At 37.8% G+C, this 141395-nt stretch overlaps 14 protein-coding genes, 3 long non-coding RNA genes, 1 other non-coding gene and 5 pseudogenes across 24 annotated transcripts; 14 read left to right on the top strand and 9 right to left on the bottom strand.

Annotated features, from left to right (window-relative positions):
- The first annotated feature begins 3332 nt into the window (after nucleotides 1-3332).
- Nucleotides 3333-5156, top strand: LOC104728589 (uncharacterized). Its single transcript, XM_087472811.1, has one exon. The coding sequence runs from the start codon at nucleotides 3333-3335 to the stop codon at nucleotides 5154-5156; it is 1824 nt and encodes a 607-aa protein (XP_087328937.1).
- Nucleotides 5157-5297: 141 nt separating this feature from the next.
- On the bottom strand, nucleotides 5298-7888 carry LOC104728588 (uncharacterized; annotated as a pseudogene). Its single transcript, XR_015571241.1, has 2 exons — nucleotides 6965-7888; nucleotides 5298-6868 (listed from the first exon to the last, which is right to left on the bottom strand). The product of XR_015571241.1 is annotated as an uncharacterized LOC104728588 (transcript).
- Nucleotides 5440-6702, bottom strand: LOC147934818 (uncharacterized). Its single transcript, XM_087472810.1, has one exon. It carries the CDS (start codon nucleotides 6700-6702, stop codon nucleotides 5440-5442), a length of 1263 nt encoding a protein of 420 aa, XP_087328936.1.
- A 367-nt stretch (nucleotides 7889-8255) lies between the features above and the next one.
- LOC147934817 (uncharacterized) lies at nucleotides 8256-9012 on the top strand. The gene is made up of 2 exons (XM_087472809.1): nucleotides 8256-8713; nucleotides 8895-9012. Exons 1-2 carry the CDS (start codon nucleotides 8256-8258, stop codon nucleotides 9010-9012), a joined length of 576 nt encoding a protein of 191 aa, XP_087328935.1.
- Nucleotides 9013-13880: 4868 nt separating this feature from the next.
- LOC104728587 (disease resistance protein LAZ5-like) lies at nucleotides 13881-27050 on the top strand. Of its 4 annotated transcripts, none has more exons than XM_087471162.1 (5): nucleotides 13881-15845; nucleotides 15984-16173; nucleotides 16266-16296; nucleotides 16382-17265; nucleotides 26769-27050. In XM_087471162.1, the coding sequence occupies exons 4-5, from the start codon at nucleotides 16726-16728 to the stop codon at nucleotides 26862-26864; spliced, it is 636 nt and encodes a 211-aa protein (XP_087327288.1). In that variant the 5' UTR covers nucleotides 13881-15845; nucleotides 15984-16173; nucleotides 16266-16296; nucleotides 16382-16725; the 3' UTR covers nucleotides 26865-27050. The 4 variants fall into 4 exon arrangements, with proteins under 4 accessions (XP_087327288.1, XP_087327285.1, XP_087327287.1 ...); XM_087471159.1 differs by adding an exon at nucleotides 17363-17497 and having other exon boundaries at nucleotides 13882-15845; nucleotides 15984-16296; XM_087471160.1 differs by lacking the exon at nucleotides 26769-27050 and adding an exon at nucleotides 17363-17601 and having other exon boundaries at nucleotides 13927-15845.
- On the top strand, nucleotides 14532-16681 carry LOC147934816 (disease resistance protein LAZ5-like). The gene is made up of 5 exons (XM_087472808.1): nucleotides 14532-15049; nucleotides 15173-15845; nucleotides 15959-16002; nucleotides 16107-16296; nucleotides 16382-16681. The coding sequence occupies exons 1-5, from the start codon at nucleotides 14532-14534 to the stop codon at nucleotides 16679-16681; spliced, it is 1725 nt and encodes a 574-aa protein (XP_087328934.1).
- A 38-nt stretch (nucleotides 27051-27088) lies between the features above and the next one.
- Nucleotides 27089-28132, top strand: LOC104728585 (protein PHLOEM PROTEIN 2-LIKE A8). Its single transcript, XM_010447545.2, has 2 exons — nucleotides 27089-27686; nucleotides 27811-28132. The coding sequence occupies exons 1-2, from the start codon at nucleotides 27196-27198 to the stop codon at nucleotides 28076-28078; spliced, it is 759 nt and encodes a 252-aa protein (XP_010445847.2). The 5' UTR covers nucleotides 27089-27195; the 3' UTR covers nucleotides 28079-28132.
- A 3998-nt stretch (nucleotides 28133-32130) lies between these two features.
- LOC104724942 (TIR domain-containing protein-like) lies at nucleotides 32131-33530 on the top strand. The gene is made up of 3 exons (XM_087476161.1): nucleotides 32131-32302; nucleotides 32384-32865; nucleotides 32964-33530. Exons 1-3 carry the CDS (start codon nucleotides 32270-32272, stop codon nucleotides 33355-33357), a joined length of 909 nt encoding a protein of 302 aa, XP_087332287.1. The 5' UTR covers nucleotides 32131-32269; the 3' UTR covers nucleotides 33358-33530.
- Nucleotides 33531-34853: 1323 nt separating this feature from the next.
- LOC147934815 (TIR domain-containing protein pseudogene) lies at nucleotides 34854-35350 on the top strand (annotated as a pseudogene).
- A 6607-nt stretch (nucleotides 35351-41957) lies between these two features.
- Nucleotides 41958-42964, bottom strand: LOC147934814 (uncharacterized). Its single transcript, XM_087472807.1, has 3 exons — nucleotides 42582-42964; nucleotides 42357-42497; nucleotides 41958-42267 (listed from the first exon to the last, which is right to left on the bottom strand). Exons 1-3 carry the CDS (start codon nucleotides 42962-42964, stop codon nucleotides 41958-41960), a joined length of 834 nt encoding a protein of 277 aa, XP_087328933.1.
- A 611-nt stretch (nucleotides 42965-43575) lies between these two features.
- Nucleotides 43576-45041, top strand: LOC147934813 (uncharacterized; annotated as a pseudogene).
- Nucleotides 45042-65420: 20379 nt separating this feature from the next.
- On the top strand, nucleotides 65421-67093 carry LOC104724941 (TIR domain-containing protein-like). Of its 2 annotated transcripts, XM_010443511.2 has the most exons (3): nucleotides 65421-65466; nucleotides 65655-66169; nucleotides 66633-67093. In XM_010443511.2, exons 2-3 carry the CDS (start codon nucleotides 65688-65690, stop codon nucleotides 66880-66882), a joined length of 732 nt encoding a protein of 243 aa, XP_010441813.1. In that variant the 5' UTR covers nucleotides 65421-65466; nucleotides 65655-65687; the 3' UTR covers nucleotides 66883-67093. The 2 variants fall into 2 exon arrangements, with proteins under 2 accessions (XP_010441813.1, XP_087327070.1); XM_087470944.1 differs by lacking the exon at nucleotides 65421-65466 and having other exon boundaries at nucleotides 65553-66169.
- A 4291-nt stretch (nucleotides 67094-71384) lies between these two features.
- LOC104724939 (TIR domain-containing protein-like) lies at nucleotides 71385-76539 on the top strand. Of its 2 annotated transcripts, XM_010443506.3 has the most exons (3): nucleotides 71385-71529; nucleotides 75202-75717; nucleotides 75832-76539. In XM_010443506.3, exons 2-3 carry the CDS (start codon nucleotides 75206-75208, stop codon nucleotides 76337-76339), a joined length of 1020 nt encoding a protein of 339 aa, XP_010441808.1. In that variant the 5' UTR covers nucleotides 71385-71529; nucleotides 75202-75205; the 3' UTR covers nucleotides 76340-76539. The 2 variants fall into 2 exon arrangements, with proteins under 2 accessions (XP_010441808.1, XP_010441809.2); XM_010443507.3 differs by lacking the exon at nucleotides 71385-71529 and having other exon boundaries at nucleotides 75149-75717.
- Nucleotides 76540-76602: 63 nt separating this feature from the next.
- On the bottom strand, nucleotides 76603-80223 carry LOC104724938 (putative arabinosyltransferase ARAD2). The gene is made up of 3 exons (XM_010443505.3): nucleotides 77905-80223; nucleotides 77370-77735; nucleotides 76603-77280 (listed from the first exon to the last, which is right to left on the bottom strand). Exons 1-3 carry the CDS (start codon nucleotides 78835-78837, stop codon nucleotides 77092-77094), a joined length of 1488 nt encoding a protein of 495 aa, XP_010441807.1. The 5' UTR covers nucleotides 78838-80223; the 3' UTR covers nucleotides 76603-77091.
- Nucleotides 80224-84144: 3921 nt separating this feature from the next.
- Nucleotides 84145-86191, top strand: LOC104728582 (F-box/FBD/LRR-repeat protein At2g26030-like). Its single transcript, XM_087475937.1, has 4 exons — nucleotides 84145-84334; nucleotides 84450-85397; nucleotides 85477-85617; nucleotides 85705-86191. The coding sequence occupies exons 2-4, from the start codon at nucleotides 84459-84461 to the stop codon at nucleotides 85972-85974; spliced, it is 1350 nt and encodes a 449-aa protein (XP_087332063.1). The 5' UTR covers nucleotides 84145-84334; nucleotides 84450-84458; the 3' UTR covers nucleotides 85975-86191.
- Nucleotides 86192-96022: 9831 nt separating this feature from the next.
- On the bottom strand, nucleotides 96023-97220 carry LOC104728581 (F-box protein At3g47030-like). Its single transcript, XM_010447541.2, has one exon. It carries the CDS (start codon nucleotides 97218-97220, stop codon nucleotides 96045-96047), a length of 1176 nt encoding a protein of 391 aa, XP_010445843.1. The 3' UTR covers nucleotides 96023-96044.
- Nucleotides 97221-100788: 3568 nt separating this feature from the next.
- Nucleotides 100789-101751, top strand: LOC147934812 (uncharacterized). Its single transcript, XM_087472806.1, has one exon. It carries the CDS (start codon nucleotides 100789-100791, stop codon nucleotides 101749-101751), a length of 963 nt encoding a protein of 320 aa, XP_087328932.1.
- A 4836-nt stretch (nucleotides 101752-106587) lies between these two features.
- Nucleotides 106588-107592, top strand: LOC147934811 (putative FBD-associated F-box protein At5g44940 pseudogene; annotated as a pseudogene).
- An 8165-nt stretch (nucleotides 107593-115757) lies between these two features.
- Nucleotides 115758-116423, bottom strand: LOC147934810 (uncharacterized). Its single transcript, XR_015573036.1, has 3 exons — nucleotides 116285-116423; nucleotides 116070-116167; nucleotides 115758-115854 (listed from the first exon to the last, which is right to left on the bottom strand). It is a non-coding gene; the product is annotated as an uncharacterized LOC147934810 (long non-coding RNA).
- Nucleotides 116424-116839: 416 nt separating this feature from the next.
- On the bottom strand, nucleotides 116840-117783 carry LOC109127524 (uncharacterized). Its single transcript, XR_015573037.1, has 3 exons — nucleotides 117689-117783; nucleotides 117204-117303; nucleotides 116840-117097 (listed from the first exon to the last, which is right to left on the bottom strand). It is a non-coding gene; the product is annotated as an uncharacterized LOC109127524 (long non-coding RNA).
- Nucleotides 117784-117868: 85 nt separating this feature from the next.
- Nucleotides 117869-119033, bottom strand: LOC147934809 (uncharacterized). The gene is made up of 3 exons (XR_015573038.1): nucleotides 118435-119033; nucleotides 118105-118310; nucleotides 117869-117946 (listed from the first exon to the last, which is right to left on the bottom strand). It is a non-coding gene; the product is annotated as an uncharacterized LOC147934809 (long non-coding RNA).
- A 5995-nt stretch (nucleotides 119034-125028) lies between these two features.
- LOC147934808 (uncharacterized) lies at nucleotides 125029-129315 on the bottom strand (annotated as a pseudogene).
- A 9209-nt stretch (nucleotides 129316-138524) lies between these two features.
- On the top strand, nucleotides 138525-138631 carry LOC147934807 (small nucleolar RNA R71). Its single transcript, XR_015573289.1, has one exon. It is a non-coding gene; the product is annotated as a small nucleolar RNA R71 (small nucleolar RNA).
- The last annotated feature ends 2764 nt before the right edge of the window (nucleotides 138632-141395 follow it).

The raw sequence follows: 141395 nt of genomic DNA, 5'->3' as shown, positions 1-141395 counted from the left end.
ACACTAAGATGGTGAGGAGAAGACATCTGTACCCATCATTGCTGCAACCGCTGAAGACCTTTTATTTTTTATTTACCCATGTTTCCCCGCACTTTCATTTTCCTTTACCCATGTTTAATTAAAACCATTTAGTACCTCTTAACAGAGTTCAAGTCTACCTATTTACTTTATAAATTTCCATTTGGGAAAAACATTTATATTTTTAGTACTTTCACTTACCAACAACGACCACCCCTTATTAACATTGATGAACACTTGAAATTATTTACTATGAAATAATGTTCCATAATGGCAATTCAAACCAACAGTAGCCGAGGTTTGTAACAAGATTTCAAAAAATTTCCCATGTTTTAAATATCAAATAACCAAATGAATGTAATTACACAATGTATACCAGTACTATTACCGGCAGTCCATCGGAGGGAGAATCCAAAAAAAAAAACCTACAGCCCCATATTGTAACCGCTTAAAACTTAGAAATGCCTCGTGGAGAAAGTGTAGGGAATGGTTATTAATAAATCATTAAAAACCCACAACTCACTCCTTTACAAATTCAAACACCCATCTTTTGCTCCCTTGGCAAATTAATGTATATAATAAAGCGTTAGACTGGAAAATTAAAAACACGATTAGACTTTCCTTACTTTCACATTCTCTACGTCAAACCTTCTCAACCTAACCATTACTAACAAAACTATACCCAGTCATATTTTTCTTTTGTCTTTCGCTTATCTTTTTCTTACGAAATAACTAGAAATGAACTCCAACTTATTGACTGCCCAAAAAACAAACCTTGGAGGCATTCAGATTCCAAGCTCAACAGGTTTGTATTCTATATATAATCTCCCAAAAAAAAAAAAAAATACATCAATCACGAACGACAATTCCACAATCACGTTTATATTTTAATGCTTTACAAAATTTCATATATTGTCAAGACATCGAAAGAAATAGGGTGAAACGAAGACAAGTTTTGTCAAAGCAACCAAGGAAATTACAAAGGCTTCACCCTCCTTCCACCTCCCATGCTTTCACAACATGTTCAGGTTCTACATCAAGCATTCACTATATGTTCTGGATATGCAAAATTTGACTCGTCCTCAAACAAAGATTGCCTCATTCACTACACTACTTACATTTTACAAAATCTAGATGTGGAGACCACATCAACTACAGAAATCCACATCAACTACAGAAAATAGGAAAGAAAATAGAGATAAACGAATAGAAGTGCGGAGATTAAGCCGCCAACAAAACCAACCTCAATGTAAGAGCTAAATTTCCTTCAGTTCAATGTGCGTCCTTCCCTCCCGGCTAACTGTTAACATGTTCACATACTTTTAAAAACAGGTCTACAACAACAATCACCACCACTAGATGCACAAACACTTGGTAAACGTCCATCAGCAGACAGATGCACCATAACCGAGAAGAAAGGTTAGAGATTAAATTGTAAAACGTAAAATTGTCAAATATATTATATGCTATCTAAGTTATACTATATTTGATCATAGGGAAACGTCACCGCACAAACCCTGTTGGAAATACGTTGGTTAATTGTCGTTATTGTGATGCTTTGATGTGGCAAGCAGAGAGCCAAAGGAAAACCAGAGACATAACCAAATTGAGCTTCTCCATTTGTTGTCATGCGGGGCGTGTATCACTACCCAAGATGAAAGAAACCCCATCATATTTGGATAAACTTCTAAAAGATGCAAATTTCCTCCAACATATAAGGACGTTTAACTCTCTTTTCGCGTTTACGTCAATGGGGGCTAAAGTTGATGAATCGATCAATAGAAGACCTGGCCCATATTGCTACAGAGTTCATGGAAAAAATTACCACAGACTTGGGTCCCTTTTGCCGATTGATGGAGAGTCCCCCAAGTTTCTACAATTGTACATTTTTGATACGACGATTGAGGTGCAAAATAGAATTAAAGCCCTAACGAATGGGAAATCATTAACCCCACCTGATGAAAGCATAATCTGCGGATTGCTAGAGATGCTTGACGACACCAACGAGCTTGCAAAAATCTACAGAATGGCTAGAGATCAACATGAAGAGGCAGACCCAACAGAAATGTCCATTCGATTAGTGGGCCAACGACAACGCGGGAGACAGTATGACTTACCAACAGCTGATGAAATTGCAGGACTAATTATTGGTGACCTCTCTTTGACAATTGGTAAACGAGATGTCATTGTCCAATACAAGTCCAACAATCTGCAAAGGGTGAGCGAGTTACACCCGAAGTTCATGTCACTACAATACCCATTATTGTTTCCCTATGGTGAAGATGGTTATCTTGAGCAAATACCACTGCTACCAGGAGAGAAAGCTATAAAGAGGGAATTTTGGACCATGCTTGAGTTCTATTCTTATCAAATTCAAACAAGACTGTCACAAGGTACGACTTTGATAAGATCAGGCCGTCTCCTTCAACAATATGTGGTGGATGCATATATTGCAATTGAACAAGAACGCTTGGGTTGGCACGCGAGAAATCAGAAAACCTTGAGAGCAGAACTTTACCACAACATATGTGATGCAATTGACAAAGGTGATAGTGATGCAAACAATTTGGGTAAACGAATAATCTTACCATCTTCGTTCAAAGGAGGACCAAGATATATGGCTCAAAACTACCAAGACGCAATGGGAATATGCAGATTATTTGGCAACCCAGATCTTTTCATTACCATAACAGCAAATCCAAACTGGGTTGAGATAAAGGACCATTTGGAAATCTCAGGAAACAGCACAGCCAGCGATAGACCAGATATCGAATGTCGTGTATTCAAAATGAAGTTAGAAGAATTGGTCGCAGATATTTGGGACGGAGTCTTCTTCGGAAAAGCAAAATCTGGTAATTACTTTTTTCCCCTCTTTTGGGTGTCGACTGCAAAATCTGGTAAAATATACATTGTGTAATGCATAAAATACTAATGAAATACATTTACTAAAACAATTCTTTTGATGCAGTTATATACACCATCGAGTTTAAAAAGCGCGGCCTACCGCATGCAGATATCTTGGTTTGGTTAGAAAAAAGTATGAGGGATCCAACGGCAGAAGACATAGATAAAATCATCTCAGCTGAGATCCCAGATGAAAAAAAAGACAAAGAAGGTTTTATGATGGTGGAACAGTTTATGATGCATGGTCCATGTGCAAAAGATAATCCTAATTTAGCATGTACAAAGAATGGAGTGTGCACTAAAGAATTCCCAAGATCATACTCACAAGAAACATCGTTCGGAGACAATGGTTTTTTACGTATCGCCGCAGGCAAGACAATTCGAAGAAAATAACTAAAGGGAAATCAATAATGGATAATCGTTATGTTGTGCCGCACAACCTTCCCCTCCTTAAAAAGTACCAAGCGCATGTGAATGTGGAATGGTGTTGTAAGACAGAAGCGATTAAGTATTTATTTAAATACGTCACCAAAGGGGTGGACAGGGCAACCATTGTCGTAGAGACGGCTTCATGTGCTGCGGTTAAAATCAAGGTCGATGCAAATTATGTTGACGAGATTAAGAATTATCAAGAATGCCGATACATATCAGCATGTGAGGCGATGTGGCGTATCTTTTCCTTTGATATTCACTATAGCGTACCAGCTGTTCAACGTCTTCCATTGCATCTCCCTGACCAGCAATCTCTTATATACAACGCTATGCAGAGTCTCGACGGTGTTATTTCACGGGACGGTGTTGAAAGAACAATGCTCACAGAGTGGATGGAGATGAATAAAACTGACGAGGAGGCACGGAGTTTGACATATGTACAGTTCCCAACTCAATTTGTATGGCATACCACTACCAAAATTTGGACAAAAAGGAAGCAAGGTTTTACCATCGGCAGGTTAGTAAATATACATCCAACAGTCGGAGAACTATACTACTTGAGGATTTTACTGTTCAAAGTCAAAGGCGTAACCAGCTTTAGTGAGATCAAGACATTTGAAGGAGTTACCTATCAAACATACAAGGAAACTTGTTGTGCAAGAGGGTTGCTAGATGGAGATAAAGAATGGATAGAAGCATTAGAGGAAACAGCACAATGGGGTTCAGCTAGCCAATTGCGAGATCTCTTTGTTACACTAATAATTTTCTGCCACGTTAGTAGTCCTTCAAAATTATGGAGCCATTGCTGGAAGTCTCTAGCCGAAGACATAGAGTACAACCAACGGAAGGTTTTAAACATGCCCCATTTATATCTCACAGAAGATCAACTAAAGAGTTACACTTTGATAGAGATGGAGAAGATCATGCATCAACATGATAGATCACTGTTGGAATATGAAGACATGCCTTTGCCAAATAAGGAGCTGTTTACTGATATGAAAAACACTTTCATTAATGAAGAAATGAGCTACAACCCCGAAAGTGAGAGAAGAGAACATGAAAGACTATTCCAGAGTCTGAATGAGGAGCAAAGAATGGTATACAACGGAGTATTGGATTCTATAGAAGCTGGTAAAGGAAACCTATTCTTCTTATATGGACATGGTGGAACGGGTAAAACATATCTATACAAAACCATCATATCAAAGTTAAGATCACAACAAAAGATTGTAGTACCAGTTGCATCTTCAGGCATTGCAGCGTTGCTTCTTCCAGGAGGTAGAACAGCCCACTCAAGATTCAAAATCCCAATTACCTTAGAGGAGCATTCAGTGTGTGACATAAAAACAAGATCCATGATAGCAGAACTGCTAAAACGGGCTGACTTAATAATTTGGGACGAAGCACCCATGACTCATAGATTGGCATTTGAGGCGTTCGATCGAACAATGCGCGATATCTTATCTAAAGAAGATCCATCTGCAATCGATAAACCATTTGGTGGGAAGACGCTTTTGCTAGGTGGCGATTTCAGGCAAATACTACCTGTGATAAATGGAGGAAGTAGACAAGAGACAGTGTCAGCTGCAATCAATCGCTCCAATATTTGGGATGCATGCATTCTCTACACATTATCTCAGAACATGAGACTGAAAGATGAAGAAAAAAAGTTTGTAGAGTGGATACTTCAAGTTGGGGACGGAAATGCACCATCTATTGAAACGATGGAGGATTCTAACGCTGACACAGACAACATCAAAATACCTTCCAAGCTGTGTTTTAAATGGCGAGAGGCGAGGTGAGGCGACAGAGGGTAGGTTTGGCGCCCTGCGCCTAGGCGAGATTCACCCCACGCCTTTGGTGTATGAGGCGCAACTGCAAAAAACAGACATAAGGTTAGTCATAAATAATCGATTCCTTACCATGTAAGCACAACCTGAGTCTAAAACCAATAGCTTATCATTTGAAATTGAAACATAGAGAAAGATTTGAAAACAAATATAAAGCCAATCATGAGTTTGAAACAGAGAAATGAAAACAAAGTAAAAGCAAATCCAACGAAAGTTTAAAACTTAAACACAAAGCCTAAAAATCCATCTCATCATCATCAAACTCGTCATCTTCGACATAGACTTCAGTATCATCATCTCCTCCTATAAAATCTTCTTCAGCTTCATCCTCATCATCTTCATCAATCAAAGTCATCGGAGTTAGAGATGTCCTTTCAGCCCTTGGAGTTGGAGTGGAGGTTGATGTTGTATTCTTCCCTTTCTCAGCTCTTGAAGACTTTGCCGATCCTGATGCTTTTTTGCCTCTAGTATTGTAGTTAGGTTCATTAGCCCCAGATGTTGTGCTTACTGCCTCCCATGTTAAATCACCATCTTCATACACTAGATCATTAAACTCATCAGCTGACTGCTCATCCATTCTTCCTACCAACCATTCATTAGAGTCATCAATATCTTGTAGGATGATGGGATCAATGGTGTCTTTCCTGTTGTAGCGGCGTTGTAAAGCTCGATTGTATTTAACAAACACCATGTCATTCAAACGTTGTTGACCCAATCGATTTCTTTTCTTAGTATGGAGATGCTGAAACACGCTCCAGTTTCTCTCACAGCCTGTCGCACTACAAGTGAGACTAAGAATCCTTATGGAAAAGTCTCTAAGTGTTGGTGTAGAGCCTCCGTAAGAAGACCACCACTCAGATGGTGATTTTGTTGTCCTTTGTCTTATTGCCATTGGAATCCCAAACAGTCCAGAAGCATTTTGAAACTGCACCAGCTCGTCGGTTATCTTGTCTTGAGTTGAAAGTGAAGGAACTAACCTTTCAATGGTGCTGTAGAAACCTTTTTCCACCTCTTCACAATGCACTCCAGACTCTTTGTTGTAATGAAATTCTGGATTCAAATAGTAGCCAGCAGCATGCAAAGGATGATGGAGTTGACAATCCCATCGCTTATCAATTATTGCAAATGCATCTTTGTACTCTTCTTCTCTCCCATTGAAGGTCCTAGCAATGGCCTCTTTAGCTCTATCCATTGCTTCATAGATGTACCCCATAGCTGGTTTTCTCTCTCCGTCAACCAACCGAAGCACTTTAACTAGAGGTCCTGTCAACTTGAGTGCATACAACACATGGTGCCAGAAGCTGTTTTGCATAATGAACTTCTTCACGTTCCTTGCTCCTAAGTCCTTTGACCACTTGGAATCATTATATTCTTGGGAAGTTACAAAATTCCTCAAGTTTTTCCTCTGCTTGTGATACTGCGACAATGTGATGAATGATGTAGCAAACCTAGTAACTGCCGGTCTATGTAAATTTCCTTGAGTGAATTTCTTCATCATATTCACAAGAGAAGTGTGATTATAGATGTAGCCATTCAGTAGATGCAGTTCTTGATTGCAGTCTTCACCATAGGAATTTTTCCTATATCCTCCAACATGAGATCGATGCAGTGGGCTGCACAAGGAAGCCAATATAGATGTGGTCGATTCGCCATTAGTAATTGGCCTGCAAAGTAAGAAAATACAAATCAGTACTAGACTCATAAACAATCAAAAAAAACAAAACAAAACTTTATAAATCTTAAAGATATAACAAACTCACCAGCTTTTATATAGTTTGATGTGTTATCAGTTATCACTTGGACAACATTAGATTCTCCAACTTCTTCCACCATACGATCAGGATGATCAAACAGCAAATGAGCATCTTTCACAACTGTTGATACATCAACTGATTTGAGGAAGACTGATCCCTTTGGCGAATTAACCAGAAAGTTGGCAATGTCCTTTTGTACAACTGAATCACGCCATCCGTCAGACATGATTGAACAACCTTTACTTGACCATTCTGTTTTGTGCTCCACCAACTGCTTCTCTATTTCTTTTACTTCTTTCTTCAGAAAAGGAACACGCAGCTCGTACATGGTTGGTGGCTTAAAGCCAGAACCATATTGACCAACTAACTCAAGTGAAGATTTGAAACTGTCATAGTTAACCGCATTAAAAGGAAGGCCTGCATCATAAAACCACCTTGCAATCTCTGCACATGCTCTGTCCCTAAGTTCTTTACCAGATTTTCCAAAAACTTCTTTTCTGTCTTTTCTTCCTTTTAAGACATCAGGAGGAGTTGGACATACATACTTGTCCATTGGACCCTTACGTTTCTTTGAAGGCGGTGGCTTACTAGTCTGACCTTCATCTTCATCTTCCTCATACTCATCGTATAAATTGGGTGGTGGTGGCATCATTTGAGTAGTGGCTTTAGCTTCAGCCTTCTTAAGCATGAAACTTCTGACTTCTTCCTTTATATGATCAAAAACCATAGTGCAGGCAGTAACATTTTTATGACCACCAACAATGTGCTGTTTTGCACGTTGTACTCCACCGCTTGTGATTTTTTACAATAGTTACACGTCCAACTACCAGGTTTGGAAGAAACAGGAGTTGCATGTTTCCTAGCTGGATCTTGTTCCTTAGTAGGAACTGAATCGGACATGATGAGTTGATGAAGAAGAGTTGGAAGATTAGAGAGTAGAGACTTAGATCAGAGAGGAAAAACTATCGTGAAACTACGAAGCTAATAGTGAAGTTTGACTTTATATGCAAAAAAAGTTTAGGGCTTCTAGCAATAAATTCACGGCAATCAACAAAATCATTCTAGAAACATTTTAAGTAAGCAAATATTGAGAAAATATTGAGAAAATATTGAGGTTTAACCATATATTACCTCCTACTATTGCAGGCGCTAAGCGAGATGAGGCGGGCTCCATGGCAAGGCATCCCGAAGCGAGCGCCTTTGGTCTACCGCCTGGCCTCATCTACTAGAGGCGCTACACCCTTATAATCACCTCGCCTCTCGCCCAGACGCTTTTTTAAACACAGCTGCCAAGTTGATGGTTCCATCCGGAGAAAGCCCACTACAACAACTTGCTGCTGACGTTTACCCAGATTTTGCAATCAAATACAAGAAGCCAAAATACCTCACTAAAAGAGCCATATTAGCTCCAAAGAATGACATAGTCCATGATCTGAACATGATGATGCTAGAACAAGTTCCTAGGGATCCAAAGGAATACTTAAGTTCAGATACAATTGAAATGGAAGGAGACACGCCTGAGAAAGATCAACTGTTATATCCAATGGAATTTTTGAACACACTTAAATTTTCGGGCTTACCAGATCAAAACCTAACCATCAAAGTAGGGTCTCCAGTTATGCTGCTGAGAAATATGAATCAGAAAGAGGGTCTTTGCAATGGTACCAGACTAATTGTTACACACATGGGGGGAAAGAGTCATAGAGGCAGAGATCCTGACTGGGACATGTGCAGGAAACAAGGTGGTTATCCCGCGTATTATACTCTCTCCTGCAAATTCCAAATGGCCATTCAAATTAAAACGACGACAATTTCCCTTGCGGCTTAGCTACGCAATGACAATCAATAAAAGTCAAGGTCAAAGTCTGAAAAAGGTGGGCTTATATCTCCCAAAACCAGTTTTCATACACGGGCAATTGTATGTGGCACTATCTAGAGTCACATCAGAGGCAGGGCTAAAGATACTAAATGTGGAGACGGAAAACAATGATGAACAGACTGTTAAAAATATTGTTTTCAGAGAGGTCTTCAACAACCTCTACAACTCAACATAACCACAGGTATGACTAAACTATCAATCGTAAATCAGAATATCATCTTAAACAACTAAGATCAGACATGTTGTTTATAAATAATCACCTCTACAGGACATTGGGGATCAATAGAAGGCGACACCAAATATTAATGTATCCTTTTTCACATGGGCAACAACATAAGTATCCTTATACCCATATTACTTTCATATTCAAACTTCCCATTATATACTCTGCATATGCCATTGTTTCGTTTTCCTTTGGGGAAAAACACAGATAACAGGTACACCACTAAAAGGAGGAGGATGCAGCAGAACAGAAAGTAAATAGCCATTGAAGAAGAATGATATGAGATTACCAATAATCCTAAACGACAGAGAGATGAGAATACAAAGAGAGTTAATCTCAGGCTCTCCCGAGGTATAATAGATGGTTCCCGCAAATCTTTACTAAATCATTAATTTGTTTATCCGTAGTCTATAGGCAAGATATTACCGTGTAAACCACACCGAAGGTGTTTTCCGGTCTCTTTTAGTGGAGGTTGAGAGAGCAGACTCTCCCCAGACGTAGCGGTGGCAACCGTGAACTGGGTTAACAAAGCTGTTTGTTCAAAAGTAGAAGAACCACCAGGCACAGTTAGCACACACCACAAACAGAGACATAGCAAGACAATGAGAAAACACAAAGGGCGACGACGTATTTGAAAAAAGAGATGAGTACTTAAAACACACATCCAACAAATGAACCCATAAGAAAAACGCGCTGGAAACGAACAACATTAGAAGAATTAGCAAAAACCCACCCAAATTAAGAGTCATTAGTGGAATATCCGACTCAACAATGCCAAAATTACTGAAACGAATAGGCAAATTTGAAGAAAAAGAGTAGATGACAAAAAAGATCTTCAAGTTTTCCCCACCACACATAATTGCCCACAACAAAGCAGCTCACAAAGTCTTTATGGAAACTCGTAACTTAATTTCAATCCACCACACCATAACAACCCTCGATTATAGCTAAATGACCAACCTGTGTTTAAAAAAGCGTCGCCTAGACGTGCCTGGGCGAGAGGCGAGGTGATTATAAGGGTGTAGCACCTCTAGTAGATGAGGCCAGGCGGTAGACCAAAGGCGCTCGCTTCGGGATGCCTTTCCATGGAGCCCGCCTCATCTCGCTTAGCGCCTGCAATAGTAGGAGGTAATATATGGTTAAACCTCAATATTTTCTCAATATTTGCTTACTTAAAATGTTTCTAGAATGATTTTGTTGATTGCCGTGAATTTATTGCTAGAAGCCCTAAACTTTTTTTGCATATAAAGTCAAACTTCACTATTAGCTTCGTAGTTTCACGATAGTTTTTCCTCTCTGATCTAAGTTTCTACTTTCATAGGAGGAGATGATGATACTGAAGTCTATGTCGAAGATGACGAGTTTGATGATGATGAGATGGATTTTTAGGCTTTGTGTTTAAGTTTTAAACTTTCATTGGATTTGCTTCTACTTTGTTTTCATTTCTCTGTTTCAGACTCATGATTGGCTTTTTCTTTGTTTTCAAATCTTTCTCTATGTTTCAATTTCAAATGATAAACTATTGGTTTTAGACTCAGGTTGTGCTTACATGGTAAGGAATCGATTATTTATGACTAACCTTATGTCTGTTTTTTGCAGTTGCGCCTCATACACCAAAGGCGTGGGGCGAATCTCGCCTAGGCGCAGGGCGCCAAACCTACCCTCTGTCGCCTCACCTTGCCTCTCGCCATTTAAAACACAGTGACCAACACACAAACAGACTAAAGGCAAACAATAGGTGAAATCAAATAGAACTCTAATAACAAACAGAAACCCACAGATGCCCGGTGATGACACACCTATAACGCGCACCCCAAACAGGGGAACAAAATGCATTTAAAAAAAAAAATTAACCTCTCAATTAACAGTGATGGAGTTGCCCGAAACACACAACAACCGACCACCGTCTCAAAAACAAATAAAGAGGGACACGAGACGTGATAAATGACATAAAAACTGGGCCTGTACAACTATGGGCCGATCAAAAAACAGGGGCTCTACAACCGGTATGGTAATAGCAACGACAACACAGACACCCACCAAACCGAATACGCTTCACCGACCTGGCACTCTGGCAGTCTGGGACAGAACGACGAAAGACTACAAAAAACTGAGTACCCAACCAAAAAAAAAAAACTTATACTATGAGTCTATGAACCCAACAAAGTAGACCGCACATAACACACATACACCCCATCAGTATCTCTTAAAACCAATTAAAAAAAAACTCCCACACACCAATTTTAAAGCATCAAAAACGCACACACCACAGGAAAAATAAAAAAAAATCAAATACGGAAAACAAAACACAATTCATAATTGGGCCTTCTGATATTGGATTAATTGTCTTATGATATATGATGCAGACTATGCAAAACGGGAATAAAAAATGGAAAAACATATTATTATTATTGTATTAAATATAAAAGGAAGCAAATGTATTCTCATACAGCCATGAACTTCAATTAAAAACAACACAAAAACATTATTCAATGATTCCACGTGCCGAACAGGCTTCTTTGTATGTTTCATAAACAACATCTTCATATTTTCTCAAATCTTCAGTACATGTAGGCCCTCTCACAACACCTAAAATGATTCTCAAAAAATACAGCTCTCCTCTGTTACTAGGAACATGACCAATCCTTCCTCTTTGAAACCTTCTTTTCCTGGGCATGAACCGCTTCTCTTTCCTGTTCTAAGTAAAAAGACTTGGTATCTCACCGTATGTGAGTGTCCTCGCAAGTGAATTGTCTCTATTTAAATTCAACCAAGCCGTCAACATAGAGTCTCCACCAACCTCATCACCATCCTCATCACCATCAACGAAACAGTGTTTCACCCCTGGTGCATGAAAACTTAGTTTAAGCTCCGAAACGTTAGCCATATTTGTCGTCGAAAACCTTTATGACAAATTACAAAGGAACCGACATTGGAGCAATATAAAGAGGTTATACACAATCTATACTATTAAAACCAAGTTTCATACATTTACTACTCAATAAAATAATTAAGTGAATATCTTTTAGTCAACAATAATGGAAACGGACATCTCACATTTATTAAAAAAAAAATTCTCTCTTACAACTCAAATCCCATTCGAAAACCCAACAAAAAAAAACAAACAACACACACAATTTAGACGTTGGATGCATCAAAAATATCGTACAAATAACACAATAATCCCAAGAATCAGGTCAACTATTAAACCAACACAATAATGACATTAAAGTACTATTATGTTACAAACAAACCAATGTTGAAAAAAACACACAACGGATTGATGAGAACAAAATTCAATACGCAAATTAAAACAGGAATAAATAACAAATCAGGTTAACGAAATGATAGACATGCACAATGAACAAGTATAAAAAGTAGCAGCCCAAGCATGAGAAACACTTAAAACGGGAAAAGAAAACATTGACACACTATAGCAAACACAAATCCAATGGATTATATACTATATGCAATGTACTATGCTCTACTTCCAACGCAAACACATCCAGGAAACAACCTCCATCTCAAAATCACAAGACCACACCGAGGAGAAAACAACATCACCTACACCATCCTCTTCACCAATGAGCAAATACTACAACCGACTAATAATCAATTCAAAGAGATAACCAACTTCTACCTCACATTCCATGATATTGACGAAGCAACATCAAGTACTTTAACTAACAATTTGACAGATTTTATACACTCAGCTATTCTATACCTTGGAGCGGAAACAACACAACAAGTAGAAGTTTTCTTCGAAATCGAAGATAACAACCCAAATGCAGCAACAAGGCTAGATGTGGAAGTGGTAATAGGAGAGCTAGAAAATACCCAAACACAAGTGACAGAAGAAGAAGATGGGGAATGCTCAATATGTCTCCAAGATCTAAAGAGGGAAACAAATATAAACATTCTACCATGCAATCACAAATACCACCATGAATGTATAACAACTTGGTTACGTCGCAAAACAACATGCCCAATTTGTAGAAGACAATTACTTTAAGATTTACTACATTTTGTAATTCAATAACTAATCATGAATAATACCATTTTCCAATTAAATAAAACAACACCATAAAAGTAATTAATTTGTTATATATACATTATGGTAAATGTTCACTACTACCACAAAATCTACAACTCCATAGTAGACTATAAAATGAAAAAAAAAATGTATAAAATGGAAACTCAAGAAACACAAAACAAAACAAAACCAGACCAATACAAAAAAAAAACAGTGGTAGTTCAACTTAAAATCAAAAAACAATGCAGACTAAACTCGTGCGTAGCACGGGATAACTGCTAGTATTATAGAAATTTTGGTTCAATTCGGTTTAGATATCATTCGGTTTAGTTCAATTCGGATATCAAGTAGCAATAATAATTGAAATATATAAACCACCCCCTGCCACAAACGCTGGTGAAAAAAAAAAGCTTTTAAAATCGTTAACGTATAGAGAGAGCAATTTGCTTGGTTGTGGTAAAAAGCTAACTAAAAGTCTACAACCGTCTGCTTACTCTACGTTTGAGGGTTGTTACAGGAGAATTAATAAAACCTTAGTGTTAGTCCCGTTTAAACATGGTTTTGTATTTTTCATTCCGCATAAGTGTACTAGTTATGCATGATGCAATTTCCTGTTCAATCGACAGTAATTTGAACCATTCCAATCCATTTAAGTTGTATGTCTTAAACCGTCTTATACTCTTCTTGGCAGCTAGCATTTGGATCTTTTAATCTTCATTATAAATTAGCGGTCAAGATGGGGGTGAAATAATTTTATAAATCGCTAAGAATTGAGTGGTGGATAATCATTTGGATAAGAAGAGTAAATTCATCGAGGTTGACTTCAGTTCATTATCCTAACAATCGAACCATAATTTTGCAATGGCAGCTTCTTCCTCTTCGTCCAAAGTACTCCCGGAGTCGTGGCAAGTGTTTATCAATTTTCGTGGAGCAGATTTGCGCAACAGTTTCATTAGCCATCTGGAGGGAGCCTTGAACGTAGCTGAAATCAAATACTATATCGACACGAATGAAGTCCCAAGCGAAGATCTCACTGTCCTTTTCACGAGGATTGAACAATCGAAATCGCTCTGTCGATCTTCTCGAGCAACTACGCTGAATCAAAATGGTGTCTAGATGAGCTTGTGAAGATCATGGAACAAGTGAAGAAAGGAAAACTCAGAATGATCCCCGTATTCTTCAATGTGGCACCTGAGGAAGTGAAAGAGCAGAAGGGAGAGTTCGGCCTTAAGCTCTACAGAGAAGGTAAAAGAAAAAGACCCAATATACCGGATTTGGAGAACGCTTTGCAGTCTGTTCCAAGCAAGATAGGCTTGAATTTGGCGAATTATAGGTATAGTGATATTGTTTGAGTATATCATTTTCATTCTTTTGATAGTGTTTCACTGATTTTTTTTTTCATCATTCGTATTGCATGAACGAGAGGTAACTCGTTGACATGATCGTTGACTCGATCAAAAGAGTGCTTGCCCTAATTCCACTTTCAAGCAAAGTAGTAGAGTATCTCAACGGAATCTCAAAAGAGGCAGGGGTAGAGAATGTAGATACATTTTCGATAAGCTCCGATGAGTTTCTATTTTCTTCCATGGATTACTCAGTCACCGACGATGACCATGGAATCCCTCCCTTTCTGCAAGAAGCCGGAAGCAGACTAGAAGAACATCTTAACGAGATCTCTACCGTAAGTACAAATGGTAATATTCCCTCTGGACACACCGAACAGCCTCCAGTACCCGACTACTTAATGAAACAACGCCTTGAGGAGTTGGAAGAAAAGATACATTTTGATTGCGTCGAAAATAAATTTGTTGGAATTGTTGGAATGCCTGGGACTGGTAAAACTACTCTTGCGGAAACGTTGTATAAAAAGTGGCAACAAAAGTTTAAGAGGGGCATGTTTTTCCCAGGTGTCAGTAAGATGGCCAATGAGCAGGGATCGTATCGGCTGCAAGAGAGGTAATTGAAAGAGCTGTTGAAGGATACTAATCTCCTCCACATAGGATATACATCGAATAAACATGAGAGTTTAAAGGATTTTCTTCTCCAAGAGGAAGTTTTTCTTGTTATAGATGATGTTAGTGGCAAGATACAGATCAGATCTCTTTTTGGTAATTGCGATTGGTTTAAAAAAGGAAGCAAGATTGTTATTACATCAAGTGATGGGTCCCTGATCAAGGAATTGGTTGACGATACGTACCTAGTCCCGAGATTGGACAACAGAAGTAGTTTACTATGGTTTACCAGTAACGCCTTTGGTTTAGTGGATCATGCCGAGGGAAATTTAGTAAAGCTGTCAAGACACTTTCTGAATTATGCCAAACGCAACCCACTAGCCCTCAGAGATTTTGGTGTAGAACTTCATGGGAAAGACGAGGCTTATTGGGAACAGAGGATTGGAACACTGGCACAAAGTTCTAATAAGATGATCCAATATGTCTTGAGAAAAAGATACGATGAGCTCACATCGAGGCAGCAAGAGGCTTTTCTTGACGTTGCATGTTTCTTCAAATCAGAGAATGCAAGTTATGTAAGATGCCTGGTAAATTCATGTGATTCTACTACGGTTTGGGATGAAACAAGAGATCTCCAAGACAAGTTTCTCGTTAATATTTCTGGTGGTCGAGTTCAGATGCATGATATATTATGCACATTCGCCAAGGAACTTGCTTCACAAACATTGACTGAAAATACAGGGGTTCATCTCAGGCTTTGGAACTATCAAGATATCATTTATTTGCCGAAGAATAAATTGGTGAGATTGTTTGAACCTCTAACATGTGTTAGTTGTGCTAAATTTCCAGCTTCTGGAGTGATGGACAAGTACTCTAGAATTTCAATTGCTATCCATTTTTTTTTTCCTAACAGTACGTTTCTCATCAATTGGTTGTAGGAAATGGAAAATGTCAGAGGTATTTTCTTAGACATGTCTAAAGTTCCGGAGGAAATGATATTTTGCTAACATCTTTAGCAATATGTGCAATCTTTGATATCTTAAAATATACAATTCCGCCAGCCCTAAGGAAGGCGAAGATATTTTCAAATTTGACATGGTTAAGGAGTTTCATTTACCATTAGATAAGGTATGTTATCTCCACTGGATGAAATATCCATTTGAGCAACTTCCATCAGACTTCAACCCAGAGAATCTTGTTGATCTTGAACTGCCTTGTAGCTCCATTAAGAAAGTTTGGGAGGGTGTTAAGGTGTGTCTCACTGTACTCCACAATTCATCTGTTTCATATGAAGCAAACATCAAATTTAGGGTTATATTCTTCTTCTTCTTTACAGGATACCCAAAAACTAAAATGGGCCAATCTCAGCTATTCGAGTAAGTTGACTAATCTTTCAGGGTTGTCAAATGCTAAAAATCTTGAAAGATTGAATCTTGAAGGTTGCACAAGTTTGCATGAACTGCCCCAAGAGATGGAGAACATGAAAAGTCTTGTCTTCCTGAATATGAGAGGTTGCAAGAGTCTAACATTTCTTCAGAGGATGAAATTGAGCTCTCTAAAAATTCTCATACTCAGTGACTGCCCAAAACTTCACGAGTTTGAGGTGATTTCGGAAATCTGGAAGCATTATATTTAGATGGAACTGCAGTAAAGGGACTTCCTCCAGCCATCGGGGATCTGATGAGACTTACCATATTGAATATGAAAGGTTGTACAGAACTGGAGAATCTTCCCGAATGTCTTGGAAAACAGAAAGCTCTTGAAGAACTCATACTCTCTGGTTGTTCAAAGCTCGAGAGTGTTCCAAAGGATGTAGCAAACATGAAACATTTACGGATCTTATTGCTTGGTGGCACAAGAATCAAAGAGATCCCTAAGATATACTCGTTGCAGCGTTTATGCTTAAGTAGAAATATTGAAATGGTCCATCTGCAAGGTAACCTCAGTCAATTCTATCATCTGAAATGGCTTGTCTTGAAGAACTGCAAGAATCTTAGATATCTTCCAACGCTTCCACCATATCTTGATTACCTAAATGCATATGGCTGTGAAAAACTAGAAACAGTTGTGAATCCTCTCGTCCTTCGTATGATAACTGGGCAGATCCGTTCCACTTTCTTTTTCACTAATTGCAACAATATCTATCAAGATGCAAAAGAGTCAATCTTATCCTACGCGAAATGGAAATGCCAGCGACTTGCACTTGAATGCTACGAGAAGGTATCTTCATCTCTCGCTCTCTCACTCTCAAAATTTCTCTCTTTAGTTCGTGTTTTTTTCCTCATTCATCGCTGTTGTTGTGCAATTTCATATATAGAGCATAGCGTCAGGAGCTTTGTTCAACACTTGCTATCGTGGATTTGAAATCCCTTCGTGGTTCCACCACCAAGCAGTTCGATCAGTCTTAGAGCCAAAACTAGAACCACATTGGTGTAACAATAGGCTTGTTAAGGTATAGAGATCACCACACACACAAATAACACACTTGGAACGTGCCAAGCAAACGCTTTAATCAATCTTATAAAAACTCTTGTTTCTTACAAGACTTCAAACTAAGCTCACTCTCATATCTATCTAACACAACACCCTGTGTAGATCTAAGAGAGTTAGACACACTGACCTTCCAAGCTTTTTGTGCTAACTTGAAGGTTTACAAAACTCACAACTTTTATCCCACGAGTGCTAGCTCTTTTTGCGGCTAGCCCTAGTCTACTTATAACCCCACAAACGATCTCTAACCTAGATCTTTGTGTATCCTAACTAAAAGGAAATATTCCTTATCTCTAAGAAAATATCTTCCTTATCAAATATACTCTCAATATCTTCGAGTATATCTTGATCTCTTCTTCCTTCCTTCTCATGCATCTTGTCACCGCGTTCCACGATCTTTCTCCACATCAGCGCATCACGCCACGTCAGCATATCAGACCTCTGAGACACTTCACAGCTTCCTGTTACCTTCAGAGCTCTGTTGCACTTTAATTCTCCCCTTTTTTGACTAAACTTGTCAAACAAGCATCCATTGTATTTAACCTGTAGAAAAAAAACACAAACAACCAACAACAGCCAAAAGCAGACACAACTGTACCAACCGGGCATCAAACCTCTCAAAGGCAAACAAACAGTTAAACGATCAACATGGAAGCATTAAGACCAATCAAATTATCGGACAAATCCAGAACAAGACTTAAAATCAACCAACAAGTCTTAAACATAAAAACTAAAAACTAAAAACAGCTCAGCTCCCCCACAGCTCAAAACTCCCCCTCAGGCTTCAGAATCAGACTCATCTCCCCCTGCTTGTTTGACACAGATAAGTCAAAAATATCAATAAAACAAAGAAGTGCAGACAGAGAAGTGACTACTTACCAGCGTCCAAGGCGTCTTGCAGGATTTCGATGGCCAACCAGATGGCTTTGCGCTCTGCAGACGAACCACTCCGAAGAACAGACTCCGTAGGACCAGACGCGGTTTTCTTCCCCTTGGTCTTCTTCGTGTCCTGTGGCTGAAGACTCGGAACAGGTCGCTGAGCTTCCAAGAGCCAATGGATGAGACTGGGAAACGGCAACCGGAAACCTGATTGAGCTTGAAGACCCATCTGGAAAATATGATCATAGATCATCGTCCCAAAGTCAAACGGAATGCGATGCATGATCATGTAGATCACCATTGCTCTGTTTGTCAAAATATACCCGGTGTTCACCGTGGGAGACCAGTTGCTGCAGCATATCTTATGCAGATCCTTGATGACCGGGTCCCTGATCGTCGTTGACACCAGCTGCTTGCAGGACTTCACTTTACCACCAGATATAAAGAGAGTGAGGTCCTCCTCCAAAATAGCAGCTGTTTGCAGTCGTTGTTCGCGCACATCAACAGACTTGAGACCGAACAAAGCATTGATGCGGATTGGGGAAAAATCATAAACCCAATCTCTGACAAGCACATCAACAGACTCCCCTTCAACCTTAACCGTTGGGAGATTCGCCCATAACTCATAAACCACATCAGAATCATAAGACCCAAGTTAAGTGACGGTTTTCAACAGACCAGCTTGATCAATGAGCTCTCTAGCTTGATCATCAACTCCCAGAGAGTAGCAAACTTCACAGGCAAGGGTTAGAGAGGCAAAGAAACCATACCTACGAGCAGCGTCAAAGGATATGAACCGTTTTGAGTCAAACTCCTTTGAAAGAGCACCGCGAGACGTGGAAACACCCTTGTCCTTACCAAGAGACGGACGCTTGGAGTCGCGGCTGTCTACATCAGCAGTCGATTGTTGCTTGCGCAGACGGGACGAGATTCCCTGATTCGACAGAGCAGGTATAGGAACATCACCAGTGAGATCAACCACCGAAAAACGAGATGACACCTTCCTTGGCGAAGAGGACGGAGAGTTGCATGTCTCGTGATCCACCTCGATGAAAGCAGGCACGGGCAGCGAATTCTCCGGTGTCGGGGTTGCTGAAGTCGATTCGTCGCGGGGCTCGTAGACGATCATCGCCGTGGTCGGATCAATCGGAACATGAGGAGACGGCGGAGGTAGGGTTGACAGAGGGGTGTGAAGCTCCTCATCCGAACTAGAATCATAGTGGAATCCACTAAAGACAGATTTCATGATAATCAAGGGTTAGAGCACAAAATCAAGGGAGAAAAGAGAATAGGAGCTTAATCGACAAAGAATTGAAATCGCAAGAATGGTGAGGAAAACTCAAAACCCTAGCCGCTTCTTTTATACACCCTCGTGAAACCTATTGGGCTGTAATGACTCGGCCCAACAAACATCTCAATCCTAAAAACACTCAATGAATCTGGTAAAGTACATCGAATCTTTTTCCCTTTTTTTTATCTCAATTGCATTAATCACAGGATCCTAATAAATCACATCCTTCACCCCTTTAAGGGAAACTGAATCTGTTCATGAACCAAAACATCTGATACACACATCCACTAATGATGAACATAAAGGCACCAGATCGAGAAGAACACACGTGAACATAAACAAGTTTTTTTTTTTGTTTTTTTGTTTTATAACAGAACAAGACACTAAACATACCTTTGCCGTGTCAACTACTTGTACAGAACTTTTGCCAGGAGTTATCACAACCTCTTGAATTGTTGAAAATCAGAGACTTGTTGCATGTGGGTAGTCTTTCACACTGGCATGCATTTAGTCTGCAGTCTATCCCAACATGTTAAGGCAGCTGGAGATTCTCTCTTTGAAGAGCACATATATTATTATTATTTTTATTTATTTTATATATATATATATGTTTCACTCAGCCTTCTGATAGCTGTTTCATCATCTTGAACATCAGTGACATCACTTGATTTTTTCAATCACTGATTCCAGACTTGTTATCCAATTAGATCATTAATTCTGAAGATGTATGTGCATGTCTCTTCACAGCTCTTTGACCTCCTTAAACCATGACAACATTTGACAGAATGGACAGACCGGCATGACAGGCGGCTATTTACCACAGTTGCTTTCAAAGTGCTGATCTTCTATATATTCTAGGATTTCCATGATCTATCCTAGCTCAAGTTCCTGTCTCAGAACATCACAGCTTAGGCAAACAGACTAGAATTCACAGACACCAATGGAATTCCTTAGATTCACAAATTTGTTGAAGTCCAAAGCCTTGGTAAATAAATCAGCTAATTGCAAATCAGTGCTCACATGGTCAATCTCAATCAGGTTCGCCTCAACTAATTCACGAACAAAGTGGTGTTTAATATCTATACGTTTGGTTCGTGAATGCTGAATCGGATTCTTGGAAATATTTATTGCACTCAAATTATCACAATGAATTAAAAGAGTGTCAGAATCCATACCATAGTCAGAGGCCATTTGATGCATCCACAGGAGCTGTGTGCCACAGCTTCCTAACGCAATGTACTCAGCCTCAGCAGTTGATAGCGAAACACTGTTTTGCTTCTTGCTGTGCCAGGATATCAGATTGTTGCCTATGAAGAAGCATCCTCCACTTGTACTACGACGATCATCCACAGATCCTGCCTAATCAGCATCACAATACCCACTCAGAGCGGTGTTGGTATACTTGGTATAGAAAATACCAAAGTCCATAGTCCCTTTGATGTACTTGATGATCTTTTTTACAGCTAGTAAATGTGACATCTTGGGCTTGGCTTGATAGCGTGCAAAGATCCCTACTGACAGACATATGTCTGGACAACTAGCAGTCAAATACAGCAGGCTTCCAATCATCCCTCTGTATAATCTCTCGTCTAGATCTTCTCCTTCTTCATCCTTTGAGAGTTTTTCATTCGTGCCCATAGGAATCTTTGCTTCTTTACTCTTTCCTAATCCAAAACGCTCCACTAACTCCTTAGCATCGGGGCTCTGAGATGCAAAGTTCCCATCAGCCGATTGTTCAACTTGCAATCCCAGAAAATATCTTAGCTCTCCCACTATACTCATTTCGAACTCCTGAGACATGCTTTCCACAAACTGTTTTACCAAAGGTTGACATGTGGAACCAAAGACAATGTCATCTACATAGATCTGAACAAACATCAGGTCGTTGTTGCTGTTAAGAACAAACAACGTTTTATCCACACTTCCTCGACTGTATCCCTGGTCCATAAGAAAAGTAGTCAGCCTCTCATACCAAGCTCGTGGTGCCTGCTTTAGACCATACAGGGCTTTCTTCAGACGATAAACATGTTCAGGATACTGTGCATTCTCAAAGCCTTTTGGTTGCTCAAAATAAACCTGCTCTTGTAGTATTCCGTTTAGAAAGGCACTTTTAACTTTCATCTGATGCAAGGTGAACTTAAGAGCGCATGCCATACCAAACATAAATCTGATTGACTCCAATCTTGCTACCGAAGCAAAATTTTCATCAAAGTCAATTCCCTCGATTTGAGAGTAACCTTGGGCTACTAACCTTGCTTTTTTCCTCACAATTCAGGCACTAGCATCATTCTTATTCTTAAATATCCACTTCGTTCCTACTACATTGACATCAGCAGGACGCTGAGTGAGTTCCCATACATCACTTCATTGAAATTGTTCCAGCTCATCATGCATAGCAGCAACCCATAACTCATCACGAAGTGCTTCCTTGTGATTCTTGAGCTCAATGGTATAAACAAAACATGCGAATTGCACGACTGCAGAGTCCTGAGAAACAGACTCCGGAACACCAGTTTTTTGTTTCTTTCCAGCCAGCTAAGCAAAATTAATTTGCTTTCCTCTGATAACTCTAACCCCCTTGAATCGCACCTACAACATCAGTAGAGGAGTGATTACGATGAACCTGAGAAGATACAAGGACTGAATCCAGAGATAACACAGGCCTGTCGGAGACAACATGACTGGCAGATTCTGGCTCAGACTTCTTATCATCAGTTACCAGGTCCTTGTCGAAGACGATAGGCACCACTGCAACCCGTAAGAAGGAAGTGTCATCAAACACGACATTGACAGTCTCCTGAACAGATCGCATACGTTTGTTGTAAACACGAAAGGCAGTGCTATGTCCAGAATAGCCCAGAAAGATGCCTTCATCACTTTTGGAGTCAAATTTACCCAGCTGATCCATATCATTCAGAATATAGCAGACGCATCCAAACACAGGGAAGTAATGTACAGTTGGAGACTTCCCTTTCCATAGCTCATAGGGAGTCTTATCGGTCCCGGGGCGAACATGCACACGATTGATGATATAACAGGCTGTGTTCACCGCTTCATCCCAGAACCGATGAGGAACCTGATTTCCATGCAACATAGTGTGTGCCATCTCTTGCAACGTCTTGTTCTTACGTTCAACAACTCAATTCTGCTCCGGTGTTCTTGGTGCAGAGTATTGATGAGTAATGCCTTGATGCCCATAGAATTCGTCAAACTTGTCGTTTTGAAACTCACCACCATGATCGCTCTGAATGGTTTCGATTGAACACTTCTCACTTTTGATCTGCAAAGCAAGTATACGAAAGCACTCAAATGTATCAGATTTCTCACGAAGAAATCTTACCCAGGTGTAGCGAGTGAAGTCATCAACCATCACAAAGATGAATCGCCGGCCAGATATACTCTGAATTTGGATAGGACCCATCAGATCCATGTGAACCAACTGAAGAGCATGGCTTGTGCGAATGTCTGTTAACGAGCCATGAGACTACTTGATCTGCTTGCCTTTGTTTGCATGGACCGCATATGAAATGTGGGTGACTCTTCAGATTAGGTAGTCCGCATACAACTTCTTGGCTTGCCAATTTCAGCAATGTGCGTACATTCAAATGACCAAGTTTCTGATGCCACAACTCTGTGTTCAACGCAGAAGTTGCATTAAAGCATTGCACTTCAGATTTACACATATAGCAATTATTCCCAGATCGTCTTCCTCTGAGTTTTACAGACCCTTGTTGGTCGACTGCTTTACAGTCCTTCTTGGTAAAGGTTACATCCAAACCTTCATCACAGAGCTGACTGACACTGATCAGATTGGCCTTCAAACCATCAACCAAGAACACATCCTTCAAATTTGGTTGAGTGTCACCACTAGTTGCACCCTTTCCTTGGATTGTACCCTTTCCTCCATCTTCGAACGTGACTCTTCCACCAGCAACATCTTCTAAATGGGACAAGTTGTGAAAAGCACATGTCATATGTCTGGAGCATCCACTATCAAAGTACCATATAGCCTGCTCAACCTCAGTTCTATCGGCTGTGTATGCAACCTGACAGTAGAGATCATCTTTCCTGACATACCCTTGACTAACTCTTCTAGCAGCTGGATAAAAGCTGTCATGCCGCACCAGATTTTCCACACGATTCTGAAACTTGTAGCACTGAGCCTTATAATGATTTAGATGACCACAATACCAACATCCTCTCCTTCTGCTGAGGTTAACAGAGCGCTAAGCCGGGTGTTGATAACAATGTGAGCCATACGACTATCTTCCCGGAAACCCATGCTGCACACTCATCCGCCTATAATTCGGATTCACTTTAGAGAACTGATTACGTTGACCGGTTGATGTGACCTGAACCTGTTCTTTTAGTTTCGGCTCAGAGTTCTATCCTCTAACAAATTGAGTAGACTTGTCAAAGTTGGTTCCTTGATAACCTAGACCCCACTTTACAGTGCTTGGTTGTCCAGTACTGAGTAAGGTATCCAGATCTTCCGTACCCTTACTTAGCATCTTGATGTTCTTCAGTTGTTCATCCAATTGCTTTTCAAGACGCAGAGACTTGGCTTTTTCTTCACTCAGTTCTCTAGAAAGCATTGTAACATTCATCTGAAGAGTATCTCTCTGGGCAGTCAGCTCACTGTTGTCTTGAGTCTTTTGCAACATAGTCTTGATAAGGAGCCCTATCTGATCTTCCATTGAAAAGTCAGCCTCCTCTCCATCTGAGTCAGATTCAACCTTCTTGGCTAAGTCTTCTTTTAACAACAGAGCTTCGTCTTCTTCATCCTCCTCAATGACTCCCAGCAGAACCACGAAATTGTTCAGAATCTCACCTTTGTTGTCTTCTTCATCAGAATCACTTTCACTCCACGTGATGTAGGATATATGCTTGTTTCCTTGTGAAGGACAATTAGTCTTGCTTTGACCATAACCTTTACACCCATAGCATTGCAGAGAGTTCTTACGTTTGTTGTTTGGACATTCAGCCTTGTAGTGCCCATACCCTTCACACTCAGCACACTGACGCTCATGCTTATCACCTTTCCTGAATTCCTTATCAGAATCAGTGTTTGTGGGTAGCGTTGTACCCTTTTGTTGACCTCTCTCCATCTTACGAAAGTACTTTTTAACCAACATACCCACTTTTTCTTCGTCTTCAATCTCTTGAGATTCAGCAAGTTTCTGTTCTTCTTCAGCTTTGAGAGCAAATGACTTTGCGTTCATCTTCTCTTTTTTCTTCAGTTGCATCTCAAATGCCTGCATCATCCCAACGACTTGATTGTACTTGAGCTAATCAGAATTTAGAGACACATCTATAGCAGACCTGTGAGGTTGACACTTGTCAGGTAAACTTCTGAGGAACTTCTTCACCAACTTCTTGTCCTTGTATCGTTTTCCCAAAACGACTGATTCTTGTGAAATACCACTCAACCGACTGCTATAATCTGCCACAGACTCGGTTTCAGTCATTTGCAAGTTTTCGAAGTCAGATGCAAGTTTTCGAAGTCAGATGCAAGGTTGTCCAGCCTTGTGCGCCTGACTCTGCATGTGCCTTCAAATGTGACGACCAGAATGTCCCAAGCCTCCTTGGTTGACACACACCCTTGAACTTGATTGAAGATGTCTCTTGGCAAAGATTTGAAGATGACTGTCAGCACCTGCGAGTTATGCTTGGACTCTGCCTTTTCTTCATCTGTCCACTTCTTCCTGTGTTTTTCCACCAGTTCACCTTTTTCATTCTTCTCAGTAGGATGTGACCAGCTGTCTTCCACTGCAAACCAAGCTTCCATGTCTAGGCTCGAGATGGCCTGCTTGATCGAAACTTTCCAGTAACCAAAGCATTCCGGATCCAGTTTCAATGGTCCTTGTACCGCAACAAACTCCAGTGATTTCTCATACCCTAGTCACAAGATCTCACCTGTTAAAAAGATAACAGAACTTTTATCAGGTGTCTGCTCTGATACCAATTGTTAAGGTATAGAGATCACCACACACACAAATAACACACTTGGAACGCGCCAAGCAAACGCTTTAATCAATCTTATAAAAACTCTCGTTTCATACAAGACTTAAAACTAAGCTCACTCTCCTATCTATCTAAGACAACACCCTGTGTAGATCTAAGAGAGTTAGACACACGCACCTTCCAAGCTTTTTGTGCTAACTTGAAAGTTTACAAAACTCACAACTTTTATCCCACGAGTGCTAGCTCTTTTTGCGGCTAGCCCTAGTCTACTTATAACCCCACAAACGATCTCTAACCTAGATCTTTGTGCATCCTAACTAAAAGGAAATATTCCTTATCTCTAAGAAAATATTTTTCTTATCAAATATACTCTCAATATCTTCGAGTATATCTTGATCTCTTCTTCCTTCCTTCTCACGCATCTTGTCACCGCGTTCCACAATCTTTCTCCACATCAGCGCATCACGCCACATCAGCATATCAGACATGTGAGACACTTCACAGCTTCCTGTTACCTTTAGAGCTCTGTTGCACTTTCAAGGCTTTCCGGGATAGCTCTCTGCGCAGTTGTCTCATTCCATGAGAACCAAGATCCGATCATTGACAGTAGTTTCTCAGTAAAATGCACATTGCAGTTTGAAAACGAAGATGGGTCTCGTATCTGCTCTGATTGTGATGTCGGAAGTTTGATCGAACCAGAAAAGATTGAGGCAGACCATGTTTTTATCGGCTATGTCAGTTGCTCACACAGTACAAAACGTTTGGAAGATCACTACTCTGGTAACTCTATACCTACAAAGGCTTCTCTAGAGTTCTACTTGACTGATGCCTGTAAAAGTGAAGTGGTGGATTGTGGGTTCCGTTTGATGTACGCCGAACCAGATAACGTCTTTGTTGAAGCGAATGGCCATGAAACCACTTCCGTAAAAGGTCCTGGTTTAGATTATCGTTCTATCATAATTGTGTCAGTCTGCACAGTGATCATTTTTTATGCTTTAAAAAGATGAATATTCCAAACTGGTTTGTTGTCTTACTGATTAAATAAAAAACATTAATAAAACTCATCTTTGATTCATTTTATTCACGTAAGATATTTCAGGATATTGAGTCTTCTTCAGACCATGTTAATCGGCTAAGCAAGCGTGAAAAGCAATGTGGTTTGATCTTTCTCCAAGAGGTTCCCCAAGTCAAGTAGATGAAAATATATACAACGACAAAAAATTGTCTTTGGATGTATATTTTCTTGGTATCCATACTGTTCGCCTATTATTACGTTACCATGTGTCATTTTCTATGTTTTTTTTTTTGTTGTTGTTTCAACAACTACCCAGCTGTAATTAAGTTATATGGATTAATATAAGACTCACTCAAATCCGGTCAACTTGTTTAGTTGTCTTTGTAGATCAGTGATCAATAATTATGGAATCAGTTGTGATTAAGTCAAAACACATTGAAACCATTAAAATCAATTGCTCTATTTTTTTTCCCTCTGCAAATAATTTCCTCGGAGACCATCATCACCTTCCATGGGCTCCTCCTTATCCCTCTTTACCAACGTTGGACCGATCCCACCTCAGTACCAAGTGTTCATCAACTTCCGAGGCGAAAAGTTGCGTGACGGGTTCTTAGGTTTTCTAGTGGATGCTCTTTTAAAAGAGAATGTTAACGTCTTTATAGATGATCATGAGCTTAGAGGCAAAGATCTTGATCATCTCTTCAACAGGATCGAGGAATCGAGAGTCGCGCTGACAATCTTCTCAAAGAACTTCACCGAGTCGAGATGGTGCTTAGATGAGCTTGCTAAGATTAAAGAATGTGTGGAAGAAGGAAGCCTTACAGTGATTCCTATCTTCTTTAAGATGAAGACTGATGATGTGAAGAAACTGAAGGGAAAGTTCGGAGACAATTTCCGGGACCTGAAGTCAACGCATCGAGGCGAGCTAGAAACTTTTCGGAAATGGAAGGAAGCTTTATTTTGTGTGTCGAGAAAAGCTGGCTTGTCTTCGTCACGATACAGGTCTAGACTTGTCTCTTTTCTTCTGTTCTTGGTTGGAATACTCTGTTTCAAGACTCTGTTTCTTGGTTAGTTGAGGACAGAATTTGTTCACTCATAGATATTTTGATCTCTGTTATGGTGACAGTCGGCAGAATGATTTGGTGAGAACAATCGTCGAGGAGGTTAAGAAAGTTTTAAAAGACATCTCCGAGAGCGAACGCAAAATTTTTGAAGCGGAACGCAACCAATTGGCGGCAAGAACAGATGAAGTGATTAGAGTTGTTATACGTTTCCTAAGTCTGTTTTTTCTTTTCACAATAGTTTTTGGTCCTTATGTTTTAGGCCTTATGTCTGTTTTCTCTATTCTTCTTGGTCGTTTCATAATCAATCGAGCTGTGGAAAGTGAGTGGTGAATGGTTTCATTGTTGCATTCGACATTTATTAATGAAATAATTCGATTTTGATTAGTTTGACCTTGCATCAATTATTTGATAGAGCTTGTTGTACTATGAAGAGTTGTCATTTCTCATAAAGACGAATACAGAATATATATATATAACAAATTTCTTCAATAGGGTATTTTAGATCCCTCTACATGGAAAACGGTAGAATATAACTAATCAAAGATTGACTTGGTTTCTTGATAATACTCAATAGTACATATTACATGAAGGCTTCTGAGGAGTGTAGACACTGTAGACTCTGCCTGTCCGTGAATGAATCACATTACCACCATACTACCTTTTCCTGTTAATTAATCATCATTTTCAAACCAAAACAAACTTTTTTTTTACAAAATGCGTGTAAATTTAATTGTTTACAATATCAAAAACAAAATCAAAAAGTTTTAGTTAGAGACAACTTAACATCTCTATCAATATACAAAAATTGTTTTTTTCTCTGAAAATGGAACCTTAGATTCGATATAAAAAAAACACACTAAACCTTTTGGTAACCACTAGGTTGACTTTCACATATTATGTGTAACGAACAACTCAATATGCCACATCAATCTTCAACTTTGACCTTATAAGTTTATTAGTCCTGGGCTACCTTGAACCTGAAATCAGAACCCAAACCCGAATGCCCACCCGAATTAAAGAGATTTGAATCCAGAACTTGAGTATTTAAGGGTGTATCTTTAACCATTTTGCCATCTTAGTTTCTCTGTCCTAACGTAAAACGTTAAATCTTATATAATATGAGAATGTTTTTCTTTAACTTTGTCTGTCAATGCGACACTTGGCGCTCTATATTTGTGACACATGTCTTTCTCACTACTCTTAAATTAAATATATTTTTTTCATTTTATATAATATGAGAAGGTTTTTCTTTAACTTTGTCTGTCAATGCGACACTTGGCGCTCTATATTTGTGACACATGTCTTTCTCACTATTCTTAAATTAAATATATATTTTTTTCATTTTATTTATATATTATATGGTGTATAGTTTGCTTTTTAAAAAATAATTTCATAATGTTACAAAAATATATTTCTTCAAACTTTTAGTTTTGACATATAAATATATAATATATTTTCTAATGAAAGTATATACCATATAATTATATAACCTAAAAATAAAACTACTGATCAAACCAATTAGAACAAAAAAAGTTGTACTTTTAAAATAAAAATATAAAAGTTAATTTATGATAGACTAATTAAAAAATATAAATATGTTCTAATATATATATAAAATCACATTGTATTCAATAATCATATATTTTGCACTAAAGACAAAACTCAGATAAAATTAAATTATATTTAATATTCTATAAGCTACAATTTGACTGTTTTTAAACCGTATGTACTAAAAGAAAAGAAAAATAAAATAATTGCTTAATCACCCCATGAAAGAATAGAAAACAATAGTTTCAGAAAATAATTTAATGTTAATTATACTATTTATTTTAAAATAATTAGAAAATAGAGATAATATATCGAATCTAAAAAACATTAAATTTGACACAGTTTTCTTTTCATGAATTTTACTCAAATTTAATGCGAGATATAGTATTAAGATATTTCATAAATTTTTATGACATGAGCCATATTTAATATGCATTAATCCAAAAAAAATTATCTTAAAGGTGATTACAAGATTAGAGAGTAAACGCTGGAGCATATGATAAATCGTGAATAAACTTATTAATTATTCAAAAAAAAACATTGGTGATTTTCAGTTACCTTGCCAAACATACTCCCTTTGTATCATAAAGAGTGACACTTTGACACATTTCACACAAATTAAGAAAACATTAAAATATACATATATTCCCTTATTTAATAAGTCTTTAACGGGTAATTTGGTCATAAATTATGGGTAAAACTAGAAAATCTAATGTAAAAGATGCATTGAAAATATAAAATCATGTATTGCAAATGTAAAATGACACTCTTTGCAAAACAAAATAGAACTTTAAAATGTCACTCTTTGTGAAACAGCGGGAGTATTGTGTAGATTCATAACCTCATTAGTTTAGTATAAAATTCAGGTTTTAGAAGTTTAGTTTATTGATTGGATGAAATTGAGTCGGTCTGATTTTTTTTCTCAAATATCTTATTTTAAAATCATCAAAATCTGATGGAAAAGTCATCATATAGATATTATAAGTTCAAATATAGTTAATTAAAAAACATTTAGATGTAAGTTAAATAAATTAGAAATGTAGTTAACATTTAGATGTAAGTTAAATAAATTAGAAGTGTAGTTATGTCAGAAAAATAATTGGAATGTATCTATAGTTGATATCGATTTTTCTGATTTTGTCTTCCCTTCCATATAAACCAATTGACATGTTGGAGAGTTTATTTTGTTTGATAATTAAAAGAACATAATGAATAAGAATAGAGATAAGGACTGAGAAATAACCCATCATCATAGAAGTATAACACATTTTAAGCATCCATATTGAGTTTCTAATTCACAAGAAATTTGTGAGGCTAATTGAAGAAAATCAAACCTTGGCAACATATTGTGGAGTCAAAAAGAAAATCAAATATTATGATTGATTTAAAGAATATATAAAGTTGTAAAACCACTTGCAAAAGATAAATATTTATCAATTATATTTCGTTACGATTGAGACTAAAACATAATTTCTATTTATCTATTTTGATGGTTACTAAGTTTTGATAATAATTTTCTGGTTTTAGAGATCTAACAGAATCACCATATAAGTCTTCTTGATAGTATCCATATATTAAAGCTTTGGAAAAGATGTAGGGAAAGATGAGTTTATCAAATAGGTTTGTAAACTATTTTCAATACTCTATTTTCGTTTTGAATGTCTGATATATGATCTCTACACAAACCTCATGTGTGCTAAGACTATCTCTAATATATATTCTATTTTTTACTCTAAAATGGAGCATAGTTTTTTTCAATGTATCAAGATATTCTTTGCTCTAAAATAGAGTTAGTGTAAATTGCATATTGAGTAATCCTACCATCTACTCTATTTTAGAGTAAGATATAGAGCAGGGTTAGAACAAATGTTACTCTGTAACAGAGTATTGATAATGAAATAGAGTGGGGTTGTAGATGCTCTAAGAACCTAACAATTTATCACAAAACAATAAAATCCAAAACAACAAAACTTTGAGAGATTTAATTACTTCAATCAAAAAAATTTCCCATCTGTTTTGTTTATTTTATTTTGCGTCCAAACATTAAGAACCAAATATATAAAGGAACACATATTACACATTTTTCAAAAAATTCATATTAAAAAAAAAATCCATTTCAAAAATATATTTCTAAATTTAAGATATATCATAATTAATAAAAATAAAATTAAATATATCTCGCGCATCGCGCGAGCCTATTTCTAGTATTTATATATACAAGTGTTTTAAAATTTTTAAAAAAAATTAGTGTTTTTTTTTTGTTTATTGTTTGTTTGAGTTCAGGTATACCCGAATTATCCGTACCCGAACCCGATCCGCTAATATAAAAAACCTGAAAACCCGAAAACCCGAACTCCTCTTATGTGTTTTCCCGCCACTGTTGTGCTACTCAATTAAGTGATATGAGAAATGACAACTCTTCATAGTACAACAAACTCGCAATTAAGTGTTGGATCGACCTACTAGATTGGGCGTAATCTAAATACCGAAACCGTTTGTTGGATTAGCTGGACGGTGCTAAACTATTTTCCTACAATACACATTATGTTTTTGTTTTGACGACTTAGATACATTAATCATAGATTCATAATAACGTTTTGGGTTTTGTCTTTACTCTTCATTTATTAATTAAAAACTTTAGGCGACCCCATCTTCTTCCAAAACAGGTAATATATATTAGTTCTTTAACATTATTCTCGAATCCCCAAAACAGATCAAGATTCAACCTCATAGTCTTCAAACTTTTTTGGTGAGTAAATATAATCTACCAGCTGTTCTTCGTTTCTGCTGGTTTGTAACCATGATTCGTTTCTTTTTGTGTGTTTTCATGCCTCTAGAAACTTTTTTAGCCTCATTGTACTTTTATATTTTATCTTACTTTTTTCTTTATTAGCAAATTTTCAGTTCTTTGACTTCACTTTTGTTGTCTTTTTGGTTCTTGTATATGTCAGAAGAGAAGATTTGTAGCTGCAAATGAGTTTTTTTTTTCTTTCAGTTTTCCACCAGGTTTTTGGTATATAGTATAATTTGAGATTTGTGTTACACAGTGACTTCAGTTTTGAAATTTTTGTTCTGACAATTTTCCAGGTAAAATCAAACCTTATGGGGGCAGCCTTTTCTCAAGCTGGAGACAGACGTCCTCAAGTTTTCCTCAATTACCGGAAAGAAGAGCTCCGCCACACTTTCGTTAAACGTCTCTTGACTGAGCTCAAAAGAAATAACGTCAACTACTTCATAGATGACAAAGCGCAGAAGGGTAAACCAATAACGGATCTCTTCGACAAGATCGAAGAGTCAGCGATTGCGCTTGCCATCTTTTCTAAGCGGTACTCAGAATCAAAGTGGTGTTTGGACGAGCTTGTAAGGATGAAAGAGTGTGTGGAGGCTGGTGAACTCATGGTGATCCCCATCTTTGTCAATGTGACTCCAAGCCAAGTGAAAAACTTCAATGGTGTGTTCGGTTTAACATTCCAGAAGTTGAGGAATAAATATGGGAAGGTGCAGATCCAGAAGTGGAAAGAAGCGGTGGAGTACATTGCAGGCATAAGCGGCATGGTCTGGAACGATAGGTAATATTTACTCTTTATCCTAATAGATTCTAGGGGTCGTCTGGTCTAGTCACTAGTTAGTATATAGTGTTGTAACTTGTTGGCTTTTCTCTTCTCAGATATCCAGACTACGGTTTCACTCATCCATGTAGCTTATCAGATGACGTTCTTGTAATGCGTACTACCAGGGAGGTTAAGAAAGAGCTGTTGAGAAGAGATCCCAATTACGGAAAAACAGAACATGTCGGAAGTGGAGTAACTCTTCTCGTTTCTACTACGTTGGCTTTTTTCTGTGGTTTCTTCTTACCAAAACTGCTTTTCACTGATGGGAACCTTCGGTTCGCTGCATCATGGTTAGTCGGTCTTTTTGTTTTCTGTAAGGCCTTTCAGATGAAAACCACCACATGTGACCACAACATCATCACCTCCTTAGATACATTAAGAAAAATGTGGTATTATTATAGAATCCCCAAAAATGTTGACAAAAGAAACTCCAAAATAAGAAAAGGTTAGATTCGTAGAGAAAGGTTTGCTTTTATAGTTTTTTGGCTTGTGAACGTTGTGTTCACTTTTTTTCTCTGTTTGTGTCTTTTTATAGTTTTGTATTATTTGTAGTTACATTGTTCTGTGTATACATTATACAATACTACATTTAATGGATATCATACAGTTTTTGTTGTGTTGTATATATTTTTTTTTTGGGTCATTGGCATGCATGGACTTGTTTTTGCCCCTTTTCAACTTCAGTTTTTGTTATCGATCAATGCGTTGTGTGATTTAAGCGTATGCAAACAAGATCGCTTGATTCTCTCTTGTGCTAATTGATTTGATGATCATTCTTGCCCTCTCCTAACTCCAAGGTGAGGCATGAGCAACATAAAAAACCGTACCTCAGGGAGATTTCGGAAAGAATTTTGACGATTTGAAGAAAGAATATGTAGACAAAGAACAAGACTTAATTCATGAGTTGATTAAAGCCCAAGTACTTCCAAACTTGAATATAATCATAACTAATTAACAACCTCTTGGTTATAACTTTATATAATCATTAATCACCTTTTAGGTTTGTCTTGACTATATTGCAAATCCCACAAACTTAACGACGTATCGTAACTTGTCGGCTTTTCTCTATTCTCAAATATATATTGCAAAGTCCCCATTCTTGAAGACCCAAAATTCGTATCCTCAGAGATGATAGTCATGTTTTTTATTTCTATTTTGGTAGGCTTTATTTTCTCTTAAAACGCAGCTCCTCTAGAGCCAGTTTATAGCCAGATTATACTTATCAACATTGTATCGTTTATTTTGGTTTCAGATCTTGATTTTTTTTTTCAATGGTTTCTGTAACACTAGTAATACTTGTAGATATCTTAAAAGAACCTAAAGAAACCAACAACTTTCAGTTGCATGTAATTAGCTTAAATTTTTTTTTTCTTACGACTAAAAAAAGGTAACAAAAAAAGTCATAAATTGAGAACTTCCGTCAAAACCTGCTTCTGAATTTTCAAATTTTAATAAACTTGTTTTTAAAAAAATTGTCTAAGATAAACTCTTGGACATGTTTGCCCACAAAAAAAGTTAAAAAACTTAGATGACTCCTTCCGTTTGAGCAACGGAGCCATCGTACTCTTGTGGTCCCTTCATTTGAGCACCGAACTCTCGATAACAAAGTGCAAAGTGTTTTTGATTTCCCAATTCCCATTATAACTTGTCGACATCAAGCTGACGCAATGCAGTTTACATGGGCCCAAGCCCATAATTTAATTTGTCCAAATCCAACAGCCACCGAAAGGAGAAATACGTGCGTTCGTCTTATTACTAAAAATTGATAAAATTCTTGTCAGAAGAGTAGTATTTATTACTCGCCTACCAAAAAAAGAATAGTGAGTATATTTCACTTTCCTATCGGTCGCTCTCTTTTGTTTTCTACAAATTGTCTGTAGCTGTCTTTTGTTTCTGTCCATCACGTCAAAGGGGGAAGGTCAAACCACAAAACCCTTAGAAGAACAATGGCTGCTCTCACTACTCGCGCCGGACCGGACTCCCAAACCCTCAGCCTTCCTCAGGTTTTCATATGTTTCCGTGGAGAGGACGTGCGGGAAAGCTTTGTCCCAGATCTCGTTAATAAGTTGAAAAACAAAGGGGTCAATGTCTTCATAGATACCTTCTTGAGAGAAGGGCGGAGTATATTGCAGCTCATTACTAAGATCGAAGAGTCCAAAATCGCGGTCGTGATCTTCTCCAAGAGGTTCGCAGATTCTGACTGGTGAACGAGCTCGTGAAGATTAGCAAGCTAAGGAAAGAAAGAAGACTCATCGTGATTCCTATCTTCTACAAGGTAACAACGAGCAACGTGAAAAACCTTACAGGAGATTTCGGAAAAAGTTTAAAGAAATTGAAGAAGAAATACGCTGGCAAATTAAGTCCGGGGGGATATTGTTTGCAGATCAGGCAATGGGAAGATTCGGTGAAATCAATTGCAAACATAAAAGGCTTAACTAGGTAATGATTTCTTAGTTTTTTTTTTTTTTTGGTAGAAGAGGGGGAAGCAAAGCCTCCCCATTTATTGAAAAAGTAAAAAAAACAAAACTACACTCTGACTGTCCGTGCACGAGTGCACCCAACAGCATCCTCAAACAGTAGACTTTGAACATCAACAGGACTAACATCAAGAGAAAAAAAACCTAAGAGAAGAGAAAACACATAGTTCGCTAATCCGTCTGCAAGACAATTAGTTTCCCTATACATGTGACAAATACGGACTAACCAGTCCTTCAAAATCAAGCCATAGCACAAACGTACTAGGGAAAGACAGGGGATGATTATCATTGATCCCTAAAGTTAGAAAACCAACCACGACCGTGGAGTCCACCTCAAGCTCCACCCGTGTATAACCCTTCTCCCATGCCATCACCAACCCATAATAGACTTCCCACAGTTCTGCAAGAGGAACTGAGCAGAACCCAGTATTCAAGACAAAACCCGCGAGCCAATTCCCTTCACCATCACGTAGTACACCTCCAGCTGTCGCCTTACCGAGATTACCATGCGAGGCCCCATTTGTATTCAGTTTTATCCAGCCAACTCGCGGAGGTGACCATGCTATAGACCGTTCCTCACGACCCCCTTCAGAACGCTCACCACCCAATGCAACAAACGCCATATAATACTCCTCTGCTAACTTCTTTAAGAAGCAAACTCTGTCACGAAACTTTTCCAAACCACCAAAAACATCTCCACACCTCCACTTCCACCCCCACCAGACTGCCCCTGCAAACAAGGTAGCCCAAGAATAGGTTCCACTTCCCGTAGTATCATTCAGATTGACAAATAACCATTGCAACAAAGAAGCGGCAAAGAACGCAATACGCTTACTCGGCAGTACGATCCACTGCCATACACCTGCCATGGCCGGACAATCCCGCAAAACATGTAATAGTGTTTGCTCTCCACTACCGCAAACAGAGCAAAGACTTGAATTGCTCAAGTGTCGGCGAACCCGTTCAACATTAGTCATCACCACTTGATGAGAAACAAGCCAAAGAAAACATCTAACTCTCTCTGCAGTCTTCACACGCCAAATACATTAAAAAAATCTGCTCATGTCCTGCTGGGGAGCATAAACCTTACACAACAACCTATATGCCGAAATGACAGTGAAGCATCCATTAGTTGTCTCACCCCACGAGAGTCGATCATGAGCACCAGTAACTGTATCAATGACCACTGATCTCAAACGAAGATGTACCGTCTCCAACAAAAAAGGAGCCAACGGACTCAACTGCCACCCCGTGGTATTCTACCAAGCATCACGAGCTTTTATATCCAACCAATGTGACGGTAACTCCGCCGTTACCACATCTAACAAGGCATATCTAGGAGCCATTTATCCCGCCAAAAGCGTATTTCACTACCATCACCAATCACCCAGCTCAGACCTGGTAGTACCACTTCTCGCAATCCCACACATACACTTCGCCAAGTTGGAGACCATGTTCCTTTAGACACCAACCACGACCCGTCATGAACACTACCGACCTTATACTTAGCTCTCAAAATTCGTGCCCACAAGCTACTGGTGTCATGAAGTAAACGCCATCCGATCTTTCCAAGAAGAGCTTTATTCATCCCTTGTGCTTTAAGAATGCCCAGACCACCTTCACACTTAGGTAGACACACATTATCCCAAGCCACCAAATGGAGCTTTCGATCTCCCTCACACTCCCCCATAGGAAACCTCTCGAGATCTTTTCCAAAGAGGCCCATATTGATTTTGGTAAGCATATAGTACTCATTGAGTGAATTGGGATAGAGGATAAGCCAGCCTTAGAAAGGGTTAATCGACCAGCAAAACTCAGAAATCTCCCCTTCCAACCAGACACTCTTGGAGAAACCTTCTCTAAAACATCACCAAAGGTTTCTTTTTTAATTCTTTTATGAAGAACTGGCATCCCTAGGTACTTCCCTAGATCTTTAGTAGCTTTGATCCCACTTGCCTCACTTATCCTCTCCGCGAGATCACAAATTACATTCTCAAAGAAAAACACTTTTGACTTCTCCAAACTCACTTTCTGTCCCGAAGCTAAGCAGAACCGCTCCAACACCTTCCGAATAACTTTTACTTGTGCAACAGACGCTTCAGCAAAAAGAATACGGTCGTCGGCGAAACAAACATGCGAGAGTCTTGGACCCCCTTGCGACAAACAAATTGGTTTCTATTCTTTGGCATCCACTGCCAACTCAATCAGATGACAAAGTCTCTCTAAGCATAGGACGAAGAGGTATGGTGATAAAGGGTCTCCTTTTCGGAGTCCTCTGGATGGCCTAAACGGTTCCGTCTTCTCTCCATTCCATAAAACTGTCATTGACGGGTTCTCCACACACTGCATAATCCAACACCGCCAGTTATCAGAGAGACCCGCCACACGTAGAGTATCATCTAGGAAATCCCATCTGACCCGATCATAAGCCTTCTCAAGATCCAATTTCAGCAACATCCAACCTTTTTTCCCTTTCTTCCGTCGCATAGAATGTACTGTCTCTTGAACCACCACAATGTTATCTGTACTCAATCTCCCTAGAATGAAACTCACTTGGGCATGTCCAATGAGCTTAGGCATCACTCTCTTCAGCGTAGTACCCATTGTTTTCGTAATCATTTTGAATAAAACGTTACATAAGCTAATATGTCGAAATTGAGACATTAACTCTGGTTTCGCCAAGTTAGCAATCAAAACGACTAGAGCATCATTCGCCTCAGCAAGTAGAGCTCCTGACTCAAAAAACTCCATGATAAAACGAACTACAGAGGGACCTACCACATCCCAGCTAGCTTGATATAATCCCGGGTGAAACCTGTCTGGACCAAGGGCTTTAAATTTGCCCATGCTTCTAACTGAGTCCTCCACTTCAACAGCAGTAAAAGGTTTACTCAACTCTGCAAGCTCCCCCTGTGTTAAATTCAGAAACCCTGTCTGTAAAAGACTCTCGGCTTCCAGATCAACACCCACCAGCGAGTACAGTTTCTTATAAAAAGCAATTGCTATTTGCTCTAACTCCTGTACATCCGAGACCCAGCTTCCCTCATCGTTTTTCAGCATTTCGATCCTATTCATGCGCCTTCGAATAACGGTTGAGGTATGAAAATACTTTGTATTCCTCTCCCCCAGAGCAATCCACTTCTCCCTTGATTTTTGAAACCAGAGAACCTCCTCATGTTCCAAGACCAAGTCTAGTTCTTTGATCAACCCTTCTTCCTCACTCAGTAGGGAATCTGACTGATGGACATCCAATTGATCTTGCACCCTTGTAATCGCCGTAGACAGGTACTCTTTCCGTCTATCTCCAAAGACTTCATGATTCCATTTCTTAAGCGTAGCTATCAATCTCTGCAAAGCTAACTGTGTTGTAATCGCTGTATCCCAAGACGATGTCAACATATCTTTAAACTCAGGATGGGACAACCACGCAGCCTCAAACCTAAACGGTCTCCGCCGCGGATCACACCGAACCTCTAGAGTCAACTGCACATAATGTGGGGCATGATCCAATGCCAAGAATGGTAAATGTGTCACAGTTGCTTCGTGCCATTGTAGACGTGTCTGAGCACAGCACATCACCCTATCCAAACGCTTAGCCACATAGTTATAAACCACGCCCTCTCCGCCATGTAAATTTATTACCCTTAAAACCCATGTCGATTAGGGAGTTAGCATTAATCCACGAACCAAACTACAGTGAGTCTGGATACAAACGTCCATTACCTCCGGATCGTTCATCTAGCTATACTACAGTATTAAAATCACCACCCACCATAAAAGGTTCATTAATCCCCTGAATCACTTCACTCAGCTTATCCCAAAGTCCACGTCGTCTGGTCGGTGTAGGAGCTGCATAGACGACGATTATATGCATCGGATTCTTAGTTTCTTGATTAATCGTTTATTGATTGGTTTAATTAACTGAAAATTTGAAGTGAATTATAGTGCTTTCCTTAATTAGAGCTAAAATTGCAGAAAATTAAAGAGATATTTTCTTAATATTGGGCTAAATCATTTGCTTATCTTCTTATCCTGATCATATCCTTACATTTGTCAGTTCAAGCTCCACCCTATATCCATTTGCCCAAACGACGAATAAGCTGCGAAAGGAGGTGCTCCTGTCGCAGATTAATCATGCTGTTCAAGTATGGTTAAACGAAATGCCAGCAAGAGAGTTCGAGACTTCACGCATGGTAAGAGAATTTATAGATTTTTGGTCGTATGCCTTCGCTGTTGCTATTTTCGTTAGCCTTTTTCTATATCTGGTTGTCAATAATGCAAAACCTTTCAAAAGTGGCAAGTGGATGATTGGTTTTCCAACATTGGTTGCTATCTTTTTCTGTTTTGCTAGTTGTGTTTCTTAGTACACTTTAGTGTTGTGTACTCTTCACTACTTGATTCTCTCTCTGTCCAAACTCCAAAGACATCTTGGTAGTCATGTACGTCTTTGCTTATTCATCTGGAGCATTTTTCTTTCAGTTTCCTTTCTAGTCAGCCAGTGGCGGATCCAGGAGAAAAATTTACCCAGTTCATTAATTTTTTTTATAAGCAGTTAAATATTTAAATACACAAAAAGGAGACTATTGGTGTAGGATAGGAGTATTGAACCTGGGTTTGGGGGTGTCAAACTACTAAAGAAAACCAACTTTGCTACAAGAATTTCAATACTTCACAAGTAAAAACACTTTATTTCAATATTTTACCAGGTCACTTGACCTCCCTAACCACTATGTAGGTCCGCCGCTGTAGTCAGCTTTAAAGGCTTGCTACTATCAGATTGTATGACACCGTTGTGTGAATGCGAGCATATTTGAACACAGTTTTTAGCCTCTCTTGCCTGCTTACTTGATTCTTTCTTGTTAATGCGTCTTTTGCTATTGATGATCGTTTTGATCGTGTTGCGGTATCTTACGACAAGGTATTTTCAGTACTACTAATGATTCTATGTTTTCTTGATCATGACACCTTTAGTTTCACTCATTTCACGTTCAACTTTTCCGCTAAGTGTTAGGAATTATGTCTTAGCCGTATGAATCAAGCCTGAATTCACGGCCTTAGCACAGTTCACGTAAACTCATCAATGGTATGCACAAGATGCATTCTAGATTCCTACTTCGTACTTGTTGTTAGAATACGTGGGCATATATTGTGAAGATGGTCTTTGGTGCACCAAAATTGATATATAATCCCTTCCAACTAGTCTGTGTGCTATAATTTGAATTGCGCTAGGGCCGTGTTGTATACTTTGACGTTAACTAGACAAACTTCCAATACTCAATCAGGACTTTCAACCATTCCACTGGTGGTAACCTCTTGTTTTAATATATACAACAAAGAAAGACATATTACACACATGTGTTGAACATGTATGTATCTGTAACAGTTACAGTTAACTATTTGTGTGTTACAGTTACATACATGTGTGACACAAAGACCAATTACCAGTGAGAATAAAAATCAACCAAAATCAAACAGTCGAGATGACTAACCGTAGTTACGGAAATCATGAAGATCTTATTAATAAATAAATAAAACAAGACGAAACTGAAAGATGTTGATAATCGATGCTACTCTCCTTCGAATGATGTTTCAAATTGTTGTGTATTTTATCTGGAGAGAACATAATGGATGTATCAAACTCCCAACCACCCATTGTCAAGCGCTCACATATACGATTGGGAAAGAGAACACAAACCGTATTAATTAAAGCCTGAACAGCTAACTGCTAAACACGTCCAGCCCTCACTTGGATGGTTGGACCAGCCTCCGTAGCAGCTCCTGATACGTTCCTTGCAATATTGTTTTTACCGACTAATAGTCTTCAATCTAGCTATGCTTTTTACAATTTTTTACCAAACTCATGTACTTAATTTTCTTTTTGTTGATAAATCAGTTTAACATTTCAACCAAATAAAATAGAGATAACCGTTAATATACTAACTGAGAAAATTTACCATTATTAATTGGGAAAAATGTTGGACAAAGTATAAATTTTTAAATTTGGAACGAAAATGCATGAACTTTCAAAATGTCACGTGAATCCTAATCAAAATTTAGTTTGACTTGAGAAAATGGTCTACTATCGTTGATTTGGCTCTTTTATCCCAAATTTGAAAGTTCATGTTTTATTGACACCACTATTTATTGACTTGGTTATTTTATCCAAAATTTAAAAATTCATTCTTTATTCGACACCACCTACCACCATATTTATCAAGCGCTCAAATATACGAATGGGGAAAAGATCACAAACCATATTCAGGGCATGAATAACGAGCTGCTAACACGTCCAGCCCTCACTTGAATCGTTGGACCAGCCTCCGCAGCAGCACGTTACGTTGCTTGCCACAATGTTTTTACCAGCTAATTAATCTTGCTTTTATTCTAGCTAGCTATGCTTTCACAAAAGTTTTAACAAACTCATGTAATGAATTTTCTTTTGTTGATAATCATTACCATATCAATTGAGAAAATTTACCATTATATTATTTACCTTCACGTTTTTCGTAATTTTGCTAATTAGTCTCGATCCCATCTCTATATAAGATAAGGTATCTTGTACAATTTTCCTCACTAGAGTTTATCATATATTTTCCACAACACTCTTGTATTCTTAAGAAGTGGTTGAGAATTTGAGGTACCAGGATTTTCCACGACCGCCTTGACCTCCATCACCTTGACTATCACGATCTCGAATATTACAATAATTGTCGACAAAAAGAAAGTGGAAAACAACACGATCCGTATAGGGAGATGATCAACAAAGTCCAACAAAGCTTGGTTAAATTGTGTCATCATAGCAAAAAAGAAGCACACCAATGCATCGTTGAGGTTAGGAAGCACATGCTGAATGCAACTGATAGCAACGAAAGCCAAACACAACCTGAAAAAAAGGAAATGGTTAATATTATTAGAGATGTATACATATATTCTGTTTTCAGGATATAATTGTAAATCTTATTCGACGCTCACCAGAAGGGCTGAGTAGTATAATCTAGAGATGACGAGTTGTCAATAATATGCCACAAAAGCACCACAACCCAACCCACGAAGAAATTTTTAGGCGTGTTTTTCAAACGGACCACCATTCCTATTATCTGCATCATCTCGTTGCTTTTGTAATCAATGGAAAAAAAAAAAAAACATCATTAATATTTATTGCTGTTTCTAATGCTTAACAAAAAAAAATGTCTATACCTCCTTATTTCTAAGAGAACACTGTGGTTATTTTGCCAAAAATGCCAACATAGAAAAGGGAGAGAGACAATAGAGACAGTAGTATAACCGATGATCATTGAAATAAATATATTTTTTTGATGTTGCTCATCTTCTGTTTGAGACAGAACAACTATGGCTGCAACAACCTGGACCAAAGTCACAACAAACTCGAACAAAATCCAACCACTTGCATATGTAGATGGATCATTCAATTGAACACCCTCATGTGGTGTTTGTTCATCAATTGATGATGAATCGCCATTGATTGTAATATCGACGATGTGCTCATTATTGTAGGAAGATTCGCCATGGATTGTAACTTCGACGTTTTGTTCACTCCTGGTCAACAAAGGCCCCTCCATTGATCACTTTTTTTTTTCTTTTCTATAAACCCGCATTGAAACACAAGGCACATATAGGCCTTGTCCAATTAATTCTTTGGTGCTATGTTAATATTTTAAGACAAAATCTACACCCAGATCAATTTTCTAAGTAGAAGTTAATGAAGATGTATTGGATGGCTGAAGTAGTGTCTGTGTGATTCAAGACGTGATACAGGATTGTTGTTGTTTAATGTGTGTGAGAAGTTTCTAGAAGGTTTGAGAAGACAATATTGAAGGATGGTTTAAGGATGGATTGAAGAGGAAAACTATTATTTCTTTGGTTGATTAAAAAGGAGTTTTACAAGGAAAAGGAAAATAGCAAAAAGGAAAAAGTCTTTTTTCTTATGGAATTTGGAAATCTTCTCCTATGGTGATTAGGAAGTCTTGATGGGTATATAAGGAGGTGTTGGGCACGTCCTAGAGAGGCAAGAGAGCTGAGAGATAATTCTACAACCAAGACTGCGATTTACAATGCTATTGATTCAAGCCACTTCAAGTTGATTTCTCAATGTGTATCAGCTCAGAAAGCGTGGAAGTCATTGGAGAATATATTTGAAGGTACGTCAAGTGTTAAGAGAACAAAGCTGGATATGTTGGCTTCACAATTTCAGAATCTAAGGATGGAAGAAAAAGAAACTGTGGCTGAGTTCAGTGCTAAGTTATGTGATATTTCTAATGAGACTTTTGCTCTTGGAAAGCAGTACAAAGACAAAAAGCTTGTGAAGAAGTTGAAGCGGTCATTGCCTGCAAAGTTTGAGTCAAAATTTCTGCAGTTGAAGAAGCTCATAATTTAGATGGGATGACTTTTGATGAGTTTGTTGGGATTCTCAAAGCTTTTGAATTAAGCAAAGCCTATGAAGCTGAAGGAGTAAAGAAGAAAGATGATGAAGTTAAGGAAGCAATAAAGAAGGAAGTTGACATTGGATTTGCTCTTAAGGTATCATCTTGTGAAGATTCAATGACTATGTTATCAAGACAATTTGCTAAATTTCTGAAGCGTAAGGGCGAAGAGAAGAAAAGTAGAATGGGTGAAGAGATGAAGACTTCATCAAAGAATGTTCAATGTTTTGAATGCAAATGATATGGCCATGTACGGTCTGATTGTGCCAATCTACAAAAGCATAAGAAGAAGACTATGAATGTTGTTACTAGTGATTCTGAAACTGATTCAGATGAAGAAGAAGAACTGAAGAATTTTGTGGCGTTTACAACTTTTGAAGATAGTTCTGAATCATCGTCTACATCAGTGTCTGCAACTGCTTCTGAATGTGCAGCAAAACCTGCAACTGCATCTGAACATGAATCTGATAGTGATAGTGATGGAGAGGATATGAGTTATGAAGAACTTGGTAAGAGTTATGAGAAGTTATATGCACATTGGCTTAAGGTAGTTGATGATAATTCAGTTTTGATTAAGGAGAAGCTCGAGCTAGAGGCTAAAGTTGTTGAAGCAGAGAAACATGCAACAGAGAAGGGAGAAGAAGCATTATAAGCTAAAGTGCAACTTGAAGAAACTCAAAAGAATTTGAGGATGTTTAATAATGGTACAAAGAAGTTGGATCATATTCTGAGTATTGGCAAGACAGATAAGTGTGCCCTTGGATATGAAGGAAAAGTTTCAAAATCAGATCCGGTGTTTGTTTCTAGTGGAAAAATCACGTCTACATCAGGAACTGTGTTAGAGACTGCTTCAAAGACTACATCAAAGACTGCTTCAGAGACTGTTTTTGTGAAAGAGCAGAATGCACCTAGAAACGTTTTTCGACTTGTTTGTCAACATTGTGGTGTTGTTGGGCATATTAGGCCAAGATGTTTCAGATTATTGAGAGAGAGAAGCCGAATGGAGAATGCTTTTGATGTAAGGTTTCATGGTCCTACATGTTATCATTGTGGAGTTCAAGGACATATTAAGAGGAATTGTTTCAGATTCATTCAAGGAGTCAATCATGGAGGTCTAAGGCGCAACAAGATTTGGGTTAGAAAAGATGAGTTTTATGGAGGTGGTGTACTAAGCTATCAACCGCGTATTGCAAGGCGGGATGAATTTTTCAGTTAGTTTTGACCATGTTGTGATTCATTCAGGGGGAGAATGAAGGTGTGTTTGGTGATGGTGTTTAAGTGTTTGAACTGATGAGTTCACAAGCATAGTCAAAAAGGGGGAGAATGAAGATGTATGTGATGGCTGAAGTAGTGTCTGTGTGATTCAAGACGTGAAAAGGATTGTTGTTGTTTAATGTGTGTGAGAAGTTTCTAGAAGGTTTGAGAAGGCAATATTGAAGGATGGTTTAAGGATGGATTGAAGAGGAAAACTACTATTTTTTTGGTTGATTAAAAAGGAGTTTTACAAGGAAAAGGAAAATAGCAAAAAGGAAAAAGTCTTTTTCTTATGGAATTTGGAAATCTTCTCCTATGGTGATTAGGAAGTCTTGATGGGTATATAAGGAGGTGTTGGACACGTCCTAGAGAGGCAAGAGAGCTGAGAGATAAAGATAAATCCTAGAGAGCTTTCTGTGTTTGTGTGCGGCTTAGTTTCGCGGTTTGGTGCTTGGGTTGTTCAAGCTTCTTTGTTCGTCGGTGTGACGTGTGTGTGAAGGTTGGTCAAGAGAGTTGAAGATCTGAAGTCTAGGCTCAGGGGGAGTTTAGCCCAAGGTTAGATTATCTTGGTTTAAATCTAGGCTTGGTGTTAGTCTAGTTAAGGGTAGAGAATTATCCTTAAGATTTCATGTTATAGAACAGAGTGGTGAATTAAGAGGGTTGTATTTGATTCACGCGTTTGTGAATAGGTTGTATTTGCTTTCTTGTTCTAGTGGAATTGAAATCTGGACGTGGTCCCGGAGAGTAGGAAAAACCGAACCTCATTAACAAAGTTCTTGTGTTCTTTACTTTCTGCACTTTATTATTGCCTCATCCACATTTACAGTTAAATGTATCCAATACAAAACTACAGTCTTACAACGAACCACAAAGCATTGACCATAACAATTGTGGTGTGCTTAATTATTATTTTGAAACCAATTCTACGTCAAGACCAATCCTAAGTCAACTATTGCAGTATTGCATGTACTTTGTGAAAAAATATTTGGTGATCCTATATCATATAGAGTAAAAAGGTCCTAACATGTCAAGCTAGAATCGCGCGGAATCACGGAAGGTTCTACCATGTCGAGTAAAGGTTTCCTCTTGGACGAGACTCACACCCTAAACTCTCCGGTTGTTCACAGCATAGGAAATTCTCCACCGAAAAACAAATCCAACTATCTAGGGAAAATGAAATATAAAACAATGACAGTTTGGTGCACACAAAAAAAAAACAATGACAGTTCTTTGGTTCTACACTATTATCATTTTAAAACTAACTGATCTTTGGTTCTAAATTATCATTTTAAGACCAACGATGCACCAAGATGACCAATTCAAAGTTAATCATAGTCTTTTACAACTAGCAATTATAAAAGTATTTCATTTTAAATTATTCAGTCTGTAACAATGATACATAGGACATTGACCTTTCCAGTTCTTTAATCCTAAATTATTAAATAGGACCAACAGTACAGAAAAACCAATCCTATGTTCATTATAGTCTTTGACAATGCAATCTTACTAGGATTTAACCAAGTTTTTACACCGACATGTATAATAAATAAATTGATGATGCAACACAGGTTAATACATAATCTTTTGAATGTATATGTTAAAGTAGATTAAGAAATTTCTCATAATACAACATCTCCCTAGGTAATTTAATATTTTTATAAGTTCAAATGTTCTTAATACTTTAAATTTTTAATAAACTTTAAATATACTGGTAATAGTATTATAAACTTTTTCTTATTCTAGTACAATTAAACGATTCAACTATAACAATCAAATTAAATGCATACAAATCAGACCAAAATGAATTTAAATCTGTTTGAGCAGGAAGCAAAATTTAACAAGCATACAAATTTTTATGCTTGTTAAATTTTGCTTCCTGCTCAAACAGATTTAGATTCATTTTGGTCTGATTTATAATATGACTTTAAATCATTATCTAAAAATTTCAGCCGATGTAGGATGTTAAACACACATTTTTTTTCTTTACTAAATAAGTCATATATGTCAGTTTTTCAAAATTTGAATTACAATATGCAGAAAAAATAGTTTTTACTAATTTTTGTCTAATATATGATGATTCCGAGTAATACAAATTAAAGACTAAGATGATAGGAGAATCATACTTTAAAGTCTTTACAAATTCTTCTAAATATCTAAATTATTTAATGTGGACATTATATGAACATTATGAGTGTTGTGTTTGATGTAATGTGTTTTTGGTTTCTTTTGTCCTTTATTTAGTATTTGTTTTGAGTTATTTGTCGTATCTTTGTCCGTATTTTGTGTGTTTTCGGTTTTTTTCTAGAGTTGTGATTAGGTGTGGAGACGATATGCTAGATTTGGAGTCTTTTGGTTGGAATCGAGCTTAACCGGAGTAAAGATGCAGGAAGTGACTTTTAGACATCTCCACAGTTGAACTGAATCAAGAAGTCTTGACAAGTCTACTGAAGTCTGATGAAGTCTGTGAACAAGTCTGCTGAAATCTAGAGAAGTCTAGTGAAGTCTGTAGACAAGTCTGCTAAAGTCTGGAGAAGTCTAATGAAGTCTGGTGAAGTCTATGGACAAGTATGCTGAAGTTTGGAGAAGTCTGTAGTCTTTCTCCCTACGACCTGACACTTATTTCATTTTTCTGAATTTTTCTATTTTCATTTTTATTTTATTTCTTTCATTTTAATAAGGATATAAATACCCAGAAACCTAATTAGCGGGGAACATTCTTTTTGTTCTGAGTTTTTCTGCACTTTCATACCTTTGTAAGCCATTTCTGAAGATTAGAGATTCATTGATCATCTTTGACAATTTGAAGACGATTTATAAATCCTTTTCTTGTTCATATCATTAATCTATTATATCTTCTTCATCTATTTGGTTGTTCAATTCAATATATGTGACATCCCGGTTTCAGGGAACTGCAGAGAGGTTTAAAAGAATTAATTTGGCTACCTATGACACCAAAGTGCACTGATGTGTATGCATATTATAGGATTTTAACCTTAGTTTTTACACTTGTTTTGAGTCTTTTATTAGGTCCAAATGTGTTTTTGGAATCCTTTTAGTCTTTTGTGAGTCTGTACAGGTTCTAGGCTACTTTGGAAGGAAACTGAGTGTTTTGGGGATGAAATCATGCATTTGGAGCTAAATTGGTTGAAGACCGATCAGACAAGCTAGCATTTGGAGAAACGCAGAAAATCATCCGAGTTCGGCTGATCTTCATTCGGGATCGACCAGTCTCGTACTCGAAGCAACTTTTCCTTTTTCGTTTTAAACCGACTTTTAGGGTCTTATTTTACTATTTAAGCACGAGGCTCGACCTCTAGAAACACAACTTTTATTCTATGCAGCTTTTGAGTACTTGTAAGCTTTGGGAGAAGATCTCTTATCCTCTCTAACCCTTTGGAGAAGAATTCTGAACCCTTTATTTCTCTTTGCAATTCAATCATGTTATCTTCATCTTTGATTTGTTGTTCTTTTGCTTCCATTTCTGAGTAGTTTCACCATTGGGTTTTGGGTTTCAAAAAGGGTTTTATGATTTACTAAACTTAGGTTGTTAGATTTGGGATTGACCTTATAGTTCTTCATCTATTGTTGTTATTAATGCTTAAGCTAGACTGTTCACCTAGATTAAGATCTTAGGTTTAATTCATCGTGGCACCGAAAGTTTTGTTGAGTTACTTGAAAGAAACATAGGTGAGCAAGGTGGACCTTAGCCAACGGAAGTTGAAGTTGAGACACCTTGTGAACGAATCAAACTCGAACTTTAATGCTTGCTTGTTTAGCTAGATTCAAACGGAATTTTAGGGTCTAGTTATTTCTTTGTATAGTTAGCTAACGCTGCGGAAGTAGGTTAGCTTTATAATTGAGATTTGAGTTCAAGAACGGTGTCTAATGCTTTCCCAATCTATCATCTAAATTTGTGGTTGTATCCCCTAACTGATTCCCTACGCCCAATATTTTTCCTTGATTTCAAAACCCTTATTTATTTTCTGTTTTTAATCGGTTACTTGAAACACAAACTTCTCTTTGCCTTAGTTATATTCGATCTATATAATTTCATAGTGCATCGCTTGGTCTCCATGGATTCGACCCTGAAGTGTTACAACGATACCACTAGATCGTGGTGGAGTACACATTAGGTTCTAATTGACCTTTGATCAATTTGGCGTCGTTGTCGGGGACCAAACGATTGCCTTTGAGATTTTAGAATTGAGTATAGTCTAAGATTTCTTTTTGTTTTTAGTAACTAATATTATTTTCTCTATTTGTAGATAAAAAAAATGAAAAATATTTTTGGGGTCAGAGATTACGATGACTGGCCACAGGAGGAGGAGACCACATTTGATGAAGACATTCTAGATGAGCCTTATGTGGAGCCAGTGTTTGATGAGAGTGTTTGTAATGACCCTCACCAAGAGTAAAAATCCAAATTAAAATTTTGGAGAAAAAGGTCCGGAAAAGACTTAGCAAGAAGGAGAGGAGAAAAATAAGAAGAACGACCGAAGGAAGTCCGAAGGAAAAATTAATAAGTCCGAAGATAGCCAATGGCCGGTGGTCGAGAGGCTAAGTCCAAAGTAAGTCAAAGAAGAAGAATGACCAAGTCTAAAAACTTCAAAAAGGCCAAGGTACGGCCAGGACGGACGTACGCGGACGGAGACGGTACAAATGGATGTACAAGGACGGGGATAGGACAGAAAGACGTACATGTTCGGCGGCGGTATGGACGGACGTACATGTTCGGAGGCGGTACGGTCACATCGGACGTATGCGGACAGAGACAGTACGCACAAGCCGAACGTAAGCGGACAAAGACAGTACGGACCAAGTAAAGACGGGAAGGACAGACACATGGCAGAATGGAGACAGTACGTACTGGATAGATGAGCGCATGCGGTACTGACGATAGAGATGCGATACGGACAGAGAACGTACGAGCAGGACCAAGGACGCGCAGACGTAACGGACGAAGCGTACGACAAACGCAGTTTTGCGCAGAAACGTTGTACTAACCAGACAACGGTCCGGAAATTAAGGAGCGATTGTCTAGCGATTCAAGAAGATTTTTCTCACAAAATCAATCAATGGGCTTTCATGCAAATGTGAGGAATAATCATTGTGTTGTTGACACAAAAATGAGACATAATCATTGTGTCTTTAAGGAGATGGCCAATGGGAGTTCATGCGCTAGAAAGTGGGAGACAAAGGAAGATTTTTCCTTTACAAATTGGCCAATCGGCACACATGCAAGAGAAAGGAGAGATTCTCTTCACATATAAGACTTGCTCACCAAGTTTCACAAATAAGTGGAGGAGAAGCGACCGTGTGCTCGCCATGCATTGGCGAGTTGCACCGCCCATAAACCTCTATAAAAGGAAGCTCTCCCCTTCACATTTTAGTCATTCTCTCAACTCAAAGAAAACCTCAAAATTTTGCTAAGTGTTTGCTCTCTCAAAGGCGGAGAGAGAGAGAGAGAGAGAAACCGGAGGGAGACGCTGTTGGAGGCGCGGTTCGGGAAGAGGCGAGACGCTGTTCGGGAACAAGGTGGTACGCTGTTCGAAGAAGCTGTTAGGCGCGAGAAGAAGCTGTCTGATCCGCGGTGCTGTGAAGTCCGATCAACAATCTGCTAAATCGCTGTGAGTCCTGTGGTGAGTTCTGTGGTAGTTAGCGTGGGGTGCTGCAAGGTTCCTATGGACCTTGTACGTACCTATTGTGTGTTGCATTTAGACTAGGTTCATGTTAGGACTAGTTAGATGTTGCATGTGTAATATGGTAGGATTCATGCTAGAATTTATGTTGAGCACATAGAATTATGCTAGGAATCACCATGCATGTTGAGAATTGAGCTGCATATTTTCATGATGAATTTGATGCATTTTTAACAATTTGGACTTGTTAAAATTTGGACCACAGACTTGCAGGATAGATAGAACCGATAAATTTTTATTTACAATAAATTCTTGCATAAAAATTGGTTAAATCGGTTGCATGCATGATTAAATTGGTACATTTTTATTTGCAATATTTTCTTGCTTAAAAATCGGTTAGGGAGGTTGCATGCATGTAGAACAATCTAGGTTGCTTGAATTTCTATTCTTGTTTCCTGTTGATTGTTGTGTGATTTTCTTGCTTGATTTTCTTGCTTGCTTTGCTTGATTTTCTTGCTTGAATTGCTTGTGTTATAGTACTAGATTCTTAGAGTTATTTTCACTAACCCTTTGAATTTGTAGTACTTGTCTTAGCTAGTCTCTTGAATTATGTTAGTATTCTTCTCGAGTCGTAGCTAGGATAGAGTAATCGATCTTCTGTTTACGAATATAGTTGGTTGTCTCGCGAGAGTTCTCAATGAGCACTCGCGCGGGACAAAGTCGTGTCTAGCTAGCTACCAGAACGACAGCTACTTGACGTCGTAGCATTGGATGGCACATGCGGGTTACCTTTGTGATTTCCGCATGGGCAGAGGTAAGGAACAGAACAGATTATCGCGGGCCCATAGATGAAGAGTCTAGGGTAGTCGAGTAATCCTTGATTATTCTTGTCATCTTGTGTTGTTTAGGAAAAAGAGTCTAGAGTATCCAAGTTACCCTTGTTATGTTCTAGTCGTCTTTGTTCGTTGTGTAGGAGTAAAGAGTCTAGGTTATTTGAGTCGAGTCTTGCTTGATCTAACCCTCTTTGCTTGCTTGTTGTTTTGCTTCCGCTATCATTTCTGTTGCGTAGCTTTGATTGCTTGCTTGTTTGTTTCCTTCCTTGTTGGGGTAGTCGGGGTGGGGAAAATTAGAAGCATGTTTAGGAATGGGGTACCCAGGCTCACTAAGATTACTCATGATAAAATTTTGTCTTGCAGGAAGTCTAGGAAGAGTCTAGAGCTGGAGCAAACTTTAGGGTGCTGGATAGGGATTGATTTCTGTGTTTTTGTAAACCCTATATTTTCCTAAGATGTATTCTTGAAAGCATCCGACTATTTATGTATATTTCTTGATAACTTATTTTCAATGTAATAATTTATTAAAGTATTATATTCGGTTTTTGGGGGAAACATGGCAAGTTGCATCCGATACATTGGCCTTGTCCGGGCCAACACAACGCACCAAGGCCGCGAGGGTTGCAAAGCCTAAGCGAACCTCAGCCATAGGCGGAGTCGCGTCCAGAAGGACTGGTTGGGAAGCTGCAGCTTCCGTCCCTCGACCGGACCACCAGGGTGCGATTCCCATACGTAGCGTTCCGCGGGCGGTCCGTGCCCTCGTCCAGGGCATAGGACGGTTTGGGGGCATTACAATGTTCTTACACCAGATCAAAAAGTTAATTTGGATGAGCTTTACATGGAGCATCCAACAACGACAAGGAGGAACTTAGCAGCTATGATCCGGTTGAATCTCATCTCACATCGAGCAGTACTTGAAGGGAGAAAGCCCACTTTCATAGAAATTAGGGTAGCTCATGCTTGCGAAAAGGTAATATATTGGGTTCCACCAAGCCAAATAGAAGGTACATGCGTTTCCACCCTTGAAATTCATGATTTTGAGGATATTCATATGCCATGCATTGAAGAGGTGACTTCTAGTTTGGATACTCCATTGCTCATTGATGAATGCTATGATTTGATATGTGAGTCTCAACGTCTAGACATTTTAAGAGCAGAAAAACTTGCTAGGATTATCATGAAATATGTTTTGATATTGAATATCATTGTGCTTTGAATGTTCATGATCTCGAGTTTGAGTTTTCAGTGCCTGATGTATCTAGCTCTATTCTTGAAGAATCTTACCTAGGGTGTGTTCTTGATATTGATACAATTTTGCATGAAACAAAGGACCCTGAGGTTGATTATATGAATGAGGATATTGTGTTTTATGAAATTAATGGTGATAAAGTTGATTATTTTGTGAAAAACTCGTTTGAACCTGAAATTGACTTTATTTTCCCATTAAATGCATTTGATCAACTTTATTTTCTCATGAGCATCCAACAATCAAGGATTATTTCAAATTATATGCTACATTTGTAGTAAACATCCTTGATGTGTATTTTATCATTTTTCCATGGATAGTTGTGTGTTACTTGACACATATTGTTTATTGCACTAACAAGAGAAGGACTAAAGGTCCATTGGCTCAGCCTTTTGATACTCATGATTAACAATTTGTGTTGAGCGGTCAAGCTATAGATCTTAAACAAGCGCTTATGGGAGGCAACCCATGGGGTTTGTGCTGGCTTACCCTTTTAATTTTTCTTTGTCTTTGGATTTTGGTTTTGTTTTAGGATTTATTACGGTGAAATCATGTCCGGTGCTAAGTGCTTTCAGGAACAGGTTCCAAACGCAGAAGATGCAAAATTTTGTAGTTGTTCCAGGAGCTTCGGATCGATCGATCCACCTTACAGATTGGTCGATCCCATTTGTTTGCTGCGGGTATCTCCAAGTTCAATAATGTTCCCGAGACCGATCGATCCCCACCCTTGTCAACACCACTCCATCACCAGCTGTGAAATCAACGGTTTTTGTTTCTTTTCCTATCTTTTTATTTTTCATGTTTTCTTATTTTCTTTGTCGTAGATGCTTTTTCCTTGGTTTTGCTTTCACACCGGGACGGTGTGAAGTAATTATGGGGGAGGGGTGTCTCCAAGTTACTAATGTCGTTTTCTTTTGTTGTTTTCTTTGATTTCCCTTTAATTTGAGTCATTTTATCGAGAGCAAAAAAAACACAAAAAATTGGAAATTATGATCATTTCTAGGAATCTTTTGCTTTGAGCTAACACTCTTATGATTGCTTTAGTACTTTTGATTTTGAATGAAGCTTGGAACGAACATGAGCAGTCTCAACATGCCCCAAAAGACCCTCACCAACGAGAACATTAAGTTGATCATGCGTTGTCTCTAGCTTTGAAAGGACTTAAATGGATTTAACTTCTTGCCTTGGGACTTGGTATACATTGAACAAGACTCCTCCCTTAAGCAATACACGACTTGCATCTCCTCACAAAGTATGCTTCCCCTCTCTCTTCCCTTCAATACTCAATATTAAAAAAAGAAAAAAGAACAAAAGAAACAAAGAAGAAGAAGAGGATATAGTTAATAAAAGAAGTGAACCGAGGGTTGTGCGTAAACCCGTGCATCCTTTGGAATTCATGGAAACCTGTCCATAAGAAAAGAGCAAAGGATTGATAAAAAAATACAATGATACCCTAGAAAATTAGGGAGAAATCAATCCTTTGGAAGTGAGAAAAGAGAGAGGAAAAGGAGCATATGAAGGAAATCTTGGGCATTAAAAAGTTGAAGGAGTCAATAAGTTCAGTGATCGATATTCCCTCGGCGAGACTGCACATTTTAACTTGAAACGACCCGACCCATTTTTTTTTAAATAGTAAATAATAATAATAATAATAAATAAATAAACTGCAACTAGTGGTCCCATATCCACTAGCCACCTAACCACAATCACAACCAACAACAGAAAATAAGCAGTACCAATAACCAATAAATATCCAATAATAAATTAATATTATAACATAAGCAATATCCAAATACCAAACAACAGGAAACATGAAACCATCAACCTAGCAATGTTTCTAATGACCCAACTCTAGCAACCTAGCAATGCCAGACAACATCCAATCGAGTCCCTAGAACATCCTCCTCTTCATTGCCCTGATTCCACGATGACACTTTGCCTTTACCTACACCACAAACACAAATTGAGATGCATGAGTATTTGATAAACACTCAGTGAGGCAATCCTCCCATCAACTGGGCTATACACACAAGCAATAAGATCTCTACATGCCACAAACAACAAACAATACAAACAAACCAGGCAATATGCAAAGCAATCACGTCATCGTTGTAACTGAGGAAGGGTGTCGACCGACACCAAGTGGTGTCGACCGACACTGATACATGCTCGACAAAAACCCAAAACCCTAGTGGTGTCGACCGACACCTCCACATGGTGTCGATCGACACTCGCTAAAGTTGTTGAGCCGTCCTCACGTTGGTGTCGACCGACACCCCAACTGGTGTCGATCGACACCGATGCCGAGCATCAATTCCCTTCGATCAGAAACTCCGAATCTTGCCTCCAAGCTCCTCCAATCCGCTCCAAGCATTCCCATAAGCAAAACCCAGCCACAACAGTCACGAAAAACCAAAGGAAACTCAACAAAAACAATCACATAAGCACAAAATCACAAAAAGCTAAAGATCTTAGCTTAAATAAGCCATGGTCATGCACTTACCTCTCTGCAGGAAGATTCTGACCAACAATGAACAAATCCACACTCCCAGCAAGCTAGTCTTTAAAGCCTCCGAGATGTAGCAAACTGATAGTCACATATGGGTGGCTCCACAGGTCGAGAGTGGATGTGAAGCCTACTAAACAAGGTGGCCCATGGTCCGAGGCTGTACATGGGGGCTGCTAAGTAAGGTGACGGTCGAGGCGTTACAAGTGGTGTCAGAGCTGAACGCAGACAAGTGTGGGGTTGAGTGGGCTTACATTGTCGGAGGTGGCGATCTTGGTGCGTAATGAGGACGTCGCGATCTATTAGTAAGGATGAATTGTGACACTCCGGTTTCAGGGACATTCGTAAAGGTTTAAAAGAATTGATATGGCCATCTATGTCACCAAAGTGCAATTATCTTTTCAGTCAAAGGTCTTGAGAGAACTCCACAATGAAGCGTGCTTATGCTGGAGGAGTTTCAGAATGGATAACCTTCCCGAAAGTGACTGCCGGAACTGTTCTAGTGAGGAAAAAAACAAAGGAAAATATCATGTGGTGATTTGTAGGGTGTGTAAAGAAGTCTTTAAAGCCTTCTAGACGTTGCAAACAGGTCTTCGGCTATGGGTTGGTCCATGGACCGGGAGTAGATGGGGGTCCACTAAGAGTGGTGGGTCCATGGACTGGGAGCTTACATGGGGCTCACTAAAAGGTGGTGGTCGGGGAGCTACAAGTTTTATTAGTGTCATGGTGGCGGTCCTTTTGGACAATTATTTTGGCCTTGGTGGCGGTCCTGCGAGACATTTCTATGTTCTTTATGATGTTTTGTGGCCTTGGTGGCTACCCTTATTGCGATTGTTGGCTGTTGGACATTGTGATGTTCCTGCGTGAGCCAAAGAGGTAGTTCTAATCATGGTTTTAGGGATCTAATTAGGGGATTTAATGCATTGATATTTTGATTGTTATTAAGGGAATAGGTGCAATCCAGTGTCCCACCTCGCGTCTCACCTCCTAATGCATCACGGCCATGCAACTGCCCCACTCTCTTCTGCACTCATTGTAACCACAAAGGTCATGAGGTGACCGAAATTTTTTGGTTCATGGCCATCATGATTGGTGGTTAGATCAATACCGCCAGGACAACCAAAGTTCTTCCCGTGGTCGTGGCTCCTACCGTGGTGGTAGCTCAAGTCGTGGTGGCGGTCGTAGCCCTTCTCGTGGACGTGGTCGAGTCAACCACGTGCAAGTTTCTAGCTACTAATCTTACAATAGAGGGCAATGATCAGATATTTCAGCTCATCTCTCTCCTCCAAGTTCAGCGTCCTAACACTACCTTTGAACGTTTGTCGGGTAAAACTTGTCTTACCGATGTGATTATTGATACTGGTGCTTCCCATCACATGACATGTGATTGTTCTATTTTACATTATGTGTTTGATATTATTCCATTTCCTTTCACAAAACCAAATGGCAAAGCTTCTCGTGCAACTAAATGTGGCACCCTCCTTCTCAGCGCCTCTTACAAGCTTAAAGATGTGTTATTTATTCCTGATTTCGATTGCACCCTTATATTTGTTTCCAAATTACTTAAACAAACTGGTTCAATTGCAATCTTTACTAAAACGTTGTGTTTTTACAGGACCGTTTTTCGAGGACTTTGATTGGAGTGGGGGGAGAACATGAGGGAGTGTACTACTTTACTGGTGTTTTGGTTGCTCGTGTTCACAAAGCTTCATCGGATTATGCAATCTCTGGAACCTTGTGGCATCGTAGACTAGGTCATCCTTCTACTTTTGTTTTGCTTTCTTTACCAAAATGTTGTCAATCTTCTCAAGGATTTGACAAGCTTGATAGTTGTGATACTTGTTTTTGTGCTACACAAACAAGAGTGGTTTTTCCAATTAGCAAAAATAAAACAATGGAATGTTTTTCTTTAGTTCATTGCGATGTTTGTGGTCCATATCGAACTCCGTCTACTAAAGGTGCTGTCTATTTCCTAACACTAGTTGATGATTACTTTCGCTCTGTTTGGACATATTTCATGTCTGCTAAATAAGAGGTTTCACAACTTTTACGCATATTTTGTGTTATGGCCGAATGACAGTTTGGCTAACAAGTTAAAGTCATTCGTAGTGACAATGGTACTGAATTTACGTGTATAACATCCTACTTTCAAGAGCATGGTATTATGCACCAGACTTCTTGTGTCGACATTGCGCAACAAAATGGTCAGTTGAACGGAAACACCAGCATATTTTAAATGTTGCATGTGCATGTCTCTTTCAAGGGAATATTCCCATTAAATATTGGCGTGAAAGTATTTTCATGGCTACTCATCTCACTAACCGAATTCCTTCACCGGTGCTGAATGGAAAAACTTTGTATGAAGTTTTATTTGGGAAACTTCCATCTTAGGACATGCTTCACACTTTTGATTGTTTTTGCCATGCTCACATCCGGTCACAAAGCAAAGATAAATTTACTGCTCGAAGCTGTCGTTGTATTTTGCTCGGTTATCCTCATGGGAAGAAAGCTTGGCGTGTCTTTGACCTGGAAAGATTTTTGCAAGTCGTTATGTTCGTTTTCAAGAAGATTTTTATGTACTCTTCTCAACCGCAACCTCTTGATATAGTGTCTTCTACTGCTCATTCGTTTGAAAATGATGATTGGTTCTTGCCATTGCCTCCTGCTTGTGTGCCTTCCCCAGCCCAAACTCCTGCTCCGACTGCCAATTTGGAGAACACTTCGACTGCTCATCCTTTGCCCTCAGATTCTCTTACTATTGAACTTGCAGTGACTCGATCGACCGATCTGACTAATATCTCGTTTGATGCTACACCGTCTAATTCTGCCATTCCAATTTCAACACCGACGAGAACGATCCATCTAGCCACTCCATCAATCGATCACTCTACACCTACTATGAGCACTGGAAAAATCGTGTCGCCTACTTGATCGGTGGATCCTTTACTAGCATCTACCTCTCCTTCGCCTCCAGGTCTTCCTGAGTTGTTGGGCAAGGGGCATAGAGAAAAGAAGAAGTCAGTTCTACTGAAAGATTTCATCACCAATTCTACAGAAAATAAATCATTTGCATCTCACTCAGTACACTCTCCCTCTCACGCTCTCTCCTCTGGTCTCTCCAATTCAACAGCCTCGAAATCAGTTTCTGGTAAAATTCTTTATCTCATCTCAGATTCTATGACTAATGCTGGGTTTTCAGCCAATCACATTGCCTTTATGGCCGCCATCCTTGATAGTACGGAGCCCAAACACTTCAAGGATGATGTTCTTATTAAAGAATGGTGTGATTCTATGACTAAAGAAATTGAGGCCTTTGAAGCCAACCATACACGTGATATTACTGATTTGCCACATGGAAAGAAGGTCATTAATAGCAAATGGGTTTACAAGCTGAAATGCAATTCTGATGGTACACTCGAACCCTACAAAGCTTGTCTGGTTGTCATGGGATATCATCAGAAAGAGGGTATAAATTTTACATAAACTTTTGCTTATGTTGCTAAAATGACTACAGTTTGTTCTCTTCTCGCTGTTGCTGCCGCCAAAGACTGGGAGGTTCACCAAATGAATGTTCATAATGCTTTCCTTCATGGTAATTATGAGGAAGAAGTGTACATGAAACTACCACAAGGTTTTCAATGTTCGGATCCTACCAAAGTTTGTCGTCTGCTTAAGTTGTTGTATGGGCCCAAACAGGTGCCTCGCTGTTGGTTCGCTAAGATGTCTACATGCATTCCGTCAACTTGGTTTTACTCAAAGTTACCAGGACTATTATTTATTTACTCTACACCAAGGGGATAAGAGTATTCATGTTTTGGTCTATGTGGATGATTTTATTGTTGTTGGGAATGATCTTGCTGCTATCAATTGTTTCAAAGCTCAGCTTCATAAGTGTTTTCACATGAAAGATCTTGGCAAGCTTAAGTATTTTCTAGGCTTTGAGGTCTCTAGAGGTTCCGATGGTTTTTGTTTATCTCAACACTAGTATGCATTAGATATCATTAATGAGGTGGGTCTGCTTGGTTGTCAACCTTCCGTTGTCCCCATTGAACTCATTCACAACCTTGCTACTATCAAAGGTCCGGTGTACGCTAATCCTGAGAAATATCGCCGACTTGTTGGCCGACTTATCTACCTGACCATCACCCGACCTTCACATTCTATCTCAATTTATGAAGACTCCACGGGTCGCACATTGGGAAGTAGCTCTGCGTCTCGTCCGTTATCTCAAGGGGTCTCCTGCACAAGGCCTTCTATTTTGATATGATAGTGTGCTCGCCGTCTCTGCGTACTGTGATTCTGAATACAACATCTATCCGCTCACTCGATGCTCTCTCTCCGCTTATGTCACTTATTTGGGTGACTCTCCAGTCTCATGGAAAACAAAGAAACAAGATATTGACTTGTCTTTTTCGGCATAAACTGAGTATCGAGCCATGTCATATACTCTAAAGGAAATCAAGTGGCTGAAGGGTCTTTTCAAAGACTTGGGTGTCCATCTCACTTCTCCGATATCTCTCCATTGTGATAGTCTGGTGGCGATACACATTGCTGCAAATTCATGAGCGTACGAGAAACATATAGAGCAGATTTTCACCAAGTCTGTGATGCTGTCCTCGCCAAACTGATTACAACATAACACGTCTCTACTAAGGATCAGGTTGCCGACCTTCTCACTAAATCTCTCCCGCGACCAACATTTGAATGACTATTATCCATGTTGGGTGTTAAGGATTACGTACCATCAACGAGAGGGGAGGGTGTTAGAATAAGATAAATGTAAATCTTCTATATCTCTATAATCTCTAAGATACAGTGTTATCAAATATAGGCAACTACACATGTATAAATACTAGGCTTGTATCAATGAATAAACCAACGCTAGCTTTACACAATATTTCATAAATCAGCTTCATTTTCTTTGTCTTTGACTTTTGTATATATGATCAAGATATGCATGTAGTTGCAAATAGATATCAAGTTTTGGAAATATTACGATATGAGAGCCAAAAATCATCCACATAGGGAAATTTAACTAAATGACACTTTGATGCAGCGCATCTTCAACCCAAACGTGACGGTCATCACGTTTGAGTTCATTCATTATTTAGGTTTTGTTTCTTATGGGCTTAATGTATATGTGGGCTTGTGTTTGTTTGCTTTTTCTTTCGGTTAGGGTTTTCATCCTCTTCCTCTTATTTAAAGAGACGTGACTCATTATTGTAGTTAATTATTGATTATTGAATAAACAAGTTTTACGAGAGCTTTGTGTAAAGCCTAGAGAAAAGGACTCTCAACCCTAAGAACTTGTGTTCAAGCCCTGCAAGGAGGACTTGCAAAACCACGTCGATATTGTTCCCGATCTCGACCCTATCCTTATTGTTTCTTCGTCAAGTTACGACGTTCTAAGCAAGATCCGTTCGTGAATCCGAGTTCTCCTAGAGATCCAGCGTTCTCGTCTATTAATTAAGCTTCCGCTCTCTATCACACTTTTTGTGTGAAATATGTCAAAATGATACTCTTTGTGAAACAGAGGGAGTATTACATAATTTAACTAAATGAATATGTCAAAATCATACTTCTTCTATTTCATAAATACTGTCGTTTTGACACAATTTACACAAATTAATAAAAGCTTGAATTATATATGTTTATACTTATTTAATACATGATTAATCATTTAAATTCAATGAAATGAGAATTGGGTTTAGGAGTATATTAGAAAATTTAGCATAAAAATACATTAGAAATGTAGAATAATATTCTTTGTTAAACAAAACAAAATCTCTAGAATAACATTTTTTATGAACCAGAGGGACTAATTACTTATCTTGATATCTTTGTTTTTTTCAATACGATTTGGTTTAGGTTTTTTTCAGCTTCCTGAAACCATATGTACGGCTAATTTCGTCTTTATTTGTCTAACACTAGAGAGAGAACTACGGTGACAACAGTTATAACACTGATCCAGATGATGGGAGAAGTACAGCAGGTCATGTGTTTTATTTGAATGGGAGTCCTATCACATGGTGCTCATAGAAACAAGACACAGTAGCTATGTCCTCTTCCTCTCTGATAAAAACGGCTTCCATGTCCTCTGCCTCTGTACTCACTGTTGAAATCTCGGTTTTCTCTCCATGTTAGAATACATCAGTTTGGTTTGACTATCATGTGCTTCTTCTTCTTCTTCAAAAATACGCTCTTCATCGGTCTTTAGCCGACCTATGATGTCTTCAAAGGTGGTAGTATTAAGATCTAATACTTGCTCAAGGGACGCCACTATGTGTATGAATTTCGTCTGAGGAAGACTCTTAAGAAAATTTTTAACCAGTTTCGATTCTTCAATGCTTGCTCCTAGAGCAGCTGATTTTGATGCTATCTCGGATAGTTTTCCTGCAAAAGCATCAATAGTTTCGAAGTCCTTCATCTTAAGACGGTCAAACTCTGCCACTAGAGTTTGTAATCTTGCTTCTTGGACTCTTTCTGCTCCCATATGTCGTGCTTTGATAGCGTCTCACACCTTCCTTGTTGTATCTAACTCGCCTACTTGCAAGATAAGTGCCTCCGGTATTGATTGGAACAGAAGGGCTGTTGACATATCATTCTTCTCCACGTCCATTGTTCCTTCTTCAATAATATCCCAGACTTTATGGAGTCTAAGGCAAATTCTCATTCGCGTAGACCATACAGTATAGTTTGTAGAATTTAACATAGGACATTGAATCGAAGAAGGTCCTCCTTGTGGTTTATCTGATATTATAGCAACTTCACTCATGTTTGGTTCTGATACCAATTCTTGTTTTACAAAGAAAGAAAGATTAAGAACTCAAAAGAATTTATAAAGAATTACTCTCTTTATTAAGCCTTAGAAAATCTCTCAAAACTAAGGTTACAACTCTCTCAATCTCTGTTCTCTCGTAAAGCTCTATGTTATGCACCTTAGTTGCATCCCTATATATATAAAACCAAAACCTACTAATCCTAATCCTATTTGGTAATGTATGTTTAGATAACTCCTAAACAACTCCAAGTCCTAATCTCTCTAGGAACTCTATTCCAGATAGGCTTAGGATAGCTTAAGTCTCAAGCTCCCTTCAGGCTTAAACCAACATTCTAGCTATGATGTTAGTATATGACCGATGTGAAGAACCTCGAGGGCGAATTTGGTAGACAATTTAAGGAAACGTGGGAGAAATATGCAAACGACTGAGTACTCAAGATCTTGAATTGGGAGGATTCGTCGAGTTCTATAGCAGAGATGACTCGCTTGACCTTGGAAGAACACGGACAAGTAATTTCTTGATAATTCTCATAAGTAGTGAAACACAAAATGTTTTTAATTTCAGTTATTTTTTTGATGATAAATATGTTTAATTCGTCAATTACACAAGACCAATTGTGGAAGAACATTTAAGCCAGCTTTTTTGTTATTTTGTTCTTAGGAAGAGTTCATGTTTGAGCTCATCCAACGGTTTTTCTCTCACTCATATGTTTGCAGAACGGGTTTAAGTCCTGTCAAGTGTTAACTAGGGGCCTGTTGTTTTTAATGTCGCTCATTGAGCGATAGCGACCCAAGAAAATAGACAAAAACACAATCATAATCAATTAAATAGTCGCTGCAATTGGGAAAAGAGTCATCGTTACTGTTTAGATGAACGACAACAACTGTCGCTTGAAATTCTAGCGATTCTGCTTCCACCCTGCTGAAAATTGCTTTCTTGTGTGATGATGATGGATGATATGATATGATGATGAATATAGAGATGGATGCAAGGTCTTTCAATTACCCTTATGTAGTTGTAGCATAAAGGATGTCAAACCATAATGAGTGTGATGCAAGCACTCAGGATGTGAATACTCATCTAAGTCAAGCCAAATATAAAGGATGTTTTTCACTAACAACCTAATGATGATAATGAAATGTAGAATGTAGAGCTACTAAAACAAGATACTAAATGCAAAGTAAACAAAATGATCAAAGCAGTAATGAAATGAAACAAGAACAGGAACTATAGTAAAGCAAAACAAGTAATGACACAAGATTAACAGGAACTAAATGTAATGCAAGAGGACATGCAACTAGAATGAAACAGGGAATGAAACAGAAAGATGCAGAACATAAAACAGGAACTCTGGAATGAGCTCGAGCAAGCACTCGATCGAGCATCCGATCGAGTGGATGGTCGATTTGATGAGTGAATGTCAGAAACAGAGCAAATATTGAAACAGAGCAAACAACAATCAATTAACAGGATTTAAAACAGGGAAATCAATAAACAAGGAAATATCTTAAGGATGGATTCATGGGATGGACTCAAGCTATGATTATCTAAATTGGCCAACAAATCTCAATCAACAATGAGCTATCTCTAGACAATGATCTTCTAATACATGTTAATCCATTCTCATGACAATAACAATCAAGCCAAGATACTTCTTAGACCTAGATCTCACTAGCTATTACATATCAAAGCAGGCATTAAACAACCAGATCATTAATGTCAAAAATCAACAAACATCTAATCTCTTAGCATGCTTTATGATAATCTCTAGCATTAGCCTTATCTAGCAACTTAGACATTGGTATGATGCTAAGAAGCTTAAGATCTACCCTTACCCTCTCAGTATAAGAATAGCATAGAGCATATCTAACCCAGAAGAGATATTAAGCAATCAATCTTGACCAATCCAAACAACCATAACCTTTATCCACCCTAATCCATACTCAAGATCCTAAGCCACTACTCACAATCACAAAACATGATGAACAAAGTCATAAACCCATAAATCAATGAAACTTGCATTATTAGATAGATGAGATGAAGATCTACAATATTGAAGAAGAAATCAAACTCAAATTCTCAATACTTAGAAAGTTATGAAACCAACAAGTATCAAAGATTCCTTTGTTTTTCTACAAAAGTGGCTAAAGAATCTAAGCAAAGAAGTGCAAAAAAGTAACAATCTCAAAAGGGTAAATACTACAATTGTACTCTAAAAAAGTCTCTCTCTTTGGTGGTTGCAGGGTACAAGGCCTTTTATAGGAAAAGGAAGGGAAGCCCTAGAAATGCTAAAAGACAAAATAGGTGGGCGGCTCGGTCAACTCGACCAGGTGCTCGGTCGAGTGCTGGTCGAGTGGCATCTTCTTCTGCTTCTCCCATCCGGTCGAGTACTTCTCTGCACATGGTCGAGTGTCTGGTCGAGTGGACTTCCGGACCTTGATTCTTCAGCTCCATACCCCTTGTTTCCTTCTCTTGACAGCTCCAATCTTCCTCAGCATCACTTCCATGCTCCTTAGGATCCAAAATCACCTGTTTATGCAAGAAACTATGCAAATGCAATGCAAATCTAGTCTAATGCATAAACAGTTCTAAAACTACACATTAATGGACAAATGAGATAGAAAGTCATGCAAAAGATGTGAATATGCTAAGGAAAAACAGGGTAAAATATATGAACATCACCTGCGACACTTTTCTCTCACTGTAGCGACAGTTGTCGTCGTTATTTTGCTTCTGCTGTTGTTGTTTTGCTTTGCTGATTACTGTTTTGATCGTTGTTCTTCTATGTCGTTGTCGCTACTCCAGCGATTAGTAAAAGAACAGGCCCTAGGTTTTCCGGTTTTGGTTGCTTTCTAGTACCAGCATTATCGTTTATGGACAACTATTTTCTTGAAAATTCTCATAAGTAGTGAAACACAAATGTTTTTAATTAGAGTATGTTTTTTCATAGTACGGAAATTCTCATAAGTAGTAGAAAATTCTCATAACTTATGTTTTCTACTATGAGAATTTTCTACTACTACTAATTAGAGAGAGTGTGTTTTATGTTTTTTCATAACTTATGTTAAGTATGAGAATTTTCAACTACTTATGAGAACACGGAAACGTACTCTCTCTAATCAAAGTGCAAAGTTTCCTTTCTCATAGCACTTGTCAACATCAAGACGACTAGGAAGGGAACCATGGGCCCAAAGCGCGTAAGTCCAGTTGGTTGGTCCAACAGCTACCAATAAGGGAACGTTCTTCGTTAGCGCACGTTGGAATCAATGACGCGTTGTACTTGTCTAGTACTATGATAAATTCTTGTCAGAGAATGTCTCTCTTTTTTTGTCGGTGTTTTGTGACTGTCTTTTATTTTTAGTTTTTTTTCTAGAAAACGAGGTAAACGATACTTTTTCTTTTTTGTTCGTTAGCGCATGTTGGAATCAATGACGCGTTGTCTAGTACTATGATAAATTCTTGTCAGAGAATGTATCTCTCTTTTGTCGGTGTTTTATGACTTTGTGTTTTATTTATTTTATTTTTTATTTTCTAGAAAACGAGGTAAAGGATACTTTTTTCTTTTTCAGTGGTCAACAGTAAACAGTCAAACCTTAACAACAATGGCCGCTCTCACTAATCGCGCTCAACCCAATGCCCAAATCCGCCGCGGTCCTCAGGTTTTCATCAGTTTCCGTGGAGATGACGTGCGCAATGACTTGGTAAAAGATCTCGTGAATAACTTGAAATCTAAACGGATTAATGTCTTCATAGATACCTTCTTGCCAGGAGGGCGGGGATTACAAGAGCTCTTCTCTAAGATCGACAAGTCGAAAATCGCAATCGTGATCTTATCCAAGAAGTACCCAGACTCTTATTGGTGCATGGAAGAGCTTGTGAAGATTGACAAGCGAATGAAAGAAGGCAAACTCATCGTGATCCCAGTCTTCTACAAGGTGACCACGAGCGACGTAAAAAAATTTAAGGGAGATTTTGGAAAAAGTTTCGATAAACTGAAGAAATGTCACGCGATGGGAGAACCGAGGAAGGTTAAGCAATGGGAAGCTTCCGTGAAGTCAATTGCAAACATAAAGGGCTTACCCGGGTATTGATTTCTTAATTAAAAAAATATATATATTTGATGGTGTTTAGGGTCTAATCAATAAGTATTGCTAAAACTGATTTCTGTGAAGCCGTGTGATGAATAGCTTTTATTTTAGCAAGTATTATATTCGGTGAAAGCTAGTAAAAGAGCCAATTCTTTTTGTTTGTTTCCATATGCATCAAAATTTTCTGGTTTTTGTTTAATGAATCAAAATTGCTTTTTTTTATACCTAATACTGTTTGATTAAGTGTATCTTCTTTGTTCATTACAGTTAATAATATCAAAACAGTAGAAGAACATTAATTGATTAATTCATCACATCTTATTGTTCATTACAATAAGAGAGATCTTTCAGGAACTATGTAGTAGTAAACAATGGTGATTTTACAAAAAGAGATCTTTTCCTGGTAATGTCCTAAAACATTTTCTTATCTTCTCTTTTGTTCTCTTTTTGATGTTGCAGCAGAACTGTCCCTCCTCTTGTCGGCCAGATTGTCCATGCTGTTGAAGTTTGTCTAAACGAAATGCCAGCAAAAGACGTCAAGGCTGTATTTACAGCAATTTGGTTGGGTGTCTATCTTGTAGTGTCTTTCCTCAGCTTTCTTTCATACATGATTTTTAATGATTTAAAACCTTTCAAAAGTGGCAAATGGATGCTTGGCTTTCCAACAATGGCTGCTATCCTACTCAGTATTGCGTATTGTATTGATTAGTACACTTGTGTGTTGTGCAATGTAAACTACTTGAAACTCTCTCTGTCCAAACTCCAAAGACATCTTGGTAGTCCTGTAAGTCTTTGCTTCTTCATTTGGAATGATCATTTTTCTATCCGTTTCCCTTTGTAGTCAGCTTTGAAAAGGTTTGCTACTGTATCAGAATGTATGATACCATTGGTGTGAATGTGAGCATGCATATTTGAGCACAGTTTTCGGCGTCTCTTGCTTACTTGCTTGATTCTTTCTTGTTATGCACAGTTTTCATGCATATTGATTCTTATTGTGTTGTGGTACCTTACGACAAGGTATTTTCAGTACTACTACGTCCATATTTTCTACACAAGCCACTTCACAAAACCAGAACTACAATGCGGTGGTTCAAGTGGGACTGGTAGTCTGTTCTAATTTTCGTCATCTCAAATTCGCCAGGCTACTTAAGACCCAGCGGATAAGATCCACACAAGAGCACATAGATACACTTCAAATGAGGAAAAAGGGAACATGATGAAACCAAAGGGAAATTTGGCCATAATAGCATGATTATCCGTAGTGTCTGTATCAATATCAAAACCAAAAAAATAATAATAAACAAAGAAAAAGCAGGAAAGAGAAAAAATTAAGGTCTTCTAGTAGACCATTTGAGACACGGGATGAGAAAAAATTAAGGTCTTCTAGCAGACCATTTGAGACACGGGATGAGAAAAAAAATTAATACCTATCATTATTAGAGCAACTCTAACTGACCTTTAAACCTTTAATTTTTAAAGGTTTGAATAGTGAACCTTCAAATTTGAGGGTGCACTATTCATCCCGTTAAAATTTTATGTATATTTTATTTTAGTCTTTATAACTTTTTTATTTTACAAATAGGTCTAATAAGTTTAATTGTTTGAAATCTATATATATAAATTCAATTGTTTGATTTATATCTATATACATTCTATTATTTGAAATATATCTATATAAATTTTATTATTTGAATATATCTATGGAAATAATTATACTGAATAAATTTATATTTTACATGTAATTTTATTTTATATTTTTGATATATATATAGATTAGGACCCGCCGGATGTGCGGGTTTAGAATTTTTAAAATAAAATAAAATTTAACAAAAATATAAAGTAAATATTTTTAGTAAGTAAAAACTATCTATAATAATAAATAGATACACGGAGTTGTCCAATGTGATATTTGGTGTAAAAGGTGCGACTCTGCAGGTTGAAACTATTAAACATGTTTTCTTTGACTGTCCTTGATCCTGTGAAGTTTAAGATTTATCTCTGACTCGTGTCTCCGCAGAGGGTTTTCCATATGAGTCGGTGTACTCAAATTTGAATTTTGTTTTCTAGAGGGGTGCCTCTCAACACAACAAGGTGATCCTGATCAACTTCTTCAATTACCATGGATTTTATGGGCAATTTTGAAGGCTATAAATAAAAAAAGTTTTTCAATGTTTAGAGATTAAGGTGAATGATATAATTGCTCAGACATTGGGCGATAAGTTATCCTGGGAAGAGGCGCTCTCTTTTACGGCGGTCATGTCAGCTCCATCTCCGTCTTTGGATGTCCATGTTTCTTCACATGGTTGTCAGATTGATGGTTTTTGGAAAACAACCAATGTGCATCCATGATTGGGCTGGTGGTGTTGTGTTGGTGAGGAGTGAACCTTGTTGTTGGAGGCCAAGTGTCTAAGATAGAGCCCCTCCCCCTACATTCGGAGTTAGAAGCGTTGTTGTGGCATGGAGCGGATATGTGTTGCAGGGATCGCTTGTCAAAATTTCGAAACTAACTGTGATGAGTTACTCACTATTGTGCAGTCTCTAAAGATTGACCATCCTTCTCCAACGTGCTCGATGAGTTTAACTCGCTGGAGTCCTTCCCACTATTCTCCATCTCTTAGATCATGCGTGCGTCAAATACGAAGGCAGATTGTCTTGCATGTGCTTCGCGTTTTATTATCTCTAAAATTTCTTTTGTAAACTCCTTCCCTCCAGCTTGGACAACTAACCGAAGAATTTCCTTTTAATTTATTGTTTGGTTGAAAACAAAAGTAAATAGATACACTTTTAGTTAAAAAAAGAAGTTGTAGATGAGTTCAAAGTTATTAAAATAAAATTAAATTTAACAAATAATATATATTTAATTATTTTCATCAATAAAAACATAAACGTTAATATTACATACTCCTATCTTATATATTACAATAGGAGTCTTTTTGAATAAATTATTTTATTGGTGAAAAAATATGAGACAATCTATTTTTTTTTTTTACTTTCAACCATCTTTTTCTTTATGTAAAGGTGTATATTTTCACAGTTATTTTTTTTATCTTATATAAAAAGTAATATTTTTTCTTGTAAAATTAGGAACTTAAAATTAAAATAAATAAACATTATTATAATTTCGAATTTTATGTTATATATATAATTTCCTTATAATGATATTTTTAAAATTTAAAGCTGTTTAAATTTTGTAATTTTCTTATAATTGTTTTTTAACATTTTTAAAACTGTTAATAGTTTTGTTTTACATTTGGTAGTTTACAAAGGTTATTTTTTCTTTAAAAGATTTTAAATAAAATTAGGTTTTTTTTTTCTATTTTACTTTTATATAAAAACTTTTCATGGTAGGTTTTGAATTTATACATTTTTATTTTTTAAAATTTTAATAAATTTAGAACTGATATGTGTCAACATCTGAATAATACAATTGACATGTGTCACGATCTCGTTAATGAACAACTTTGTAAAAATTTAGAATTGACATGTGTCAACATCTGAATAATACAATTGACACGTGTGACGATCTCGTTAATGAGTAAATAAATTTAGAACTGATATGTGTCAATATCTGAATAATACAATTGACATGTGTCACGATCTCGTTAATGAATAATTTTGACATCAAGCTTTATATAATAAAATATTATATGTGTTTTTATCATAGAAAGTATTGTAGTTTATTCATATTGTTTGATATATTTTTTCATTGTGTATTTTATATTTATCTATGAAAGTTTTGTAAATATAACAAATTTTTGGTAAGATTGTGGACTACAATGTAAATAGAAAATTTTTTAGAAATAAATTTGAAAGTATACCATTGGAGAAAGTCAGCTTTAAACCTTTATTTTGAAGATGAATTCCCTTTATAATGAAGGCATTGTTGGAGATGCCCTTAGTCGCTTAACTATATTAAAAATTAATATAATTAAAATATATATATATTTTTTTTGTTTTTAAGACATGTTAGTGAGTGTCACCTATGATCATGCTCCAAGATATTCCTAGAAAAAATAGTTTTAAGGGCCAACTCGTTTCCGCATATATCAGTCACCAACTAAAGCCCATAATAAACTTGAGTATAGTGATAATTATGTTTTGGGTTATAAACTAAATCCTCTCTTTAATATTTGGGAAGTACATGACTTATTTTTGGTAGACGGTAGACGATATAATAGTTATATGGGTCATTAGTTGGTTATAGAATTGACATATTAATAATTTAAGTATAACATTTGATAATCTTTCAATATTTACGGGTCTACTTTGATTACTGTTAGATCCTATATCGCTTATTTATTCAATTATTTATAATTAATTATTAATTATTAATAATAGCAATAGCAATGAATCCACTTTAAGCCTAATCTCGAATAATAATAGCATTTGAAGGAATAAAAGATGATATATACAAATGAAACAAAATATTTTAACTCGAGAAATCTTCCGAGTTCGGTAACCCTATTTAAATATCTCCCGATTTTTGTTAAACTAAACAATGTTTAAATATCTCCCGATTTAAATAGGATTAACTCTGGAGACCCCTTCGACGGCCAAAAATATTTAAAATTAAAAATACCGCTTACACATAGTCTACACAATTTTTTATAATAGATATGAGTCCAGTCAGTACATAATTTTTTTTTAGACTATATAATAGATATATGAGTTATTAATTGGTTATAAAATTAAAACATTAATCATTTTAGTTGTATTTAACTGTATCATTTGTATAATTTACCTTTACGGGTTTGCTTGATAATCGAGATTCGAGATCTAGATTGATAGGGTTCGCTTGATAATCGAGATTTATAGGGTTCGCTTGGTAATCAAGATTTATAGGGTTTACATAATAAACCCTTGCCATTTTAATAAATATCATATCTAAAAGTTATTATTTGTAATATATACAATTTAAATATCATATCACAATTTAAAGTTATATGTACTTCTTTCTTCAGAAACAGATGCATATCTTATTTACATATTCTATTATTATTTACCAATTAAAATATAGTTAGTTTTATAATAAAATAAATTATAATCTTATAATTTGGTTTAAATATAAAATATTAAGGTTATATGATGATATTGTTTAATGCTAAAAAATATATCAAATAAAAATATTTAAATTTGTTGTATAAAATAAAATTTAACCCGTGCTATAGCACGGATACTAATCTAGTATAATCATTAATCACCTTGTTGTTTCCTACATAAAATAATCAAATCCTTAAGCCGCCATCCTCTCCAAAACAGAGAAAAAAATGATATATGTTCAAAGCACCCATTCTTGAAAACCCAAAATTCGTATCCTCAGAGATCATCATCAATTCTCACCGTCTTCAAACTTTATGTGAGTATATCTTTACCCGCTGATCTTCGTTTCTGAATATTTCTAACCTGATTATCATGTTTTTGATTTCTATCTTGGTACGTAGGCTTTTATTTTCTCTTAGAACTCGTTTATAGCCAGATTATACCTATATCATCGTATAGTATTCGTATGGTTTTCAGATATTGACTATTTTGAGTGTCAATTGTTTTTGGAACAATACTTATATACCTTGTTTAGAAATTCAAAAAGACCGACGACTTTTATATACATGTAATTAGCTTCATTTTCTTGTCTTTTGACCTTTTATATATATCAAGATATGTAAATAAGATATCAAATTTTGTAAATATTATGATTTGAGAGCCAAAACATCATCGATGTTTTCCTTGGGGTTTACGATGTTACAGCGTCGTTTGTATTCAGAACTGAACAGATTCAAGTGTATAGAGAAAACTTGCTCCATGACCATTTAGATATAACCAGAAAGAGAATTGTTTGATGGAGTCTCTCCTATTACACACATATATTTATCTTTTTGATGAATTTATATATACAAGATTACAGTACCAAATAGTGTAACAACAGACTCAATTTGCAATTAATGATAAAACAAAATTACAACTATAACCTTGAATAATATTTTACATATAATCGACACAGAGCTTATAACTTCTCTCATAAGCAATTGATGATATAAACCTTATGGTAATTTCAAGTATTTTACTCCGTAGAACTATTTTGTTGGGATACAATCCAAGTCCCACATCAGAAGTTTGAAAAGATTATCGCTAATATATAAGAGTTATGATAGGGTTATGATCATTCCACTAATTGCCTGTTGGTTTTTAGTTGGAAAGCCAAAATAAACCTAAATTTAATACGGTATCATAACCCAAAGTTCAAGTTCTCATTAACCTAGAAAAGTGGATATGGACATGTTCTGGTTTATGGAAGCCCAAAATTTAACATAACTGATCTTCCTTTTCCATTTTAACTCTCTGCTTTTTGTTGTTTTTTTTTTCTTTTAACTTGGGAGTTTCCACATGTGACCTGACGCATGAACCTAGAGACCCTAAAACGACTTACAAGGGGTGTTATTATCGACACAAAGTGTGTCTTTGTGGTCTTGCATTTGGTATATAACTCAGAGACTCAGTGCTGATTTAAACTTCTTTGTTTTTTGCTATTTCCATATATTCCAAGTAATTAATCTACGAAATAGTAAATAATTTTAGACAAATCCTTCCAAACCTTTGGGGAGACAGCATCAGTAATGAGTTTGAAAAAGTGCGTGTCACCACCATCCGATCCAGATATGCATAATTGAATGTGGCTGACTTGTAGTTTTCAACTGCCCTTGTTTTTGGAAAAACTTTTTTTTTTTTTTGAATTTAATGTTAAATTACATTCAAAGAAGATAGTGTTTTTACAATTAGTGCAGAGGTTGATTGAAAAAACATAGAGGAGTTTAGGTTACATTAAAAACAAAAATGGCTCAATCTCTTATTCTAGTTAGGAACCAAGCCTGAAGCCCATTGTCATAACACTTATCCCCTTGACGTTGAATGGCCAAAAGCTGGTCCCGAATTTGGCGAACAATCCATCTGATCAACTGCCATGGCGTGTTGGGGTGTTGACCATGCCTCCGTCCGTTATGTTCTCGCCAGATGGTGTAGATCATGAGTTGAAAAATATAGTGAGATAAAAAAATACCCAAACGGTCTTGCTGATGGCCTGCTAAATATGTGATGAGCTGGTTCCAGTCAGTGGTGTACTGGGATTGAAACACCTCCTTAGCCGTCGCAGCCCACACCTGGAAGCAAACCTACAAGCAAAGAAAAGATGCGAACGTGTTTTGAGACTATGTTGGCAAAGCACACAGGTCCCCGTAGCCCCAATATTCTACCGCAACATTCGTTCCCCTGTAGCCAGTTTATCATGGACTGCTAACCAGGTGCAGAAAGTATATTTAGGAGCAATATGAGTAAACCAAACCGCCTGGTACCAGGTGACCTCAGCGGATGTGGAACGAATATGATTCCATGTTTCTGCCGTGGAGAACTCGGCCTTGAAAGTACCCTTCTTCCCTTTCCACATGACCGTATCAGGATGCTTTGTTCTACGTTGGTACTGCGAGCGTATGACCTTCTCAATGGAGAGAAGGTGCGGAAGATGAGGTGTCCGTCTATGCCTAGCAGACCATGCCTCTGCCACTGTCATTGTTTGACTAATCCCCAAATCTATAGCACCTCGAGATCCTGCCACATCCACTAACCGGCCTAAAGACGACCAATTATCAAACCAAAATTATGTATGCAACCCATTCCTCACCTCCACCTGACACAAAGTTTTAGCCACTTCTCTATATTTAAAGATCTTTCGCAAAATCCAAGAGCCCGCGTATGTGTTTTCCTTAACCACCCACAACGACCTCCCTTTCAACAAATATAGGTCCACCTACTGTATCCATAAGGAACGACCGTGTGAAAGTATCCGCCAGACTAACTTCAAACAATAGACATCATTTGCCTCTTTCAAATTACGAAGACCAAGCCCTCCCTCCCTTCGTGGGCTACAAATCACATCCCATTTCAGCTTAGCTTTTTCGGATTTCAATCAGCACCAGACCATAAAAAAGCAGAGCATAGTTTCTCCACTTCCCGAATGCACGCACAGGGTAGCCGAAAAGCACCTAACCAGAAGTTGCAGATACTCCATAAGATGGAGCTGACTAGATTAAAACGGCCCGCGAAAGAGAGGTAGCGTGAAGTCCAAGAACCAATTCGGCTTCTTATCTGTTCAAGTAAAGGCTTGTAGTCGACTGCAGTAAAACATTTAGTCACCAATGGCAGACCCAAGTATCGAACATGCAGCTCCCCAACCACAAAATCAAATTGATTCGCTATTAACTGACGGTCTCCATCCGTAACTCCAGCACGATACATTGTCGATTTTTCCATACTAATTTTTAGGCCCGATAGCTTAGCAAACTGATCAAAAATCGAAACAATACCCTCAATGGAACGTGGTTTACCATAAAATAGCACCATTAGATCATCAGCAAAACTTAAATGACTCAGGTGAAGGTCCTTACACCGCGGATGGTAACCAAAACGGCCTGCACCAGCAGTGGAGTCTAAGAGCTTAGACAAAACATCCATATATATAACAAACAAATAGGGAGAAAGAGAACAGTCTTGCCTTAGTCCCCGTGTGCTATGAAAATATCCTTCAAGCTCACCATTCACTTGAAAAAAGAAAGAAGCAGTTGTAACACATAATCTAACCCAATTGATAAACTCCGGTGGCAGCTGCAGAGCCGAGAGGACATTCAAGAGAAAAGACCATTGGACAGAGTCAAAAGCTTTTGATATGTCAATCTTGATAGCACAACGCTCCGATATTGTCTCCTTGTGATAGTTTTTAACCAGTTCAGTTGCAAGCAACCCATTTTCGATCAACAACCGGTCCTTAACAAAAGCCGATTGATTCCCAGCAGGGAAAAACTATTTGTGCGTTGCTACTTCTTTGCTTATTGATAATGTTGATGTCATCCTCATGCAATTGATGAATTGTTTACCACGTTTCCCATTATGTTTTTGTTGTAATATTGCTTTTATAACCTTTGTTACTAACGTTGAAGTTAAAATAAAATTGTATTTTTATGTGTACTTTTATGAGTATTGTCAGAACCATGGCCGATGCCTCCCCTCAAGGTGGATCCAATCCCCAACCCCGCCCACGCTGCCGCCTTATTCCTCGTCCTCAGGTCTTCATCAGTTTCCGTGGAGAGGACGTTCGCAACTGCTTTCTAAGAATAGTCGTGATGATCTTAGGATCTCGAAAGATTAACTGGTTCACAGATACCCGCTTGCCAGTAGGGGAGAATTTAGAAGAACTCTTCACGGAGATCAAAAAGTCAAAAATCGCTATTGTGATCTTCTCCAAGAGGTACTCAGACTCTAAATGGTGCATGGAAGAGCTTTCCATTATAGAAGAGCTAGCGAGAGACGGTAAACTTAAGGTTGTCCCAGTCAACTACAAGGTGAGCCACAGCGACGTGAAACACTTCCAGGGAGAGTTCGGCGAAAGTTTCGAACGATTGAAAGATAAATATGAACTCAAAGAACCAGAGAATATCTTGAAATGGAAAGCTTCTGTGGAGTCAATCGCAAAGAGAAAAGGCTTGCTCTCTTACATTCGCGGGTATTGATTTCTTAATACAACTGTGGTGATCTTTACTTTTGAATATTTAGGATCTTTCATTGTGGCACCTTACCTTGTTTATTTTTATATTTTGTTTTCGACTCTGTGTTGCAGCAAAGTTCCAGCGCCTCTTCATTCCCAGATCGTTAATGCTGTTATTGCTTACTTAAACAAAATGCCGGGAGGAAAGGTCAAGCCCCTGGAAAATAAACTAACGATGATAGACGTGTTCATTTTGGCCTTTGTTGCAGCTTTTCTTTGTCGCTACATCATATCCCCTCTGTTTTTCAACAATGCGGATTTTTTCAATAATAAGAAGTGGCTGTTTGGTTTCCCGACAGCTGTTGCTTTCTGGTTCCACAACAACAACAAGAATGATCAGAACAACCCACCTCATGGCACAACCACACCAACCCCTTCCAACACCGAACCACCACCACCTCCTGGCACCAGACCAAGCCCTTCTAACTTTAAACCACCACCACTTCCTTTCACTAGACCAAGCCCACCACCTCCTTTCACTAGACCAAGCCCACCACCACCTCCTTCTTTTACCAGACCAACCCCTTCCAGCTTCAAACGAAGACCACCACCTCCTCGCACCGAAACACCATCTCCTTAATCGGTTGAACTACTTATTGGTGACATTATATAAGTAGGAAATTGTATGTTTGTTGTTGGTTTGTATGTTGTTTGATACACATGTGTGTGTGTTTATTACCTTCAGAATAAGTGTGTTGCTTGCTATATTACTTGATTTTCTTTGTCCAAAGACACCTTGGTAGCCTTGTATGTCTTTTATGAACACATTTCTTTTTCCTATATCCTTTCTTGTTAGGTGTTAAGGCTTGCTACTAGTTTCGCTTGCTTGCTTAATTTATCTTCTGTCATAGATGATCACTTTTATTAAGTTGTGGTAGTCAAATGTACAAAGTGTATTCACAACCTTAAAGCAGTTCACACTATTTGGTTGTACATTACATCTATGTATAATTTGTTATTTACTACCATATAGAACAAAAAAAAAAAGAGCTGTCCTGTTTTACTCTGCCAGTCCTGTGAACTAATTCTCCTCTGCTTTTCCCTGATAGGAAAAATTTCCAGACCTGTAAGTGGATCTTATGCTTCCGTTATTCTGATCTTGTCTGGCAAATTTAGGATAAGGTCGATCAGAACAAACCACCAACACCAAGTTTCACCAGGCAACAGCGTCATTCATAGCTTGGGTTAGGAAACGTTTTCTTTGTCCTTCCAGTCCTTGATTCATCATTAATAGTGAGCTCGCTTGTTAATCCATTGTGGGATCCAGTAAGTCCTGAATAGATAATGTACTTACTGTACTTGGATCAGTTTTGCGAAAGGCTTAAAAACCTACTAGACACCATGGATGATCCCGGTCAGGTTTGAGCATAAACAAGAACATTGTGGGACACTTCCTTCTCTCTTGATCATGCGCTTCTCTCGATTGATCATCAGTTTGATTAGCGGTATCTTCTGAGTAACTTGTCTCCAGATTTCGTTCACACTTCCATTTGGATGCGTATAGTCGAAATATCGCCTAACCTACACGAACCAAGTCCAAAAATTTCACATATTTGTTTTCATTAGATCCAAAGTAACTCCAAGAAGACAAAGCAAGAAACTCTTTTTACCTCTTTCATTGTCTTTTGGTACTTAATAATCTTTTCTGGTTTCACTTTTCTCAGCTTCTTAACCACAAACCCCGGTTTCAACGCAGCATCACTCCTCAAGAAAATACAGAACTTTCTGTAGTCTATAACATCTTCAAAAGGTAGCTCAATGCCATCACTTACAATCACCGGAACACATAAACTGGCAACTGAATCAAATAATCTGCAAGCAGTAGGAGTATCGCCAGCTGGATGTAGACAAAACTTAGAAGTATGCATTCCTTGTTTAGCTTCACGCCTATTCTCTCTTGTTTGTGTTCCATGTTTGATCACAACATCGTCTTCCTTCTCAAGCAGTTTGAAAAGCAAATCTCGCACTCTTCCTCCCTGTCAAACACACAGAGCAGAACACATTAGAACAAACATTGTCAAAATCAAACAACATTAACTAGTAACCATGGCGAGATTCTCTATATCTAACTCAGAAGTACTCAACTCCTAAAAACTCTATTCCAAATGCAAGATTCAAAAACAGCAAAGATCACTACAATCTTACATCTTTACGATATAGATTTCCCATGAAGAACAACAAGTTGTTCCTCTGCTTTACTCCAAGCTCGCCTTCATAAGCATCAATCCTAGGAGAATAAGGTATGATTACGTCTTTCACAAGTGACCCTTGGTCAGCTCTTAACCGGCCAAAATCGGTCACAAGCAAAACCGCATTCTTGACCCGATCCATGACCCGTTTCAACGCATTCGGGTCACCTGCAACAATCACGTGATCCCTCCCGTTGTTCCTCCTCCACCACTCTTGACCTTCCAACCAACCTACTAAACTCTCTTGCATCTCCTCATCACTGTACCCATACCCGGATCCAGAGTTACCGGGTCGGCCCGAATTCACAATCAAGCTTAACGAAGAGAAAGCAGAGACATAGAACAAATCCGCCTCAGCCGGATCAAAAACCCTGACAATTGGAGACCCGAACCGTTCGTTTCCGGGTCGGTTAAGATCCGAGAAAAGATACCACTCATGCATATGCTGATGACCCGGATATCTCAACCCGGTGACGTCATCAATTTTCTTATCACCGCCGCGAGCTAAGCCGTGTTGCTCGATAACTCCGTAAGTAAAATTCGTCGGCAAGTCGTACATGTAAACCTTGGTTTTACTCGAATTCCCCGAAGAATCGAAACTTTCTCGGGAATCTGAGTCAGAATCAGAGTAAAAGCTTGGGTAGAAGAAGGTGTTAACAAAGAGGAAGACTGAGAAAACAGAGAGAAACGAAATAGTGAACTTCTTGGAAGATGAATTATTATTATTGTTGGGTTTTCTGATTTTGGGGTTTAATCTATCTTTCATCTTGTAAACGTTTCCAATTTTACAGTTCCTTCTTCTTCTTCTTCGACTAAAGAAAGAGCTTAACAAGTACCAGAGGAAGAAGAAGAGATTGAGGTTCGTTTGGGAAAGATAAATAAATATCATGAAGATAGAAAAAGCTGATTCATATTCACGAGACACGAGTTTTCGAAGTCTTGAGGAAATCGACGTTTGAAGTTCAAATTAAATTTTAGTTAATTTAATACTATTTTAAGTCGGTACCTACAGCTGTTATGAAATGTGTATAAAACAAATTTTTTTTTTCTAGGTGAATTTTATAATGTTAAATGTCTAGATTGTTTAAGCATTTCTAATTTTATAATGTTAAATGTCTAGATTTTTTTTTCTAGGTGAATTTGAATTTTTTTTCTAGATTGTTCAAGCATTTCTAAAATACTTGATGAGATGGAGGATTGGCCAACTTTAGCTACCGAGCTGGAAATTTTTTCTACGCTGAGAAAGAGTTTTTCTGTATTTTCGATATCATTTATTGCTAAAACAAACAATATCCGTGCCGATTGTCTCGCTAAAGCGCTTGAGTACATGGAACAATTTTCTCCTAGCAGATTCCGGAGTGTTTAACTCATAAAGCTAACCTATTCTATATAGCGTAATAAAGTATGATGTTTTTTGCAGTAAAAAAAAAAAAATCCTCTTAATTATTAGATGAATTCTGAACCAAAAGGTGCATGCAAAAAAATTGGTGATACGGCCTTGGTCGAACGGACATCACAACAATTATGTGATAGTCTGTTTTTGTTGAAGGTATACACCGTAATCCAACAATGCTAGAGCTCTATAATAACTAGAGATTTTGAAGACAAAAAAAAAAAAAAAAAGGAAATTAGAGGTGTAACAATGATCTTTCTTGGTTAGTAGCACACTACAAGAAAACAAGCTATTTGCGAGAAAAATCTTCTATAATATATCCGTCACAAATATGCCATATTTTCAAAAATAATTATATTTTTGTTTTTTGCAGAAAATAAATTATATTTCTGCTATAGATTTGCGAGTTACAATAAATAATTTTTTAAAAAATTATAGTTAAAAATGTTTAAGAAACAACATTAATGTATTTAAAATTTAAATTTTTTAACAAAATGAAGTAACTACAAAATAAAGGAAATAATGATTTTCTTTATTGAATAAATAATTATTTGTTTTATTAAAAAATGATAAAATAAAATAAAATACATATGTATATCATATATGTATTGTATCGATGATGTGGTTTGCGGCGGAGGAGAGGGTGAATAGCGGCATGGGAACAAGTCGGCGGACCAGAGGGCGAGGGAGATTGGGAATATGTGAAAGAGAGAAGACGCAACAGCAGCATGTAATGAAGTATTACTATTGATAGCAGATTTTTTTTATATATATATATATAACTGAATCACAAAGAATTCAGTAATATTTTATTATTTTTAAAAGTAAACTGTTTTGTAATTGAATTAAAATGGTGAATATAAACACAAGTGCAGCTATTTCAATATGACATGTGGATTAGGTTTCAATATTTATAGGCAGCTAGTGGTGCTCGTAGGAAACAGTATAAATACGTGAAACAAGTATTGAAACCTAATCCACATGTAATTTTTAGGTATGGCCATATCTAAAATTATGGTTGTGAATGGAGACACGTCAATATGGTCATATCTCAAAATGACATGTAGATTAGGTTTCAATATTTGTTTCACGTATTTATACCGTTTCCTGCGAACACCACGAGCCGCTTATAAATTTGTATGACGTGATTGATGTGATCACTTTTTTCATCCTAATTCCATTTCAAGCGCCACCCAAAAATAGTTGACTCCATATGTGAATTTGGACCCAAAATGAAGTAACCGATTGTATAAATAGCTAAACAGTGATAATTTCTCGAGCAAATTGTATCAACTAAAAAGTGTGTCTCTATGTAATTTCAGATATTGCCATACCTCAAACTGACACATTGATTAGGTTTCAATATTTGTTTTATGTGTTTATACCGTTTTCTACTAGCGGTTGCCTATAAATTTTCATGACGTGATTGATGATCACCTCTTCATCCCAAAGCATTACCGAAAGTTCCAATTTTTTTTTTGTGAAAGTAGTTGACTCCATATGTGACTTGTGACCGAAAATGAAGTAATCGACTGTATAAACAACTAAACAGTGATAAAATCTCTGGGAAAAATTATATTCAACCGTGAGTTATTCACACCCAGTTCGCTCTCTAATTGCATCTTTTAAGTAAATGACATTGGGATTAATAGGGAACTTGGAGCTGTTTGCCCTAGACACTCTCTGGCACAACCTCCGATACCTCTTCCCCCGGCGGCGTCGATTCCGATCGGTGTCGCTGGGCCACTGGTCTCTCATCACCGTCTCTTCCTTTCTCTTCTAAGCTTGTTTTGGTCCCCTTTTAGTCCCTTCTAAGTTTCTCTGAAATCCACAATCTCGACTTTGGTCATGCGTCAGCTTCAGGGCCCGTTCCCCCTCCCTTCCCAGCTGGTGGTTCTTCTTGGTGAGGCCTTTCTCTCGAGTTCCCAGCCACCGTATCCAGCCCCTATGACTTCAGATTTGTACCCCGCCACCACTGCAACTCGGAAAAAGCTTTTGATGGTGGCTCATGCTTTGTCTGAAACCCTCATTGTTGTAATCCACCGCCGACCTAAGAAGGATCTTGAAATCCCAGCCGTACCTCCATGGTCGCTGAATCTCTGCTCATGGTTTGTACAGCTCGAGTATCACATACCTCTTCTCCCTTCCTGCAGATTCAAGGAATATCAATGCCCAACCACATACACATCTCAGATTCGAATCCAGTTCCTTTATCATGACTGCTATTTGAGGATTTACAAACCAATTCCTAGAACATATATTCAAGTCGCATTTCATCGGTTCACTAGTAAAAGCTTGAAGAGGAATGGCATTATGATCCCGCATCCACGGAGCGGTGATTACCATATCCTCTTCAACTTTATAGCTCTGGTTCCTATAAACCCCAAATCTTTACAAGCAACCTTCTGCAATTTCCATGGTATTATCTATGCAAGAAACGATTTGGAGAAGAACAACAAAGGTGTGTTTAAAACCCAATTCTTATTAAGTCCTGGTCTGATCCAAATTATTATTTGCCAAACCTTAGTACATGGTGGGATCAAGATTACAAACTCTTTGGCCGAAGACTCCATCTGAGTTGTAATTCACCATCAATGCTATGGTTTTGCTCTAAGCTTTTGAAAACCATGACAATAGTAATCCTTATGTCAATGTTTTGTATCCTCAAAGCTTGATTGTTTATGGTATGTGTGTATCCCCCCATCTCCATTCGCCTAAAGGGTATAAGCTCGGATGTGCTGAATTTTTCAAATGTAAAACCGACTACAAGATTTGTGTGGAGTTCCTTAACCTCCATAGTCGATGGCTTCATGTGAGGGAGGACCCACCTGCTATGTTACGGTTTTGCATCTATCACTTGTGTCTCCCGATTGTAGCTTCACCTAGTGTCATGAGTTATGAGCCTACAGGTATGAAGAATCTTGAATTCTTGTTTTTGAACTTTCTCATGGTGGCGAAGAACCTAACCCTTGTCTCCTCGATGGAGCACTCTTCTAAAAGCTTGGTCGCATATCTTGTGCATGGCGTGTCTGGTCACATGTTGATCAAGGAATTCGCGAAGCCCGTATTCATGGGCGATTCCGTTATGGTACCAAAAGATTTTTCAAACTTTGCATTTTTGGAAAACTCATGGAACCACTATCTCTATTTTCCATTTTGCTCTTTAACCTTTGATTGTATGAACTCCCCTTTTCGAAAGTTTTAAGTTAATGAAATTTTCTTTTGCACAAAAAAAAAAAAAGAAAACAAGAAATAAATGACGTTTATTTGCTTGAACCCTAGATTTTAGGGATATATTCTGAGACTTTTTGTTTTTCCGAAATGTTAGGGTTTGGTGATGGATTACAATAATATCAAAAGAAATTTTCAATGAATTGCCGGATTATTTGCTAACTCAGATACTCTCTCACCTTCCGACCAAAGATTCAATTAGGACAAGCGTTTCCACATAACAAGTAAATATGTGGAAATAGATGTAACGATTGATAGTTAATTGAGAAAAAAACACATTAATTTTCACTGTTATTAAATTATATAAACTTTTGTAAAGTTTGAAGTGACATAAATCACTTAAGAAAAGTTAGTACTTAATCACTTATAGACTAGGAGATATCCCGTGCTTTAAGCACATGTCAACATTTAAAAAAAATATTGTGAACAAATAAAAGTTATTAATTTATCATCTATATAAATTTAGTTTTACCAACCCGTCAACGTGAAAATTAAAACACATATTTTTTTAGATTGAATAATATATTTTCGTTTTAAAAAATTCAAATCACAACATATGTAGAAAAAGTCTGCATTTTACTAATCATAAGTATTATATGAAAATTCCAAACAATTTGTAAATAAAAGAAAATAAATATGATAGGAGAATCATAATTTGAAATCTTAACAAAATCTTCGTAATTTATTTATTAAAAATAATTATATTGTGTACTTGGAGAAAAAAATCTTAGTTTTTGAAATTCTGATTGGTTTATATTTTTGAAAAATATATTTCATAATTTTCGTCCATAATTTATGAGAGAGAAAAAAATATATTTTTATATTTTCTAGAGTTTTTTATATTTGATCTGTCAGCGTTTTTTTTAATTAATTATGTTTATTTAAATAATTAATTAAGCTTAATTAAAAAATATATTTTTATATTTTCTAGAGTTTTTTATATTTGATCTGTCAGCGTTTTTTATTTTTTAATTAATTATGTTTATTTAAATAATTAATTAAGCTTAATTAAGTTTTTCTAATGGAAATTGAATGTAATTTTTACACATTTTTAGGTTAGTTTCATATTTGTACTTTCCAATTAATATAGTAGGATTAAATCTCTTAAATTATTATGTCTGTCATTTATTTTTATTTAAAAATCAAATTTTAAACTAAAAGATAGAAGACTGTAAAAAAAAATGTAGAAAAAAATCAATAAGAGACAGAAGATACGCTTGAAACACACCCTAAGTAATGAAGTACTACTATAAGTAGCAAATCTTTATTTTGTTTATGTAACTGAACCGCAAAGAATTCAGTAATATTTTATTATTTTAAAAAATGAACTGTTTTATAATTCAATTAAAATGGTGAATGGAAACACATACAACTACCTCAAAATGACTTGTGAATTAGGTTTCAATACTTATAGATGACTATTGATGCTAGTAGAAAAATGGTATAAATACAAAACAAATATTGAAATCTAATCCACGTGTCAGGTATGGCCATATCGACGTGTCTCCATTCATAGCCATAATCTTAGATATGATCATATCTCAAAATGACATGTAGATTAGGTTTCGATATATACTTCACGTATTTATACTGTTTCCTGCGAGCACCACGAGCCGCCTATATGATCACCTTCTCATCCTAACTCCATCTCAAGCGCCACCCAAAAGTAGTTGACTCCATATGTGAATTGTGACCCAAAATGAAATAATCGATTGTATAAACACCTAAAGAGTGATAATCTCTCGAGCAAATTGTATCAACGGTGAGTTTTTCTCACACCCAGTTCACATAGACTTGTACCCTAGATTTTAGGGATAATTCTGAAGGGGTTTTTCTTTTGGTTTTTTAATATTATTATTTTTTTACCGAAATGTTAGGGTTTCGTGATGGATTGTAATAACATCAACGAATTGCCGGATTATTTGCTAACTCAGATGCTCTCTTACCTTCCGACCAAAGATTCAGTTAGGACAAGCGTTTTGTCGAAGAGATGGGAACGTCTCTGGCTTATGGTTCCTGTAATTGACTTAAATGTCAATCATTTCCCTCTTAATGGACAAGCCTTTGCTAGCTTCATTGATAAGTTTCTGGAGTTTAATGCTTCAGAGAACCTATCAATTAACCACAAGTCAAGACTACAAAAGTTCAAGATAAAATACAACGAATTCATTAACTATGGTGATCGATTGGGGGAGTTGCTAGGGACCATGGTTGATCGCAAAGTTGAACATTTAGATGTTGAGGCTGATATGATGCCAAGTATAAGAGATTTCATGCCTCACGACATTTATAAAAGCAAGACATTGGTGTTTTTAAAGCTTGTAAGGGTAGGGCTTGTAAATCCACGGTTGGTTGTTTCTCTACCTTGTCTGAAGACCATGCATTTGGAAAACAATTTTTATTGTGTGGATGGTCCTTTGGTTATGGAGAACCTCATCTCAGACTGTCCAGTTCTTGAAGATCTTACATTTGTTAGAACTATTGATCGTAACAATGTAGAGTTTCTGGTGTTTCTTCGTGTGAGATCTAGGAGTCTGAAAAGGTTTCGTTACACCTTTGCGAACGATAGGGGTGGTACTGATTTCTCTCTTGAGATCGATGCTCCACGGCTCGAGTTTATGAGTTTTAAAGATAATCAATCTGATAGGATTGTGGTAAACAATCTGAGTTCTTTGCTCACGATCGATATGGATACTAAATTCAATGTAGAGATTGGTGGTAGTCCTTTGAGACTAGGGAGCTTCAACAAGAGAAATACTATCCGTCATTTTCTCACCAGTATTTCTAGTGTAAGGCATATGATCATCTCTAAGCGTACTATGGAGGTATACCTAACAACTATAATATATACTTTAATCCTATATAATACAATTGTTACTTATATCATTTTCTTTCTTCTGGCAGGTTCTTGATCGTTACTTGAAACTTGCACCGCTTCCCCAGTTCGGTAACTTATATCGTTTGCAGGCTGCGTTCCCCAACTCATTGTTACAACTATTGCCAGTCTTTCTTGAGAACTTCCAAAATCTGAAGAGCCTCATCTTGGTAAGAATCTGTTTAAGTCTATGATTTAGCGGTAACAACTAAGAACATTATTTGAAAGATATAGTTTCCTGTTTTTATTATTATCAGGAGCTTTCTTTTTCGACGCATCCAGTTCAGATTAAACTGAGATATGTGCCTCATTGTTTGTCGTCGACTCTTGAACGTGTTGAGATTAAAGGAATGATTATAGAGGAAGAGACTTGGAAGACACTAGCGGGGTACTTTCTTGAGAATTCAAAAGTTCTAAAGAAACTCGTTCTGTGTTTTAGTGATTCTCCTACAACAAAGCTGCAGGCTACAGATATCTTCCATACATTCGTCAAGTGTTCTCGCAAATGTGAGATTATTATTCATTGATTATGTCACTGAAGAACAGTGTTTTTATTTTGAAGTTAAGCCTAGCTAGAATTTATTGACATTAAACTTGATTACTCTATGAATCACTGAGTGGGTTTGTATATTGATTAATTACTCTAGGCTTTATGGTATGCTTTATATCAGACCTCTGGGAATTTAATACAGCAAGACATGTTGTTCTTTAACGTTGTATAAGTACCAATTGTTTGTTGTTTCTGGAGAAGCTCTGTCGTTAGGAATGCGTAGGTTCTGCATGTGAGTTATTAGACAAAGAATCAAGCCTATACTAGTTTGATTATTACCATCTCAAATGATATGGAAAATATGGTGTTGGTAAGTAGATAACGTAAGTGGCTAGACACTAGATATACAAAGACGTATATTTGATTGATAAAGGGATTTGTAAAAATGGTGTTTAATTTATGTTTCTTTCTTTTGCCCACGGTGAGCTATCCTTACATTATATCATCAAGGTGAAAACTCCTCTCTTTCTTTTTATTAGAGGAGTGCGAGATTCTCTCCACAACCAACGTTACTCACTCGCCCTCCCAAGTAAAAAGAGTCCGTTGACTGATTTTATTCTACGAGTAAGTGTGTTTTGAGGTCTCAACCTCCATTTTAGCCTTAGGCCCTTAGCCATACTATGAGACACACTCACAGTTTTCCGGATTGAGTTGCATCTTGGTCTTGAGAGCAAGCTTTGATGCTAAAACCAGCCTTAACAAGAGCTTTTTGTGTAAGTTTAAAACTTTAAGAGAAGAATGGATTGTGTAGAATATGTATGCCGTTGATGAGATTGATGCTCCAGGACTCAACATTGACATCTACTCATCCAGTGTAAGACATTTGATCTGAATCTCACTTTCTTGGAGGACATTAAGGATATTCAAGCAACAGAACAACAACAAAGACTTCAACCTCTTGATTCTAACACAAACCACTTTCAGAAAAATCAATAACATACTTGACTTCAAATCCAGCTTCCTCTGAATATACATGTATTTTGACTTCCATGTTATCTTCACGCTCACCTGCCCTTATTATAAGACATAAAAGCAATTGAATTACAAAAAATACGTTACCAAAGAAAACATTAAAAAAAAAAAAAAAGTGATATGCTTTTTCGACTAAGATAAATTTTTTTTTTCTTTTTTCATTTCACAAACTTGCAATTCTTCCTCCTAATTCCCAGTTCTCACTTCGGCGGCGACAACCCAACCGACGAATCAAATCGACTCTTAAGACTCAGATTGATTGTAATGGCCTGTATAAGTATTGTATCTCAGGTTTATGATAAAGACCTTTGATGTTAGTTATTTTTTGGAAATTAGGGTTTCGTTTGTCGTGATGGATTGCGATATAATCAGCGGATTGCCGGATTATATGCTAACTCGGATACTCTTAGACCTTCCGACCAAAGATTCTGTTAATTAAGTCAAGCGTGTTATCTAACAGATGGAGAAATCTTTGGTTAAACGTTCCTCGGCTTGACTTGAACGTGAAATATGATTTTCCTCCTGGCAAATGCTTCGTGAGCTTCATTGACAGTGGAGTGTATTCACATTCATGTTAACCACCTAACCGATGATATCTATAATAACACGTATTGATTTAAAAAATAATGATTTATCACCATAAAATATATAGATAAAATAAATAACTTAATCAGTAATAATCTTACAGACGCATCAGCCAAAACAATTTCAATGGTCTCTCCAGAGTAAGTGATGTATTGCCTCCAGGAATGAATGATCTTAACTTAATCCTCCAGCTTGTTTTAGATGGATTTAAATCGGTTATTGCAGGAGGAACAACCATGATCGTTAGCACCGTAAAAAGAATGAAGAGGAAGATATTTAATTCAAATGGTTGCACAACTGAAAAGATCGAAAGAGTTGAAAAAAATTATTCAACCAATTTTCATCATTTGAATATAAGTGAATGAACAAGTTGAAAAAAACTATTCGACCCTGTAGCCATAATACCTTTCAAATCCTCCTAGCCATAATCCTACTGCAATAATTCTTGCTAAGAAGAATGGTCATGTTGTGGCAATTCCACCCTATAGGTAATTGGTTACTCCTACAACACATCCTTGTACAATGCTCAAGGTTGTAGGCTGAGTAGCAGGAGAAATTTTTCATTTTTAATGAGCCTAAACAATGGATTCAATAAGTTATTGCCAATAACCACGCCCGCTGAATGGAAACATGAAACTGAAAGCCCATACAAAATGTGAACCTAGGAAAATAAGACCATATACAGATAACGAAGAACCCACAGGTTTTTAAGATTTTCAATACCATGGTTCCCGAAGCGATACTTTGTTCTACTCCTTTCATTTATATTTTAAGCGCAGTTGTTATAATATATACTTTCTTGACCACTTCAAGACATATCGATCTAAAGAAGATCATTGCTTACTCCTCCGTAGCCCATATGAATCTAGTGACTATTGGCAACAAAAGAGTAAAATAAACTAATAAACTAGACGCGCTTAAGCCCATACAAAATGAGCACCTAGGAAAAAAGACCATATACAGATAACGACGAACCCACGAGTTTTTAAGATTTTCAATACCCATGTTTCCCAAAGCGACACTTTGTTTTTCTCCTTTCATTTATACTTTAAGTGCGATTTCTATAATATATACTTCCTAGACCACTTCAAGACAGATCGATCTAAAGAATATCATTTCTTACTCCTCAGTAGCCCATACGAATCTAGTGACTGTTGGAAAAAAATAGCAAAATTAACTAATAAACTAGACGCGCCTAAGCCCATACAAAATGAGAACCTAGGAAAAAAAGACCATATACAGATAACGAAAAACCCACAAGTTTTTAAGATTTTCAATACCCATGTTCCTCGAAGTGAAACTTTGATCTACTCCTTTCATTTTTATTTTAAGCGCGATTTCTATAATATATACTTCCTTGACCACTTCAAGCAGATCCATCTAAAGAAGATCATTACTTACTCCTCAGTAGCCCATATGAATCTAGTGACTTTTGGAAAGAAAATAGCAAAATAAACTAATAAACTAGACGCCTCTAATCCCATACAAAATGAGAGTCTTGGAAAAAAGACCAACAGATAACGAAGAACCCATAGCTTTTTAAAATTTACGATACCCATGTTTTCCAAAGCAACACTTTGTTCTACTCCATTTATACTTTATTGCTATAATATATACACCCTTAACCACTTCAAGACAGATCGATCTAAAGAAGATCATTGCTTATTCCTCAGTAGCCCATATGAATCTAGTGGCTATTAGATCAAGACATCATCTAGGATCTCCTTCGAGTTTTCTCCTTGGAACTTGCATGGGGACTACTTTCTTGTGCCTTTTTCCCATGGCGGCCTTAAACCCTAGAATCCCAAACATGACTTTTATTTGATTTAGGAGATGTGGAAAGAGTGACTTGTGACATTTTATATTTATAATGAGGACCACAGGTCTTATCGATGGAGATATTGTTTACATCATTTTCAAGTTCATCGAAATGTATCTCTTAATACATGAATCTGGCCAGTAAAAAAAAGCAGTTTCTTTCAAATGCATATAATATATGGTACCAACCACACAAAACCGTTATTTTTTTGCGTGTTATTTTTAAACATTCGTTTCAATATATAATTCCTGCTAAAATATTAAATTCGATTTTAAAAAATGACAAATCATTTCTGTTTTTTCCGTTTTAACATTAATTTTATTTTGGTTGAAATTACCTAAACCTACAAAGAACACGATAGCAAATACATACCAATTTACTAGGTATCTAAAAATTGTTTATGTCCCCTTGCAAGGACATGCGACGAATATAGATTTGGAAATACTGATTTACGAGGAATTGTTTATTTTCTCAAGTGATTTGAAATTCTATTTTTTTTATTAAAATACTGGTATATTTGAATTGCCAGGGATTTGCTAGTATCCTGCCTTGCAAATCACTTGTTTTCTTATAATGAAAATAAATTTAAATGATTAGTTTTAGTAATTCAAACAAATTATAATTTATACTAGAGTTAAATATTTGTTACTTGAGACGCAATTAAAAAATCAATAGATTTGAAATCATTAGCTTATGGCAAATGCTGTGTGAGTTTCATTGACAACTTTATGAAGTTTAATCAAAAATTACGAATGCAAAACTTCTTGATAAAGTATAAACGGACACAACAACTATATTTGTGGAGTGGATCTGTAGGGCAGTTGATAGCGGAACAGCTTCCCATTTTTTTGGGTTTGATATCTTCAAGATAGAAGCATTGAAGGTTTTGGGTTTGAGTCCAAGAACAGCTTCCCATTTTTTTATTTTAAATTTTTGTTAGTGTAATATTTTAATATAAATTTTATTAATATAATATTTTGTTAAATTTAGTGATTTAGTATATAACATGTAGTATACCTCACAACAATTTTTTTTTAATACAATCTTAATTATATCATTTTGATATGTTTTTTATAGATTCAAAATCGTCTCCTCATATATATCTATATAACTCATCATGCAATATAACTCGCCTGTGTTATTTAAAAATTTTAAAATTTTTAAATATTCACAATTTAAACTTTTTATTAAGTTTAGATATATCAATTATATATTTTAAATTTCTTAAAAATTTAAAATTTACTATATACGGTAAATTTATTATATATGTATGTTGAAACACTCTTTATAATTAATTGAGTAATATATGTCTGTTTAAAAAAAACTCAAATCACAATATATGCAGAAAAATACATTTTTATTAACTTTATGTATTATATGATGATTCACAATAATTAAAAATTAAATTCAAACAAAAATGATAGTAGAATATCTATAGATATTAATTGTATATATATTAATTGTAAAATATTATATATATAGGTATTTAAAATATTTTAATAGTGTTTGGTTATAAGAATAGTAGAGAATGTTAACTAAAATTGTTTGGATTTGCATTTAAACAATTAATGATATTCAGTGCTAATAGTTTTCTAAACAGATTTCATTCTTAAAAAACTCTATAAAAATAAGAGTTGACTAGATTCGGACCCGCACGTACGTGCGGGGTTGATTTCAAAAATTAAGGTTATTATTAAGTTTGCAATATATTATGTATATGCGGGATAATGTTTATAAACATATTTTTAACGAATATTAGTAACATTTATAATCTAAACTCGTATCAGTATAGTATTTGATATGTTTTTGGTTTTTGGACGAAAAGAATGATTATATATGTTTTGTTTTTAGACGAAAAGTATAAACAACTACAATTAAAAAAATAAGATGAAAATAGAATGTTTATATCTGAACAGAAAAACCGTCACGTCCCATATACGTCATGTTTATTCTACTTCATAACCGTGACTTTAATAATACTTTACCCATTTAAGATTGTAAATTTTAGTCTAACAGATAAAGAAATAGGTAGAAGATTCGGATGGGATACTCGTACTTCATGTACTTTTTGTTTGGATATTTAACTTTTACAAATTAGTGGATATTATACAAATTTTATTTATATTTCTCAAAATTATCTATAAAATCTGCTATAATGATTAAAATTCCTAAACTCAATGACCTTAAATTGTATAGCATGACAAATCCACATTGATAGGCTTTGTAATGGTTTTGCTATTTTTTTTACTTGTGAAAAACTCTTCACCCAAAAACCACAGGAGCAATGTCTGCATTGGCCATGTTGAATTTGCAAAACCCGTAGGTAACATGTATTTCAATTAAAAAAAATTATTATCTATAAAATATGTCTTAAGAGATTGGATTAGAGATTATTTTATATTTTGATAGTCTAAAACTCTGTAAAATTTTCAAAAATACTCAAATTTATTCCATTCCAAAGTTATATATTTATCCATTCTAAATTGCTCTTACTCAACTTAGATTTTGAGAATAAAATATAGCTATTAAAAAAATGGAATTTTACCCAAAATTTTATATATTCATGTGTGAAAATAAGTGAAACTATTCACTTTTAAAATTGATATTTATTCATTGGTATTTATAAATGAAACTTATCCTTATGCACTAATACTGTTACAATAGTTATGTTGGTATGATATGTTCTTTGGTTTTAATTGGTCTGATAGCTTCTTTTTGTCCCAACAAAAAAAGTTGGTATGTTTAGTTCTATATTTATGCAATCGAATTAAAATTGATTTCTTTATATAATTTAAAATTGATAATTATATTTCCAATATTTTATGGTAGATTATTGGTTCATATAAGTTTGGATATGAAATTATAACTAATACACTAAAATATACTTTGTTTGATTGCCGTAATTTTAATAACACACAAATTAAATTAAATTAAACAAAAATGTGAATTTACAATTTAAAAATGATTTAAAAAAACACATTAATAAAATTTTGATTTTTTATACCACACATATATACACATATATATATCTACGCTATATGTGTGGATGGTTACACAAATCTACTATACAATTAAATTGATTAGAATCAATCACTTGAGAAGTATGTTCTTCATAATTAAAGTCCTTTGACAATACTCCTTCACGTTTCACCTTACATGTTTTCTCTTTCACACCATATCTAGTAACAACATTTGTTTTTTTACCGCCTGCAAACATATATATACATATAAATATTAAATTCATGTGTGATAAAAAAATAATAAAATCATTTATATATTAGTATTTCCACGTATTTTTTTGGTAGGAGGTATCTCCACGTATCTATACTGGTATCTTCATGTATCATTAATAATATATAAAATAAAAATAAACAACTATCAAACTGGGGTTTTATGGTAATGAATTTAAATGATTGTATATGTTTGGATACGGATTTAGAACCCATTCTCTTAGCCACATTAATCACGATCCGAATAGGAATCTCCCTGGTTAACCAATTGATCTTTTTTTTTCCCCTAAAACTAAATCCAATGGAATGTAATAATCTCAAAATTTATGCCTAGATAGTGAAAAATGCTTCTCTTTTAATATTTGTGTTTAAGCCTAGAATAATATTTATTTAAAGAAATCTAGCTTGTCACTAATTCAGTCTGAATCTCTTACCTAATTTTTTTATCTGTTGAACTAAAATGTATAATCTTAAATGGGTATTAAAACTAAAGTTATAAGATACCAAAACATGACATACATGGGATGGGAAGGGTTCTCTGTCCCAAAATAGCCATACCACAATTTTCTTACTATTTTTTTCATAGAGTGATATTCTTACTTATAAACATGCACTTATGTATTACAAACATAATAATAATTTTAGCTTTAAAATCAATTCCACACGTATTTAATTTAGTTTGGAATAAATAAAAAAAAACACAAAGTTTCATTCATAGAATAATTGTTTTATAATGCTAACATGGTTTCTGGCACCTTAAATGTCGTCTTGTACACTTGGAGGCAAAGTAATAAGAACCAAAATCCATGTCAATCGAATAGGTGGTACACATGCAGATCTTATACTTCCCCTCCTAAAAGAAACATTTAAACATGCTATTAGTTTGCATGATCCTTCTATAAAATATAAGTAATAGAAATATACTTGACATAATATCCATACATTGGTCATTACTTTAGTTGCTTCCAAAACTTCTGAAATGGTTCTGCGAGGAAAAATGTTAACATACTTTCTTGAATTGTCAAGGATGTGATAGTCCATCCTTCGGTAACCTAAATCATAAGTAGTAAACATAGTTTAGTCATAACTAAATATAATACTTGCCAACAAAACATAATTTTTAAAAATCAAGTAACTTACAGAGACACATCGGGTAAATTCAATCTTCTCTATGGCTTCCCCTTTTTTGATTTTCTATGTGTGCATTATTTTCACTTGAACCTCCAACATGTTTTAAAAGGTTTGGTCATAGCAAGACTTGTGAGTAGCATTTGCAACTATTGTGATTTCAAAAGTGTATGCTTTTGTGAATGGTTTTAATAGTGGGGTGCTATGTTAAACTTTTATGATGTTTCTATATTTATAGCCTTATGTAACTACTCGATGAAAGGAATATGCCGGATCCGGTGCAATATTCCTAAACAATAGTAACGTATTACATTCGAATTGCCAAAAAAAAACTTGGATTTAGATGTATTTTGTTAAGATTGCGAAATTATTATTATGATAAATTTTGGAATTATCATTAATTACTTTCTTTTTTTTTAAAATTGCAGGTGAAAGATATGTTCGAAGTATTTTGTTTTAATGCTTACTCATAATTGTTATGGTAGGTGCTAATGTTCAGGGATATAGATTTTATTATGATTCCTTAGATTATTCATTAATAGAAGATATTCTAAGATTAAATTTTCCTAATTGTAACAATATAATAAGGGAAGCATTAAAGTTTGACGTGCTAATTAGATGGGTAGATTTGTTTAGATATTGGCATATACATGACGAATATCGTGTAACCATATTGTTTGCTTCCGCATTTGATGTGTTAATAACGCATTAAATGTTTGTTTGCTCCGTACACTTAAATATGAATTTGTTTGGCTCCGATTTTTTTGCTAAAATATCACATATAATATCTGTTTGGCTACAAAATTCTTTATTAATTGTGTCGGTTTGGCTTCAAGAATTATACATATCCTTATTCCGATTTAAATGGCATTTCATGTAATAATCTCTTAATCTATGGCTACTTATTAAAAATGCTTCCCTTTTAATAGTATAGATATCTGATTTTAAACGAGATACATAAAAACGAGCTTTGTTTCTTTTCTTATAGCTTGTTACGTTAAATCTTCATCGATGTAGAATTTTTAATTATCATGAGGATTTGTGTCACGGGCTTGCGTATCAAACAACAAGGTGGCGGTTCACCTATGTTTCATGAGAAATTGAGAAACAGTGGGGAGTCAGAGTAGTCACAGCGAACAAGGTAAAAAAATGAGTTTTCTAGAGTAGTAGGTCTAACGAATGCTAAACCAGTAGCGTAGGCGTAGCCCCTCTCCACACCGTGTTGCCCAAGAAGGGAGCTAAAGGTTCCTTACATTATTGTCAATAAACCTTGCCAATCTCACTTCTTGCATTACGCTCTCTCCACAAACTATGAACCGTTGCTTGGAATACGTGCCTAAACGTGAATGCATGTAGTGTTGTGATAGAATCGGTGAATTGCCGGAGTTTTTGTTAACTAAGCTTCCGACGAGGGATTCCGTTAAGACAAACGTTTTATCAAACTAAGCTATCATCCTTGGTGATTGTCATCAAATCTGGAATGTGTTGAGACTTGAGATAAAAGCAGAGACTGTGGAGGAACAAATTTGGGAAAATTTTGTGAGGTATTTTCTTGAGAATTCAGCTGTTCTCAAGAAACTCATTCTGCATTTTAAAGATTCTGTTATAAGCAATCATGATGTGGATATCTTCAAGGAGATTCGTACATTCACAAAGTGGTCTCCCAATTGTCAGATCATCATCATTACAATCTCATTGCAGTTCAGTGTATGACTCTTTTGTTATGAAAATTTGCAATTATGCCTAGCATTTTATAGACTTGGGCGTGGATACTAGTAACGGTAAATGTTGGGTTTGTTTTGTTTTTGGGTTTTGAATCACTCTTTCTTCTTGTAAAAGTTCCAACAGTACGTTTTGTCTCTTCTTCCAATTAGTTCAATCTCTCCATGAAAGTTGTTTTGACAATTCAGAGGGCAAAAAACACCAATTGGCTTTAGCTCATGTTTTTCTCCCTCCTAAAGAATCATCTTTTCCCATTTGTCATTTGAACGAACCCTATTGGGCCAAGGGTTATGATTCCTCAAGAAGATTCATAAGCTTTCTTTCCTCAAAGCCAATTGGTTACTAGTACATAAACTCATACTACTTATATACTTGATTAAATCCTTTAAAGTTCTCGATGTGGGATCTCTATTAATTTGTTTAGCCGACACTGTTGTTACACAAAGCTCTCACATAACTTAACAAAAAGTTTAAATAGCTAAAACGTAGCTTACAAGTTACAAACACACATTGAAACAAGATGGAAGCAACGATAAGGGTGTATCTAAGAGCCCAAACTTATATAGAAGGCAAGCTATATGTTATAGATTCCTAATCCATAAGCTCTACATTCTCTACATGGTTTATAAATGTAACAACATTTGGGCAATTACAGTAGAACTCTGATCCGAATTCGATTTCAACTCTGACCACAGTATTTTTCACTGTATTATAGTAGAACAGGTAGAAAGGTTTCAGTAGTTGGTATGTCGACAACACAATTACACCTGCACTCGTCATCCCGACAAATCTAAGGTTGTTATACGCAACCAGATCGTTCCAATAGGATGGCAATACGTAAACAGTCTTCGACCATTTGACTTCATCAGAATTCTCTAGAACCCGCAGCTCAAAACTTTCTGTCCTTTTATTGATACTACCCTGATTTGGCAACAATATGCCCAGTTTACCTTGGTAGTTTATGAGAGCTGAAGACAAAATCAGTAAATCAACAACTAGAAACTTGAATCTCTCCAATTTAACATCAAAGCATACTAGCATATAACGGCTTGGAGTTCCATTGCCCAAACGCTCAGCTAAGTAGTACAATACCCCATCGATGCATATCTCAGTATGTAAAGGTTGATGGGGTATCGAACACTCGACCTTTTTCCAGGTCCCTACTCCCGTTCCTAATGTTGAAACTCGATACACGTAATCATCAGATACACACAATACCTTGAAGATTTTGTCGATAGGATCATACCCGAAATAGGGTCTCATCTGATTCCTCTTGGTTTTGGCTAGGGGTAAAGATATGTACTCTCCTGTGCTAGGGTTACATATCATCGGCTTCTTAGATTTGTTACAAATCAAACCAAGTATAGATGGACACATATCTTCGCAAGAACCCAAACCTTTAGGGAACTGCATCTGGTAATAGGGAGATATAGGAGAGGAGTAGTTGCGGTTTGGATTTAGATCCTGAGGCATAGAGTAAAAGATCCGCTTATCGTTGTATAAGAAGGTGAACAAGATACGCGGCCGAACCGTTGATATTTTCAGGAACAGTTGGGTGAATTCTGGACAACGCAGTATGGAAGACCAAAGCTTCGACACGCAACGACAGCTCGCAACGTCTTTCAGTGGCAATCTTGAGAATACGTCGATCAAGAGATCAACTGGGATCTCCTTGGAGTATTCTCCGAGGGACTTGCTTGGGCTGGGGACTAATCTCTTCTGCCTTTTTCCCATGGCGGCGTTAATAAGCCCTAGAATCCCAAACATGACTTTTACTTGATTTAGGAGATGTGGACAGAGTGACTTTTTAAATTTTACTAATGTAGGGAACAACTAACAAGCATATAGTCGTAATAAATCGATCCAAATAAAATATTTATGAATAAAATTATTGATTAAAATATATCAGAGATTCATCGTAATCAACATAAACGGTTTAATATTTTTAATTTATTTAATTCAAACTTTTATATATATCATTTTTGTGGTTCTAAATTATATGTGTTAGGGAAAAGACAATATTTTTAAATTTAAATTTATACGTGATATCACGAAAAAGATAATGGGTCTGTTCGTTTCGTCGTTGCAAGTACCTGCGGCTGCATCAGCTTCTAATTTTGAACGTCGATTAGATGCGGCGATTAAAAAAGTTGTGTTTGCCGCTGCCGCTGCCGCAGCCGCAGCCGCTAGCGTCAACAAAACGAACAGACCCAATATAAATTGAGAATAATCAGAAATATGATTTATAAGTATTTAACAATATATAACTAATAGTTGGTATTTTACTATTAGTAATCAACAATTATGTAATCTAAATTTGTATGGACTTTAATTTAACAAAACAGATGAAATGATTATTTTTAAAAAAATAAATCAAGTTGTTGTTTATCAAAGAAGTATAATATACATTCAATTTAAAGGGCTACAATTTTTGATATTTTAAAGAATGTATGTTCGGTATTTAAATGTAAATATATGAGTACTACTATTTTTACTAACTTAATTAGATATAGATTTTATAATACTAATTTTAAAATGTTTATAAAAGTAGATTTTATCAAAATAAATGCATATTGTTAAATTTGGAAAATAACAAAATTTATTTTATGAATTTTGAATGAAATCTATAATGTTATACATGTAATTAGTATTAATTAATGAGAGATATTTGCTAAAATATGTCTCGAGATATCTCGCAAAAATATATTATTTTCATCATTTTCAACTTCATCGAAATGTATCTTATTACATGAATCTGATCAAGAAAAAAGTAGTTTTTTCAAATGCATATAATAATATGGAAACACCCACACAAAACCATTGTTTTTTTAGCGTTTTTTTTGTTAAATATTTTTTTTCAATATATTTTCATGTTAAAATACTAAATTGAATTTTTTAAAAATGATAAATCATGTCTGTTTTCCTTATTTTCACATTTTTTTAGAACACTGTAACATACCAATTTATGAGGTATCTGAAATTGTTAATTTCCCTCCAAAATTTTGGGAAAGATTTGCCATGAATATAGATTTGGGAGGACTAATCTACGAGGAATCTGTATTCTTAAAAACTCCCATGGTATATTCAATTTGCGGGGGATTTGCTAGTATCATCTCTTACAAATCACTTGTTTTCTTGTAGAAAACACATTTTGAATGATTAATTTCTTAATTCAAACATATATTTTATTATTTATACTAGCAGTAATTAAATGTTACTCGAGCGCAACTAATAGATTTGAAATCATTACGTTTAATAAGACCAATTTTAGAGTAATTACGACTGCTACGTTGGCTAATAGATTTTTTAGTAGGTGTCTAATTTTATACAAGATACATAAAAATAAGCTTTGTTTCTTTTCTTACCTTGCTACGTTGAATCTTCATCAATGTAAAATTTTAATTATCATGAGGATTTGGGTCATGGGCTGCCGTATCAAACAACAAGGTTGCGGTTGATCTATGTTACATCAGAAATTGAGAATCAGTGGGTAGTCAAAGTAGTCACATTGAACAAGGTAAAAAAATAAGTGTTTTAGAGTAGTAGGTCTAACGAATGCTAAACCAGTAGCGTAGGCGTAAGAGTTGAACAGCTTTAGCTCCCTTCAACTCCTTTCAAAAGGGAGAATCAACCAGTAGCGTAGGCGTAAGAGTTGAACACTTTGTGAATATACGAAGCTCCTTGAAGATATTTTAGTTGCGGCTCGAGTAACAAAAATTTAGTACTAGTATCTTCAAGGAGCTTCGTACATTCACATAGTGTTCTCCCAATTGTCAGATCATCATCATTCTTTACAATGTCACTAAAGTTCAGTGTATTATGACTCTTTTGTTATAAAATTTGCAATTAGGCCTACCATTATATAGACATGGGCGTGGATACTAGTAACGGTAATGTTGGGTTTGTTTTGATTTTGGGTTTGAATCACTCTTTGTCTCTTTCATCTTGTAAATATTCCAACAGTAACTTGTTATCGAGCTTGCATGCGCATATGTTTGACTTTTTTTTTTTCTCTTGGTTCGTTTCGTTCTTAACAACTAAAGAACTAACTTTAGAGGCCCAAAAAAAAACTCATTAGTGCAATATTCCAAGGAGATGACGATAAGACATTGGAGTCGAGTTAAGCACATAAGGGAGACTGTGTACGTTTGTCTCTTCTTGCGAATAGTTAAATCTCTCCATGGAAACATTGTTTTAAGCAATTGAAAGGGCAAAAAACACCAACTGGCTTTGTCTCATGGTTTTCTCCCACCTAGAGAATCAACTATTCCCATTTGTCAATTGAACGAACCCTATTGGGTCAAGGGTTTTGATTCCTCAAGAAGATTCATAAGCTTTCTTCCCTCAAAGCCAATTGGTTACTAGTAGATAAACTCATGCTACTTATATACATGATTAAATACTTTAAAGTTCTCGATGTGGGATCTTTATTAATTTGTTTAGCCGACATTGTTACACAAAGCTCTCACATAACTTATAACCAAATAAACTTGTCTTTGCCCTAATATCGTTAGTGAGGGCCAAAACAAGCCCTATTTAAAAGAACCTCGTACATTCAGAAAGTGTTCTCCCAATTGTCAGTTCAGTGTATGACTCTTTTATTATGAAAAATTGCAATTAGGCCTGGCATCTTACGGACATGGATTTTTAGGGGCCCTGAGCAATTTCTTTTTTTACTTGAATAAAATACCATTTTTTTTTTGAACCTCTATTATATATTGAAAAAATATGGATTTCATTTTGATAATATATAAACACTTGAGAAGATTATAAAATTTTATTTTCGTTCTATGGTTGGAGTCCATTGAGATAATTATGGAAGATGAAGAATCTTTTTAATTATTGACACATAGAAATAAATCCTTAAAACAATATTTTTGATGTACAAATTTTGTTTTGGCCTCTTTTATCAAACATTACATTATTTTTTATGCCCTTTTATCTAACAATTTTTTTTTCTATATATAAAAATAAATTTATTTGTCTCTTTATTCTGTGACCCGGGGCATGTTGGATTTGAAGTGGTTAAAGCATTAATAAGTCAATCCGGGTTTGTAGGAGTAGAGTGGTTAGTCACCAAGTCGTGAGTCGTGGATAAGAACGAGTCATGGGTAGTGTTAGTTGTTTTCTGCTATCTCTTTGGAGTTGTGTTTTGCTTCCTGCAGTTTAAGTCTCCCTATCTATAAAAGGACTAAGTTGTATTTCACATTACTATCAATCAGAAAAGCTTTGATCAATACTCTGAGTTATTCATTTTTAACGATTGGTATCAGAGCGTTATCACTAAAAGAGAGATCTAAATCATTGAGAGAAGAGAGAAAAACGAGAAATTGAGATGGGAGATAGCAGTAGTGCAAATGGTTTTGTTGCTCCTGTTATTCTACAGTTCGATGGTTACTATGATCATTGGGCTCGGTTGATGGAGAATTTCATCCGTTCGAAGGAGTACTGGGATCTCATAGAGAATGGGATCAGTAGGTGTGAAGGAGTCACTCCTACCGTGGAGCAGCAAAAGGTGATCGATGAGCAAACGTTAAGAGATCTAAAACTCAAGAACTTTCTATACCAATCAATTGATAGAGAAGTTCTTGACACAATTCTTAACACGGAGACAAGAAAGCAGATCTGGGAAAGCATGAAGCAGAAATTCCAAGGCTCAACTAAGGTGAAGAGAGCACATCTTCAGGCATTACGTAAGGAGTACGAGATGCTTCAGATTAAAGAGGGAGAAACCATTAATGGTTTCTTTGCAAGAACTCTTTCTGTTGCAAAGAAGATGAGAGAGTATGGAGATATGCTCAAAGAGAACGTCATCTTAGAAAAGATTTTAAGATATTTAACGATGATGTTCAACTATGTAGTGTGTTCTATTGAAGAATCAAACAATCTTGACACACTAACATTAGATGAACTTCAGAGCAGTCTCTTGGTCCAAGAGCGACGTATGAAAGGAGAAGCAGAAGAGGAACATGTGTTGAAGGTCTCATATGAAAGCAGAGGACGAGGATCTTGGAGAGGAAATTTTAGAGGAGGACGAGGTCGAGGAAGAAGCAGCCGTGCTACTATAGAGTGCTTTAAATGTCACAAGTTAAGACATTACCAATCAGAATTTCCTACTTGGGACAGCAAAGCAAACTATGCTGAGCTTGATGAGAAGGAAGAGCTTCTACTCATGGCGTTTGTTGAAGAAACCAGTTCAAAAGGAGATAATGTTTGGTTTCTAGACTCAGGATGCTCAAACCACATGACTGGAGATCGCAGCTGGTTCACTCATCTGGACGAAAAACTGATAGCGTGAGATTGGGAAACAACTCAAGAATGAGAGTACAAGGTCAGGGAAGCATAAAGCTGGTCCTAGAGGGAAGAAGTCACATTATCCCAAATGTGTACTACGTTCCAGAGTTGACAACAAGTCTCCTAAGCCTAGGACAACTACAAGAAAGGAAACTGGCAATCTTAATAAAAGATGGGAGCTGCAAAGTGTATCAAGATGAGTTGGGTCTAATCATACACACAACAATGAGAACAAACATAATGTTTGTTCTACTACCTGAATCATCGTCGGAGTCATGCCGGTAGATAGTTGAAAGCGAGTCAAACTTATGGCACAAACGCTTTGGTCACTTGAGTCACCAGAATCTTTAACTCTTATCAAAGAAGAGAATGGTGGTGGGGCTTCCTGGGATTGAGAAAACTGAAGGACTATGTGAGGTGTGTGCCAAGGGGAAGCAACACAGGGAAACATTTCCCAAGCAAGCAAACTAGAGAGCAACGGAGAAGCTGCAACTCATACACACTGACCTTTGTGGACCAATCACACCAAATACCTTAGGAGAAAAAAGGTATATCCTCACCTTTACTGATGATTTCAGCAGGAAAACATGGGTTTACCTCCTAAAAGCAAAGAACGAAGCGTTTTCATTTTTCAAAAATTTCAAGCTGTTGGTGGAGAATGAAACAAGGATGAAAATATGAGGCTTGCGAAGTGATCGTGGAGGAGAGTTCACCTCCAAAGAGTTCAATGAGTTATGTACAACTCATGGAATTAGAAGACAAGTTACTGCTGCTTTCACTCTGCAACAGAACGGTGTGGCTAAGCGTAAAAACAGAACCATTATGAATATGGTACGGTGCTTGCTTATGGAGAAGGGAATGCCAAAACGTTTATGGGGAGAAGCATTGAGCTGGACTACTCACATCTTAAATCGATGTCCACTTCAGCAGTGAAAGAGATGACACTGCAAGAGTGCTGGACCAGAGAGAAGCCTAATATTGGTCATCTAAAGGTGTTTGGCTGCGTAAGTTTCGCTCATGTTCAAAGTCAAAACCGAGTGGAGCTAGACGACAGAGGGCAGAAATGTGTGTTTCTTGGGGTAAGTGAGGGTTCTAAGGCGTACATGATGTGCGATCCTACAACAAATCAAGTCATCGTTAGCAGGGATGTTATGTTTGATGAGGAAAAAAGCTGGGATTGGGGAAGCTCTCACAGTGAAGAAGAAAACGATGTATTGGTAATTGATGAAGTAGAACCAGGGGAGAGTTCTAAGAATAGCTCAAAGAAGCAGTGAGAAGTTATGAGATCAGAGTAGAGACTGAAGAGCAAAGTGATCTGGGAGATCAACAACTAGCTCAAACAAGACAGAGAGCTCGACCAAGATATATACAAGATTATGTGAGTGGAGATGAAGTTGAAGAAGATGAAGAACAACAATATCTAGTTCTATACTCTGCAGAAGATGATCCAAGCACGTTTTGGGAAGCTTGTAAAGAAGAAAAATGGAGAGAAGCAATGGATGCAGAACTTCAGTCAATCGAGAGAAACGAAACATGGGAATTGGTTGCTCAACCAGTGGGTATGTAGAAGATTGATGTTAAGTGGGTTTATAAGACTAAGCTGAATGAGAAAGGTGAAGTTTCTAAGTTCAAAGCTAGGCTGGTGGCAAAGAGGTACTCGCAAATACACGGAGTTGATTATGGTGAAGTTTTTGCACCAGTAGCACGATGGGATACTATTCGGATGTTGTTAGCTGAGGTAGCTAAAAGAAAGTGGAGTGTGTATCAACTTGATGTCAAGAGTGCTTTTCTCCATGGTGTTTTAAAAGAAACTGTGTTTGTGGAACAACTAGAAGGGTATGTAAATGAAGGGGAGGAGCACAAGGTCTATAAGCTAAAAAAGGCACTCTATGGTCTCAAACAAGCTCCAAGGACCTAGTACAGCAGGATAGAAGAATACTTTATGAAAGCAGGTTTCATAAAATGCGAATATGAGCGCACACTGTTTGTGAAGAGTGAAGCTGGAGGAAGAACTCTGATTGTAAGTTTATATGTCGATGATTTAATCTTCACTGGTAATGATTCAGGCATGTGTGAAGATTTCAAAATCTCAATGAAGCAAGAGTTCGAGATGACGGATCTGGGGAAGATGTCTTACTTTCTTGGGGTGGAAGTGGAGCAGAGTGAGAAAGGCATTTTCTTATGTCAAAAGAAGTATGCTGCAGAAATGCTTTCACGATTCGGTGTGGAGAGTTGCAATCCGGTTAATAGTCCTATGGTCCCCGGAACGAAGTTATCTAAAGACATGGAAGGAGAAGATGCAGATCCGTCATTGTACAAGAAAATTGATCGGGAGCCTGATGTACCTTATAGCCACAAGACCGGATATCATGTATACCGTTTGTTTCTTAAGCAGATTTATGATGCGTCCAAAGGTAGGACATCTTGTTGCTGTTAAACGAGTTCTGAGATATGTCAAAGGGACCTTGAAGATGGGTTTATTGTACAAGGCTGAAAGAGAAGGCATTCTTAAAGCATAGACGGACAGTGACTATGCAGGTGATAAAGACAGTGGAAGAAGTACATCTGGGTATGCTTTTCTTATGAGTGATGCAGTAGTCGCATGGAGTTCAAAGAAACAACTGGTGGTTACTTTGTCCTCGACTGAAGCAGAGTACGTTGCAGCCTCTGTATGTGCAACACAATGTCTATGGATGAAGAAGATACTCAACAGTATTAACCAAGCTTAGGAGAAGTGTATGACGATTTTCTGTGACAACAGCTCAACAATCAAGCTATCAAAGAATCCAGTCTTTCATGGAAGAACAAAGCACATCAAGGTTAGATTTCACTTTCTCCGTGATTTGGTGAATCACGAAGAAGTTAGCTTGGTTCTTTGTGGAACTGAAGATCAGGTTGCTGACATCATGACAAAGCCGTTGAAGCTTGATACGTTTCTCAAGCTGAGAGGGTTACTTGGAGTGCAGGAGAATTTGAGAGTCAAAGAGAAAAATGCAATGCGTTAGCCGCATTCAGTTTGGGGGGGGGGAGGGTATGTTGGATTTGAAGTGGTCAAAGCATTAATAAGTCAATCCGGCTTTGTAGGAGTAGTGTGGTTAGTCACCAAGTCGTGAGTCGTGTATTAGAACGAGTTATGGGTAGTGTTAGTTGTTTTCTGCTATTTCTTTGGAGTTATGTTTTGCTTCTTGCAGTTTAAGTCTCCCTATCTATATAAGGAGCAAGTTGTATTTCACATTATTATCAATCAGAAAAGCTTTGATTAATACTCTGAGTTATCCATTTTCAACAGGGCAGTCGTACTGTTTGTCCCCCTAGTTAAGCCGGCAATGGTAACCGTAAATGTTGTGTTTGAATCACTCTTTCTTCTTGTGAAAGTTCCAAAAGTAACTTGTCATCGAGCTTGCATATTTGGTTTTTTTATTCACTCTTCACAAGTACATAACTAACTTTAGAGAACCACCCAAATATATAGGGCAATATTCCAAGGAGATGACGATAAGAAATTTGAGTTTTGTGTGAGTTAAAAGCTTTAATAATCAAACCATGCACACATAGTAACGAATACCGTGTATGTTTGTCTCTTCTTCCGAATAGTTAAATCTCTCCATGGAAACATTGTTTTGAGCAATTCAAAGGAAAAAAAAAAACACCAATTGGCTTTGGCTCATGGTTTTCTCCCACCTAGAGAATCAACTATTCCCATTTGTCAATTGAACGAACCCTATTGGGTCAAGGGTTTTGATTCCTCAAGAAGATTCATAAGCTTTCTTCCCTCAAAGCCAATTGGTTACTAGTAGATAAACTCATGCTACTTATATACATGATTAAATCCTTTAAAGTTCTCGATGTGGGATCTTTATTAATTTGTTTAGCCGACATTGTTACACAAAGCTCTCACATAACTTATAACCAAAATAAACTTGTCTTTGCCCTAATATCGTTAGTGAGGGCCAAAACAAGCCCTATTTTAAAGAGCCTCGTACATTCAGAAAGTGTTCTCCCAATTGTCAGTTCAGTGTATGACTCTTTTATTATGAAAAATTGCAATTAGGCCTGGCATCTTACGGACATGGATTTTTAGGGGCCCTGAGCAATTTCTTTTTTTACTTGAATAAAATATATTTTTTTTGAACCTCTATTATATATTGAAAAATATGGATATCATTTTGATAATATATAAACACTTGACAAGATTATAAAATTTTATTTTCATTCTATGGTTGGAGTCCATTGAGATAATTATGGAAGATGAAGAATCTTTTTGATTATTGACACATAGAAATAAATCCTTAAAACAATATTATAATAGACTATTTTTGATGTACAAATTTTGTTTTGGCCTCTTTTATCAAACATTATATTTTTTTGCCTCTTTATATTACATTTTTTATGCCCTTTTATCTAATTTTTTTCTATATATAAAAATAAATTTATTTGTCTCTTTATTCTGTGATCCCGGGGCATGTTGGATTTGAAGTGGTTAAAGCATTAATAAGTCAATCTGGGTTTGTAGGAGTAGTGTGGTTAGTCACCAAATCGTGAGTCATGGATTAGAACGAGTCATGGGTAGTGTTAGTTGTTTTCTGCTATTTCTTTGGAGTTGTGTTTTGCTTCCTCTAGTTTAAGTCTCCCTATCTATATAAGGAGCAAGTTGTATTTCACATTATTATCAATCAGAAAAGCTTTGATTAATACTCTGAGTTATCCATTTTTAACAATTGGGCCGAAACAACAAGCCTGTTTGTGAAACTCCCACCTAAAAAACCCTAATCTTTGTTAGCTAGCTTTCTTTCGACAAAGTAGAGAAACTCATCGCTCAGGATTCGGTTTTGATCTAGGGATGGAGTTTGATAGATTCAGCGCATTGCCAGATTCTTTGCTAGCTCACATACTCTCATACCTTTCCATCAGTGTTTCGGTTAAGACAAGCGTTTTATCGAAGAGATGGGAATTTCTCTGGCTAAAGGTTTCTGTATTGGACTTAACCACCGTTAAGGTCTCTCTACGACAAGAAGCCATGTCGAAGGTGATGCGTAAATTTCTGAAGCATAACCGTGGATCATGCCTGCAAAATTTCAACATAACCATGGATTATAATTATTTCAAAAGAGTGAAAGAGATAACTTTTCTCGACTTTTCTCAAGAAAAGAAGAAGGTAAGGTATCATGATTCCAAGGACAGTAACAATGGAGTCATGGATTTGATAGCCGAGGTGATCCATCGCAGAGTTCAACACCTAGAGGCTAATATGTGCGATATAATGCCTTAGGGTGCCATCAATTTCATGCCTAAGTATGTTTATGTCAGCAAGACATTGGTGTCTTTAAATCTTGCAAACTTAGGGCTTGAGAATCCCAAGTTTCTTGCTTCTCTACCTAAACTCAAGATCATGCATCTACAAAACATTTATTACGAGAATCAAGGTGGTCTTCTGATCATAAAGAAGCTCGTCTCAGCCTCGCCTCTTCTTGAAGTTCTTACCTTTGACTTTTCTGATCTAATGAAGCCAGATAAAGAAAATGAAATCAGGCTGGAGTTTTTTAGGAAGCCAGAGCGAAAATATTTTGTTGTTCCATGGAAGCAAAAGCAAATCGATTTCAGGAAAAACTTTTCTGATGATCTCACCAATGTGCCTCAGTGTTTGATATCGACACTGGAGTATGTTAAGATTAACAGACTGATAATGAAGGAAAAAAGTGGGATCAAACTAGTGAATTACTTTCTTGAGAATTCAGCAGTTCTCAAGAAACTGACTCTAAGTTTCACACGTCCTTCTGTAACCAACCAAGAGCTAGAGAGCTACAAGAAGCTTCTTACATCCACAAAGCTTTCTCCGACATGTTAACTTGTCTTTGATTGACTTAGTTCTTTTTTTCTTTGCATAATCTAAGTTTAATAATTTAGTTTCCTGTTTTTGTTCAGGATTGTTTATGAAAGTATTCTTCTTCACCCTTAATCAAACTTACATTGGAAACATCAAGCTGATGTGGCAAGGGTGAAAAAAAAGGCGACTAGGGTTTTTGCGTTCTCATCAAGTCTGATGCCGTCGGAGGGCTCTCCGAGCCGTCTTTCGGCCGATCTCTTGTCGGAGGTGGGTATTGTGGAGGGGGTGAAGGAGAGGGATGGAGGTGTAGGTTTGGTGGAGATCTCAACGGGTGAAAGTCAAGGTACTAGTCAAGTTCAGGGGATCACAAAGGGGGTCTCATCTTTGCACCAGCCTGCAACGAACGGGAAACGCTCTTTTCTGCAGGTTGGTCAAAAATGCATGTTCACTCAACAGAAGTTCACAGTTTCGGAGGTTGATGGAAAGGAGAAAGTGATAGTGCCGAAGGAAATTTTTGTTGATGCAAAAACTTTGTGGGAGGATTTTGTTATTGGCAAATTTCTCAACTCCAAAGCGCCACATGTGGGAAAGATTCACATGATTGTGAATAAGATATGGAGGTTGGGAGATCGGACGTCATTGATTGATGTTTTTGCAGTCAATGAATCTACGGTGAAGTTTCGTATTAGGCATGAGGGTATGCGATATAGGGTGTTGAACCGTGGAATGTGGAATATAACAGATTTACCTATGATTGTGTCAAAGTGAACTCCTTTTGCTGAGGATGCACAACCAGCCATGAGGTCGGTTCCATTATGGGTCACTCTCAAGAATATTCCTCCTACAATGTTTACAGACAAGGGACTGGAGTTTCTCTCTAGTGCAGTCGGAAAACCTATTCGACTGCATCCTAAAACAGAGGCGTGCGTTAGTTTTGACGAAGCTCAAGTCTTGACAGAAGCAGATTTGACTAAGGATTTGCCTCGGGAGTATCTTTCTATGGGAGAAGAGGATGGGGAGTTGGATTCAGTTGTTCAGTATAGTTATCCTTGGCTACCGCCAAGATGCACTTGTTGTAAGAAATGAGGTCATCTCGTAGCAACCTGTTTGTCTTCCGACGCATCAGTTGTTCCTGAGAAGCAAGCTCCGCCGCCTTCCCCTGTTACGGTGGTGATTGAGGATATTAGTTTAGCCAATGACCAAGATCTGGGGAACTTGGCTGTTGTTGTAGCTCCGACTACCAACACTTTGGTTAACTCTTTACTGGGTTTGGAGGAGGAAACGGTGACGGAGGAGTGGATCACACCGAAGTCTGGGCGTATTAGTCCGGGCAAACCAAAAGAAGCACATAATGTTGTGGCCGTTTCCATTTTAAAGAATTCCTACTCTGTTCTGGGGGCGGACATGGAGAAGTTGGAGGAATCTGAGAAGGTTCAGGATGAGGCTATAGGGGAAATAACGAATCCGACTTGCTCAGAGGGCAACAATGTTACCATCCGTCAATCTGGACCTACTAAACATGGTGCACAGTCGGATGTTCCTATGAGAACATATTTGCATCGGGGAACAAAAATAGCAAATAAACAAGGGTCAACTCTTTCTGCTCTTTCTACTAGGGATCCTCCTAGAGATCAGAGTAAGAAGCCTCATTTAAAACATTAATGTCAGGTTTCTGCTGGAATGTTCGTGGTCTGAATAAGTCCTCAAAGCATTCTGTTATAAAGCAGTGGGTGGAGGGAAATCAGTTTCAGTTTGGTTGTTAACTAGAGACTAGGGTTCGAGAACAGAGGGCTCCAAGGTTGGGGAGTCGTTTATTTCCTGGCTGGTCTGTTTTAACTAATTATGAATATAGTCATCGGGGACGAATATGGGTCATGTGGAAGGATAATGTGAAGATGGATCCGTTTTACAAGAGTGAGCAGATGATCACCTATTCTGTGAAGCTTGATGCTCAAACAGACGAGTTTTTTTGCTCATTCATTTATGGTTTACACACTGTGGAGGCTAGGAAAGTCTTATGGCATGAGATTAAAGATCACCATGATTCGCCTATTTTTCAAAATAAGCCCTGGATCCTGTTTGGTGATTTTAACGAAACGTTGGATATGCAGGAACACTCACGGGTTGATGATAACCCGATCACAACGGGTGGAATGAGGGATTTTCAAGCAGTGTTTAAACATTGTTCATTGTCGGATATGGCCTCTCATGGTCTGCTTTTTACTTGGTGTAATAAGCGGGAAAATGACTTAATTCACAAGAAACTTGATCGGGTGTTGGTGAATGCAGCTTGGGAACAGTTGTATCCACAGGCTTATAATGTGTTTGCAGCTGGGGGATGTTCAGATCACTTGAATTGCCGGATCATGGTGAAGGGAGAGGGTGACAATCATGGTCACAGGCGTAAACCCTTTAAGTTTGTCAATTTACTAACTGAAATGGAGGAGTTTCTACCATTAGTTGGTTCCTACTGGCAGAGCACTTCCCCTCTGTTTTTATCAACTTCCACTCTCTTTCGGTTTTCAAAGAAGCTTAAAGGACTGAAACTGGCTCTTCGTTCTTTAGTAAAGCTTTGTCTTTGCAATCTGGTGTTAAAGACGAAGGAGGATTTTGATGTGTTATGTGAAAAACAACAGGCCAACTCGACAAACCCATCATCTCTTGCGATGGAGGAGGAGAATGTAGCTTTTAAAAGATGGGATTTCTTGGTCGGGTTAGAGGAGAAATTTCTTAAGCAGAAGTCCAAGTTGCACTGGTTGAAAGTCGGTGATAAGAACAACAAGGCTTTTCATCGAGCAGCTACGATTCGGAAAGCACAAAATACTATCAAGGAGATCCACTGCTCTGATGGCCGCGTGGTTAAGAAAGAGGAGGAGATAAAAACTGAGGCTGAAAGACACTTTCGCGAGTTCTTGCAGCTCATTCCACCGGATTTTGAGGGTTCCACAGTTGAGGAACTTGAACTACTTTTGCCTTTTCGCTGTTCTGCCGTTGATCTGCAAGTCTTGACCCGTGTTGTTTCAGGCGAGGAAATTAAAAAGGTCCTGTTTTCAATGCCAAATGACAAGTCTCCTGGACCTAATGGGTTCACGTCAGAGTTTTACAAGTCCGCTTGGGAGTTGGTGGGTGCTGATTTTGTTCTTGCGGTGCAATCATTTTTCGCCAAAGGTTTCTTGCCGAAGGGTATTAACTCCACAATCCTTGCGTTAATCCCTAAGAAGGTGTCTGCCATGGAAATGAAAGATTATCGTCCCATTTCTTGTTGTAATGTGTTCTATAAAGTTATTTCAAAGATCATTGCAAACAGACTTAAGAGAGTTCTGCCTAAATTTTTCTCTGCAAATCAGTCAGTATTTGTCAAGGACCGTTTTGTTGATTGAAAATGTGCTTCTCGCCACTGAACTGATTAAGAACTATCACAAGGATTCCCTCTCTGGACATTGTGCTATCAAGATTGATATTTCAAAAGCGTTTGACTCAGTTCAATGGTCTTTCCTCTCCAAGGTCCTCTCTGTAATGCAGTTCCCACCAACGTTCATTCATTGGATAATGCTCTGTGTTACCACAACTTCTTTCTTGGTTCAGGTAAATGGTGAGTTGGCGGGGTTTTTTAGGAGCTCTCAGGGACTTCGTCAGGGGTGTTCCTTATCACCATATTTATTTGTAATATGCATGGATGTCCTCTCCAAGCTACTAGATAAGGTGGCCGGCGACCAGCTATTTGGTTACCACCCCCGGTGTCAGAATCTTGGCCTTACTCACCTTAGCTTTGTTGATGATCTCATGGTGCTTTCTGATGGTAAAGTACGGTCCATAGAGGGTATCATAAAAGTTTTTACTCAGTTCTCCAAGATGTCTGGTCTATCAATCAGCATGGAAAAATCTACACTATATGTGGCAGGCAACGTACATCCTCTTGATGCTGACCGATTCCCGTTTTCTGTTGGGTCCCTCCCGGTTCGTTATTTGGGACTCCCGTTAGTCACCAAACGCCTTATCAATGTCGACTGTTTGCCGTTGTTGGAACAACTTCGCAAGCGACTTGTCTCATGGACGGTCCGTCATCTCTCATTTGCGAGTCGTTTCAATTTGATATCCTCTGTTCTTTGGAGTGTTTGCAATTTTTGGATGGGGGCTTATCGCTTGCCTAGGGAATGTATTATGGAGATCAACTCATTGTGTTCGGCTTTCCTATGGTCAGGGACTGAGATGAACTCTCGAACGGAAAAGGTAGCGTGGGAGGAGGTCTGTAAGCCCCGAACAGAGGGTGGTCTTGGGTTGCGGTCATTACAAGAGGCTAATACTGTTTGCTGTTTAAAGCTGATCTGGCATTTGGTTTCCAATGGTGAGTCGCTCTGGGTGCAATGGGCACACACAAATTTGTTAAAAGGAGCTTCTTTCTGGTCAGTCAAAAGTACTTCAACATTGGGTTCTTGGATATGGACTAAGCTCTTAAAGTACAAAGATATGGCTAAGGGGTTTTGCAAGGTTGAAGTGGGAACTGGTGAGCACATCTCTTTCTGGTTTGAGAATTGGTCTGATATGGGTATGCTTTCGGATGTGGTGGGGGGGAGAGAGGTGTTATCGAGCTAGGGATTCCCTGGTGGAGTTCCCTCGTAGAGGCATGGGCTCAACGTCCTCGACGTCGACACCGTGCTGATCACCTCAATGCAATTGAAGATGCCATGACAATGGCTCGGTCACAAGGCCAGCAGAGAGTTGATCGAGTGCTCTGGCGTGGTAAGAATGATGTTTTTCGGCCAAAGTTCATTACTAGAGATACTTGGAATCATGTTCGCACAACATCAAATGTGGTTGCTTGGCATAGAGGAGTTTGGTTTGGTCATGCTACTCCAAAGTTCTCTTTCTGTGTGTGGTTGGCGGTTCTTGATCGTTTAGCCACGGGGGCTCGTATGATCGCCTGGAATGGTGGGGCTGCAGGTTCCTGTGTTTTTTGTCAACACACCATGGAAACGAGAGACCACTTGTTCTTCTCGTGTGTTTTCGCTTCCACTGTGTGGTCCGCCCTTGCTAAGGGTCTGCTTTGCACAAGGTACACTACTGACTGGTCTATTCTGATGGAGTACATATCAAACCCTCAACTTCCCCTGGTCGAGGGTTTCCTTATTCGATATGTTTTCCAAGCTGTTATTTATACTATTTGGCAAGAAAGGAACGGGAGAAGGCATGGTGATACACCGCGTTCAGCTGCCACCATCATTGATTGGATTGATCGGCAAGTGAGAGACCAGCTCCTTGCCATTGGTTACTTGGGCGATTGTAGATTTGATGAGGCTTTTACGGTTTGGCTACAATCTCGCTGTTAAGGATGGCTTCTAAGTAGTTTTTATCAGCTTTTTGTTTTTCAAAACATGATGCACAAGTTGTAAAACAGTATATTTTTTACTTTAAATTCAAAAAAAAAAAAAAAAAAAGAAACTTACATTGAAAAGAGAGTCTCGGAGTGGAGTTCAACATCTCGATGTTTGGAAGAAAAGCCTTGTGGTGCTATAGATTTCATGCCTAAGTATGTTTACGTGAGCTAAACATTGGTGTCTTTGAATCTCGTAAACAGATGTTAAACTCCATCTTTTGTTTAAAGCAGTTTTTATTATTTTTTTGTTGGTATAATTTCCGCAGAACTGTCCTGTTTTAGCAGATTAAGCTTATCAAAGGTTCACGGGGTTTGGAATCAACATTCACCAGTACTCAACAAACATATCTAAGTTTCACATGTTCTTATATTTCTATAGAGCTAGAGAGCTACAAGAAGCTTCTTACATCCACAAAGCTTTCTCGCAAGTACTCATCTTACTTCTGTTTTGGATTATTTTAACCACTAATTGATCTTATATGCTTTTACGACTTATCTTTCATTGATTTCAATCTCAGTTTTATGGAGTATAGTGATGATATTTCAATTGCGTTGAAGTCTTTGTAGTTATAGATTTTTTCACACTGAAAAACGGGTTGCTGTAGAAGAAATTAGAATTCATATGAACGTGATTTGTTTTAAAATAGAAGAAACTCAGGAAATTACAGGTTAATTCCTTAACAGAATCTTGCAAACTCTCTCATACTTTGCTTATATATACGGTCTTAATATCAATTAGAGCCAGAGAGCTACAAGAAGCTTCTCAAGAAACTGACTATAAGTTTCACACGTTCCTCTACAAAGAATCAATTAGAGTCAGAGAGTTACAAGAAGCTTCTTAGACCTTCTCCAACGGGGGGTTCATAGAGGGGTTGTTAGTGTTTTATGGGAAAAAAATAAATCAGAAGAAAAAAAAAAAGTTAAGGGAGCCTCTTATATAGTATACCCAAATTTGATCTAAGAGACTATACGTGTCACCATTCTGTTGGTCAAAGAATAGAAGAGAAAAAAAAAATTTTGCCCGATCAAATTTTTCTTTCATTTTCTCTCTGTCTCTCTCTCTTTCTCTCGCGATAGAAGTCCCGAATCGACAAAGGATGAAGATGGAATCGAAGGATATGGAATCAGAGGAGGTTGGGGTCGGAGGTGATGCGTAGCGGAGGAGATTGAATCGGCGGGGTGATGCGTAGCGGAGGAGATTTCGGGATTAGGTAAACGAATTAGGGTTGTTTGATTTTTGATCCCAAATTAGGGTTCTTTGATTTTTTGATCCTCTCTCAAGGTATCCCTTTCTCATTCACTCTCTCTCTCTCTTTCATTTGATTTCACTTTTAGCTTCTTCAGTTTTGTAAGAGGCTGTTGGGTTTGGCAGTAGAGCATGTCTCTTTTTCATACGACTTTGGACACAATTCCTAAAATGATGTTCCATTCTGAAGTAAAGATTGATGTTTGAGTGAAACTATAGCTATGGAGTGCATGATTCAATTGATATTGAACACCATTCATCATAGGTTCTGTTTTTTCAGATCGTTTTGGTCCTGTTTCTTATACCGAGATTTCATACTTGCAGGTGCATATCTCATTGGCTGGAGATAAACATATGTGAGTGACTTGGGTTTACCAGCGACAAATCATATCCTTCATTTGTCGAATATGGAACATTGCCAGGGAAATACTCGTATCTTGGTCAAGGAGAAAGCACCTACTACAGCTATATAATGTACAGGTCAGGGAAGATACATCATACAGTTTAAAAAAAGTGAATTAGGATATTGCTGCTACAATGTGAAGTATATGGCTTTTAAAAAAGTGAATTAGGATATGGCTTCTCTGTTTTTGTTGCAGTTTTTGTTGGAGATCAATCCTTGATTAATCCACAAATTGGCATCAACAGAGGAATTGAAGAAGAAGAGCGTGGATGTGTTTAAATGAAGAAGAAGAAGAGAAGTCACGATTGAAAGAAGAAGAAGAAGGATTAAGGTGTTGGGCCTGTTTTTTGGTTAATCAAGCCCATATGTTAATGGGTAGTTGTTAACTTATGAAACTATAGGTTAAAAGCTTAACCTAAGTATAAATATGTTGTAAGGTGTGTAATGAATGTCAAGAAAGCTTTAAGATAAGAGATGAGAGGCTGCTAAACAGTAATTATGAACATGGTATCAGAGCACGGTCGATTCCGGTGAGCGTGATTCTACAAAGTTTCATCGAACAAATGTCAACAAAAATGAAGGAAGTGAGAAGACAGTGTACAATCTGTAAAAAGAACAACCACAATGAAGGTGAGTGCTACCTTTCTCAAAACTATGAATCTCAGTTCTTTAGCAAGCAATTTAGACCAAGGAAAGGTTGTTTTGCCTGTGGAGAACCTGGTCACATAGTAAGAGAATGTCAGAAAAGGCTAATACAACCAGAACTAGAAGAGGAGTCTGGGTTGTTTAGTGCAGCACAAGTACTGAATCATACCAACAGTGATGAAATCTGGTTAATAGACAGTGGTGCCACGAGCCACATGACCAAAGAAGAAAGTCTGTTTACAAAAATAGATAAATCTGTTCAAATTCCTATCAGGATTGGAAACAGAGAGAGAATAATGACTACAAGGAAGGGAGACATTAAAGTGATGACCAAGAAAGGAGTAAGAGCTATCAAAGATGTCCTACTTGTCCCTGAGATAGATAAGAATCTTCTAAGTGTGCCACAGATGACAAGAAATGGCTATAAGGTCAGTGTTTGAAGACAACAAATGTACAATATACAATCAAGGAAGGGAAAAGATTGCAGAAGTAGAAAGAGTAAGAAATGCTTACTTGTTGCGAATGCAGTTAGCTGAGGAGAGTGTAAGAATGGCCAAACAAGAAAACTTGTCAGAACTTTGGCATAAACGTCTGGGACATTCTGGCTTCCACAACCTACACAACATGCAGGCAAATCAAATGGTCAAAGGCTTACCAAACTTTAAAGTAATTCAAGAGGTGTGTGAATTGTGTGTAAAAGGGAAACAATGCAGAGAAGAATTCTCGAGAATCTCAGAAACAAAGAGCAGAGGAGTGCTAGACTTAATTCACACAAACATATGTAGTCCAATGCAAACACCATCTTGTAATGGAAGTGTGTATATACTTACTTTTACAGATGATTTTTCACACATGTTGTGGGTGTACTTTCTGAGACTGAAGTCAAATACATTTGCCACCTTGTTCAAGAGTATGGTGGAAACTCAAACTGGCAAAAGAATAAAGAAAATCAGGTCAGATAGGGGAGGTGAATTCAAGTCAGAGAAATTCTCAAGATTCTTAGAAGAAAATGGCATAGACAGGCAATTCACGGTGGCATACTCACCACAGCAGAATGGTGTTGCTGAACGCAGAAACCGGACGTTGTTGGACATGGCAAGAAGCATGTTAAGAGATAAAGGAATGCCAGATGTGTTATGGGCTGAAACGATATTTAAAGCAACTTATCTTCAAAATAGACTCCCCACCAAAGCTCTAAACTAGAAAACACCACTTGAGGTCTGGAGTGGTCACAAACCCTCTGTGGGCCATCTCAAGGTTTTCGGCTGCGTTTGTCATGTGTGGATACCTGCAGCTAGAAGAAGAAAATTAGATGATAGATCTGAGAAGGCTGTGTTTATGGGATATAGCACCATAAGCAAGGGTTACAGAGTGTATATCTTAAGTACAAAAAGGATTGAAGTCTCAAGAGATGTGGTGTTCGAAGAACAAAAGAGTTGGAATTGGAAAACTCAAGAAGAAGTAGAAGAAAGAAATGATAACTTCCCCAATAAGACTAGTTCTGCTCAGAAAACCGATGAGGAAATGCCAAGGAGGAATGAAAACAGTCCAGATACAAGAACAAATATCTTAGATGAAAGACAAGGCATAAGTCCCATACCGTTTCAACTAAGTGAAGGAGAAACTGAGTCTGGGAGCTCTTCGCGAATTGTTCACAAAGTCAGAAGACTGGATGATGTGTATCATGATACAGAGGAACAAGAAGAAAATGTGAATCATGTTGCAGAAGCATGTTATCTTACCTGGGAAGAACCTTCTACCTTTGAAGAAGCTATAAACAGCAAGGAATGGAGGATTGCTATGGATGATGAAATTTACATCATCAACGAGAATGATACATGGGAGCTGGTAAGGAAACCTGAGGACAAGAAAGTGATTTCTGTCAAATGGATATATAAGGTGAAAACAAATGAGTGTGGTCAGATTCAAAAACTAAAAGCAAGACTGGTGGCAAGAGGGTTTACCCAAACGTATGGAGAAGATTATGGTGAAACGTTTGCTCCAGTATCCAGGCATGACACAATCAGAACTATAATTGCCTTGGCCTCCCAGCATAAGTGGAACCTGCACCAAATGGATGTGAAGTCAGCGTTTTTGAATGGAGAAATCACAGAGGAAGTTTATGTTGAACAGCCACCAGGGAGCAGAGAACATGGTATACAAGTTAAAGAAGGCGCTGTATGGATTAAAACAGGCACCTAGAGCATGGTATAGTAAGATTGACTCTTATTTTCTGTCACAAGGATGCAAGAAAAGTGATTGTGATGCAGCAATGTACACACTAGAATGTGAAGGTGAAATTATGATTATCAGTATTTATGTTGATGATCTCATCATTACAGGGAGCAGCGAGAAAATGATCAAACAGTTCAAGGAGAATCTGAGTAAAACGTTTGAGATGACTGACCTGGGAAAACTCAAATACTTTCTTGGGTTTGAGATTACTTACACAGAAAAGGGAGTGTTTCTGAGCCAAAGGAAGTATGCGCAGCAGTTGTTGGAAAATTTTGGAATGAGGAGCTGTAATCCTGTGAGCACACCTCTAAAACCAGATGGGAAGGATCAAGATGAAAGTGAACTCTTGCCAAATGCAAGACTATATCGAAGCATGATAGGAGGACTATTGTACCTTGGAGCAACTCGGCCTGACCTTGCTTTTGCTGCATCTTACTTGTCTAGGAGTCTATCGAAACCTACTGAACAAAACCTACAAGAAGCAAAACGGGTGTTAAGATACATACAAGGTACTATAGATTATGGATTGAACTTTCATGAGACCAGTCAAGCAGAGTTGATTGGATTCTCTGATTCTGATTTGGGAGGTTGCAAAGAGGATATGCGCAGTACTACGGGTTTGTGTTTTACCTTGGGAAGTGCTGTGTTTACTTGGCAAACACAAAAGCAAGACACCATTGCACAATCTACAGCAGAAGCAGAGTATATGGCGTTGTGTGCGGCCACCAATCATGCAGTATGGTTGAAGAGACTGTTGGGAGAAATGAGAGTCGACACCACCAAGGCAGTTCCAATCTATTGCGATAACACATAAACCATAGCTATTGGGAAGAATCCTGTACACCACAAGAGAACCAAACACATTCAAATAAAGTATCATGTTGTCCGAGAAGCAAATAGAGATGGAGTGATTAATCTAAGACACTGCAGTGGGGAAGAACAAACAGCAGACATTCTTACCAAACCACTCGAGACAAAGCGGTTCAAATATCTCCGATGTAAACTTGGCGTAGTGCAAAACCCAACCCGAAGAGGATCAATTGAGAGAGATCACACACAAGCGTCTCAGGAGGAAGCAAACCTACACACAAAGGAGAAGATTCAGGAAATAAACATCAAAGGAAAACAAAAGGTAGATTGGAATGAAGCAGTAGCAGGTACAAGTAAAGTGATGGAATCAAAACAGACAACAGTACAAATAAGAAATAAAACAATGAGGAAGAAAGAAAACTTATCTGGGAGGGAGGAGATTGATGGCTTGAATCACCCGCAAGAGTATCTGCAGAACAAGGAGAATCATCAAACATTAGTTAAGATTTATGAGAATAAAAGAGGAGTCAAGCTAAGAGCCATATCTGAGAAAGTGGAGATGTTCTGAGAAAGGGTATCGTTGTGGAACAGAAAATCAATGGGAGCAATTAGGGGAAAAAAAAAAAAACCTAGTGCCGAATTTGATGATTAATCGAAAGAATTGAGAGAGAGTGTTGGAGATCAATCCTTGATTAATCCACAAATTGGCATCAACAGATGAATTGAAGAAGAAGAGCGTGGATGTGTTTAAATGAAGAAGAAGAGAAGTCACGATTGAAAGAAGAAGAAGAAGGATTAAGGTGTTGGGCCTGTTTTTTGGTTAGTCAAGCCCATATGTTAATGGGTAGTTGTTAACTTATTAAACTATAGGTTAAAAGCTTAACCTAAGTATAAATATGTTGTAAGATGTGTAATGAATGTCAAGAAAGCTTTAAGATAAGAGATGAGAGGCTGCTAAACAGTAATTATGAACAGTTTTGGTTATGATCATTGTCTTGTAGGAACTCAATTTGCCAATTCTGATTTTGGATTAGACTAGAGCATGATTTTTTTTATTGTATTTTGATCCATAGTGTAGTGATCATCTGTGTTTCCAAAGAGGAATTTAGCCGATGTGCTACAACGGATTTTCTTTTAAGAGGTTCCGGGCCTAGGCCCGTACATCCCCTCATGCCAGGGACCAGAGCATTTTATATGGTCCCTTCCCAAGCGCCGTCCCTCGAACCGGCGACCTCTAGCTTTTGCCAGAGAGTCTTTACCAATTGAGCTACCGACGCTTGGTAACCGTATGCAATCCTGGGTAAGAAACTTAGCCACATCATGTGTTCTCTGCTCGTGCTCTCTAGAAACAAGGGACCATCTGTTTTTCTCCTGTTCCTTCTCAACAGAAATTTGGACAGGCCTCACGTCAAATCTTTTACCCAGCAGATTTTCAACATCATGGGAACACATCCTCTCGCTACTCACGGATGCTACACACAGCCCTGTCACATTATACCTCTTGCGCTACACTTTCCAGGCCACAGTCCACTCCATCTGGAAGGAACGAAATGGCAGAAGACAAGGAGAAGCCCCAAACCCTGCTCCTCTTCTTCTCAAACTCCTGAACCGGAATGTCAAAGACAGATTGCTCTCCATCTACACTCAAGGAAATGGTAAATATACGGCTGCAATGGAACTATGGCTCGCTTCAAGATAACTTTTTCCCTTTCATTGATTTTAATTTCAGTTAGATAAACAATTCAAACACTCTAAACAAAGCCGATGTAAAACGTTTTTTTCGAATAAATTTTACATTTTATTCAAAAAAAAAAAAAAAAATGATCATCTGTGTTTTAGTTCTTTGGCCATGCGCTGTATAAAGTCTTAATTTTGCCGCTTCTTATGTCAAGTGAGTATGTTTAGTCTAATTTGGTACTAATGATTGGTGACTGTCTACTATGTGAATGTTGTAGAGCTGCAGCTACAGCTTTATCCAAGAGACATGCTGATGCTTCATTGCCGCTTGCAGACCATAACATTGAGCTGGAAGAGCAAGGAGGTCATAAAGTACAGTTTGGAACGGAATTGCTAGTTCAACCGATCTGAGGCCTCTGAATTACTTGTTTCTCGGCCTCCTGAAGGTGCCGACAAGGTGAGAAGCGTAAACAGTATTGGTCAAGTTTACGTTTTTGATGCTGTTGGTCATGACAAGGTGAGTGATCTCTACTTTTGTCCCCTCCCCCCCCCCCCCCCTATTTTGTTATTTGTAAGAAGAGTCTCACTTTTTTGTGCTATGAATTGAAACAATATTTGTTCATATCTAACTAGTCTACTATATTTTCAAAAATAAGAGACTGAAAATTATATCCTACCATTGGAGGGGATAATTTTAATTAGGAGTTTAAGGGTTCTTATTTTATAAACAGTACACAATATATTCATTAAAAATTAAAACAGTGCATAAGAGGCTCAAAATTACAACCCACCGTTGGCCTTGCTCTTACATCCACAACGCATTCTCTCAAGTTATCATCGAGTGACATGCAGCCCATGATGCTGCAGTTTAGGACATTGAACATTAGAGTATGAATTATCTGTTCTCATGAGAAAATCACATATAGTATAACCACAAATGCTTCTTGAATCGAACATTAAAAATCACATTTATATCTTCTCTTGAATCAAGAGCTTTCTCTTTGTTGCCGTGTAAATAGTCGTTCGAGCTTTCATACATTTGATTGTGTGTTCTGTATGCAATTAAATGCTACTTATCTTGGAACTGATTTAGGATTTATCAATAGTTTCGCAAAGGAAGGTTCCAGATATGTTAAATCAACTAAGCGAGAACTACATAACATAAGCTTCGGGATTATGGATGAGATTCATTTTTTTTTATTAAGGTTTCTTCTTTTCGTGAGAAATCAATGTTGAAATGCTCACGTTGGAAAAAGACTTTTGATTGAAGGAAGCCAAAAAATAAACCAACATAACCAATACGCATCATTAATTATAAGTTTCATGAGTTCAATACTTTAATGAGGTAATCACTGAGCTGCTTATTTATATGGCTTCTTAAAGTCGAATTGTCTCAATTGATGATTTTGACAACGCCAAATTGATGAGATTGGCTGGATTTTATCCAGAGAAATTTAGTTTCAGGGATGGTTTATGTCTTGACCAACAACTCGAATCTACATTGACAATATACACGAAAATAAACGATTCAAAAATTTGAAGAATCTTTCTCGTTTATATATGGTGGGAACACAAAGAAGGTCTAGCAAAAACTTTAGATTTAGATCGTACTACTACAAGTGTCAAAAGTTGTTTCTTTGCAACAAAACTAGTGAAGACAGCACCACACAATCAATAAGTGATTTTCTAATATGTTATATATTGAGAAAGGTTCATTTGAATCTATCACGAGTGAAAAAGTGATAAGAAGATTTAGTCTACGAAGTACGAACAAGCGTAGAATATTTTGTAAGACAATATTATATTTTGTTTGTATTTTTTAACGTGTTTTGTAAGATATAATTTTAAATTACATTATTATTTTTTTTCAAATTTAATGTTAGTACGCGGGTAAAAGTATTACTATTTTCTAAATCCGCCATTATAGTTTAAATAACATTTTCGTAGTTTTTAAATGGTAGAAGGATAACATTTAGGGTCGCCGCTATATTCCAATATGTACTTATCCCGTTCTCAGCATTTCAACCAAAATATTCCAACTCTGCATAAAATAACACAAACTTTATATATTCTTTATATAACGACATGTACTTTTAAAATTAGTAATAATCATACATCTCCAATCAAGATAAAGATTTACGATTAGTAAACCTGATTAAATCACTAAATCGCGTTTATTGTTCCACATTTGACTTCACCGCGGCTTGATTCGATTAAAGCTAGCTACACGACGTCATTTAGTTAACACAAACAAAGATGACGATGAAAACGTTGATTGTGTATGAGAGTAGAAATTAGGGTTCTACGAATTTTGAAAAACAGAGATGTCGATGACAACGTTGATTGTATATGAGAGTGATCCAGATGATCCCAATTACAATGTAAGTGATGATCACATGGTCTCGAAGAAGTCTCTGTCGAAGAGAATGAATGTGATGGAGATATGAGCGGGGATGATGGAGACAATGAGGATAATGACATCGAGAGCGGAGATGGTGAAGCCATGAATGGTAGCGTTGAGTCTAGAGACGACAAAGATAATGACAGCGATGAGGCGGGAGATGACGACGAAGATGGTGAAGCCATGGATGTGGTAAGGGGAAGAAAGGTAAAACGAAAGAGAGAAGAGTCTAAAGATGAAGAAGACAACGAGGAAAAAAGGGAGAAGAAGGCGAAGAAGAAGAAAACAAAGGATGAAGATGAAGAAGACATAGTTGAAAGATTTGAGTTTGAAATAGAGGAATCTGTAGCAAATTGGTTTGATGAATTTAGGATTAATCGGAATACCATCCCTGAGAGTTCAGATGAAGAGGAAGATCCTGTAATTATTAGAGATAGGAAAATTAGGATGAGAACTAAAGTTAGCTATTAGAAGAACATTCTTTACTGGATTTGAGTTCAAAGAGGCTGTGTCAGATCATGCTTTGAGGTCGAGAGAAAACATTAAACAAGACAGATGGGATAGTTAAACTGGGAAGGCAAGGAAGAATCATGCATTGTAGTAAGTGTGGTGAAGCTGGACACAATTCAGCTGGATGTTTTAAATTTCCAAAAGAAAAAAAGAGTAAGAAGGTTTTTGTTTGGTTTTGGGGGTTGTGTTGCAGGTTTTTGTTTGGTTTTAGGGTTTGTGTTGCAGGTTTCTGTTTGGTTTTAGAAATTGTTGCAGGTTTTTGTTTGGTTTTGGGCGTTGTGTTGCAGTTTTTTGTTTTTTTTTTTGGAGTTTTTGCGGGTTTTTGTTTGGCTTTGGGAGTTGTGTTGCAGGTTTTTGTTTTTTCAATTGATACCAGTTTCAGATTTATGTTGCAGTTTTGGATTTACGTTTAGTTGGATGGATGCTATTTTGCAGTTTTATGGTTAATTACAGTTTTAGATTTATGTTCACAGTTTTATGCCAATTAACACACACTTGTCTCTTATAAACTACTCAAGTTGATTACATACGTACAAAACAAAATCACATAATCCTTTTTTTTTTTTTTTTGGCAAACAATCACATAATCCAAACACCAAAAAACATAACACCACATGGTGATAGCACAAATTATTTGGCAACACGATAGAGATGTTTGAAAAAACATAATACTCTTTCATGCAACAAGGAAGAATGCTCAGCTTCCCTCAACCTCTAGCTCTGTTTTTGGGTCCAAGTTCTTTCAAACATCTCTTTAAAGAAATTTAAGCAACACCACAAGGAGCTTCTCGATTAGCTGAACCGTTTGACACTGAAGAGTAGCTCATGATTTCATAATTTGAGATGTCGATTCTGGGAGAACCCTAAATCCCCAAATCGATTTTTTTAGAGTCTCTAAATGACGTTGTATTGCTAGCTTTTATTGAGTCAAACCGCGATGAAGTCAAACGTGGAACAGTAAACACGATTATATGTTTTAATTGGGTTTACTAATCGTAAATCTTTGTTTCGATTAGAGGTGTATGATTATTAATGTTTCAAAAAGTACATGTCATTATGTAAAGAATATAGAAAGTTTGTGTTGTTTTACGAAGAGTTGGAAAGTTTGGGTAGGAATGCTGAGAATGGGATAAGTAGGGGTTGGAATATAGCGGCGACCCTAACATTTATAACCTTCTACTTTCTCAAAAATCTAGTTTTGTTTAGATTACTAAGAAGAGTCAAAATATTTATTTTTCCATTGGTGTAAAATCTAAGAAAGCCATAGTGAGGATACCACGTTGCTAATGGGAGCACAGAGCCAGCGACGCAGTCCTTCCCCCCTACATTCGGAGCTCCAGGCTTTGATTTGTACATGGAATTTCTATTGGCGGCGGGTGTTGACTGTCAGAGTTTTGAGACGGATTGTGCAGAACTAGTGGCGATGGTGCAGTCTCCCGATGAATGACCCGCTTTTTCTAACCTATTGGATGATTTCAGCTTACTTCGACCATCCTTTCCATCCTTCATGCTTTCGAGGATCCCGTGGACGTCAAAATGTATGGGCAGACTGCATTGCTCGTTCTTCGAGATCTTTATCTTCTGAAACTTTTTTTGTAAATTCTTTCCCTCCGGTTTGGGCAACCAACCTTGGAGTAATTTTCTAGATTAATGTTTGGTTAACAAAAAAAAAACTAAGAAAACCATTTTTATGGTGCACAAAAAAAAATCCATTTGTATAAAATCTAAATGATTGGGTTTTTCTTTTGGAGAATTAAAGCAAAAAAAAAATGTTCCGACAATAAAGTGAAAGTATATAGGCCTTGGTTTCTCCAAAAAATTTCCGACAACGAAGACTCTGGTGAATAAAATCAACGGTGAGTTCATTTTTAAATGTGATTTTCAAACCATATAGTTTTGGAGAAGTTTGAGGATTTTGCGATGGCATGGGGACCGATAGAATCAGCGCACTCCCGTATTCATTGATTACTCAGATTCTATTAGTAAAATAATCTCATTCTCATTAATTAGTAAAATGTACAATTGGAGATTTATATACAATTGACCAGGCCTAAACCAAAGCATCTAAACCAGCTATTTCAAACTATACAAACTCCAATTAAACCATAATAATCTGAACTATATACAATAAGAACTATATACTATAATAGTCCCCCTCAAGATGGGACAAATATATTAAGAAGACCCATCTTGCTTACCAACTGTTGGAAATGAGCAGGGTGTAGAGCCTTTGTGAAAGGATCAGCAAGCTGAAAATGTGTATTAATATAAAGCAATTTAAACAAACCTGCAACCAACCGTTCACGAACACTGTGACAATCAGATTCAATGTACTTCGTTCGCTCGTGAAAAACGGAGTTGTTGGCAATATGAATGGCAGTCGTATTGTCACAGAACAGAAGAGTTGTCTTGTGTAAAGGAATCTGAAGTTCCTTCAAGAATTTAGTGAGCCAGACAAGTTCATCCGTAGCCAGGGAAAGACTACAATACTCAGATTCTGCAGAAGACTTCAACACAACCTGCTGTTTTTTGGACTTCCAACAGATCAAGGACATACCTAAGAACATGCAATGGCCCGAGGTGGAATGTCTTGTGTCAAGACAGGAATTGTAATCCGCATCAGCAAAAGCTTGGATCTGAAGTTCTGCATTCGAAGAATAGAATAAACCTTGCCCAATAGTGCCTTTGATGTAGTGGAGGATTTTGTAGGCAGCTTGGAGATGATCTTAACGAGGAGCTTCAGAGTATTGACTTAGCTTGTTCACGACAAAGGTAATGTCAGGACGAGTAATCTGTAGGTACATGGGCCGTCCAATGAGCTGCCGATAAACTTTTCCATCAACCAAAGCACAACCAGTATCCTGAGAATGTTTAACACTAGGGTCCATAGGAATGTTAGAAGGCTTACAGCCAAGAAGATCGGTTTCATCAAGAAGATCCAAGGCATACTTCCTTTGACAAATGTGAATACCATCAGCGGATCGTGCAATTTCCAGACCCAAGAAGTATTTGAGAGGTCCAAGATCACGCAACTTGAAACTGGATTTAATCTGAGCTTTAATCACTTCCACAGCAGCATCATTATTGCTAGCGATGATGATATCATCCACATAGACTAGAACACACAAGAAAAGGTCAGTATTGATTTTCAGAAAACAAGTATGATCAGAATGAGACTGCACAAACCCCAAGGCAATAAGAGTCGATTTAAACTTGAGAACCATTGGCGAGAAGCTTGTTTGAGTCCATATAAGGATTTCTTCAGTTTACAAACAGCATTAGGAGGAACAGAGTCCCCCTTGCGAGATGCGTATCCTGGAGGAAGCTTCATATAAATTTCTTCATCAAGATCACCATCAAGAAAGGCATTCGAGATGTCCAATTGGTGAAGAGTGAAACCATAAATGGCAGAAATTGCTAGGAGAAGCTTCACAGATGTAAGTTTGCAAACCGGAGAGAAAGTATCATGAAAATCAACCCCCTCTGTTTGTGTCTAGCCTTTAGCAATGAGACGCGCCTTATACCTTTCAATTGTCCCATCAGCATTGTACTTAATCTTATAAACCCATTTGCAACCTATAGGTTTCTTATTCGGAGGCAAAGTACAAATATCCCAAGTACAGGTAATTTCCAAAGCATCAACCACATCATCCATAACCCAGCACCACACCTCAAATTCTTTAGCTTCAGCATAGGTAGAGGGTTCTTTGTTTTTGTCAATGCAAGTAAAAAAAGAGCAATAAAGATCTGACACTTTGTCATAAGAAAGAAATTGAGAGATCTCATGTATGGTTGAAGACCCTACTCAATGACTGTAGTAATCTTGAAGATAAGCAGGCTTTTTGATTCTCCTATGCGATGTTTGAACAGAAGGTTCAGGGACATCATTAGGACTAGCAAAAGGCATAGTCTCTATAGAAGATGAAGAAAGGGAAACTTCAACATCAAAGATATGAGGAAGCATAGGAGACTTGCTAACCATATCAGGAAAGGATTGTTTAGCCTCCTGAGACAATTCTGACTTAGCGAAAGGAAAAAGCTCTTCATGAAAAACAACGTGTTTGGAAATGAAAATATCATTGGTTTCCAGATCAAGAAGTTTATAACCTTTGTATCTAGAAGGATAACCAAGGAAAACACATGCTCGAGTTCGGGGATCAAACTTATGCCTGTTCTTGGGTGATGTGGAAGCATAACACAAACAATCGAGAACACGAAGTTCATCATAGGTAGGAATAGATTTAATAAGAACTTCAAACGGGCTTTTATTATCAAGTACAGGAGCTGGAAGGCGATTAATGATGTGAACAGCAGAGAGAATACAATCTCCCCAATAAGAGAGTGGGATATGTGATTGGAATACAAGAGATCTGGCAACATTGAGAATATGTTGATTCTTTCTCTCCACAAGACAGGAATGGAAAAGAACAATCCCTTTGGATTGATAGAATTGTGTGAAATTAAACTCTTGAGCATTGTCAAACCTAACCCCCTTAACTCTAGTCTTAAACTGTGTTTCAACCATATTGACAAAAGAAGGAAAAATATGGAGAACATCTGATTTACTTTTCATTAGATAGACCTAGGTAGCCCGTGAATGATCATCAACAATGGTCAAAAAATATTTGAAACCATCGTTAGTAGGAACAGAAAAAGGACCCCAAGTTTCTATATGAACCAATTCAAAAAGAAGATTCTTTATATTATTTTGAGAAACAAACGGTATATGTTTTTGCTTTGCCAAATGGCAAGTTTTACCATGAAAATCTTTTAAAAGTTTTGGTTCAGTTTTGAAATGTAAAACATTAGAAAGTGATTGAAGCTTGTAAAGAGAAGGATGGCCTAACCGTTTATGCCAGAGGTCATGAGAAGTGACAGTAGCAGCAAGAAAAGAAGCTTTATGGATGGGTAAATTTATTGACTCTATGTCCAGAAAATAGAGATTAGCCACCTGTCTACCCATGCCAATGATTAAGTCCCGAGAAAGATCATGAAGAGCACAAGAATTCTCATCAAACCAGATTTTACAACCCATGGATTTTGTCAAGCAACTAACACTTAAGAGGTTAAATTTGAATTGGGGAATAAAAAGAACATCATGGAGAACTAGATGGTTGCCTAAATAAATAGATCCTATCCCAACAATGTTCACTAGACCGCCATTAGGAAGGTTTACGTTAGTATTAGAAAGTGGCTGAAAGGTGGAAAAGGAGGATTTATCATGGCAAATATGTTTAGTAGCTCCCGTGTCTATCTCCCAAACATTTATAGCAATGAGATTGCTATTAGCAGAGCAGGCATAACACTTAGTAAGAGAAAAAAGATTTGGCCTATCAACACTGGAAAAAGAACAAATTATAGAAGGATAAAATGTACCAGGTGTTGGGCCATTGGGTAAAGAAGAAAGGAGGGAAGACACTGAAACCTCATGAACTTCAGGTGTGGGAGCAGAGCTATGGATTCTGGTGTTGAGGAAGGAATCTATCTGCTGCATCTGTTCTATGGAGAGATCATCACCCAGTTTTGGAGTCTCTGCAGTAACACTTCCTTCAGGACCATTCTCAGTAGTGACATTGGCTGCTATAGGGATGATCCGTGAAGACTTGAAACGAGGATGACAAACAGGATAACCATTTTTCTTGTAGCACTTATCCATAACATGTCCAACTCGTCCACAAAAGGTGCACACTGGCTTATTTCCTCGCTGACCAGAAGATGTGCCCTGAGATTGCTGTTGTGTAACCTGGAATGCTGAAGAATCAAGAGTGCCAGATGATGGAGGTATAGAAGGAGACCTTTGAGAGTCTTCTTGGTCCAACATATTGTAGACCTCAGACAAAGATGGTAAGCTCTTCTTCATCAATAATTGACTTCGCAGAGTGTCATAATTACTATTGAGTCCCATGAGGAAATCAATGACACGGTTTGTCTCTCTTTCAGCCAGTAGATCTTCAACAGTCCTTGCAGTCACCTGAAGACTAGACAATTCTTCCCACAATGTTTGAGTCTTCATATGATAAATAGATAAACCCATGCTACCTTGACGAAGCGAATGAATCTGTTGGCGTAACTTATACAACCGTGGAAGATTAGACTTGTGAAAATGAGTGTATAAATCCTTCTAGATCTCTGCAGCGGTAGCAAAGTACAAGATACTGGAATAGATCTGCTTCGTCACACTGTTAAGCATACATGATTTGACCATACTGTTGCATCGCTTCCATATAGGGTAGTAAGGATATGACAACCCGTACCATGGACCCCACTAGCCTACCGCTAGCTTGCCCCCATAGGTCCCAAGCTGGCCCTGCAGGGCATCGATCCTAACCCCTCACCATGGAAAGGAACTCACATCCAAATCCACCAGTAGGTTATTGGTGCGCCAGACGTTCCTCAAACCCTGGTCCCCCACCCTTTAATATGATATTTTGCTTTGATACCATATTAGTAAAATAATCTCATTCTCATTAACTAGTAAAATGTCAAAATTGGGGGTTTATATACATTTGACCATGCCTAAACCAAAGGCTCTAAACCAGCTAATCCAAACTATAAAAACTCCAATTAAACCATAATAATTTGAACTATATACAATGAGAACTATATACTATAATAGCTTCCCACCAAAGATTCTGTCAAGATGAGCCTTGTATCGACCAGATGGAGAGGTCTTTGGTTAAAGTTTCCTGGACTTGACTTAAAAGGTCAGTGATTATTACCCTCCTCATGGTGAACAAAAACTTGGGAGGTTCATGGAAAAATTTATGGAGTGAAGATTAATCGATTGCATCGATTGTGTGAAGACAATGAATGTAACGGTTGGATCCCAACAGTGGTCAATTGCGAGATTAAACATCTAGACGTTAAGGCCAAGATTTCTTCGATTGTCACTGAAGTCATGCCTTTTAATATTTACCAGAGCACGACATTGGTGTCTTTAAAGCTTGCAAATGTATGGCTTGAGAATAAAGATAATGATTTTTATCTACCTTGTCTCAAGATCATGCAACTACAAAACATTTTTTACGGTGAGGATGGTCCTTCACTCGTGGAGAAGCTCATCTCAGGATGTCCTGTTCTGGAAGATCTTAGCATTGTAAGGGTTTACTTGCAGGATATAGATATTTTGCCTCTCCTGCGTGTAACAAACCCGATACACCGGAAAGATAAATTGAGCTTAACAACACGAAGATGAAGAAGAAGAAGATCCGAAGATCCAAAGAACAAGATACTTCATTCAATCATAGAAGTTTGTTACACAATTGTTAATCCGCTAGTCTATAGTCCAATCAGATTATATATCTCTGATCTTACAAGTAAACCAACTAAACCGAGGATTAAAAGTCTAACCAACATCAGACCGGTTTATATCATAATACGCTCCCCTCAAATCAATATCTTCAAAGTGTCTGGTTTGGAAGATATAGATTTGATAAGGACATCCTCTGAAGTAGGTGATAGAATGGCCCTGGTTGAAGAGGTTTAGTGATTATATCCGCATGTTGGTTCTCACTCTGAACATGAAAAGTCTTCAGTGTTCCTGCCTTCAGCTGATCCCGTACAGTATGACAATCAATCTCAATATGTTTCGTCCGTTCGTGAAACACGGGATTCATAGCTATGTGAAGTGCAGATTTGTTATCACAAAACAGCTTCGCTGGACAAGTGACCTGAACATGAAGATCCTTCAATAATTGCTGAATCCATATTATTTCACAAGTCGCTTGCGCCATGCTTCGGTATTCAGACTCTGTGCTACTCCTGCTATCAACGTGTTGCTTCTTTGATCTCCAAGAAATGAGTGAGTGTCCCAAATAAATGCAGAAACCAGAAACAGAATGTCGTGTATCACGATAAGCTCCCCAATCAGCATTGATACACAGTTCCGTGTTAGCTGCTGATAACAGGCTTTTCCACCCAGGGTATCAATTCCCTATGCAGTGTACAAAGGGTTATCAATCCAAATGGTTGTTTATGCTAGCAGGAAGGATGCAATCAGAACAATGCAAGTCAAGCCAAGCAATAATGGGGTTTTGTCTAACAATCCTAAAATAATAAAAGAAAGGAATATAAACAAGGAACCACACGACCTAAGCACTCAATGCAAGCATTCGAGTACAGGATCAGGTGGGGTGATCGAGTAAGCAAAGAAGGTATGAACAACTCGAGGGGTTACTCGAAGCAGGTGATCGTGTACCTGTTCGGGTAAAGGATCGAGTGATGAATAAAAATGCAAGCAATTAAAATACGAAAGCTTCTAAGGATGGGGTAATCGAATCCTAAGTGTTCCTGACCAATACGGATGTCTTACATGCCTCAAGCAAATATTTCCTAGACAATGAATCTCTAATATCTTGTTAAAACACTCTCGTGATAGAAACAATCAACCTTGGTCACTCCCCTACCCAACTCTCGTTGGAGAAACATGACCAAGCAGGCAATAAGAACCGATTCATTATTGTCAGTAAACCCCTTACTCATCTAATCTCTTAGGCTAAGTGAGTAAACCTCTAGCATTGGTTGATTCAAGCATTTCATCTACACCTCTCGGTGGTAAAACGCCCTAGATCTAATCTCACCCTCTCGGTTTGTTGACAGCATTAAGAACACCAATCTAGAAGGGAATCCATTAAACATATACAATCAAACTAAGACATCCTAACCAATCAAGAACACGAAATCATCTATCCCATCCCTAGAAACTTTACTACACTACTCGGAATTCGTTGCAAGAGAAACAAAAGCATATACGAATGAAAATTGCATTGTAATAGACGATAGAGTAGAGAATAAAGAGTACAAGGTAGAGATCTAAAGAAATGACAAAAAGGCATAAAATAAATCCTAACAAAAAGTGAAAAGTGTTTTGAGTCGCTCAGTTCTCTCACAGAAGCTCTTGCTCTCTGGTTTGAGGGTCTGCGGCGTGCTCGTTTGCAAGGAAGAAGAGGAGGGGTTTATATATGGAAACCCCTTTGACCTAGTTTCCCAGTCCTGCCCGAGGGTCTACTCGATGGGGTGCACGAAGATGAGGTCGGGTTAATCCTCGGGTAGATCTTTGAGTTGTTCTTCCTGCTCTCTGATCCTCCTCGATCGTGTTGGGGTTCAGACTGTTCTTCCAGTTCGATGGCTCCTTCGGGTACATGCTCGGATTTGTCCTTGTTTCTCCCCATTTTAGGCTCTAAAGCACCTGTTTTCATCCAAAGTATGCAAATGCAAGAATGCAACACCCTAAATGGCCTAAAAGTGAATTCCTACAGTTAATGACCTAAAAATGCTAAGGTAAGGGTATAAACAATGCAAAATATGGACAAAAAAGGATGCTAAAAACATGCAAATTAGAGAGTTATCAGACTCCCAAACTTAAATCTTGCTAGTCCTCTAGCAAGGAAGTAAGAGGGTGCCGTTCTAAAATGGGACTCAGAACCTTTGGAGCTAAGCGAAGGATTCAAGCTATAGTCCTTAAAGATAGTTTAATGGTGCTAAGATCAATCAACATACTTACAAATATTTTTCTATGCTTATTACCATGCATCGATCTAGTTCAACCTCCAACTAAAAGTAAAAACTTGCAATTCCAAAGACCATCTCTTTCACATTCATTTAAGTGTTTGGCGAATTCTTGCAAATGGGAGGTGAATCAATGCTCAATCGGTTTCAAGGGTAAGGCTTAATGGTAAGGTGGTTTCAAGAAAATTCTTTGGGTGGTTTTCTCTCAAAAGAATGAATGCTAGACAGTTGTGAAAACTATCTAAGATTGAGAACAATTTTGGCATACAAAGTTTAACTTTTGATAATCTACCCTTTTCTCATTCATCTCCTTTTTTTTTTTAATCAAACCCCCTAGAACAAAACTACCCACAACCTTGATTTTAACTCTCTTTTTTTTTGTAATCTCTAAGGTCTAAACTTTAAACATCTAGCTCTCTTCTTTTTTTTTTTTTTCTTTTCTTTCTTTGCTAATCTCCTAATATGTATATATATATATATATATATATATATATATATATATATATTCTTTCTAGGAGACTATAGCAAGATCATTTTTCTCTTTTTTTTTTTTTTTTTTTTTTTAATTTCTCAACCCCACCCCAAATAAACATGCTAACCACCTATCTTTTAAAACCGATTCTATTAGCTAGTCCAAATGATTCTAACTTAGCTAAATCAAGAGCCAGTTCTTTGTCGTTCTCAATACTCTCAAGGTTTCACAACCTATAGCACAATGAAAAGGCCTCACTCAACAATTGATAACAAGGTTTGAAAAAATGGTTGGGTTCAAGGGTAGGGAAAAACAAATCGGGTTAAACGAAAAGATTGGTAAGAATGGAGTGCTAACCCGAGTTTAGAGTTACCATGAGCAAGTATTCAAATTCCATAAGCAAAACAATTTTAAGTTCAAATTAAGTCCAATAATATAGAGATGATTCAATGTTCAAGCAAGTGGAGGAAGCATTCAAAAGACACTAGGTTCTAAACAATGATTTTTCATTTTTATCCAAAGATTGATCTAGCAACAATGAACTGTGATTAAGGGCTATAACTTCAATCCTAAGGTTTGGCATTAAACAAGGTGGTTTTAATCATTGTCCCCTAAAATGCATATGCAACAATCCTATATGAAGAAACTAGACTCAATCCTAATATGTAAATGCAACTACATGACATTCTTTTTTTTTTTTTTTACTTATTTTTTGGATTTTTTCAATGCACATAGATGCAGACTCAAATGAATAAAACTAGCATGCAAAAATTTTGAAATAAGAAAATAAGAGAATAAGAAAAACAAACACAATGTTATACATTCTGTGTAAATAAAAGTTGGAAAAAGAATCCAAGAATCACACAAAATGAAAAGAAAACTAAATGCAATGTTATTTACAAAGATTGGATGAATGTGGTACCTCATGGGTTGGTGAAGAAGGAGGTTGTAGCAGCCTCCATACTCGCCAACGTGTAGCCAGGGTCACCACCGGCTTCATCAGGCGCCGGTATTTGCTCATCAGAGAGCTCGGTGATATGCACAGACGACTTGCTCGGACCAGCATCCGAGGGGTTGATCGTGGGGGGTATCGCGTAGCTCATCGGGTAGGGCATCGGGTAATACGATGGGTATGGTGGAAGAGGTCCAGAATGATCACCCATATAGCCACTCGCAGGGTGCATCAAATATGGCATCGTGTATGGCATCTGGTAAGGCGGAGGGAAGAGTCCTGAGTAATCACCCGATTGTGTGCTCGATGGGTGCATCGGATAGGGCATCGTGTATCCCATCGGGTTAGGCATCAGATAGGCGTCTGAATGGCTTCTCCGTGATACTTCAGGTCGTGTGATGTTCTCCTCAGCTTGGGGCTCATAGGATGATGCTCTGTGAGGTTCTGGAGGTGTCAGTCCTCGAATTTCTCCTAGCGGTCCGCTTCTCCCCATCCATGTTGGTGCATATGCCGAGGTAGGAGCTGAGGCACAACTTGCCTTGTCTTGCAGCTCCTTGATCTGACCTCCCATCGTCTTCACAAAACCGGTAAGATCCTTCACTTTTCTCATCAAAAACTTGTTCATCCTCTTCAGCCATCCAATCCTCTTGTGGGCTTCCCTCACTCCAACGGGTTGCTTTTGAGAGCAAACATACTCCTCAAAGTAAAAATCTTCCGAGCTATCTCCCTGTCCTTGCCTGGTTGCTTCTCTCTTTTCTGCCTCGGATTCCTCCTCCGGATTGTACAACTCCTCCAAAGGCGGTGCAAAGTCAATGTTGTCCCCCAGCCGGACCTTGGTGCACATGACATTGGGCATGATCATTTGGGCGGTTCCGGCGGTTGGATGGACAAACTTGAAAAGTAGCATGTCGTTTGGCTTCTCATAAGCCAAGTACCTCGCCAGCATGAGGTAGTCGATGTCGAGCCACCTCGGATCGTGTACCACTCCCTTCAAAGGTACATCACAGGCCACCAAAATTGGTGTGACCAGTCCTCCAATGGAGATCTCTCCGCCTCCTTCTCTTCTCTTCATAGCCCAGGACTTGGGGTAGAGGAACTGATCGTGCAACACAAAGACCATACTAGTATCCACAACATCTCCTACTAGCGGTGTACCATCCCTAGCATTGTCTAAAACTCCACACAAGGCAATATCTAGCAGCTGGAGCTCATGATCATTCACATTCCCAATCTCTTTTCTAGCAAAGAGAGTGCATGCGAGGGACTTGTGAAAATACCTCAAAACAGGGCTCCTTATTTGAGCGGATTTAGAGCTTGTGGACTTTTAGGGGAGCTTGTCGCCTATTGTCAGCCATAGGGACCTCATTTCCTCCTTGCTAACCTCCATTCCTTCTCCACTCCCAGCCTTGAAACCATACAGCTTCTCCAACTCCTTAAAAGTAAGCTGGTACTCTTTGTTCCTCACGGAGAAGGTCATGAACCCGATCCCCCCCATCGGGTAGTAGGGTCGGGTGGTCTTCGAAATAATGTAACCGCAGTGTAGAGAGGAAGTGAACCGTCTCCTCCTCATAAGCTTCAAGGTTGGCTCGCATCATCTGGCCCAGGTGGCACATGTCGAACAGGAACTCGACATCCCTTGCGATTCTCAACTGCTTCATCGTTTCTCGGTGAGGGTAGCGGGTACCAACAAAGCTCATCTTGCCGAAAACCTTGAAGAGCTTGGTCGGAGTCTCCACCTCTTTCTGCTTTAGCCTCCGCGAGGCTTGTCGTGTGCGCTCTCTCTGCTCCTCCTCTCGCTCACGGTTCTCCTCCTCTGTGTCTCGAACCTCCTCCTCCGCTGCTCTATCAGCTACCTTCTCAGCCTTTTCAGAGGCTGGTCTCTTCCCTCTTGCAACCGCGGCTCTGCTCCTTAACCGCGACGTTTGAATCTCCTCTGGCTCTCCTCCACCAGCATTAGAATCGACCTCCATGGGGTCGGTAACAGTTCTCTCGGACGTAGATAGGTCCCTATATCGAGGAGATCGGCGAACAGCACTCGCCATTGGACTCGATGAGCGAACTTGGTGGTCTACTCGATCGGTTGCTCGAGCACCGGATCGGGTGACGGATCGGGTTGAGCATCGGGTGGGAGAAGCAAAACATCCAGCCAGCGGTTGGGAATGCAGAATGTCTCCTCTTCCTCGGGATTCTCGAGGTTCCACAGCTTCACCTCCGGTTCTAGCAGCGGCGGAGGTTGATCTTCTTCCCTTCCTTTGGGTTGTCTTCACGTTCTGCTCCATTATCGGATCCTTGAGAAGAAAGAAAAGCTAAACTTCGAGATTAATAGGGTTAGTTCCCAGAAAATCAAAGATCACTCGAGTTTGAGAGAGAATAGAAAGTAGGGAAACAAAAGTTGTAAGGTAGAGAGACTTATCGGTGTTTCTTAGGGGGAAGGGTTCGAAACCCTTAAATAGAGTAGGGTTAGTGGTTTGGGCTTCACCGAGAGTGGGCTTGGTTTTTGGAATTCGGACTCCACTCGCCACCCGAGTATAGACACGATCAGGCGTGTCGAGTACGGTGTCGGGTTGAGCCTCGGCTTCCCCAAATTTTCCTTTTTTCACATTTTTTTTTTTTAAATGTAAATATGTGAAAACAGAAAATAAGATTTAAAACAAATAAATAAGAATTAAAATAAAGTAGAAGATACCTTTGGGACTTCCTTCCAAGTGAGCTTGTTTAAAGTCACTAAGCTTGACTCTTCATGATCCTCAAGCATGGGATCTAAGAGGGAGAGGTTCTGGAATGCTCTCCACTGTAGCAGGCTGATTCAATTCATTCCCCAAGTGTTGTCCAGGTTCCACAGCAAATGTGGTGTTGACTTCTTCAAGATGTTTGACTTTCGCTGCTTTGTCTTAGTGGAAAAAGCTTGACCATCAATAGTTGGCCTCTTAATTCCCTTCTTGACATCAAACTCCATCTTGAAGTGCTCTCCATGCTCAATCCTGATTTTGCCTTGCTTCACCTCTATTATTGCACCTACTGTTGCTAAGAACGGTCTCCCTAGGATCAGTGGATCGTCTGGCTCCTTATCCATATCAAGGATCATGAAATCAGTAGGGACTTCCACTCTTCCAATCCTGAGAGGCAAATTTTCCAGGATCCCAATCGGATGTCTGATTGTTCTATCAGCTATAACCAAATACAGACTACTTGGTTTAAAATTGCTAAAACCCAACTTGTTGGCAACCGAAAGTGGCATGATGCTAACTGAAGCTCCTAGGTCGCACAAGCAATTCTTGAAAATCCGAAGTCCTATCGAGCATGGTAAAGTAAAAGAGCCAGGATCTTCAAAATTTTCCTCGATCTGCAGCTCAGGGTCCAAGCACACTCCACTCCTGAGAATCTCATACCCAATCTCCTTGACAGCTTCCTTAACCTCATTCTCCAGCCGAGCTGCCTCATTGGCGATTTCCTCTTGAAGTTCGTGTGGTGGCAAAAGTTTAGGAGGTGGAGCTTTACGCCTGGCCATACGCTCTGTAAGAGCCTCCAGTTGGATGTCAAGTGCAGCACTGAATCTTTCCTCTAGTTCCCCTTCTGCTGCTACAGGTAGTTGGGGTTGATCTTTCATCTGAACATCTACCCGATGTATCATCCGATCACCATCATCGGGTAAGTCATCGGGTTCAGCCTTGGGTTGTTCTTCGATTTGTGATTCTCGAACCAGTGCTCGATCATCAACTCGATCAGTCTCCTCGAGTAAAGGCTCGGGTTCATACTCGGATATGTAGTGCTTAGCCTCATTTATCCCATAGTGATCCATATCCTCCCCATCTTGATCATCATTGTCCTTAGTGAGGTAGTCCTCATAGTCATCGTCAAGGAAAATGGCTTGGGCAGTGGCATAATCCCTTGGGTTCTGAACAGCTTTACTAGGAAGTTGGTTGATCTTTGGAGCGGGTTGGTTGTTGTGATGGCCCTCTAGGTACCTCAGCTTAGTATTGAGCGAATCGTACTTGGCAGTCAAGTCATTGTATCCTGAATCAATCTTGTTGCTCATCTTTGCAAAACGTTTTGCTGTGTCCATAGCAGCGGATGCCTGATTTTGAATCATCTGCTGAATTAGGCCGTGTAGGTCAGCTTCTTGTGATTGGTTCTGCGGGCCTTGGTGTTGTTGGAATCCAGGTGGTGCAATGGGTTGGTGGTAATTTCCAGAATACTGCTGCTTAGGGGCATTACCTTGATTGTATTGGACAAAAGGCTTCTCTTGGACCTGGTTCCCTTGAACGGCAGATGGGTAGGTTTGGTCTTGAGGATTGGCAACATTCGGGTTATGGTAAGACAGATTCTGATTCGGCTTGTAATTGTTGTACCCTTTGTTGTAACCTCCTTGGTTGTTGATGTAGTTCACATCCTCTATCTGTACAGTCTCCCCATCTTGTTGTAAAAACTGCTCTTCCTGTGATATTGCATGAACATGCTGCTGCTGGCTAAGTAGTTTATCGAGCTTGTCATTGAGGGCTTTCATGTCCCTCTTGTACTTGGCATCTTCCTCTCATGTAGATCGCACAATACGATCGTATTCCTCATTATAATGCCCATCAGATTGAGCCAAGTTCTCCACTAGGTCCCAACCTTCATCAACATCCTTGTTGAGGAAGTTACCATTGCTTGCGGTGTCCAGCAACATCCATATTTTGGGGACCACTCCTCTGTAAAGTGTACTCAGCAAGGAAGCATTGTTGAAGCCATGATGAGGACATCTGGTAGTGTATCCCTTGAAACGTTCCCAAGCTTCACTGAACGTCTCATTGTTTTTCTGAAAAAAGCTGGAAATATCATTTCGCAGCCTTGCGGTTTTGGAATTGGAGAAGAATTTGGCCAAAAACGCTTTCTTGCACGCTTCCCAGGTGGTGATGGATTCCTTGGGGAGCGATTTCTCCCAGATATGTGCTTTGTCTCCCAAAGAGAATGGGAAAAGCCTGAGTTTGAGTCAATCCTCACTAACTCCATTTATCTTGGTGAGGCTACAAAGCCTATCAAATTCATCCAGATGATCCAATGGGTCCTCCATTGGTAATCCATGAAACTTGTTGCTTTGTATCATCTGGATGAGACTACTCTCGATCTCGAAAGTGTTGTTCTGGACAGCAGGTGGCACAATGCCATTCCTTCAAGTGTGAGTAGATGGAGCATCCCCTGCTCCTATGTAGGTCCTTGCTTGAGGAGCTGGTGGACCGTTTTGATCGTTCATTGGTTCCTCAATTGTGGGTGGTTGCGGTTGTGGAACTTGTTGTCGACGAAGTAACCTTGGTCTGTCGATGTTGTCGATGAATGGACTCAAGTTGCGGCTACCTTTGGATCGTGTTTGCATGCACAAGTAGGTGACAGAGGGTGTACGCGAGGGTCAACTCGATCCAGGTGATCAAGTGACGGGTCGGGTGGGTGCTCGGGTTGTACCTAAAATGCAAAACAGACGAACACGAAAGCAAACAAGTCAGATTCCGAACCAATGTAGATAAGAGAACTTGATCTAGCAAGTGCTGAAATCCTAAATGTATCAAATTAAAATCAACCAAATGGCAACGGCGCCGAATTGATAACAGGCTTTTCCACCCAGGGTATCAATTCCCTATGCAATTTTAGTACAAAGGGTTATCAATCCAAATGGTTGTTTATGCTAGCAGGAAGGATGCAATCAGAACAATGCAAGTCAAGCCAAGCAATAATAGAGTTTTGTCTAACAATCCTAAAATAATAAAAGAAAGGAAATAACACTCTCGTGATAGAAAAATCAACCTTGATCACTCCCCTACCCAACTCTCGTTGGAGAAACATGACCAAGCAGGCAATAAGAACTGATTCATTATTGTCAGTAAACCCCTTACTCATCTAATCTCTTAGGCTAAGTGAGTAAACCTCTAGAATTGGTTGATTCAAGCATTTCATCTACACCTCTCGGTAGTAAAACGCCCTAGATCTAATTTCACCCTCTCGGTTTGTTGACAGCATTAAGAACACCAATCTAGAAGGGAATCTATTAAACATATACAATCAAACTAAGACATCCTAACCAATCAAGAACACGAAATCATCTATCCCATCCCTAGAAACTTTGCTGCACTACTCGGAATTCATTGCAAGAGAAACAAAAGCATATACGAATGACAATTGCATTGTAATAAACGATAGAGTAGAGAATAAAGAGTACAAAGTAGAGATCTAAAGAAATGACAAAAAGATATAAAATAAATCCTAACAAAAAGTGAAAAGTGTTTTTAGTTGCTCAGTTCTCTCACAGAAGCTCTCGCTCTTTGGTTTGAGGGTCTGCGGCGTGCTCATTTGCAAGGAAGAAGAGGAGGGGTTTATATATGGAAACCCCTTTGACCTAGCTTCCCAGTGCTGCCCGAGGGTCTACTCGATGAAGTGCACGAAGATGAGGTCAGGTTAATCCTCGGGTAGATCTTCGAGTTGTTCTTCCTGCTCTCGGATTCTCCTCGATCGTGTTGGGGTTCAGACTGTTCTTCCAGTTCGGTGGCTCCTTCGGGTACATGCTCGGATTTGTCCTTGTTTCCCCCCATTTTAGGCTCTAAAGCACCTGTTTTCATCCAAAGTAAGCAAATGCAAGAATGCAATACCCTAAATGGCCTAAAAGTGAATTCCTACAGTTAATGACCTAAAAATGCTAAGGTCAGGGTATAAACAATGCAAAATATGGACAAAAAAAGATGCTAAAGACATGCAAATTAGAGAGTTATCACCTGCATACATCAAACCTTGACCCAGTTGAATTGACTCAGTTGATGAACAGCAAAAGTAATATCAGGTCGTGTGATCGTGAGATAGAGCATTCGGCCTATGAGTTCTCTATTAGACTTTGGATTTGTCAACCTGGTTCCCATATCCTTTGTAAGATGTAGATTGGGATCCATAGGAATATTACTCGGTTTGCAGCCTAAGAAACCAGCATCTTCTAATTAATTCATCGCATACTTCCTCTGGCAAACAGATATTCCCTTTGAAGATCTAGCTATTTCCAATCCTAGGAAAAATCTTGCTGGTCCTAGATCCTTGATTTTGAACTCTGTTTTAAGCAAATCTTTCAAGTTCTCTACTGCAGCATCATTGTTACTAGCTATCATGATGTCATCGACATAAACTAGAACAACTATCATAGACGAGGCTTGCAGCTTAACAAACAATGTGTTATCAGTCGGGGATTGAACAAATTTCGCGCCTAATAGGACTGAGGATAATCGTTTATACCACTGCCTAGACGCCTTTATAAGCCCATACAGAGATTTAAGAAGGCGACATACCGGATTCGGTGGCAAAACAGTACCAGGAGGTGGAGTGTAACCTTGAGGCAAGCTCAAGTATATCTCTTCATCGAGATCACCATGCAAAAAAAGCATTAGACACATCCATCTGTGTCAAGGACCATCCTGTTGCAGCAGCAAGTCCAAGTAAAAGCTTCACACTGGTTAGTTTCGCAACTGATGAAAAAGTGTCAGTGTAATCAACACCTTCTTGTTGTGTAAAACCCTGTGCCACAAGTCTTGCTTTATACCGTTCAACAGAACCGTCTGCATTATATTTGATTATGAAAATCCATT

The sequence above is a fragment of the Camelina sativa genome, chromosome 11 (assembly GCF_030686135.1).
Source record: "Camelina sativa cultivar CO46 ecotype springtype chromosome 11, ASM3068613v1".
In the NCBI taxonomy this organism is placed as follows: Eukaryota; Viridiplantae; Streptophyta; class Magnoliopsida; order Brassicales; family Brassicaceae; genus Camelina; species Camelina sativa.
This window is presented reverse-complemented; position numbering and strand designations above follow the sequence as displayed.

Excerpts from the sequence above, each read along its gene's own strand:
- LOC147934817 (XM_087472809.1), top strand. The coding sequence starts at position 8,256 with ATGGTTCCATCCGGAGAAAGCCCACTACAACAACTTGCTGCTGACGTT. Across the intron at positions 8,714-8,894 it reads AAACAAGGTGGTTATCCCGC|AGTCACATCAGAGGCAGGGC; the intron begins GTATTATACTCT and ends GGCACTATCTAG.
- LOC104728587 (XM_087471159.1), top strand. The coding sequence starts at position 16,726 with ATGAGACTTACCATATTGAATATGAAAGGTTGTACAGAACTGGAGAAT. Across the intron at positions 17,266-17,362 it reads CACTTGAATGCTACGAGAAG|AGCATAGCGTCAGGAGCTTT; the intron begins GTATCTTCATCT and ends TTTCATATATAG. Across the intron at positions 17,498-26,768 it reads GTAACAATAGGCTTGTTAAG|GATATTGAGTCTTCTTCAGA; the intron begins GTATAGAGATCA and ends AAGATATTTCAG.
- LOC104728582 (XM_087475937.1), top strand. The coding sequence starts at position 84,459 with ATGGATTGTAATAACATCAACGAATTGCCGGATTATTTGCTAACTCAG. Across the intron at positions 85,398-85,476 it reads TCTCTAAGCGTACTATGGAG|GTTCTTGATCGTTACTTGAA; the intron begins GTATACCTAACA and ends TTCTTCTGGCAG. Across the intron at positions 85,618-85,704 it reads ATCTGAAGAGCCTCATCTTG|GAGCTTTCTTTTTCGACGCA; the intron begins GTAAGAATCTGT and ends TATTATTATCAG.
- LOC147934812 (XM_087472806.1), top strand. The coding sequence starts at position 100,789 with ATGGGAGATAGCAGTAGTGCAAATGGTTTTGTTGCTCCTGTTATTCTA.
- LOC147934814 (XM_087472807.1), bottom strand. The coding sequence starts at position 42,964 with ATGGAGGGGCCTTTGTTGACCAGGAGTGAACAAAACGTCGAAGTTACA. Across the intron at positions 42,498-42,581 it reads GTTCTCTTAGAAATAAGGAG|CAACGAGATGATGCAGATAA; the intron begins GTATAGACATTT and ends TGATTACAAAAG. Across the intron at positions 42,268-42,356 it reads TATACTACTCAGCCCTTCTG|GTTGTGTTTGGCTTTCGTTG; the intron begins GTGAGCGTCGAA and ends CCTTTTTTTCAG.
- LOC147934818 (XM_087472810.1), bottom strand. The coding sequence starts at position 6,702 with ATGATGAAGAAATTCACTCAAGGAAATTTACATAGACCGGCAGTTACT.
- LOC104728581 (XM_010447541.2), bottom strand. The coding sequence starts at position 97,220 with ATGTTTGGGATTCTAGGGCTTATTAACGCCGCCATGGGAAAAAGGCAG.
- LOC104724942 (XM_087476161.1), top strand. The coding sequence starts at position 32,270 with ATGAGTTTTTTTTTTCTTTCAGTTTTCCACCAG. Across the intron at positions 32,303-32,383 it reads TTCTTTCAGTTTTCCACCAG|GTAAAATCAAACCTTATGGG; the intron begins GTTTTTGGTATA and ends ACAATTTTCCAG. Across the intron at positions 32,866-32,963 it reads GGCATGGTCTGGAACGATAG|ATATCCAGACTACGGTTTCA; the intron begins GTAATATTTACT and ends TTCTCTTCTCAG.
- LOC147934816 (XM_087472808.1), top strand. The coding sequence starts at position 14,532 with ATGATCGTTGACTCGATCAAAAGAGTGCTTGCCCTAATTCCACTTTCA. Across the intron at positions 15,050-15,172 it reads TCGTATCGGCTGCAAGAGAG|TGGCAAGATACAGATCAGAT; the intron begins GTAATTGAAAGA and ends AGATGATGTTAG. Across the intron at positions 16,003-16,106 it reads GGAAATGGAAAATGTCAGAG|CCCTAAGGAAGGCGAAGATA; the intron begins GTATTTTCTTAG and ends CAATTCCGCCAG.
- LOC104724938 (XM_010443505.3), bottom strand. The coding sequence starts at position 78,837 with ATGATATTTATTTATCTTTCCCAAACGAACCTCAATCTCTTCTTCTTC. Across the intron at positions 77,736-77,904 it reads GAAATCTATATCGTAAAGAT|GGAGGAAGAGTGCGAGATTT; the intron begins GTAAGATTGTAG and ends TGTGTTTGACAG. Across the intron at positions 77,281-77,369 it reads ACCAAAAGACAATGAAAGAG|GTTAGGCGATATTTCGACTA; the intron begins GTAAAAAGAGTT and ends TGGTTCGTGTAG.
- LOC104728589 (XM_087472811.1), top strand. The coding sequence starts at position 3,333 with ATGGATAATCGTTATGTTGTGCCGCACAACCTTCCCCTCCTTAAAAAG.
- LOC104724939 (XM_010443507.3), top strand. The coding sequence starts at position 75,176 with ATGTGTACTTTTATGAGTATTGTCAGAACCATGGCCGATGCCTCCCCT. Across the intron at positions 75,718-75,831 it reads TTGCTCTCTTACATTCGCGG|CAAAGTTCCAGCGCCTCTTC; the intron begins GTATTGATTTCT and ends TCTGTGTTGCAG.
- LOC104728585 (XM_010447545.2), top strand. The coding sequence starts at position 27,196 with ATGGGCTCCTCCTTATCCCTCTTTACCAACGTTGGACCGATCCCACCT. Across the intron at positions 27,687-27,810 it reads TTGTCTTCGTCACGATACAG|TCGGCAGAATGATTTGGTGA; the intron begins GTCTAGACTTGT and ends TTATGGTGACAG.
- LOC104724941 (XM_010443511.2), top strand. The coding sequence starts at position 65,688 with ATGGCCGCTCTCACTAATCGCGCTCAACCCAATGCCCAAATCCGCCGC. Across the intron at positions 66,170-66,632 it reads AACATAAAGGGCTTACCCGG|CAGAACTGTCCCTCCTCTTG; the intron begins GTATTGATTTCT and ends TTGATGTTGCAG.